This window comes from Lissotriton vulgaris, chromosome 5 (genome assembly GCF_964263255.1).
Source record: "Lissotriton vulgaris chromosome 5, aLisVul1.2, whole genome shotgun sequence".
Lineage (NCBI taxonomy): Eukaryota > Metazoa > Chordata > Amphibia > Caudata > Salamandridae > Lissotriton > Lissotriton vulgaris.
This window is the reverse complement of record NC_141693.1, coordinates 686,858,272-687,002,450: the sequence shown is the minus strand read 5'-3', so window position 1 is coordinate 687,002,450 and position 144,179 is coordinate 686,858,272.

Genomic DNA, 144,179 nt, shown 5'->3' with positions numbered 1-144,179 from the left:
CATATGCAAATCAGTCTTGGCCATGTGCCTCATGGGAACAGTCCAGCCCGAACTGCCAAGCCATGTCTTTCCTGGACCGGAATCAAGCATCCTTGGACCGATTTCTGGCTATTAGCCGTCTTCAGCCAGTATAGCTTGACTCCAGTGGCGTAGTGAGCAAGGGACCCACGTCTGGGCATAGCCTTCCCACATAGGGTGAACAGCACAACAAACAAGATGATGGACGGAATGTTGCACAATGGCAAAAAATTCACCCCCAGTCACCGATCTGGGTTTAATCCATCGTTATTTTGCTCACCAAGCCACCCCAGTGCAGACATGGCCATATGCAAATCAGTCTGGGCCCTGTGTCTCATGGGAACAGTCCAGCCCGAACTGCCAAGCCATGTCTTTCCTGGACCGGAATCAATCATCCTAGGACAGGTTTCTGGTTATTAGCCGTCTTCAGCCAGGATAGCTTGACTCCAGTGGTTTAGTGAGCAAGGGACCCACGTCTGGGCATACCCTTCCCACATAAGGTGAACAGCAAAACAAACAAGATGATGGACGGAATGTTGCACAATGGCAAAACATTCACCCCCAGTCACAGATCTGGGTTTAATCCATCGTTATTTTGCTCACCTAGCCACCCCAGTTCAAACATGGCCATACGAAAATAAGTCTTGGCCCTGTGCCTCCTGGGAACAGTCCAGCCCGAACTGCCAAACCATGTCTTTCCTGGATTGGAATCAAGCATCCTAGGACCGGTTTCTGGCTATTAGCCGTCTTCAGCCAGGATAGCTTGACTCCAGTGGTGTAGTGAGCAAGGGACCCACGTCTGGGCATACCCTTCCCACATAGGGTGAACAGCAAAACAAAGGAGATGGTGGACGGAATGTTTCACAATGGCAAAAAATTCACCCCCAGTCACAGATCTGGTTTTAATCTATTGTTATTTTGCTCACCAATCCACCCAGTTCAGATATGGCCATATGCAAATCAGTCTTGGCCATGTGCCTCATGAGAACAGTCCAGCCCGAACTGCCAAGCCATGTCTTTCCTGGACCGGAATCAAGCATCCTAGGACCGGTTTCTGGCTATTAGCCGTCTTCAGCCAGGATAGCTAACTCCAGTGGCGTAGTGAGCAAGGGACCCACGTCTGGGCATACCCTTCCCACATAGGGTGAACAGCAAAACAAATAAGATGATGGATGGAAGGTTGCACTATGGCAAAACATTCACCCCCAGTCACAGATCTGGGTTTACTCCATCGTTATTTTGCTCACCAAGCCACCCCAGTTCAGACAAGGCCATATGCAAATCAGTCTTGGCCCTGTGCCTCATGGGAACAGTCCAGTCGAACTGCCAAGCCATGTCTTTCCTGGACCCGAATCAAGCATCCTAGGACCAGTTTCTGGCTATTAGCTGTCTTCAGCCCGGATAGCTTGACTCCAGTGGCGTAGTGAGCAAGGGACCCACGTCTGGGCATACCCTTCCCACATAGGGTGAACAGCAAAACAAATAAGATGATGGATGGAATGTTGCACTATAGCAAAACATTCACCCTCAGTCACAGATCTCGGTTTACTCCATCGTTATTTTGCTCACCAAGCCACCCCAGTTCAGACAAGGCCATATGCAAATCAGTCTTGGCCCCGTGCCTCATGGGAACAGTCCAGCCCGAACTGCCAAGCCATGTCTTTCCTGGACCGGAATCAAGCATCCTAGGACCGGTTTCTGGCTATTAGCCGTCTTCAGCCAGGATAGCTTACTCCAGTGGCGTAGTGAGCAAGGGACCCACGTCTGGGCATACCCTTCCCACATAGGGTGAACAGCAAAACAAATAAGATGATGGATGGAAGGTTGCACTATGGCAAAACTTTCACCCCCAGTCACAGATCTGGGTTTACTCCATCGTTATTTTGCTCACCAAGCCACCCCAGTTCAGACAAGGCCATATGCAAATCAGTCTTGGCCCTGTGCCTCATGGGAACAGTCCAGTCGAACTGCCAAGCCATGTCTTTCCTGGACCCGAATCAAGCATCCTAGGACCAGTTTCTGGCTATTAGCTGTCTTCAGCCCGGATAGCTTGACTCCAGTGGCGTAGTGAGCAAGGGACCCACGTCTGGGCATACCCTTCCCACATAGGGTGAACAGCAAAACAAATAAGATGATGGATGGAATGTTGCACTATGGCAAAACATTCACCCTCAGTCACAGATCTCGGTTTACTCCATCGTTATTTTGCTCACCAAGCCACCCCAGTTCAGACAAGGCCATATGCAAATCAGTCTTGGCCCCGTGCCTCATGGGAACAGTCCAGCCCGAACTGCCAAGCCATGTCTTTCCTGGACAAGAATCAAGCATCCTAGGACCGGTTTCTGGCTTTTTGCCATCTTCAGCCAGGATAGCTTGACTCCAGTGGTGTAGTGAGCAAGGGACCCACGTCTGGGCATACCCTTCCCACATAGGGTGAACAGCAAAACAAACGAGATGGTGGACGGAATGTTGCACAATGGCAAAACATTCACCCCCAGTCACAGATCTGGGTTTAATCTATCGTTATTTTGCTCACCAAGACACCCCAGTTCAGACATATGCAAATCAGTCTTGGCCATGTGCCTCATGGGAACAGTCCAGCCCGAACTGCCAAGCCATGTCTTTCCTGGACCGGAATCAAGCATCCTAGGACCGATTTCTGGCTATTAGCCGTCTTCAGCCAGGATAGCTTGACTCCAGTGGTTTAGTGAGCAAGAGAACCACGTCTGGGCATACCCTTCCCACATAGGGTGAACAGCAAAACAAACAAGATGATGGACGGAATGTTGCACAATGGCAAAACATTCACCCCCAGTCACAGATCTGGGTTTAATCCATCGTTATTTTGCTCACCAAGCCACCCCAGTTCAGATATGGCCATATGCAAATCAGTCTTGGCCATGTGCCTCATGGGAACAGTCCAGCCTGAACTGCCAAGCCATGTCTTTCCTGGACCGGAAAAAAGCATCCTAGGACCGGTTTCGCGCTATTAGCCGTCTTCAGCCAGGATAGCTTGACTCCAGTGGCATAGTGAGCAAGGGGCCCACGTCTGGGCATACCCTTCCTACATAGGGTGAACAGCAAAACAAACAAGATGATGGATGGAATGTTGCACTATGGCAAAACATTCACCCCCAGTCACAGATCTGGGTTTTATCCATTGTTATTTTGCTCACCAAGCCACCCCAGTTCAGACATGGCCATATGCAAATCAGTCTTGGCCCTGTGCCTCATGGGAACAGTCCAGCCCGAACTGCCAAGCCATGTCTTTCCTGGACCGGAATCAAGCATCCTAGCACCGGTTTCTGGCTATTACCGGACTTCAGCCAGGATAGCTTGACTCCAGTGGCGTAGTGAGCAACGGACCAACGTATGGGCATACCCTTCCCACGTAGAGTGAACAGCAAAACAAACAAGATGGTGGACGGAATGTTACGCAATGGCAAAACATTCACCCCCAGTCACAGATCTGGGTTTAATCCATCGTTATTTTGCTCACCAAGCCACCCCATCTCAGACATGGCCATATGCAAATCAGTCTTGGCCCTATGCCTCATGGGAACAGTTCAGCCCGAACTGCCAAGCCATGTCTTCCCTGGACCGGAATCAAGCATCCTAGGACCGGTTTCTAGCTATTAGCTGTTTTCAGCCAGGATAGCTTGACTCCAGTGGCGTAGTGAGCAAGGGACCCACGTCTGGGCATACCCTTCCCACGTAGGGTGAACAGCGAAACAAACAAGATGGTGGACGGAATGTTACGCAATGGCAAAACATTCACCCCCAGTCACAGATCTGGGTTTAATCCATCGTTATTTTGCTCACCAAGCCACCCCAGTTCAGACATGGGCAAAAGCAAATTAGTCTTGGCATTGTGCCTCATGGGAACAGCCTAGTCCGAACTGCCAAGCCATGTCTTTCCTGGTCCGGAATCAAGCATCCTGGGACCGGTTTCTGGCTATTAGCCCTCTTCAGCCAGGATAGCTTGACTCCAGTGGCGTAGTGAGCAAGGGACCCACGTCTGGGCATACCCTTCCCACATAGGGTGAACATCAAAACAAACAAGATGATGGATGGAATGTTGCACTATGGCAAAACATTCACCCGAAGTCACAGATCTTATTATTATTATTATTGAATCGGTTTTGTACAGCGCACGGTTACCCTAGAGCATCCCAGCGCTTTGCCAAACAGAGTGATAATACGAACATAACAGAGGCACAGAGGATTAGCAGAAGAGGAAAGTTTTCAATTGTTTTCGAAAACGCAAAAGACATGGTTCCGCGCATAGACCTACGGGGAGAGCATTCCAAAGGGTAGCGACATTAACGGAGAATCTCCTTCCTCCTGATCGGGCCTTTTTGACCCTGGGGGCAACGGTTGTAGGAAGGTGGATATCTGACTATGGTTACCCCCAAACTTTTTGCCTGGTGTTTAGCTGGTTTTTGACTTAGTTGGCCTGGGATCCTGCTATTCAGGGCCCCAGGCTGATTGCTCTCTCCTTAAAATGGACTCCATGTACCTTAGGTGCATAACACAATTGGGACTGGTTCACCTTATGAGCCCCTGTAGTAGAGTACCATAGGTACCCAGGGCATAGTTGTAGCCAAGGCCTACCAGGGGCTGCAGCATGTATTGTGCCACCCCTGGCCTGGCCTCCATATTTGACACAACTGGATGATCACTCAGCTGGGGTAAGTTGGTGTAATCACCTCTTACTTAGGTACAGTATGCCTGTGCCTAACCCTAAACTGGACACATATGTTCCTATCAGCCACTCCTATGGAAGGCCCCATCAATCCTGGAGGCAGAGTGCTTGGAAATATGTGAGATGGTGCTCTAGCATGAGCCCAGCCTGTCTGCAGCTGTCGGGAACCACTCCCTAAGCTGTTCCGGGATATTGCCATACCATATACTCTTAAGTGCATTATAATCCTCGCGGTTAAATGCTATCTTTGGTTTGGCTTTATCAAAACATGTCGAGTAAGGTGTCATACGAATTGGAATACTATCCCCTCGCCAGTTCTGGCGACGGGGATAGCATTCCACCCTTCTAGAGGGACACGACATGTGTGTAGCCTTAACCCCGGTTAAAGTTAAACAGAGCCTCAGCATCACAAAATGGATGCTGCCACCACAGACACATGTCTGACCTCCTGCTGCTGGGAGTCCTTCCAGCGAGGAGGGACTGGACAAAGGGTTTCCTGCCTGGGGAGGTGCGAGCACCACCCCAGACAGGGTTTTGTGTATTGGGTAGGACAGGGCTGAATAGATTGAGACATGCCTGGGGCACACAAGGTGTCCCTGTGCATAAGCCAGCCCAAACCGGTTCTAGGGCTTTCCAGCCCCAGTCCTGGCGAGGAGCTGGACAAAGGAGAGGGGGTGTAACCACCCCCCTTCCTGGTCCCACCCATAGGGGAGGGACCTAGCAGGAGATCCACCCCTAAGATTGGAATAAGAGTGGGAGCAGTGCCATTGCACAGCAGATCATTCTGAAATCAACTTTAAACAAGAAGAAGACTGGACTTCGACATTCTGCTGCACAGAAGACTGAAGAGCATCTCCCTTGTGGCCTAGGAGTGGCCACCCTGTGAACACAGGCATCACCCAGCACCTCGACGTCTGCTTTGCCGCCGCCTCCCGCCGGAGCCCGAGTGCAGAGCCTGACAAGACACAGCTTCCCAGACTTCACCTAGCCCGATCCACAGTCCCTGCAAAGAAGGGACCCGTGGAGGCACCGAGAGACGTGGGAGCGGACATCTTGAAAGACCCCCGAGACGCTGACTGCGCAGCACCCGAGGCACCCTCGACTCTGTGCTTTGGGATTTGAGAAGCCCTACAACCGAGCAGCATTTGCACCAAAGATCAGCCCTTCAGCATCTCCACGATCTGCGTGGGGCCCTTTTGCTTTGTGCCACTCGACTCGCCATCCCGGCCGCTTGTCACGTGATCAGCGGCCATCTTGGCAACAAAACCTACGATTTACACTGTGGGTCTGGTTGCTCCAGACCTGCTCTCGCTCCTGTAGAAAGGAGTACCCGCTCTGACCTTGCTGGTCCGAGTATTAAGCCTTTTTCACTTTCCCCGTGGCTTGCGTTAGCCAAGGCTTGTTTACTTCAATCGAGTTGCTGACACCGCCATCAGCTAGAGCCTTTGAGGGACAGCTCGTGCTCGACTCCTGGACGTCCTTGACCTCTTCGTGTCTACGTGGCTGCAGAGAGAAGCAACACCTCATCACCTGTTTGCACCCAACTTTGCCTGGTTTCAATCTGGTTCCACGGTGGTCACTGGTCAGTGACTTTGAACATTGTCCCCTCTGCTTTCAGGTCTTCACCACTTCAGATCCAACCTTGGATCCACCGGACACTTCTCCTTCACATCGCCTGCAGCATCTTCAGCTTCAAGCGCCAAGAACCTGCGTGTCAAAACCCGACGCCACTTCAACCCTGTGCACCCACTTCCTGTGGGTGAGGTAACATTGCAACGCCGGTGTCCCTACACTGGTACACACCTCTAGGGTCTGTGTATTAAGTTTTGTTCCTCTAGGTTCAGCGGAAGTGCCCTTAAACTAACTTTGTACTTTTTACGCACCATAGACTTTGTATTGGAAAGTGCGTGCACTTTGAACACTGCACCCGAGTCCCGTGGGCCTCTCCCGACTTAGTCACTGCTAGTCTCGAATAGCTCCAGCGATTCCCAAGGCCCTAGGCCTGTTCCCTTTCCTATTGGTATCTCTTATACCACTTTCTTAGTTTATGGTTTAGGTGGCCCCTAGGGCCCATCCATATTGTGCAACTTTTGTGTATTTTAAACTGTCTTGTGATTTAACGCTTGTGCTTCTGTGCTCATAAAGAGCCCAGGGGATTTTATAGTTAATAAATCAATATATATTTTCAATATATATCTGTGTGGTGTCCCTTTCATTTGGTATTCAAGGGGGTTGTGTATGGTATAACAGCTGGCTTCACATGCCTTTCAGAGTTTAGCCTGAGACTGCTTTGTCCACGTTACCACTAGGATAACTGGTCTACAAGGTTGAATTACAACCATCATCATAAGGGTTGCTTGGCATGGTACAAAGTGATCACTAAGAATTAGTGAGCATTATATACCAGGCTAACTTCTCACAACGGTCAGATGTTGTTGGTCGGAATGTAAAGTTCTGCTGGCTTTATACAGGGTCACCATCTTTTGAAGGACGGGAGGGCCTTTGCCTTGCAAGATTTTGTGCGCAAGGCAGAGGGATTTAAATGTCACCCTTTCCCGTATTGGCAACCAGTGTAACGCCCTCAATGCTGGTTTGGCCGATCGAGACATGGGGATGTTGTAAAGCATTCGTGCTGCCGCATTCTGAACTTGTTGAAGTTTGTTCAGAGTGATCTCAGGGGCACCCAGGTAGATCGCATTGCTGAAATCTAGCCTGGACATGATCAGACCCTGGATTAAGAGCTTCCGAGATAAAAAAAGGAATCAGAGGCAGTACTTTGCGTACCGATCGGAGGAGGCCAAAACAGACACCAGCTAGTTTGGAGGCCTGGGTCCTAAAGGAAAGATCTTGTTCCAACCAAATGCCCAGGCTCTTGATCTCAGCCTTGGGCTCGGGAGGGGATCCTAGGCAGCTGGGCCAGGCCGAGCATGGGAGAGAGGGAGTTTTTAGTCCCATCAGCATTATCTCCGTTTTTGACCCATTCAGTTTTAATGCTGAGTCCCCCATCCAAGAATAGACTTATGAAATGCAAGAATGAAGCACCTGAGAGTTGTCCGTGGATTGGGAGAGGGCGAACACCAGTTGGGTGTCGTCCGCGTAGCTCACGATCTTGATGTTAAATGGAGCCACCACATCCTCCAAGGGGGCCATATACACATTAAATAATGTGGGACTCAGGGAGGAGCCCTGGGGCACACCACAGTGGAGGTGGGTGGATGCCGATCGTGCGCCCCCTTCCCAAACCTGGAAGGATCTGGGTTTAATCCATTGTTATTTTGCTCACCAAGCCACCCCAGTGCAGACATGGCCATATGCAAATCAGTCTTGGCCCTGTGCCTCATGGGAACAGTCCAGCCCGAACTGCCAAGCCATGTCTTTCCTGGATCGGAATCAATCATCCTAGGACCGGTTTCTGGCTATTAGCCGTCTTCAGCCAGGATAGCTTGACTCCAGTGGTTTAGTGAGCAAGGGACCCACGTCTGGGCATACCCTTCCCACATAGGGTGAACAGCAAAACAAACAAGATGATGGACGGAATGTTGCACAATGGCAAAACATTCACCCCCAGTCACAGATCTGGGTTTAATCCATCGTTATTTTGCTCACCAAGCCACCCCAGTTCAGACATGGCCATACGAAAATAAGTCTTGGCCCTGTGCCTCCTTGGAACAGTCCAGCCCGAACTGCCAAACCATGTCTTCCTGGACCGGAATCAAGCATCCTAGGACCGGTTTCTGGATATTAGCCGTCTTCAGCCAGGATAGCTTGACTCCAGTGGCGTAGTGAGCAAGGGACCCACGTCTGGGCATACCTTTCCCACATAGGGTGAACAGCAAAACAAACAAGATGATGGATGGAATGTTGCACTATGGCAAAACATTCACCCCCAGTCACAGATCTGGGTTTAATCCATCGTTATTTTGCTCACCAAGCCACCCCAGTTCAGACAAGGCCATATGCAAATCAGTCTTGGCCCTGTGCCTCATGGGAACAGTCCAGCCGAACTGCCAAGCCATGTCTTTCCTGGACCGGAATCAAGCCTCGTAGGGCCAGTTTCTGGCTATTAGCCGTCTTCAGCCAGTATAGCTTGACTCCAGTGGCGTAGTGAGCAAGGGACCCACGTATGGGCATACCCTTCCCACATAGGGTGAACAGCAAAACAAACAAGATTTTGGACGGAATGTTGCACAATGGCAAAACATTCACCCCCAGTCACAGATCTGGGTTTAATCCATTGTTATTTTGCTCACCAAGCCACCCCCTTTCAGACATGGCCATATGCAAATCAGTCTTGGCCCTGTGCCTCATGGGAACAGTCCAGCCCGAACTGCCAAGCCATGTCTTTCCTGGACCGGAATCAAGCATCCTAGCACCGGTTTCTGGCTATTACCCGTCTTCAGCCAGGATAGCTTGACTCCAGTGGCGTAGTGAGCAAGGGACCAACGTATGGGCATGCCCTTCCCACATAGGGTGAACAGCAAAACAAACAAGATGATGGACAGAATGTTGCACAATGGCAAAACATTCACCCCCAGTCACAGATCTGGGTTTAATCCATGGTTATTTTGCTCACCAAGCGACCCCAGTTCAGACATGGCCAAATGCAAATCAGTCTTGCTACTGTTCCTCATGGGATCAGTCCAGCCGAACTGCCAAGCCATGTCTTTCCTGGACCGGAATCAAGCATCCTAGGACCAGTTTCTGGCTATTAGCTGACTTCAGCCAGGATAGCTTGACTCTAGTGGCGTAGTGAGCAAGGGACCCACGTCTGGGCATACCCTTCCCACGTAGGGTGAACAGCAAAACAAACAAGATGGTTGACGGAATGTTACGCAATGGCAAAACATTCACCCCCAGTCACAGATCTGGGTTTAATCCATCGTTATTTTGCTCACCAAGCCACTCCAGTTCAGACATGGCCATATGCAAATCAGTCTTGGCCCTGTGCCTCATGGGAACAGTCCAGCCCGAACTGCCAAGCCATGTCTTTCCTGGACCGGAATCAAGCATCCTAGCACCGGTTTCTGGCTATTACCGGACTTCAGCCAGGATAGCTTGACTCCAGTGGCGTAGTGAGCAACGGACCAACGTATGGGCATACCCTTCCCACGTAGAGTGAACAGCAAAACAAACAAGATGGTGGACGGAATGTTACGCAATGGCAAAACATTCACCCCAAGTCACAGATCTGGGTTTAATCCATCGTTATTTTGCTCACCAAGCCACCCCATCTCAGACATGGCCATATGCAAATCAGTCTTGGCCCTGTGCCTCATGGGAACAGTTCAGCCCGAACTGCCAAGCCATGTCTTTCCTGGACCGGAATCAAGCATCCTAGGACCGGTTTCTAGCTATTAGCTGTTTTCAGCCAGGATAGCTTGACTCCAGTGGCGTAGTGAGCAAGGGACCCACGTCTGGGCATACCCTTCCCACGTAGGGTGAACAGCAAAACAAACAAGATGGTGGACGGAATGTTACGCAATGGCAAAACATTCACCCCCAGTCACAGATCTGGGTTTAATCCATCGTTATTTTGCTCACCAAGCCACCCCAGTTCAGACATGGGCAAAAGCAAATTAGTCTTGGCATTGTGCCTCATGGGAACAGCCTAGTCCGAACTGCCAAGCCATGTCTTTCCTGGTCCGGAATCAAGCATCCTAGGACCGGTTTCTGGCTATTAGCCCTCTTCAGCCAGGATAGCTTGACTCCAGTGGCGTAGTGAGCAAGGGACCCACGTCTGGGCATACCCTTCCCACATAGGGTGAACATCAAAACAAACAAGATGATGGATGGAATGTTGCACTATGGCAAAACATTCACCCCCAGTCACAGATCTGGGTTTAATCCATCGTTATTTTGCTCACCAAGCCACCCCAGTTCAGACATGGCCATACGAAAATAAGTCTTGGCCCTGTGCCTCCTTGGAACAGTCCAGCCCGAACTGCCAAACCATGTCTTCCTGGACCGGAATCAAGCATCCTAGGACCGGTTTCTGGATATTAGCCGTCTTCAGCCAGGATAGCTTGACTCCAGTGGCGTAGTGAGCAAGGGACCCACGTCTGGCCATACCTTTCCCACATAGGGTGAACAGCAAAACAAACAAGATGATGGATGGAATGTTGCACTATGGCAAAACATTCACCCCCAGTCACAGATCTGGGTTTAATCCATCGTTATTTTGCTCACCAAGCCACCCCAGTTCAGACAAGGCCATATGCAAATCAGTCTTGGCCCTGTGCCTCATGGGAACAGTCCAGCCGAACTGCCAAGCCATGTCTTTCCTGGACCGGAATCAAGCCTCGTAGGGCCAGTTTCTGGCTATTAGCGTCTTCAGCCAGTATAGCTTGACTCCAGTGGCGTAGTGAGCAAGGGACCCACGTATGGGCATACCCTTCCCACATAGGGTGAACAGCAAAACAAACAAGATTTTGGACGGAATGTTGCACAATGGCAAAACATTCACCCCCAGTCACAGATCTGGGTTTAATCCATTGTTATTTTGCTCACCAAGCCACCCCCTTTCAGACATAGCCATATGCAAATCAGTCTTGGCCCTGTGCCTCATGGGAACAGTCCAGCCCGAACTGCCAAGCCATGTCTTTCCTGGACCGGAATCAAGCATCCTAGCACCGGTTTCTGGCTATTACCCGTCTTCAGCCAGGATAGCTTGACTCCAGTGGCGTAGTGAGCAAGGGACCAACGTATGGGCATGCCCTTCCCACATAGGGTGAACAGCAAAACAAACAAGATGATGGACAGAATGTTGCACAATGGCAAAACATTCACCCCCAGTCACAGATCTGGGTTTAATCCATGGTTATTTTGCTCACCAAGCGACCCCAGTTCAGACATGGCCAAATGCAAATCAGTCTTGCTACTGTTCCTCATGGGATCAGTCCAGCCGAACTGCCAAGCCATGTCTTTCCTGGACCGGAATCAAGCATCCTAGGACCAGTTTCTGGCTATTAGCTGACTTCAGCCAGGATAGCTTGACTCTAGTGGCGTAGTGAGCAAGGGACCCACGTCTGGGCATACCCTTCCCACGTAGGGTGAACAGCAAAACAAACAAGATGGTTGACGGAATGTTACGCAATGGCAAAACATTCACCCCCAGTCACAGATCTGGGTTTAATCCATCGTTATTTTGCTCACCAAGCCACTCCATCTCAGACATGGCCATATGCAAATCAGTCTTGGCCCTGTGCCTCATGGGAACAGTTCAGCCCGAACTGCCAAGCCATGTCTTTCCTGGACCGGAATCAAGCATCCTAGGACCAGTTTCTAGCTATTAGCTGTTTTCAGCCAGGATAGCTTGACTCCAGTGGCGTAGTGAGCAAGGGACCCACGTCTGCGCATAGACTTCCCACATAGGGTGAAGAGCAAAACAAACAAGATGATGGACGGAATGTTGCACAATGGCAAAACATTCACCCCCAGTCACAGATCTGGGTTTAATCCATCGTTATTTTGCTCACCTAGCGACCCCAGTTCAGACATGGCCAAATGCAAATCAGTCTTGGCATTGTGCCTCATGGGAACAGTCCAGTCCGAACTGCCAAGCCATGTCTTTCCTGGACCGGAATCAAGCATCCTAGGACCGGTTTCTGGCTATTAGCCCTCTTCAGCCAGGATAGCTTGACTCCAGTGGCGTAGTGAGCAAGGGACCCACGTCTGGGCATACCCTTCCCACATATGGGTGAACAGCAAAACAAACGAGATGGTGGACGGAATGTTTCACAATGGCAAAACATTCACCCCCAGTCACAGATCTGGGTTTAATCCATCGTTATTTTGCTCACCAAGCCACCCCAAATCAGATATGGCCATATGCAAATCAGTCTTGGCCATGTGCCTCATGGGAACAGTCCAGCCCGAACTGCCAAGCCATGTCTTTCTTGGACCGGAATCAAGCATCCTAGGACTGGTTTCTGGCTATTAGCCGTCTTCAGCCAGGACAGCTTGACTCCAGTGGCGTAGTGAGCAAGGGACCCACGTCTGGGCATACCCTTCCCACATAGGGTGAACAGCAAAACAAACAAGATGATGGATGGAATGTTGTACTATAGCAAAACATTCACCCCCAGTCACAGATCTGGGTTTAATCCATCATTATTTTGCTCACCAAGCCACCCCATTTCAGACAAGGCCATATGCAAATCAGTCTTGGCCCTGTGCCTCATGGGAACAGTCCAGCCGAACTGCCAAGCCATGTCTTTCCTGGACCGGAATCAAGCCTCGTAGGGCCAGTTTCTGGCTATTAGGCGCCTTCAGCCAGTATAGCTTGACTCCAGTGGCGTAGTGAGCAAGGGACCCACGTCTGGGCATACCCTTCCCACATAGGGTGAACAGCAAAACAAACAAGATTTTGGACGGAATGTTTCACAATGGCAAAACATTCACCCCTAGTCACAGATCTGGGTTTAATCCATTGTTATTTTGCTCACCAAGCCACCCCAGTTCAGACATGGCCATATGCAAATCAGTCTTGGCCCTGTGCCTCATGGGAACAGTCCAGACCGAACTGCCAAGCCATGTCTTTCCTGGACCGGAATCAAGCATCCTAGCACCGGTTTCTGGCTATTACCCGTCTTCAGCCAGGATAGCTTGACTCCAGTGGCGTAGTGAGCAAGGGACCAACGTATGGGCATGCCCTTCCCACATAGGGTGAACAGCAAAACAAACAAGATGATGGACAGAATGTTGCACAATGGCTAAACATTCACCCCCAGTCACAGATCTGGGTTTAATCCATCGTTATTTTGCTCACCAAGCGACCCCAGTTCAGACATGGCCAAATGCAAATAAGTCTTGGCCCTGTTCCTCATGGGATCAGTCCAGCCGAACTGCCAAGCCATGTCTTTCCTGGACCGGAATCAAGCATCCTAGGACCAGTTTCTGGCTATTAGCTGACTTCAGCCAGGATAGCTTGACTCCAGTGGCGTAGTGAGCAAGGGACCCACGTCTGGGCAATCCCTTCCCACGTAGGGTGAACAGCAAAACAAACAAGATGGTGGACGGAATGTTACGCAATGGCAAAACATTCACCCCCAGTCACAGATCTGGGTTTAATCCATCGTTATTTTGCTCACCAAGCCACTCCATCTCAGACATGGTCATATGCAAATCAGTCTTGGCCCTGTGCCTCATGGGAACAGTTCAGCCCGAACTGCCAAGCCATGTCTTTCCTGGACCGGAATCAAGCATCCTAGGACCGATTTCTGGCTATTAACCGTCTTCAGCCAGGATAGCTTGACTCCAGTGGCGTAGTGAGCAAGGGACCCACGTCTGGGCACAGCCTTCCCACATAGGGTGAACAGCACAACAAACAAGATGATGGACGGAATGTTGCACAATGGCAAAAAATTCACCCCCAGTCACCGATCTGGGTTAAATCCATTGTTATTTTGCTCACCAAGCCACCCCAGTGCAGACATGGCAATATGCAAATCAGTCTTGGCCCTGTGCCTCATGGGAACAGTCCAGCCCGAACTGCCAAGCCATGTCTTTCCTGGACCGGAATCAAGCATCCTAGGACCGATTTCTGGCTATTAGCCGTCTTCAGCCAGGATAGCTTAACTCCAGTGGCGTAGTGAGCAAGGGACCCACGTCTGGGCATAGCCTTCCCACATAGGTTGAACAGCACAACAAACAAGATGATGGACAGAATGTTGCACAATGGCAAAAAATTCACCCCTAGTCACCGATCTGGGTTAAATCCATCGTTATTTTGCTCACCAAGCCACCCCAGTGCAGACATGGCAATATGCAAATCAGTCTTGGCCCTGTGCCTCATGGGAACAGTCCAGCCCGAACTGCCAAGCCATGTCTTTCCTGGACCGGAATCAATCATCCTAGGACCGGTTTCTGGCTATTAGCCGTCTTCAGCCAGGATAGCTTGACTCCAGTGGTTTAGTGAGCAAGGGACCCACATCTGGGCATACCCGTCCCACATAGGGTGAACAGCAAAACAAACGAGATGCTGGACGGAATGTTTCACAATGGCAAAACATTCACCCCCAGTCACAGATCTGGGTTTAATCCATTGTTATTTTGCTCACCAAGCCACCCCAAATCAGATATGGCCATATGCAAATCAGTCTTGGCCATGTCCCTCATGGGAACAGTCCAGCCCGAACTGCCAAGCCATGTCTTTCTTGGACCGGAATCAAGCATCCTAGGACCGGTTTCTGGCTATTAGCCGTCTTCAGCCAGGACAGCTTGACTCCTGTGGCGTAGTGAGCAAGGGACCCACGTCTGGGCATACCCTTCCCACATAGGGTGAACAGCAAAACAAACAAGATGATGGATGGAATGTTGCACTATGGCAAAACATTCACCCCCAGTCACAGATCTGGGTTTAATCCATCGTTATTTTGCTCACCAAGCCACCCCAGTTCAAACAAGGCCATATGCAAATCAGTCTTGGCCCTGTGCCTCATGGGAACAGTCCAGCCGAACTGCCAAGCCATGTCTTTCCTGGACCGGAATCAAGCCTCATAGGGCCAGTTTCTGGCTATTAGCCTTCTTCAGCCAGTATAGCTTGACTCCAGTGGCGTAGTGAGCAAGGGACCCACGTCTGGGCATACCCTTCCCACATAGGGTGAACAGCAAAACAAACAAGATTTTGGACGGAATGTTGCACAATGGCAAAACATTCACCCCCAGCCACAGATCTGGGTTTAATCCATTGTTATTTTGCTCACCAAGCCACCCCCTTTCAGACATGGCCATATGCAAATCAGTCTTGGCCCTGTGCCTCATGGGAACAGTCCAGCCCGAACTGCCAAGCCATGTCTTTCCTGGACCGGAATCAATCATCCTAGGACCGGTTTCTGGCTATTAGCCGTCTTCAGCCAGGATAGCTTGACTCCAGTGGTTTAGTGAGCAAGGGACCCACATCTGGGCATACCCGTCCCACATAGGGTGAACAGCAAAACAAACGAGATGCTGGACGGAATGTTTCACAATGGCAAAACATTCACCCCCAGTCACAGATCTGGGTTTAATCCATAGTTATTTTGCTCACCAAGCCACCCCAAATCAGATATGGCCATATGCAAATCAGTCTTGGCCATGTCCCTCATGGGAACAGTCCAGCCCGAACTGCCAAGCCATGTCTTTCTTGGACCGGAATCAAGCATCCTAGGACCGGTTTCTGGCTATTAGCCGTCTTCAGCCAGGACAGCTTGACTCCTGTGGCGTAGTGAGCAAGGGACCCACGTCTGGGCATACCCTTCCCACATAGGGTGAACAGCAAAACAAACAAGATGATGGATGGAATGTTGCACTATGGCAAAACATTCACCCCCAGTCACAGATCTGGGTTTATTCCATCGTTATTTTGCTCACCAAGCCACCCCAGTTCAAACAAGGCCATATGCAAATCAGTCTTGGCCCTGTGCCTCATGGGAACAGTCCAGCCGAACTGCCAAGCCATGTCTTTCCTGGACCGGAATCAAGCCTCATAGGGCCAGTTTCTGGCTATTAGCCTTCTTCAGCCAGTATAGCTTGACTCCAGTGGCGTAGTGAGCAAGGGACCCACGTCTGGGCATACCCTTCCCACATAGGGTGAACAGCAAAACAAACAAGATTTTGGACGGAATGTTGCACAATGGCAAAACATTCACCCCCAGCCACAGATCTGGGTTTAATCCATTGTTATTTTGCTCACCAAGCCACCCCCTTTCAGACATGGCCATATGCAAATCAGTCTTGGCCCTGTGCCTCATGGGAACAGTCCAGCCCGAACTGCCAAGCCATGTCTTTCCTGGACCGGAATCAAGCATCCTAGCACCGGTTTCTGGCTATTACCCGTCTTCAGCCAGGATAGCTTGACTCCAGTGGCGTAGTGAGCAAGGGACCAACGTATGGGCATGCCCTTCCCACATAGGGTGAACAGCAAAACAAACAAGATGATGGACAGAATGTTGCACAATGGCAAAACATTCACCCCCAGTCACAGATCTGGGTTTAATCCATCATTATTTTGCTCACCAAGCGACCCCAATTCAGACTTGGCCAAATGCAAATCAGTCTTGGCCCTGTTCCTCATGGGATCAGTCCAGCGAACTGCCAAGCCATGTCTTTCCTGGACCAGAATCAAGCATCCTAGCACCAGTTTCTGGCTATTACCCGTCTTCAGCCAGGATGCTTGACTCCAGTGGCGTAGTGAGCAAGGGACCAACGTATGGGAATGCCCTTCCCACATAGGGTGAACAGCAAAACAAACAAGATGATGGACAGAATGTTGCACAATGGCTAAACATTCACCCCCAGTCACAGATCTGGGTTTAATCCATCGTTATTTTGCTCACCAAGCGACCCCAGTTCAGACATGGCCAAATGCAAATCAGTCTTGGCCCTGTTCCTCATTGGATCAGTCCAGCCGAACTGCCAAGCCATGTCTTTCCTGGACCGGAATCAAGCATCCTAGGACCAGTTTCTGGCTATTAGCTGACTTCAGCCAGGATAGCTTGACTCCAGTGGCGTAGTGAGCAAGGGACCCACGTCTGGGCATACCCTTCCCACGTAGGGTGAACAGCAAAACAAACAAGATGGTGGACGGAATGTTACGCAATGGCAAAACATTCACCCCCAGTCACAGATCTGGGTTTAATCCATCGTTATTTTGCTCACCAAGCCACTCCATCTCAGACATGGTCATATGCAAATCAGTCTTGGCCCTGTGCCTCATGGGAACAGTTCAGCCCGAACTGCCAAGCCATGTCTTTCCTGGACCGGAATCAAGCATCCTAGGACCGATTTCTGGCTATTAGCCGTCTTCAGCCAGGATAGCTTGACTCAAGTGGCGTAGTGAGCAAGGGACCCACGTCTGGGCATAGCCTTCCCACATAGGGTGAACAGCACAACAAACAAGATGATGGACGGAATGTTGCACAATGGCAAAAAAGTCACCCCCAGTCACCGATTTGGGTTAAATCCATTGTTATTTTGCTCACCAAGCCCCCCCAGTGCAGACATGGCAATATGCAAATCAGTCTTGGCCCTGTGCCTCATGGGAACAGTCCAGCCCGAACTGCCAAGCCATGTCTTTCCTGGACCGGAATCAAGCATCCTAGGACCGATTTCTGGCTATTAGCCGTCTTCAGCCAGGATAGCTTGACTCCAGTGGCGTAGTGAGCAAGGGACCCACGTCTGGGCATAGCCTTCCCACTTAGGTTGAACAGCACAACAAACAAGATGATGGACGGAATGTTGCACAATGGCAAAAAATTCACCCCCAGTCACCGATCTGGGTTAAATCCATCGTTATTTTGCTCACCAAGCCAACCCAGTGCAGACATGGCAATATGCAAATCAGTCTTGGCCCTGTGCCTCATGGGAACAGTCCAGCCCGAACTGCCAAGCCATGTCTTTCCTGGACCGGAATCAATCATCCTAGGACCGGTTTCTGGCTATTAGCCGTCTTCAGCCAGGATAGCTTGACTCCAGTGGTTTAGTGAGCAAGGGACCCACGTCTGGGCATACCCTTCCCACATAGGGTGAACAGCAAAACAAACAAGATGATGGACGGAATGTTGCATAATGGCAAAACATTCACCCCCAGTCACAGATCTGGGTTTAATCCATCGTTATTTTGCTCACCAAGCCACCCCAGTTCAGACATGGCCATACGAAAATAAGTCTTGGCCCTATGCCTCCTTGGAACAGTCCAGCCCGAACTGCCAAACCATGTCTTTCCTGGACCGGAATCAAACATCCTAGGACCGGTTTCTGGCTATTAGCCGTCTTCAGCCAGGATAGCTTGACTCCAGTGGTGTAGTGAGCAAGGGACCCACGTCTGGGCATACCCTTCCCACATAGGGTGAACAGCAAAACAAACAAGATGATGGATGGAATGTTGCACTATGGCAAAACATTCACCCTCAGTCACAGATCTGGGTTTAATCCATCGTTATTTTGCTCACCAAGCCACCCCAGTTCAGACAAGGCCATATGCAAATCAGTCTTGGCCCTGTGCCTCATGGGAACAGTCCAGCCGAACTGCCAAGCCATGTCTTTCCTGGACCGGAATCAAGCCTCGTAGGGCCAGTTTCTGGCTATTAGCCGTCTTCAGCCAGGACAGCTGTACTCCTGTGGTGTAGTGAGTAAGGGACCCACGTCTGGGCATACCCTTCCCACATAGGGTGAACAGCAAAACAAACAAGATGATGGATGGAATGTTGCACAATGGCAAAAAATTCACCCCCAGTCACCGATCTGGGTTAAATCCATCGTTATTTTGCTCACCAAGCCACCCCAGTGCAGACATGGCAATATGCAAATCAGTCTTGGCCCTGTGCCTCATGGGAACAGTCCAGCCCGAACTGCCAAGCCATGTCTTTCCTGGACCGGAATCAATCATCCTAGGACCGGTTTCTGGCTATTAGCCGTCTTCAGCCAGGATAGCTTGACTCCAGTGGTTTAGTGAGCAAGGGACCCACGTCTGGGCATACCCTTCCCACATAGGGTGAACAGCAAAACAAACAAGATGATGGACGGAATGTTGCATAATGGCAAAACATTCACCCCCAGTCACAGATCTGGGTTTAATCCATCGTTATTTTGCTCACCAAGCCACCCCAGTTCAGACATGGCCATACGAAAATAAGTCTTGGCCCTGTGCCTCCTTGGAACAGTCCAGCCCGAACTGCCAAACCATGTCTTTCCTGGACCGGAATCAAGCATCCTAGGACCGGTTTCTGGCTATTAGCCGTCTTCAGCCAGGATAGCTTGACTCCAGTGGTGTAGTGAGCAAGGGACCCACGTCTGGGCATACCCTTCCCACATAGGGTGAACAGCAAAACAAACAAGATGATGGATGGAATGTTGCACTATGGCAAAACATTCACCCCCAGTCACAGATCTGGGTTTAATCCATCGTTATTTTGCTCACCAAGCCACCCCAGTTCAGACAAGGCCATATGCAAATCAGTCTTGGCCCTGTGCCTCATGGGAACAGTCCAGCCGAACTGCCAAGCCATGTCTTTCCTGGACCGGAATCAAGCCTCGTAGGGCCAGTTTCTGGCTATTAGCCGTCTTCAGCCAATACAGCTGTACTCCTGTGGTGTAGTGAGTAAGGGACCCACGTCTGGGCATACCCTTCCCACATAGGGTGAACAGCAAAACAAACAAGATGATGGATGGAATGTTGCACTATGGCAAAACATTCACCCCCAGTCACAGATCTGGGTTTAATCCATCATTATTTTGCTCACCAAGCCACCCCAGTTCAGACAAGGCCATATGCAAATCAGTCTTGGCCCTGTGCCTCATGGGAACAGTCCAGCCGAACTGCCAAGCCATGTCTTTCCTGGACCGGAATCAAGCCTCGTAGGGCCAGTTTCTGGCTATTAGCCGTCTTCAGCCAGTATAGCTTGACTCCAGTGGCGTAGTGAGCAAGGGACCCATGTCTGGGCATACCCTTCCCACATAGGGTGAACAGCAAAACAAACAAGATTTTGGACGGAATGTTGCACAATGGCAAAACATTCACCCCCAGCCACAGATCTGGGTTTAATCCATTGTTATTTTGCTCACCAAGCCACCCCCTTTCAGACATGGCCATATGCAAATCAGTCTTGGCCCTGTGCCTCATGGGAACAGTCCAGCCCGAACTGCCAAGCCATGTCTTTCCTGGACCGGAATCAAGCATCCTAGCACCGGTTTCAGGCTATTACCCGTCTTCAGCCAGGATAGCTTGACTCCAGTGGCGTAGTGAGCAAGGGACCAACGTATGGGCATGCCCTTCCCACATAGGGTGAACAGCAAAACAAACAAGATGATGGACAGAATGTTGCACAATGGCAAAACATTCACCCCCAGTCACAGATCTGGGTTTAATCCATCGTTATTTTGCTCACCAAGCGACCCCAGTTCAGACTTGGCCAAATGCAAATCAGTCTTGGCCCTGTTCCTCATGGGATCAGTCCAGCGAACTGCCAAGCCATGTCTTTCCTGGACCGGAATCAAGCATCCTAGGACCAGTTTCTGGCTATTAGCTGACTTCAGCCAGGATAGCTTGACTCCAGTGGCGTAGTGAGCAAGGGACCCACGTCTGGGCATACCCTTCCCACGTAGGGTGAACAGCAAAACAAAGAAGATGGTGGACGGAATGTTACGCAATGGCAAAACATTCACCCCCAGTCACAGATCTGGGTTTAATCCATCGTTATTTTGCTCACCAAGCCACTCCATCTCAGACATGGCCATATGCAAATCAGTCTTGGCCCTGTGCCTCATGGGAACAGTTCAGCCCGAACTGCCAAGCCATGTCTTTCCTGGACCGGAATCAAGCATCCTAGGACCAGTTTCTAGCTATTAGCTGTTTTCAGCCAGGATAACTTGACTCCAGTGGCGTAGTGAGCAAGGGACCCACGTCTGGGCATAGACTTCCCACATAGGGTGAAGAGCAAAACAAACAAGATGATGGACGGAATGTTGCAAAATGGCAAAACATTCACCCCCAGTCACAGATCTGGGTTTAATCCATCGTTATTTTGCACACCAAGCCAATCCAGTTCAGACATGGCCAAATGCAAATCAGTCTTGGCATTGTGCCTCATGGGAACAGTCCAGTCCGAACTGCCAAGCCATGTCTTTCCTGGACCAGAATCAAGCATCCTAGGACCGGTTTCTGGCTATTAGCCCTCTTCAGCCAGGATAGCTTGACTCCAGTGGCGTAGTGAGCAAGGGACCCACGTCTGGGCATACCCTTCCCACATAGGGTGAACAGCAAAACAAACGAGATGGTGGACGGAATGTTTCACAATGGCAAAACATTCACCCCCAGTCACAGATCTGGGTTTAATCCATCGTTATTTTGCTCACCAAGCCACCCCAAATCAGATATGGCCATATGCAAATCAGTCTTGGCCATGTGCCTCATGGGAACAGTCCAGCCCGAATTGCCAAGCCATGTCTTTCTTGGACCGGAATCAAGCATCCTAGGACCGGTTTCTGGCTATTAGCCATCTTCAGCCAGGACAGCTTGACTCCAGTGGCGTAGTGAGCAAGGGACCCACGTCTGGGCATACCCTTCCCACATAGGGTGAACAGCAAAACAAACAAGATTTTGGACGGAATGTTGCACAATGGCAAAACATCCACCCCCAGTCACAGATCTGGGTTTAATCCATTGTTATTTTGCTCACCAAGCCACCCCAGTTCAGACATGGCCATATGCAAATCAGTCTTGGCCCTGTGCCTCATGGGAACAGTCCAGACCGAACTGCCAAGCCATGTCTTTCCTGGACCGGAATCAAGCATCCTAGTACCGGTTTCTGGCTATTACCCGTCTTCAGCCAGGATAGCTTGACTCCAGTGGCGTAGTGAGCAAGGGACCAACGTATGGGCATGCCCTTCCCAAATAGGGTGAACTGCAAAACAAACAAGATGATGGACAGAATGTTGCACAATGGCTAAACATTCACCCCCAGTCACAGATCTGGGTTTAATCCATCGTTATTTTGCTCACCAAGCGACCCCAGTTCAGACATGACCAAATGCAAATCAGTCTCGGCCCTGTTCCTCATGGGATCAGTCCAGCCGAACTGCCAAGCCATGTCTTTCCTGGACCGGAATCAAGAATCCTAGGACCAGTTTCTGGCTATTAGCTGACTTCAGCCAGGATAGCTTGACTCCAGTGGCGTAGTGAGCAAGGGACCCACGTCTGGGCATACCCTTCCCGTGTAGGGTGAACAGCAAAACAAACAAGATGGTGGACGGAATGTTACGCAATGGCAAAACATTCACCCCCAGTCACAGATCTGGGTTTAATCCATCGTTATTTTGCTCACCAAGCCACCCCATTTCAGACATGGCCAAATGCAAATCAGTCTTGGCATTGTGCCTCATGGGAACAGTCCAGTCTGAACTGCCAAGCCATGTCTTTCCTGGACCAGAATCAAGCATCCTAGGACCGGTTTCTGGCTATTAGCCCTCTTCAGCCAGGATAGCTTGACTCCAGTGGCGTAGTGAGCAAGGGACCCACGTCTGGGCATACCCTTCCCACATAGGGTGAACAGCAAAACAAACGAGATGGTGGACGGAATGTTTCACAATGGCAAAACATTCACCCCCAGTCACAGATCTGGGTTTAATCCATCGTTATTTTGCTCACCAAGCCACCCCAAATCAGATATGGCCATATGCAAATCAGTCTTGGCCATGTGCCTCATGGGAACAGTCCAGCCCGAACTGCCAAGCCATGTCTTTCTTGGACCGGAATCAAGCATCCTAGGACCGGTTTCTGGCTATTAGCCATCTTCAGCCAGGACAGCTTGACTCCAGTGGCGTAGTGAGCAAGGGACCCACGTCTGGGCATACCCTTCCCACATAGGGTGAACAGCAAAACAAACAAGATGATGGATGGAATGTTGCACTATGGCAAAACATTCACCCCCAGTCACAGATCTGGGTTTAATCCATCGTTATTTTGCTCACCAAGCCACCCCAGTTCAGACAAGGCCATATGCAAATCAGTCTTGGCCCTGTGCCTCATGGGAACAGTCCAGCCGAACTGCCAAGCCATGTCTTTCCTGGACCGGAATCAAGCCTCGTAGGGCCAGTTTCTGGCTATTAGCCGTCTTCAGCCAGTATAGCTTGACTCCAGTGGCGTAGTGAGCAAGGGACCCACGTCTGGGCATACCCTTCCCACATAGGGTGAACAGCAAAACAAACAAGATTTTGGACGGAATGTTGCACAATGGCAAAACATCCACCCCCAGTCACAGATCTGGGTTTAATCCATTGTTATTTTGCTCACCAAGCCACCCCAGTTCAGACATGGCCATATGCAAATCAGTCTTGGCCCTGTGCCTCATGGGAACAGTCCAGACCGAACTGCCAAGCCATGTCTTTCCTGGACCGGAATCAAGCATCCTAGCACCGGTTTCTGGCTATTACCCGTCTTCAGCCAGGATAGCTTGACTCCAGTGGCGTAGTGAGCAAGGGACCAACGTATGGGCATGCCCTTCCCACATAGGGTGAACAGCAAAACAAACAAGATGATGGACAGAATGTTGCACAATGGCAAAACATTCACCCCCAGTCACAGATCTGGGTTTAATCCATCATTATTTTGCTCACCAAGCGACCCCAATTCAGACTTGGCCAAATGCAAATCAGTCTTGGCCCTGTTCCTCATGGGATCAGTCCAGCGAACTGCCAAGCCATGTCTTTCCTGGACCAGAATCAAGCATCCTAGCACCGGTTTCTGGCTATTACCCGTCTTCAGCCAGGATGCTTGACTCCAGTGGCGTAGTGAGCAAGGGACCAACGTATGGGAATGCCCTTCCCACATAGGGTGAACAGCAAAACAAACAAGATGATGGACAGAATGTTGCACAATGGCTAAACATTCACCCCCAGTCACAGATCTGGGTTTAATCCATCGTTATTTTGCTCACCAAGCGACCCCAGTTCAGACATGGCCAAATGCAAATCAGTCTTGGCCCTGTTCCTCATGGGATCAGTCCAGCCGAACTGCCAAGCCATGTCTTTCCTGGACCGGAATCAAGCATCCTAGGACCAGTTTCTGGCTATTAGCTGACTTCAGCCAGGATAGCTTGACTCCAGTGGCGTAGTGAGCAAGGGACCCACGTCTGGGCATACCCTTCCCACGTAGGGTGAACAGCACAACAAACAAGATGATGGACGGAATGTTGCACAATGGCAAAAAAGTCACCCCCAGTCACCGATTTGGGTTAAATCCATTGTTATTTTGCTCACCAAGCCCCCCCAGTGCAGACATGGCAATATGCAAATCAGTCTTGGCCCTGTGCCTCATGGGAACAGTCCAGCCCGAACTGCCAAGCCATGTCTTTCCTGGACCGGAATCAAGCATCCTAGGACCGATTTCTGGCTATTAGCCGTCTTCAGCCAGGATAGCTTGACTCCAGTGGCGTAGTGAGCAAGGGACCCACGTCTGGGCATAGCCTTCCCACTTAGGTTGAACAGCACAACAAACAAGATGATGGACGGAATGTTGCACAATGGCAAAAAATTCACCCCCAGTCACCGATCTGGGTTAAATCCATCGTTATTTTGCTCACCAAGCCAACCCAGTGCAGACATGGCAATATGCAAATCAGTCTTGGCCCTGTGCCTCATGGGAACAGTCCAGCCCGAACTGCCAAGCCATGTCTTTCCTGGACCGGAATCAATCATCCTAGGACCGGTTTCTGGCTATTAGCCGTCTTCAGCCAGGATAGCTTGACTCCAGTGGTTTAGTGAGCAAGGGACCCACGTCTGGGCATACCCTTCCCACATAGGGTGAACAGCAAAACAAACAAGATGATGGACGGAATGTTGCATAATGGCAAAACATTCACCCCCAGTCACAGATCTGGGTTTAATCCATCGTTATTTTGCTCACCAAGCCACCCCAGTTCAGACATGGCCATACGAAAATAAGTCTTGGCCCTGTGCCTCCTTGGAACAGTCCAGCCCGAACTGCCAAACCATGTCTTTCCTGGACCGGAATCAAGCATCCTAGGACCGGTTTCTGGCTATTAGCCGTCTTCAGCCAGGATAGCTTGACTCCAGTGGTGTAGTGAGCAAGGGACCCACGTCTGGGCATACCCTTCCCACATAGGGTGAACAGCAAAACAAACAAGATGATGGATGGAATGTTGCACTATGGCAAAACATTCACCCCCAGTCACAGATCTGGGTTTAATCCATCGTTATTTTGCTCACCAAGCCACCCCAGTTCAGACAAGGCCATATGCAAATCAGTCTTGGCCCTGTGCCTCATGGGAACAGTCCAGCCGAACTGCCAAGCCATGTCTTTCCTGGACCGGAATCAAGCCTCGTAGGGCCAGTTTCTGGCTATTAGCCGTCTTCAGCCAGGACAGCTGTACTCCTGTGGTGTAGTGAGTAAGGGACCCACGTCTGGGCATACCCTTCCCACATAGAGTGAACAGCAAAACAAACAAGATGATGGATGGAATGTTGCACAATGGCAAAAAATTCACCCCCAGTCACCGATCTGGGTTAAATCCATCGTTATTTTGCTCACCAAGCCACCCCAGTGCAGACATGGCAATATGCAAATCAGTCTTGGCCCTGTGCCTCATGGGAACAGTCCAGCCCGAACTGCCAAGCCATGTCTTTCCTGGACCGGAATCAATCATCCTAGGACCGGTTTCTGGCTATTAGCCGTCTTCAGCCAGGATAGCTTGACTCCAGTGGTTTAGTGAGCAAGGGACCCACGTCTGGGCATACCCTTCCCACATAGGGTGAACAGCAAAACAAACAAGATGATGGACGGAATGTTGCATAATGGCAAAACATTCACCCCCAGTCACAGATCTGGGTTTAATCCATCGTTATTTTGCTCACCAAGCCACCCCAGTTCAGACATGGCCATACGAAAATAAGTCTTGGCCCTGTGCCTCCTTGGAACAGTCCAGCCCGAACTGCCAAACCATGTCTTTCCTGGACCGGAATCAAGCATCCTAGGACCGGTTTCTGGCTATTAGCCGTCTTCAGCCAGGATAGCTTGACTCCAGTGGTGTAGTGAGCAAGGGACCCACGTCTGGGCATACCCTTCCCACATAGGGTGAACAGCAAAACAAACAAGATGATGGATGGAATGTTGCACTATGGCAAAACATTCACCCCCAGTCACAGATCTGGGTTTAATCCATCGTTATTTTGCTCACCAAGCCACCCCAGTTCAGACAAGGCCATATGCAAATCAGTCTTGGCCCTGTGCCTCATGGGAACAGTCCAGCCGAACTGCCAAGCCATGTCTTTCCTGGACCGGAATCAAGCCTCGTAGGGCCAGTTTCTGGCTATTAGCCGTCTTCAGCCAGGACAGCTGTACTCCTGTGGTGTAGTGAGTAAGGGACCCACGTCTGGGCATACCCTTCCCACATAGGGTGAACAGCAAAACAAACAAGATGATGGATGGAATGTTGCACTATGGAAAAACATTCACCCCCAGTCACAGATCTGGGTTTAATCCATCATTATTTTGCTCACCAAGCCACCCCAGTTCAGACAAGGCCATATGCAAATCAGTCTTGGCCCTGTGCCTCATGGGAACAGTCCAGCCGAACTGCCAAGCCATGTCTTTCCTGGACCGGAATCAAGCCTCGTAGGGCCAGTTTCTGGCTATTAGCCGTCTTCAGCCAGTATAGCTTGACTCCAGTGGCGTAGTGAGCAAGGGACCCATGTCTGGGCATACCCTTCCCACATAGGGTGAACAGCAAAACAAACAAGATTTTGGACGGAATGTTGCACAATGGCAAAACATTCACCCCCAGCCACAGATCTGGGTTTAATCCATTGTTATTTTGCTCACCAAGCCACCCCCTTTCAGACATGGCCATATGCAAATCAGTCTTGGCCCTGTGCCTCATGGGAACAGTCCAGCCCGAACTGCCAAGCCATGTCTTTCCTGGACCGGAATCAAGCATCCTAGCACCGGTTTCAGGCTATTACCCGTCTTCAGCCAGGATAGCTTGACTCCAGTGGCGTAGTGAGCAAGGGACCAACGTATGGGCATGCCCTTCCCACATAGGGTGAACAGCAAAACAAACAAGATGATGGACAGAATGTTGCACAATGGCAAAACATTCACCCCCAGTCACAGATCTGGGTTTAATCCATCGTTATTTTGCTCACCAAGCGACCCCAGTTCAGACTTGGCCAAATGCAAATCAGTCTTGGCCCTGTTCCTCATGGGATCAGTCCAGCGAACTGCCAAGCCATGTCTTTCCTGGACCGGAATCAAGCATCCTAGGACCAGTTTCTGGCTATTAGCTGACTTCAGCCAGGATAGCTTGACTCCAGTGGCGTAGTGAGCAAGGGACCCACGTCTGGGCATACCCTTCCCACGTAGGGTGAACAGCAAAACAAACAAGATGGTGGACGGAATGTTACGCAATGGCAAAACATTCACCCCCAGTCACAGATCTGGGTTTAATCCATCGTTATTTTGCTCACCAAGCCACTCCATCTCAGACATGGCCATATGCAAATCAGTCTTGGCCCTGTGCCTCATGGGAACAGTTCAGCCCGAACTGCCAAGCCATGTCTTTCCTGGACCGGAATCAAGCATCCTAGGACCAGTTTCTAGCTATTAGCTGTTTTCAGCCAGGATAACTTGACTCCAGTGGCGTAGTGAGCAAGGGACCCACGTCTGGGCATAGACTTCCCACATAGGGTGAAGAGCAAAACAAACAAGATGATGGACGGAATGTTGCAAAATGGCAAAACATTCACCCCCAGTCACAGATCTGGGTTTAATCCATCGTTATTTTGCACACCAAGCCAATCCAGTTCAGACATGGCCAAATGCAAATCAGTCTTGGCATTGTGCCTCATGGGAACAGTCCAGTCCGAACTGCCAAGCCATGTCTTTCCTGGACCAGAATCAAGCATCCTAGGACCGGTTTCTGGCTATTAGCCCTCTTCAGCCAGGATAGCTTGACTCCAGTGGCGTAGTGAGCAAGGGACCCACGTCTGGGCATACCCTTCCCACATAGGGTGAACAGCAAAACAAACGAGATGGTGGACGGAATGTTTCACAATGACAAAACATTCACCCCCAGTCACAGATCTGGGTTTAATCCATCGTTATTTTGCTCACCAAGCCACCCCAAATCAGATATGGCCATATGCAAATCAGTCTTGGCCATGTGCCTCATGGGAACAGTCCAGCCCGAATTGCCAAGCCATGTCTTTCTTGGACCGGAATCAAGCATCCTAGGACCGGTTTCTGGCTATTAGCCATCTTCAGCCAGGACAGCTTGACTCCAGTGGCGTAGTGAGCAAGGGACCCACGTCTGGGCATACCCTTCCCACATAGGGTGAACAGCAAAACAAACAAGATTTTGGACGGAATGTTGCACAATGGCAAAACATCCACCCCCAGTCACAGATCTGGGTTTAATCCATTGTTATTTTGCTCACCAAGCCACCCCAGTTCAGACATGGCCATATGCAAATCAGTCTTGGCCCTGTGCCTCATGGGAACAGTCCAGACCGAACTGCCAAGCCATGTCTTTCCTGGACCGGAATCAAGCATCCTAGTACCGGTTTCTGGCTATTACCCGTCTTCAGCCAGGATAGCTTGACTCCAGTGGCGTAGTGAGCAAGGGACCAACGTATGGGCATGCCCTTCCCAAATAGGGTGAACTGCAAAACAAACAAGATGATGGACAGAATGTTGCACAATGGCTAAACATTCACCCCCAGTCACAGATCTGGGTTTAATCCATCGTTATTTTGCTCACCAAGCGACCCCAGTTCAGACATGACCAAATGCAAATCAGTCTCGGCCCTGTTCCTCATGGGATCAGTCCAGCCGAACTGCCAAGCCATGTCTTTCCTGGACCGGAATCAAGAATCCTAGGACCAGTTTCTGGCTATTAGCTGACTTCAGCCAGGATAGCTTGACTCCAGTGGCGTAGTGAGCAAGGGACCCACGTCTGGGCATACCCTTCCCGTGTAGGGTGAACAGCAAAACAAACAAGATGGTGGACGGAATGTTACGCAATGGCAAAACATTCACCCCCAGTCACAGATCTGGGTTTAATCCATCGTTATTTTGCTCACCAAGCCACCCCATTTCAGACATGGCCAAATGCAAATCAGTCTTGGCATTGTGCCTCATGGGAACAGTCCAGTCTGAACTGCCAAGCCATGTCTTTCCTGGACCAGAATCAAGCATCCTAGGACCGGTTTCTGGCTATTAGCCCTCTTCAGCCAGGATAGCTTGACTCCAGTGGCGTAGTGAGCAAGGGACCCACGTCTGGGCATACCCTTCCCACATAGGGTGAACAGCAAAACAAACGAGATGGTGGACGGAATGTTTCACAATGGCAAAACATTCACCCCCAGTCACAGATCTGGGTTTAATCCATCGTTATTTTGCTCACCAAGCCACCCCAAATCAGATATGGCCATATGCAAATCAGTCTTGGCCATGTGCCTCATGGGAACAGTCCAGCCCGAACTGCCAAGCCATGTCTTTCTTGGACCGGAATCAAGCATCCTAGGACCGGTTTCTGGCTATTAGCCATCTTCAGCCAGGACAGCTTGACTCCAGTGGCGTAGTGAGCAAGGGACCCACGTCTGGGCATACCCTTCCCACATAGGGTGAACAGCAAAACAAACAAGATGATGGATGGAATGTTGCACTATGGCAAAACATTCACCCCCAGTCACAGATCTGGGTTTAATCCATCGTTATTTTGCTCACCAAGCCACCCCAGTTCAGACAAGGCCATATGCAAATCAGTCTTGGCCCTGTGCCTCATGGGAACAGTCCAGCCGAACTGCCAAGCCATGTCTTTCCTGGACCGGAATCAAGCCTCGTAGGGCCAGTTTCTGGCTATTAGCCGTCTTCAGCCAGTATAGCTTGACTCCAGTGGCGTAGTGAGCAAGGGACCCACGTCTGGGCATACCCTTCCCACATAGGGTGAACAGCAAAACAAACAAGATTTTGGACGGAATGTTGCACAATGGCAAAACATCCACCCCCAGTCACAGATCTGGGTTTAATCCATTGTTATTTTGCTCACCAAGCCACCCCAGTTCAGACATGGCCATATGCAAATCAGTCTTGGCCCTGTGCCTCATGGGAACAGTCCAGACCGAACTGCCAAGCCATGTCTTTCCTGGACCGGAATCAAGCATCCTAGCACCGGTTTCTGGCTATTACCCGTCTTCAGCCAGGATAGCTTGACTCCAGTGGCGTAGTGAGCAAGGGACCAACGTATGGGCATGCCCTTCCCACATAGGGTGAACAGCAAAACAAACAAGATGATGGACAGAATGTTGCACAATGGCAAAACATTCACCCCCAGTCACAGATCTGGGTTTAATCCATCATTATTTTGCTCACCAAGCGACCCCAATTCAGACTTGGCCAAATGCAAATCAGTCTTGGCCCTGTTCCTCATGGGATCAGTCCAGCGAACTGCCAAGCCATGTCTTTCCTGGACCAAAATCAAGCATCCTAGCACCGGTTTCTGGCTATTACCCGTCTTCAGCCAGGATGCTTGACTCCAGTGGCGTAGTGAGCAAGGGACCAACGTATGGGAATGCCCTTCCCACATAGGGTGAACAGCAAAACAAACAAGATGATGGACAGAATGTTGCACAATGGCTAAACATTCACCCCCAGTCACAGATCTGGGTTTAATCCATCGTTATTTTGCTCACCAAGCGACCCCAGTTCAGACATGGCCAAATGCAAATCAGTCTTGGCCCTGTTCCTCATGGGATCAGTCCAGCCGAACTGCCAAGCCATGTCTTTCCTGGACCGGAATCAAGCATCCTAGGACCAGTTTCTGGCTATTAGCTGACTTCAGCCAGGATAGCTTGACTCCAGTGGCGTAGTGAGCAAGGGACCCACGTCTGGGCATACCCTTCCCACGTAGGGTGAACAGCACAACAAACAAGATGATGGACGGAATGTTGCACAATGGCAAAAAAGTCACCCCCAGTCACCGATTTGGGTTAAATCCATTGTTATTTTGCTCACCAAGCCCCCCCAGTGCAGACATGGCAATATGCAAATCAGTCTTGGCCCTGTGCCTCATGGGAACAGTCCAGCCCGAACTGCCAAGCCATGTCTTTCCTGGACCGGAATCAAGCATCCTAGGACCGATTTCTGGCTATTAGCCGTCTTCAGCCAGGATAGCTTGACTCCAGTGGCGTAGTGAGCAAGGGACCCACGTCTGGGCATAGCCTTCCCACTTAGGTTGAACAGCACAACAAACAAGATGATGGACGGAATGTTGCACAATGGCAAAAAATTCACCCCCAGTCACCGATCTGGGTTAAATCCATCGTTATTTTGCTCACCAAGCCAACCCAGTGCAGACATGGCAATATGCAAATCAGTCTTGGCCCTGTGCCTCATGGGAACAGTCCAGCCCGAACTGCCAAGCCATGTCTTTCCTGGACCGGAATCAATCATCCTAGGACCGGTTTCTGGCTATTAGCCGTCTTCAGCCAGGATAGCTTGACTCCAGTGGTTTAGTGAGCAAGGGACCCACGTCTGGGCATACCCTTCCCACATAGGGTGAACAGCAAAACAAACAAGATGATGGACGGAATGTTGCATAATGGCAAAACATTCACCCCCAGTCACAGATCTGGGTTTAATCCATCGTTATTTTGCTCACCAAGCCACCCCAGTTCAGACATGGCCATACGAAAATAAGTCTTGGCCCTGTGCCTCCTTGGAACAGTCCAGCCCGAACTGCCAAACCATGTCTTTCCTGGACCGGAATCAAGCATCCTAGGACCGGTTTCTGGCTATTAGCCGTCTTCAGCCAGGATAGCTTGACTCCAGTGGTGTAGTGAGCAAGGGACCCACGTCTGGGCATACCCTTCCCACATAGGGTGAACAGCAAAACAAACAAGATGATGGATGGAATGTTGCACTATGGCAAAACATTCACCCCCAGTCACAGATCTGGGTTTAATCCATCGTTATTTTGCTCACCAAGCCACCCCAGTTCAGACAAGGCCATATGCAAATCAGTCTTGGCCCTGTGCCTCATGGGAACAGTCCAGCCGAACTGCCAAGCCATGTCTTTCCTGGACCGGAATCAAGCCTCGTAGGGCCAGTTTCTGGCTATTAGCCGTCTTCAGCCAGGACAGCTGTACTCCTGTGGTGTAGTGAGTAAGGGACCCACGTCTGGGCATACCCTTCCCACATAGAGTGAACAGCAAAACAAACAAGATGATGGATGGAATGTTGCACAATGGCAAAAAATTCACCCCCAGTCACCGATCTGGGTTAAATCCATCGTTATTTTGCTCACCAAGCCACCCCAGTGCAGACATGGCAATATGCAAATCAGTCTTGGCCCTGTGCCTCATGGGAACAGTCCAGCCCGAACTGCCAAGCCATGTCTTTCCTGGACCGGAATCAATCATCCTAGGACCGGTTTCTGGCTATTAGCCGTCTTCAGCCAGGATAGCTTGACTCCAGTGGTTTAGTGAGCAAGGGACCCACGTCTGGGCATACCCTTCCCACATAGGGTGAACAGCAAAACAAACAAGATGATGGACGGAATGTTGCATAATGGCAAAACATTCACCCCCAGTCACAGATCTGGGTTTAATCCATCGTTATTTTGCTCACCAAGCCACCCCAGTTCAGACATGGCCATACGAAAATAAGTCTTGGCCCTGTGCCTCCTTGGAACAGTCCAGCCCGAACTGCCAAACCATGTCTTTCCTGGACCGGAATCAAGCATCCTAGGACCGGTTTCTGGCTATTAGCCGTCTTCAGCCAGGATAGCTTGACTCCAGTGGTGTAGTGAGCAAGGGACCCACGTCTGGGCATACCCTTCCCACATAGGGTGAACAGCAAAACAAACAAGATGATGGATGGAATGTTGCACTATGGCAAAACATTCACCCCCAGTCACAGATCTGGGTTTAATCCATCGTTATTTTGCTCACCAAGCCACCCCAGTTCAGACAAGGCCATATGCAAATCAGTCTTGGCCCTGTGCCTCATGGGAACAGTCCAGCCGAACTGCCAAGCCATGTCTTTCCTGGACCGGAATCAAGCCTCGTAGGGCCAGTTTCTGGCTATTAGCCGTCTTCAGCCAGGACAGCTGTACTCCTGTGGTGTAGTGAGTAAGGGACCCACGTCTGGGCATACCCTTCCCACATAGGGTGAACAGCAAAACAAACAAGATGATGGATGGAATGTTGCACTATGGCAAAACATTCACCCCCAGTCACAGATCTGGGTTTAATCCATCATTATTTTGCTCACCAAGCCACCCCAGTTCAGACAAGGCCATATGCAAATCAGTCTTGGCCCTGTGCCTCATGGGAACAGTCCAGCCGAACTGCCAAGCCATGTCTTTCCTGGACCGGAATCAAGCCTCGTAGGGCCAGTTTCTGGCTATTAGCCGTCTTCAGCCAGTATAGCTTGACTCCAGTGGCGTAGTGAGCAAGGGACCCATGTCTGGGCATACCCTTCCCACATAGGGTGAACAGCAAAACAAACAAGATTTTGGACGGAATGTTGCACAATGGCAAAACATTCACCCCCAGCCACAGATCTGGGTTTAATCCATTGTTATTTTGCTCACCAAGCCACCCCCTTTCAGACATGGCCATATGCAAATCAGTCTTGGCCCTGTGCCTCATGGGAACAGTCCAGCCCGAACTGCCAAGCCATGTCTTTCCTGGACCGGAATCAAGCATCCTAGCACCGGTTTCAGGCTATTACCCGTCTTCAGCCAGGATAGCTTGACTCCAGTGGCGTAGTGAGCAAGGGACCAACGTATGGGCATGCCCTTCCCACATAGGGTGAACAGCAAAACAAACAAGATGATGGACAGAATGTTGCACAATGGCAAAACATTCACCCCCAGTCACAGATCTGGGTTTAATCCATCGTTATTTTGCTCACCAAGCGACCCCAGTTCAGACTTGGCCAAATGCAAATCAGTCTTGGCCCTGTTCCTCATGGGATCAGTCCAGCGAACTGCCAAGCCATGTCTTTCCTGGACCGGAATCAAGCATCCTAGGACCAGTTTCTGGCTATTAGCTGACTTCAGCCAGGATAGCTTGACTCCAGTGGCGTAGTGAGCAAGGGACCCACGTCTGGGCATACCCTTCCCACGTAGGGTGAACAGCAAAACAAACAAGATGGTGGACGGAATGTTACGCAATGGCAAAACATTCACCCCCAGTCACAGATCTGGGTTTAATCCATCGTTATTTTGCTCACCAAGCCACTCCATCTCAGACATGGCCATATGCAAATCAGTCTTGGCCCTGTGCCTCATGGGAACAGTTCAGCCCGAACTGCCAAGCCATGTCTTTCCTGGACCGGAATCAAGCATCCTAGGACCAGTTTCTAGCTATTAGCTGTTTTCAGCCAGGATAACTTGACTCCAGTGGCGTAGTGAGCAAGGGACCCACGTCTGGGCATAGACTTCCCACATAGGGTGAAGAGCAAAACAAACAAGATGATGGACGGAATGTTGCAAAATGGCAAAACATTCACCCCCAGTCACAGATCTGGGTTTAATCCATCGTTATTTTGCACACCAAGCCAATCCAGTTCAGACATGGCCAAATGCAAATCAGTCTTGGCATTGTGCCTCATGGGAACAGTCCAGTCCGAACTGCCAAGCCATGTCTTTCCTGGACCAGAATCAAGCATCCTAGGACCGGTTTCTGGCTATTAGCCCTCTTCAGCCAGGATAGCTTGACTCCAGTGGCGTAGTGAGCAAGGGACCCACGTCTGGGCATACCCTTCCCACATAGGGTGAACAGCAAAACAAACGAGATGGTGGACGGAATGTTTCACAATGGCAAAACATTCACCGCCAGTCACAGATCTGGGTTTAATCCATCGTTATTTTGCTCACCAAGCCACCCCAAATCAGATATGGCCATATGCAAATCAGTCTTGGCCATGTGCCTCATGGGAACAGTCCAGCCCGAATTGCCAAGCCATGTCTTTCTTGGACCGGAATCAAGCATCCTAGGACCGGTTTCTGGCTATTAGCCATCTTCAGCCAGGACAGCTTGACTCCAGTGGCGTAGTGAGCAAGGGACCCACGTCTGGGCATACCCTTCCCACATAGGGTGAACAGCAAAACAAACAAGATTTTGGACGGAATGTTGCACAATGGCAAAACATCCACCCCCAGTCACAGATCTGGGTTTAATCCATTGTTATTTTGCTCACCAAGCCACCCCAGTTCAGACATGGCCATATGCAAATCAGTCTTGGCCCTGTGCCTCATGGGAACAGTCCAGACCGAACTGCCAAGCCATGTCTTTCCTGGACCGGAATCAAGCATCCTAGTACCGGTTTCTGGCTATTACCCGTCTTCAGCCAGGATAGCTTGACTCCAGTGGCGTAGTGAGCAAGGGACCAACGTATGGGCATGCCCTTCCCAAATAGGGTGAACTGCAAAACAAACAAGATGATGGACAGAATGTTGCACAATGGCTAAACATTCACCCCCAGTCACAGATCTGGGTTTAATCCATCGTTATTTTGCTCACCAAGCGACCCCAGTTCAGACATGACCAAATGCAAATCAGTCTCGGCCCTGTTCCTCATGGGATCAGTCCAGCCGAACTGCCAAGCCATGTCTTTCCTGGACCGGAATCAAGAATCCTAGGACCAGTTTCTGGCTATTAGCTGACTTCAGCCAGGATAGCTTGACTCCAGTGGCGTAGTGAGCAAGGGACCCACGTCTGGGCATACCCTTCCCGTGTAGGGTGAACAGCAAAACAAACAAGATGGTGGACGGAATGTTACGCAATGGCAAAACATTCACCCCCAGTCACAGATCTGGGTTTAATCCATCGTTATTTTGCTCACCAAGCCACCCCATTTCAGACATGGCCAAATGCAAATCAGTCTTGGCATTGTGCCTCATGGGAACAGTCCAGTCCGAACTGCCAAGCCATGTCTTTCCTGGACCAGAATCAAGCATCCTAGGACCGGTTTCTGGCTATTAGCCCTCTTCAGCCAGGATAGCTTGACTCCAGTGGCGTAGTGAGCAAGGGACCCACGTCTGGGCATACCCTTCCCACATAGGGTGAACAGCAAAACAAACGAGATGGTGGACGGAATGTTTCACAATGGCAAAACATTCACCCCCAGTCACAGATCTGGGTTTAATCCATCGTTATTTTGCTCACCAAGCCACCCCAAATCAGATATGGCCATATGCAAATCAGTCTTGGCCATGTGCCTCATGGGAACAGTCCAGCCCGAACTGCCAAGCCATGTCTTTCTTGGACCGGAATCAAGCATCCTAGGACCGGTTTCTGGCTATTAGCCATCTTCAGCCAGGACAGCTTGACTCCAGTGGCGTAGTGAGCAAGGGACCCACGTCTGGGCATACCCTTCCCACATAGGGTGAACAGCAAAACAAACAAGATGATGGATGGAATGTTGCACTATGGCAAAACATTCACCCCCAGTCACATATCTGGGTTTAATCCATCGTTATTTTGCTCACCAAGCCACCCCAGTTCAGACAAGGCCATATGCAAATCAGTCTTGGCCCTGTGCCTCATGGGAACAGTCCAGCCGAACTGCCAAGCCATGTCTTTCCTGGACCGGAATCAAGCCTCGTAGGGCCAGTTTCTGGCTATTAGCCGTCTTCAGCCAGTATAGCTTGACTCCAGTGGCGTAGTGAGCAAGGGACCCACGTCTGGGCATACCCTTCCCACATAGGGTGAACAGCAAAACAAACAAGATTTTGGACGGAATGTTGCACAATGGCAAAACATCCACCCCCAGTCACAGATCTGGGTTTAATCCATTGTTATTTTGCTCACCAAGCCACCCCAGTTCAGACATGGCCATATGCAAATCAGTCTTGGCCCTGTGCCTCATGGGAACAGTCCAGACCGAACTGCCAAGCCATGTCTTTCCTGGACCGGAATCAAGCATCCTAGCACCGGTTTCTGGCTATTACCCGTCTTCAGCCAGGATAGCTTGACTCCAGTGGCGTAGTGAGCAAGGGACCAACGTATGGGCATGCCCTTCCCACATAGGGTGAACTGCAAAACAAACAAGATGATGGACAGAATGTTGCACAATGGCTAAACATTCACCCCCAGTCACAGATCTGGGTTTAATCCATCGTTATTTTGCTCACCAAGCGACCCCAGTTCAGACATGGCCAAATGCAAATCAGTCTTGGCCCTGTTCCTCATGGGATCAGTCCAGCCGAACTGCCAAGCCATGTCTTTCCTGGACCGGAATCAAGAATCCTAGGACCAGTTTCTGGCTATTAGCTGACTTCAGCCAGGATAGCTTGACTCCAGTGGCGTAGTGAGCAAGGGACCCACGTCTGGGCATACCCTTCCCACGTAGGGTGAACAGCAAAACAAACAAGATGGTGGACGGAATGTTACGCAATGGCAAAACATTCACCCCCAGTCACAGATCTGGGTTTAATCCATCGTTATTTTGCTCACCAAGCCACCCCAGTTCAGACATGGCCAAATGCAAATCAGTCTTGGCATTGTGCCTCATGGGAACAGTCCAGTCCGAACTGCCAAGCCATGTCTTTCCTGGACCGGAATCAAGCATCCTGGGACCGGTTTCTGGCTATTAGCCCTCTTCAGCCAGGATAGCTTGACTCCAGTGGCGTAGTGAGCAAGGGACCCACGTCTGGGCATACCCTTCCCACATAGGGTGAACAGCAAAACAAACAAGATTTTGGACGGAATGTTGCACAATGGCAAAGCATTCACTCCCAGTCACAGATCTGAGTTTAATCCATTATTATTTTGGGCACCAAGCCACACCAGTTCAGACATGGCCATATGCCAATCAGTCCTGGCCCTGTGCCTCATGGGAACAGTCCAGCCCGAACTGTCAAGCCATGTCTTTTCTGGACCGGAATCAAGCATCCTAGCACTAGTTTCTGGCTATTAGCCGTCTTCAGCCAGGATAGCTTGACTCCAGTGGCGTAGTGAGCAAGGGACCCACGTCTGGGCATACCCTTCCCACATAGGGTGAACAGCAAAACAAACAAGATGATGGATGGAATGTTGCACTATGGCAAAACATTCACCCCCAGTCACAGATCTGGGTTTAATCCATCGTTATTTTGCTCACCAAGCCACCCCAGTTCAGACAAGGCCATATGCAAATCAGTCTTGGCCCTGTGCCTCATGGGAACAGTCCAGCCGAACTGCCAAGCCATGTCTTTCCTGGACCGGAATCAAGCCTCGTAGGGCCAGTTTCTGGCTATTAGCCGTCTTCAGCCAGTATAGCTTGACTCCAGTGGCGTAGTGAGCAAGGGACCCACGTCTGGGCATACCCTTCCCACATAGGGTGAACAGCAAAACAAACAAGATTTTGGACGGAATGTTGCACAATGGCAAAACATCCACCCCCAGTCACAGATCTGGGTTTAATCCATTGTTATTTTGCTCACCAAGCCACCCCAGTTCAGACATGGCCATATGCAAATCAGTCTTGGCCCTGTGCCTCATGGGAACAGTCCAGACCGAACTGCCAAGCCATGTCTTTCCTGGACCGGAATCAAGCATCCTAGTACCGGTTTCTGGCTATTACCCGTCTTCAGCCAGGATAGCTTGACTCCAGTGGCGTAGTGAGCAAGGGACCAACGTATGGGCATGCCCTTCCCAAATAGGGTGAACTGCAAAACAAACAAGATGATGGACAGAATGTTGCACAATGGCTAAACATTCACCCCCAGTCACAGATCTGGGTTTAATCCATCGTTATTTTGCTCACCAAGCGACCCCAGTTCAGACATGACCAAATGCAAATCAGTCTCGGCCCTGTTCCTCATGGGATCAGTCCAGCCGAACTGCCAAGCCATGTCTTTCCTGGACCGGAATCAAGAATCCTAGGACCAGTTTCTGGCTATTAGCTGACTTCAGCCAGGATAGCTTGACTCCAGTGGCGTAGTGAGCAAGGGACCCACGTCTGGGCATACCCTTCCCACATAGGGTGAACAGCAAAACAAACAAGATTTTGGACGGAATGTTGCACAATGGCAAAGCATTCACTCCCAGTCACAGATCTGAGTTTAATCCATTATTATTTTGGGCACCAAGCCACACCAGTTCAGACATGGCCATATGCCAATCAGTCCTGGCCCTGTGCCTCATGGGAACAGTCCAGCCCGAACTGTCAAGCCATGTCTTTTCTGGACCGGAATCAAGCATCCTAGCACTAGTTTCTGGCTATTAGCCGTCTTCAGCCAGGATAGCTTGACTCCAGTGGCGTAGTGAGCAAGGGACCCAAGTCTGGGCATACCCTTCCCACATAGGGTGAACGGCAAAACAAACAAGATGATGGACAGAATGTTGCACAATGGCTAAACATTCACCCCCAGTCACAGATCTGGGTTTAATCCATCGTTATTTTGCTCACCAAGCGACCCCAGTTCAGACATGACCAAATGCAAATCAGTCTTGGCCCTGTTCCTCATGGGATCAGTCCAGCCGAACTGCCAAGCCATGTCTTTCCTGGACCGGAATCAAGAATCCTAGGACCAGTTTCTGGCTATTAGCTGACTTCAGCCAGGATAGCTTGACTCCAGTGGCGTAGTGAGCAAGGGACCCACGTCTGGGCATACCCTTCCCACGTAGGGTGAACAGCAAAACAAACAAGATGGTGGACGGAATGTTACGCAATGGCAAAACATTCACCCCCAGTCACAGATCTGGGTTTAATCCATCGTTATTTTGCTCACCAAGCCACCCCATTTCAGACATGGCCAAATGCAAATCAGTCTTGGCATTGTGCCTCATGGGAACAGTCCAGTCCGAACTGCCAAGCCATGTCTTTCCTGGACCAGAATCAAGCATCCTAGGACCGGTTTCTGGCTATTAGCCCTCTTCAGCCAGGATAGCTTGACTCCAGTGGCGTAGTGAGCAAGGGACCCACGTCTGGGCATACCCTTCCCACATAGGGTGAACAGCAAAACAAACGAGATGGTGGACGGAATGTTTCACAATGGCAAAACATTCACCCCCAGTCACAGATCTGGGTTTAATCCATCGTTATTTTGCTCACCAAGCCACCCCAAATCAGATATGGCCATATGCAAATCAGTCTTGGCCATGTGCCTCATGGGAACAGTCCAGCCCGAACTGCCAAGCCATGTCTTTCTTGGACCGGAATCAAGCATCCTAGGACCAGTTTCTGGCTATTAGCCATCTTCAGCCAGGACAGCTTGACTCCAGTGGCGTAGTGAGCAAGGGACCCACGTCTGGGCATACCCTTCCCACATAGGGTGAACAGCAAAACAAACAAGATGATGGATGGAATGTTGCACTATGGCAAAACATTCACCCCCAGTCACAGATCTGGGTTTAATCCATCGTTATTTTGCTCACCAAGCCACCCCAGTTCAGACAAGGCCATATGCAAATCAGTCTTGGCCCTGTGCCTCATGGGAACAGTCCAGCCGAACTGCCAAGCCATGTCTTTCCTGGACCGGAATCAAGCCTCGTAGGGCCAGTTTCTGGCTATTAGCCGTCTTCAGCCAGTATAGCTTGACTCCAGTGGCGTAGTGAGCAAGGGACCCACGTCTGGGCATACCCTTCCCACATAGGGTGAACAGCAAAACAAACAAGATTTTGGACGGAATGTTGCACAATGGCAAAACATCCACCCCCAGTCACAGATCTGGGTTTAATCCATTGTTATTTTGCTCACCAAGCCACCCCAGTTCAGACATGGCCATATGCAAATCAGTCTTGGCCCTGTGCCTCATGGGAACAGTCCAGACCGAACTGCCAAGCCATGTCTTTCCTGGACCGGAATCAAGCATCCTAGCACCGGTTTCTGGCTATTACCCGTCTTCAGCCAGGATAGCTTGACTCCAGTGGCGTAGTGAGCAAGGGACCAACGTATGGGCATGCCCTTCCCACATAGGGTGAACTGCAAAACAAACAAGATGATGGACAGAATGTTGCACAATGGCTAAACATTCACCCCCAGTCACAGATCTGGGTTTAATCCATCGTTATTTTGCTCACCAAGCGACCCCAGTTCAGACATGGCCAAATGCAAATCAGTCTTGGCCCTGTTCCTCATGGGATCAGTCCAGCCGAACTGCCAAGCCATGTCTTTCCTGGACCGGAATCAAGAATCCTAGGACCAGTTTCTGGCTATTAGCTGACTTCAGCCAGGATAGCTTGACTCCAGTGGCGTAGTGAGCAAGGGACCCACGTCTGGGCATACCCTTCCCACGTAGGGTGAACAGCAAAACAAACAAGATGGTGGACGGAATGTTACGCAATGGCAAAACATTCACCCCCAGTCACAGATCTGGGTTTAATCCATCGTTATTTTGCTCACCAAGCCACCCCAGTTCAGACATGGCCAAATGCAAATCAGTCTTGGCATTGTGCCTCATGGGAACAGTCCAGTCCGAACTGCCAAGCCATGTCTTTCCTGGACCGGAATCAAGCATCCTAGGACCGGTTTCTGGCTATTAGCCCTCTTCAGCCAGGATAGCTTGACTCCAGTGGCGTAGTGAGCAAGGGACCCACGTCTGGGCATACCCTTCCCACATAGGGTGAACAGCAAAACAAACAAGATTTTGGACGGAATGTTGCACAATGGCAAAGCATTCACTCCCAGTCACAGATCTGAGTTTAATCCATTATTATTTTGGGCACCAAGCCACACCAGTTCAGACATGGCCATATGCCAATCAGTCCTGGCCCTGTGCCTCATGGGAACAGTCCAGCCCGAACTGTCAAGCCATGTCTTTTCTGGACCGGAATCAAGCATCCTAGCACTAGTTTCTGGCTATTAGCCGTCTTCAGCCAGGATAGCTTGACTCCAGTGGCGTAGTGAGCAAGGGACCCACGTCTGGGCATACCCTTCCCACATAGGGTGAACAGCAAAACAAACAAGATGATGGATGGAATGTTGCACTATGGCAAAACATTCACCCCCAGTCACAGATCTGGGTTTAATCCATCGTTATTTTGCTCACCAAGCCACCCCAGTTCAGACAAGGCCATATGCAAATCAGTCTTGGCCCTGTGCCTCATGGGAACAGTCCAGCCGAACTGCCAAGCCATGTCTTTCCTGGACCGGAATCAAGCCTCGTAGGGCCAGTTTCTGGCTATTAGCCGTCTTCAGCCAGTATAGCTTGACTCCAGTGGCGTAGTGAGCAAGGGACCCACGTCTGGGCATACCCTTCCCACATAGGGTGAACAGCAAAACAAACAAGATTTTGGACGGAATGTTGCACAATGGCAAAACATCCACCCCCAGTCACAGATCTGGGTTTAATCCATTGTTATTTTGCTCACCAAGCCACCCCAGTTCAGACATGGCCATATGCAAATCAGTCTTGGCCCTGTGCCTCATGGGAACAGTCCAGACCGAACTGCCAAGCCATGTCTTTCCTGGACCGGAATCAAGCATCCTAGTACCGGTTTCTGGCTATTACCCGTCTTCAGCCAGGATAGCTTGACTCCAGTGGCGTAGTGAGCAAGGGACCAACGTATGGGCATGCCCTTCCCAAATAGGGTGAACTGCAAAACAAACAAGATGATGGACAGAATGTTGCACAATGGCTAAACATTCACCCCCAGTCACAGATCTGGGTTTAATCCATCGTTATTTTGCTCACCAAGCGACCCCAGTTCAGACATGACCAAATGCAAATCAGTCTCGGCCCTGTTCCTCATGGGATCAGTCCAGCCGAACTGCCAAGCCATGTCTTTCCTGGACCGGAATCAAGAATCCTAGGACCAGTTTCTGGCTATTAGCTGACTTCAGCCAGGATAGCTTGACTCCAGTGGCGTAGTGAGCAAGGGACCCACGTCTGGGCATACCCTTCCCACATAGGGTGAACAGCAAAACAAACAAGATTTTGGACGGAATGTTGCACAATGGCAAAGCATTCACTCCCAGTCACAGATCTGAGTTTAATCCATTATTATTTTGGGCACCAAGCCACACCAGTTCAGACATGGCCATATGCCAATCAGTCCTGGCCCTGTGCCTCATGGGAACAGTCCAGCCCGAACTGTCAAGCCATGTCTTTTCTGGACCGGAATCAAGCATCCTAGCACTAGTTTCTGGCTATTAGCCGTCTTCAGCCAGGATAGCTTGACTCCAGTGGCGTAGTGAGCAAGGGACCCAAGTCTGGGCATACCCTTCCCACATAGGGTGAACGGCAAAACAAACAAGATGATGGACAGAATGTTGCACAATGGCTAAACATTCACCCCCAGTCACAGATCTGGGTTTAATCCATCGTTATTTTGCTCACCAAGCGACCCCAGTTCAGACATGACCAAATGCAAATCAGTCTTGGCCCTGTTCCTCATGGGATCAGTCCAGCCGAACTGCCAAGCCATGTCTTTCCTGGACCGGAATCAAGAATCCTAGGACCAGTTTCTGGCTATTAGCTGACTTCAGCCAGGATAGCTTGACTCCAGTGGCGTAGTGAGCAAGGGACCCACGTCTGGGCATACCCTTCCCACGTAGGGTGAACAGCAAAACAAACAAGATGGTGGACGGAATGTTACGCAATGGCAAAACATTCACCCCCAGTCACAGATCTGGGTTTAATCCATCGTTATTTTGCTCACCAAGCCACCCCATTTCAGACATGGCCAAATGCAAATCAGTCTTGGCATTGTGCCTCATGGGAACAGTCCAGTCCGAACTGCCAAGCCATGTCTTTCCTGGACCAGAATCGAGCATCCTAGGACCGGTTTCTGGCTATTAGCCCTCTTCAGCCAGGATAGCTTGACTCCAGTGGCGTAGTGAGCAAGGGACCCACGTCTGGGCATACCCTTCCCACATAGGGTGAACAGCAAAACAAACGAGATGGTGGACGGAATGTTTCACAATGGCATAACATTCACCCCCAGTCACAGATCTGGGTTTAATCCATCGTTATTTTGCTCACCAAGCCACCCCAAATCAGATATGGCCATATGCAAATCAGTCTTGGCCATGTGCCTCATGGGAACAGTCCAGCCCGAACTGCCAAGCCATGTCTTTCTTGGACCGGCATCAAGCATCCTAGGACCGGTTTCTGGCTATTAGCCATCTTCAGCCAGGACAGCTTGACTCCAGTGGCGTAGTGAGCAAGGGACCCACGTCTGGGCATACCCTTCCCACATAGGGTGAACAGCAAAACAAACAAGATGATGGATGGAATGTTGCACTATGGCAAAACATTCACCCCCAGTCACAGATCTGGGTTTAATCCATCGTTATTTTGCTCACCAAGCCACCCCAGTTCAGACAAGGCCATATGCAAATCAGTCTTGGCCCTGTGCCTCATGGGAACAGTCCAGCCGAACTGCCAAGCCATGTCTTTCCTGGACCGGAATCAAGCCTCGTAGGGCCAGTTTCTGGCTATTAGCCGTCTTCAGCCAGTATAGCTTGACTCCAGTGGCGTAGTGAGCAAGGGACCCACGTCTGGGCATACCCTTCCCACATAGGGTGAACAGCAAAACAAACAAGATTTTGGACGGAATGTTGCACAATGGCAAAACATCCACCCCCAGTCACAGATCTGGGTTTAATCCATTGTTATTTTGCTCACCAAGCCACCCCAGTTCAGACATGGCCATATGCAAATCAGTCTTGGCCCTGTGCCTCATGGGAACAGTCCAGACCGAACTGCCAAGCCATGTCTTTCCTGGACCGGAATCAAGCATCCTAGCACCGGTTTCTGGCTATTACCCGTCTTCAGCCAGGATAGCTTGACTCCAGTGGCGTAGTGAGCAAGGGACCAACGTATGGGCATGCCCTTCCCACATAGGGTGAACTGCAAAACAAACAAGATGATGGACAGAATGTTGCACAATGGCTAAACATTCACCCCCAGTCACAGATCTGGGTTTAATCCATCGTTATTTTGCTCACCAAGCGACCCCAGTTCAGACATGGCCAAATGCAAATCAGTCTTGGCCCTGTTCCTCATGGGATCAGTCCAGCCGAACTGCCAAGCCATGTCTTTCCTGGACCGGAATCAAGAATCCTAGGACCAGTTTCTGGATATTAGCTGACTTCAGCCAGGATAGCTTGACTCCAGTGGCGTAGTGAGCAAGGGACCCACGTCTGGGCATACCCTTCCCACGTAGGGTGAACAGCAAAACAAACAAGATGGTGGACGGAATGTTACGCAATGGCAAAACATTCACCCCCAGTCACAGATCTGGGTTTAATCCATTGTTATTTTGCTCACCAAGCCACCCCAGTTCAGACATGGCCAAATGCAAATCACTCTTGGCATTGTGCCTCATGGGAACAGTTCAGTCCGAAATGCCAAGCCATGTCTTTCCTGGACCGGAATCAAGCATCCTAGGACCGGTTTCTGGCTATTAGCCCTCTTCAGCCAGGATAGCTTGACTCCAGTGGCGTAGTGAGCAAGGGACCCACGTCTGTGCATACCCTTCCCACATAGGGTGAACAGCAAAACAAACAAGATTTTGGACGGAATGTTGCACAATGGCAAAGCATTCACTCCCAGTCACAGATCTGAGTTTAATCCATTATTATTTTGGGCACCAAGCCACACCAGTTCAGACATGGCCATATGCCAATCAGTCCTGGCCCTGTGCCTCATGGGAACAGTCCAGCCCGAACTGTCAAGCCATGTCTTTTCTGGACCGGAATCAAGCATCCTAGCACTAGTTTTTGGCTATTAGCCGTCTTCAGCCAGGATAGCTTGACTCCAGTGGCGTAGTGAGCAAGGGACCCAAGTCTGGGCATACCCTTCCCACATAGGGTGAACGGCAAAACAAACAAGATGGTAGATGAAATGTTGCAGAATGGCAAAACATTCACCCCCAGTCACAGATCTGGGTTTAATCCATTGTTATTTTGCTGACCAAGCCACCCCAGTTCAGACATGGCCATATGCAAATCAGTCTTGGCCGTGTGCCTCATGGGAACAGTCCAGCCCAAATTGTCAAGCCATGTGTTTCCTGGACAGGAATAAAGCATCCTAGCACTGGTTTCTGGCTTTTTGCCGTCTTCAGCCAGGATAGCTTGACTCCAGTGACGTAGTGAGCAAGGGACCCACGTCTGCGCAAACCCTTCCCACATAGGGTGAACAGCAAAACAATTAAGATGATGGACGGAATGTTGCCCAATGACAAAAAATTCACCCCCAGTCACAGATCTGGGTTTAATCCATCGTTATTTTGCTCCGCAAGCCACCACAGTTCAGGCATGGCCATATGCAAATCAGTCTTGGCCCTGTGCCTCATGGGAACAGTCCAGTCCGAACTGCCAAGCCATGTCTTTCCTGGACCGGAATCAAGCATCCTAGGACCGGTTTCTGGCTATTAGCCCTCTTCAGCCTGGATAGCTTGACTAGAGTGGCGTAGTGAGCAAGGGACCCACGTCTGGGCATACCCTTCCCACATAGGGTGAACAGCAAAACAAACAAGATGATGGATGGAATGTTGCACTATGGCAAAACATTCACCCCCAGTCACAGATCTGGGTTTATTCCATCGTTATTTTGCTCACCAAGACACCCCAGTTCAGACATGGCCATATGCAAATCAGTCTTGGCCATGTGCCTCATGGGAAAAGTCCAGCCCGAACTGCCAAGCCATATCTTTCCTGGACCGGAATCAAGCATCCTAGAACCGATTTCTGGCTATTAGCCGTCTTCAGCCAGGATAGCTTGACTCCAGTGGCGTAGTGAGCAAGGGACCCACGTCTGGGCATAGCCTTCCCACATAGGGGGAACAGCACAACAAACAAGATGATGGACGGAATGTTGCACAAGGGCAAAACATTCACCCCCAGTCACAGATCTGGGTTTAATCCATCGTTATTTTTGCTCACCAAGGCACCCCAGTTCAGACATGGCCATATGCAAATCAGTCTTGGCCCTGTGCCTCATGGGAACAGTTCAGCCCGAACTGCCAAGCCATGTCTTTCGTGGACCGGAATCAAGCATCCTAGGACCGGTTTCTAGCTATTAGCTGTTTTCAGCCAGGATAGCTTGACTCCAGTGGCGTAGTGAGCAAGGGACCCACGTCTGGACATAGACTTCCCACATAGGGTGAAGAGCAAAACAAACAAGATGATGGACGGAATGTTGCACAATAGCAAAACATTCACCCCCAGTCACAGATCTGGGTTTAATCCATCGTTATTTTGCTCACCAAGGCACCCCAGTTCAGACATGGCCAAATGCAAATCAGTCTTGGCATTGTGCCTCATGGGAACAGTCCAGTCCGAACTGCCAAGCCATGTCTTTCCTGGACCGGAATCAAGCATCCTAGGACCGGTTTCTGGCTATTAGCCCTCTTCAGCCTGGATAGCTTGACTCCAGTGGCGTAGTGAGCAAGGGACCCACGTCTGGGCATACCCTTCCCACATAGGGTGAACAGCAAAACAAACAAGATGATGGATGGAATGTTGCACTATGGCAAAACATTCACCCCCAGTCACAGATCTGGGTTTAATCCATCGTTATTTTGCTCACCAAGCCACCCCATTTCAGACAAGGCCATATGCAAATCAGTCTTTGCCCTGTGCCTCATGGGAACAGTCCAGCCGAACTGCCAAGCCATGTCTTTCTTGGACCGGAATCAAGCATCGTAGGACTAGTTTCTGGCTATTAGGCGTCTTCAGCCAGTATAGCTTGACTCCAGTGGTGTAGTGAGCAAGGGACCCACGTCTGGGCATACCCTTCCCACATAGGGTGAACAGCAAAACAAACAAGATTTTGGACGGAATGTTGCACAATGGCAAAACATTCACTCCCAGTCACAGATCTGAGTTTAATCCATTATTATTTTGGGCACCAAGCCACACCATTACAGACATGGCCATATGCCAATCAGTCCTGGCCCTGTGCCTCATGGGAACAGTCCAGCCCGAACTGCCAAGCCATGTCTTTCCTGGACCGGAATCAAGCATCCTAGCACTGGTTTCTGGCTATTAGCCATCTTCAGCAAGGATGGCTTGACTCCAGTGGCGTAGTGAGCAAGGGACCCAAGTCTGGGCATACCCTTCCCACATAGGGTGAACGGAAAAACAAACAAGATGGTAGATGGAATGTTGCAGAATGGCAAAACATTCACCCCCAGCCACAGACTGGGTTTAATCCATTGTTATTTTGCTCACCAAGCCACCCCAGTTCAGACATGGCCATATGCAAATCAGTCTTGGCCCTGTGCCTCATGGGAACAGTCCAGCACGATTTGCCAAGCCATGTGTTTCCTGGACAGGAATCAAGCATCCTAGCACCGGTTTCTGGCTTTTTGCCGTCTTCAGCCAGGATAGCTTGACTCCAATTACGTAGTGAGCAAGGGACCCACGTCTGGGCATTCCCTTCCCACATAGAGTGAACAGCAAAACAATTAAGATGATGGATGGAATGTTGCACAATGGCAAAACATTCACCCCCAGTCACAGATCTGGGTTTAATCGATCGTTATTTTGCTCACCAAGCCACCCCAGTTCAGACATGGACATATGCAAATCAGTCTTGGCCATGTGCCTCATGGGAACAGTCCAGCCCGAACTGCCAAGCCATGTCTTTCCTGGACCGGAATCAAGCATCCTAGGACCGATTTCTGGCCATTAGCCGTCTTCAGCAAGGATAGCTTGACTCCAGTGGCTTAGTGAGCAAGGGACCCACGTCTGGGCATAGCCTTCCCACATAGGGTGAACAGCACAACAAACGAGATGATGGACGGAATGTTGCTCAATGGCGAAAAATTCACCCCCAGTCACCGATCTGGGTTTAATCCATCGTTATTTTGCTCACCAAGCCACCCCAGTATAGACATGGCCATATGCAAATCAGTCGGGCCTGTGCCTCATGGGAACAGTCCAGCCCAAACTGCCAAGCCATGTCTTTGCTGGACCGGAATCAATCCTCCTAGGACCGGTTTCTGGCTATTAGCCGTCTTCAGCCAGGATAGCTTGACTCCAGTGGTTTAGTGAGCAAGGGACCCACTTCTGGGCATACCCTTCCCACATAGGGTGAACAGCAAAACAAACAAGATGATGGACGGAATGTTGCACAATGGAAAAACATTCACCCCCAGTCACAGATCTGGGTTTAATCCATCGTTATTTTGCTCACCAAGCCACCCCAGTTCAGACATGGCCATACGAAAATAAGACTTGGCCCTGTGCCTCCTGGGAACAGTCCAACCCGAACTGCCAAACCATGTCTTTCCTGGACCGGAATCAAGCATCCTAGGACCGGTTTCTGGCTATTAGCCGTCTTCAGCCAGGATAGCTTGACTCCAATGGTGTAGTGAGCAAGGGACCCACGTCTGGGCATACCCTTCCCACATAGGGTGAACAGCAAAACAAACGAGATGGTGGACGGAATGTTTCACAATGGCAAAACATTCACCCCCAGTCACAGATCTGGGTGTAATCCATCGTTATTTTGCTCACCAAGCCACCCCAGTTCAGATATGGCCATATGCAAATCAGTCTTGGCCATGTGCCTCAAGGGAACAGTCCAGCCCGAACTGCCAAGCCATGTCTTTCTTGGACCGGAATCAAGCATCCTAGGACCGGTTTCTGACCGGTTTCTGGCTATTAGCCGTCGTCAGCCAGGATAGCTTGACTCCAGTGGCGTAGCGAGCAAGGGACCCAAGTCTGGGCATACCCTTCTCACATAGGGGGAACAGCAAAACAAACAAGATGGTAGACGGAATGTTGAACAATGGCAAAACATTGACCCCCAGTCACAGATCTGGGTTTAATCTATTGTTATTTTGCTCACCAAGCCACCCCAGTTCAAACGTGGACATATGCAAATCAGTCTTGGCCCTGTGCCTCATGGGAACAGTCCAGCCCGAACTGCCAAGCCATGTCTTTCCTGGACAGGAATCAAGCATCCTAGGACCGGTTTCTGGCTTTTTGCCGTCTTCAGCAAGGATAGGTTGACTCCAGTGGCGTAGTGAGCAAGGGACCCATGTCTGGGAATATCCTTTCCACATAGGGTGAACAGCAAAACAATTAAGATGATAGACGGAATTTTGCACAATGGCAAAACATTCACCTCCAGTCACAGATCTGGGTTTAATCGATCGTTATTTTGCAAACCAAGTCACCCCATCTCAGACATGGCCATATGCAAATCAGTCTTGGCCCTGTGCCTCATGGGAACAGTTCAGCCCGAACTACCAAGCCATGTCTTTCCTGGACCGGAATCAAGCATCCTAGGACCGGTTTCTGGCTATTAGCCGTCTTCAGCCAGGATAGCTTGACTCCAGTGGCGTAGTGAGCAAGGGACCCATGTCTGGGCATCCCCTTCCCACATAGGGTGAACAGCAAAACAAACAAGATTTTGGACGGAATGTTGCACAATGGCAAAACATTCACCCCCAGTCACAGATCTGAGTTTAATCCATCGTTATTTTGGGCACCAAGCCACACCAGTTCAGACATGGCCATTTGCAAATCAGTCCTGGCCCTGTGCCTCATGGTAACAGTCCAGCCCAAACTGCCAAGCCATGTCTTTCCTGGACCGGAATCAAGCATCCTAGGACCGGTTTCTGGCTATTAGCCGTCGTCAGCCAGGATAGCTTGACTCCAGTGGCGTAGCGAGCAAGGGACCCAAGTCTGGGCATACCCTTCTCACATAGGGGAACAGCAAAACAAACAAGATGGTAGACGGAATGTTGAACAATGGCAAAACATTGACCCCCAGTCCCAGATCTGGGTTTAATCCATTGTTATTTTGCTCACCAAGCCACCCCAGTTCAGACATGGCCATATGCAAATCAGTCTTGGCCCTGTGCCTCATGGGAAAAGTCCAGCCCGAACTGCCAAGCCATGTCTTTCCTGGACCGGAATCAAGCATCCGAGCACCGGTTTCTGGCTATTACCCATCTTCAGCCAGGATAGCTTGACTCCAGTGGCGTAGTGAGCAAGGGACCCACGTCTGGACATACCCTTCCCACATAGGGTGAACAGCAAAACAAACAAGATGATGGACAGAATGTTGCACAATGGCAAAACATTAACTCCTAGTCACAGATCTGGGTTTAATCCATCGTTATTTTGCTCACCAAGCCACCCCAGTTCAGACATGGCCAAATGCAAATCAGTCTTGGCCCTGTTCCTCATGGGAACAGTCCAGCCGAACTGCCAAGCCATGTCTTTCCTGGACCGGAATCAAGCATCCTAGGACCAGTTTCTGCCTATTAGCTGTCTTCAGCCAGGATAGCTTGACTCCAGTGGCGTAGTGAGCAAGGGACCCCGTCTGGGCATACCCTTCCCACATAGGGTGAACAGCAAAACAAACAAGATGGTGGACGGAATGTTGCGCAATTGCAAAACATTCACCCCCAGTCACAGATCTGGGTTTAATCCATCGTTATTTTGCTCACCAAGCCACCCCATCCAAGACATGGCCATATGCAAATCAGTCTTGGCCCTGTGCCTCATGGGAACAGTTCAGCCCAAACTGCCAAGCCATGTCTTTCCTGGACCGGAATCAAGCATCCTAGGACCGGTTTCTAGCTATTAGCTGTTTTCAGCCAGGATAGCTTGACTCCAGTGGCGAAGTGAGCAAGGGACCCACGTCTGGGCATAGACTTCACACATAGGGTGAAGAGCAAAACAAACAAGATGATGGACGGAATGTTGCACAATGGCAAAACATTCACCCCCAGTCACAGATCTGGGTTTAATCCATCGTGATTTTGCTCACCAAGCCACCCCAGTTCAGACATGGCCAAATGCAAATCAGTCTTGGCATTGTGCCTCATGGGAACAGTCCAGTCCGAACTGCCAAGCCATGTCTTTCCTGGACCGGAATCAAGCATCCTAGGACCGGTTTCTGGCTATTAGCCCTCTTCAGCCAGGATAGCTTGACTCCAGTGGCGTAGTGAGCAAGGGACTCACGTCTGGGCATACCCTTCCCCCATAGGATGAACAGCAAAACAAACAAGATGATGGATGGAATGTTGCACTATGGCAAAACATTCACCCCCAGTCACAGATCTGGGTTTAATCCATTGTTATTTTGCTCACCAAGCCACCCCAGTTCAGACATGTCCATATGCAAATCAGTCTTGGCCCTGTGCCTCATGGGAACAGTCCTGCCCGAATTGCCAAGCCATGTGTTCCCTGGACAGGAATCAAGCATCCTAGCACCGGTTTCTGGCTTTTTACCGTCTTCAGCCAGGATAGCTTGACTCCAGTGACGTAGTGAGCAAGGGACCCACGTCTGGGCATACCCTTCCCACGTAGGGTGAACAGCAAAACAATTAAGATGATGGATGGAATGTTGCACAATGGCAAAACATTCACCCCCAGTCACAGATCTGGGTTTAATCGATCGTTATTTTGTTCACCAAGCCACCTCAGTTCAGACATGGCCATATGCAAATCAGTCTTGGCCCAGTCCTCGTGGGAACAGACCAGCCCGAACTGCCAAGCCATGTCTTTCCTGGACCAGAATCAAGCATCCTAGGACCGGTTCCTGGCTATTAGCCATCTTCAGCCAGGATAGCTTGACTCCAGTGGTGTAGTGATCAAGGGACCCACGTCTGAGCATATCCTTCCCAAATAGGGTGAAGAGCAAAACAAACAAGATGATGGACGTAATGTTGCACAATGGCAAAACATTCACCCCCGGTCACAGATCTGGGTTTAATCCATCGTTATTTTTCTCACCAAGCCACCCCAGTTCAGGCATGGCCATATGCAAATCTGTCTTGGCCATGTGCCTCATGGGAACAGTACAGCCCGATCTGCCATGCCATGTCTTTCCTGGACCGGAATCAAGCATCCTAGGACCGCTTTCTGGTTATTAGCCGTCTTCAGCCAGGATAGCTTGACTCCAGTGGCATATGAGCAAGGGACCCACATCTGGGCATACCCTTCCCACATAGGGTGAACAGCAAAACAAACAAGATGATGGACAGAATGTTGCCCAATGGCAAAAAATTCACCCCCAGTCACAGATCTGGGATTAATCCATCGTTATTTTGCTCCCCAAGCCACCCCAGTTCAGACATGGCCATATGCAAATCAGTCTTGGCCCTGTGCCTCATGGGAACAGTCCACTCGAACTGCCAAGCCATGTCTTTCCTGGACCCGAATCAAGCATCCTAGGACCAGTTTCTGGCTATTAGCTGTCTTCAGCCCGGATAACTTGACTCCAGTGGTGTAGTGAGCAAGGGACCAACATCTGGGAATACCCTTCCCACATAGGGTGAACAGCAAAACAAACAAGATGAAGGACGGAATGTTGCACAATGGCAAAACATTCACCCCCAGTCACAGATCTGGGTTTAATCCATCGTTATTTTGCTCACCAAGCCACCCCAGTTCAGACATGGCCAAATGCAAATCAGTCTTGGCATTGTGCCTCATGGGAACAGTCCAGTCCGAACTGCCAAGCCATGTCTTTCCTGGACCCGAATCAAGCATCCTAGGACAAGTTTCTGGCTATTAGCTGTCTTCAGCCCGGATAACTTGACTAAAGTGGTTTAGTGAGCAAGGGACCAACGTCTGGGCATACCCTTCCCACATAGGGTGAACAGCAAAACAAACAAGATGATGGATGGAATGTTGCACTATGGCAAAACATTCACCCCCAGTCACAGATCTGGGTTTAATCCATCGTTATTTTGCTCCCCAAGCCACCCCAGTTCAGACATGGCCAAATGCAAATCAGTCTTGGCATTGTGCCTCATGGGAACAGTCCAGTCTGAACTGCCAAGCCATGTCTTTCCTGGACCGGAATCAAGCATCCTAGGACCGGTTTCTGGCTATTAGCCCTCTTTAGCCAGGATAGCTTGACTCCAGTGGCGTAGTGAGCAAGGGACCCACGTCTGGGCATACCCTTCCCACATAGGGTGAACAGCAAAACAAACAAGATGATGGATGGAATGTTGCACTATGGCAAAACATTCACCCCCAGCCACAGATCTGGGTTTAATCTATCGTTATTTTGCTCACCAAGCCACCCCAGTTCAGACAAGGCCATATGAAAATCAGTATTTGCCCTGTGCCTCATGGGAACAGTCCAGCCGAACTGCCAAGCCATGTCTTTCCTGGACCGGAATCAAGCATCCTAGGACCAGTTTCTGCCTATTAGCTGTCTTCAGCCAGGATAGCTTGACTCCAGTGGCGTAGTGAGCAAGGGACCCCGTCTGGGCATACCCTTCCCACATAGGGTGAACAGCAAAACAAACAAGATGGTGGACGGAATGTTGCGCAATGGCAAAACATTCACCCCCAGTCACAGATCTGGGTTTAATCCATCGTTATTTTGCTCACCAAGCCACCCCATCCAAGACATGGCCATATGCAAATCAGTCTTGGCCCTGTGCCTCATGGGAACAGTTCAGCCCAAACTGCCAAGCCATGTCTTTCCTGGACCGGAATCAAGCATCCTAGGACCGGTTTCTAGCTATTAGCTGTTTTCAGCCAGGATAGCTTGACTCCAGTGGCGTAGTGAGCAAGGGACCCACGTCTGGGCATAGACTTCACACATAGGGTGAAGAGCAAAACAAACAAGATGATGGACGGAATGTTGCACAATGGCAAAACATTCACCCCCAGTCACAGATCTGGGTTTAATCCATCGTGATTTTGCTCACCAAGCCACCCCAGTTCAGACATGGCCAAATGCAAATCAGTCTTGGCATTGTGCCTCATGGGAACAGTCCAGTCCGAACTGCCAAGCCATGTCTTTCCTGGACCGGAATCAAGCATCCTAGGACCGGTTTCTGGCTATTAGCCCTCTTCAGCCAGGATAGCTTGACTCCAGTGGCGTAGTGAGCAAGGGACTCACGTCTGGGCATACCCTTCCCCCATAGGATGAACAGCAAAACAAACAAGATGATGGATGGAATGTTGCACTATGGCAAAACATTCACCCCCAGTCACAGATCTGGGTTTAATCCATTGTTATTTTGCTCACCAAGCCACCCCAGTTCAGACATGTCCATATGCAAATCAGTCTTGGCCCTGTGCCTCATGGGAACAGTCCTGCCCGAATTGCCAAGCCATGTGTTCCCTGGACAGGAATCAAGCATCCTAGCACCGGTTTCTGGCTTTTTACCGTCTTCAGCCAGGATAGCTTGACTCCAGTGACGTAGTGAGCAAGGGACCCACGTGTGGGCATACCCTTCCCACGTAGGGTGAACAGCAAAACAATTAAGATGATGGATGGAATGTTGCACAATGGCAAAACATTCACCCCCAGTCACAGATCTGGGTTTAATCGATCGTTATTTTGTTCACCAAGCCACCTCAGTTCAGACATGGCCATATGCAAATCAGTCTTGGCCCAGTCCTCGTGGGAACAGACCAGCCCGAACTGCCAAGCCATGTCTTTCCTGGACCAGAATCAAGCATCCTAGGACCGGTTCCTGGCTATTAGCCATCTTCAGCCAGGATAGCTTGACTCCAGTGGTGTAGTGATCAAGGGACCCACGTCTGAGCATATCCTTCCCAAATAGGGTGAAGAGCAAAACAAACAAGATGATGGACGTAATGTTGCACAATGGCAAAACATTCACCCCCGGTCACAGATCTGGGTTTAATCCATCGTTATTTTTCTCACCAAGCCACCCCAGTTCAGGCATGGCCATATGCAAATCTGTCTTGGCCATGTGCCTCATGGGAACAGTACAGCCCGATCTGCCATGCCATGTCTTTCCTGGACCGGAATCAAGCATCCTAGGACCGCTTTCTGGTTATTAGCCGTCTTCAGCCAGGATAGCTTGACTCCAGTGGCATATGAGCAAGGGACCCACATCTGGGCATACCCTTCCCACATAGGGTGAACAGCAAAACAAACAAGATGATGGACAGAATGTTGCCCAATGGCAAAAAATTCACCCCCAGTCACAGATCTGGGTTTAATCCATCGTTATTTTGCTCCCCAAGCCACCCCAGTTCAGACATGGCCATATGCAAATCAGTCTTGGCCCTGTGCCTCATGGGAACAGTCCACTCGAACTGCCAAGCCATGTCTTTCCTGGACCCGAATCAAGCATCCTAGGACCAGTTTCTGGCTATTAGCTGTCTTCAGCCCGGATAACTTGACTCCAGTGGTGTAGTGAGCAAGGGACCAACATCTGGGAATACCCTTCCCACATAGGGTGAACAGCAAAACAAACAAGATGAAGGACGGAATGTTGCACAATGGCAAAACATTCACCCCCAGTCACAGATCTGGGTTTAATCCATCGTTATTTTGCTCACCAAGCCACCCCAGTTCAGACATGGCCAAATGCAAATCAGTCTTGGCATTGTGCCTCATGGGAACAGTCCAGTCCGAACTGCCAAGCCATGTCTTTCCTGGACCCGAATCAAGCATCCTAGGACAAGTTTCTGGCTATTAGCTGTCTTCAGCCCGGATAACTTGACTAAAGTGGTTTAGTGAGCAAGGGACCAACGTCTGGGCATACCCTTCCCACATAGGGTGAACAGCAAAACAAACAAGATGATGGATGGAATGTTGCACTATGGCAAAACATTCACCCCCAGTCACAGATCTGGGTTTAATCCATCGTTATTTTGCTCCCCAAGCCACCCCAGTTCAGACATGGCCAAATGCAAATCAGTCTTGGCATTGTGCCTCATGGGAACAGTCCAGTCTGAACTGCCAAGCCATGTCTTTCCTGGACCGGAATCAAGCATCCTAGGACCGGTTTCTGGCTATTAGCCCTCTTTAGCCAGGATAGCTTGACTCCAGTGGCGTAGTGAGCAAGGGACCCACGTCTGGGCATACCCTTCCCACATAGGGTGAACAGCAAAACAAACAAGATGATGGATGGAATGTTGCACTATGGCAAAACATTCACCCCCAGCCACAGATCTGGGTTTAATCTATCGTTATTTTGCTCACCAAGCCACCCCAGTTCAGACAAGGCCATATGCAAATCAGTCTTTGCCCTGTGCCTCATGGGAACAGTCCAGCCGAACTGCCAAGCCATGTCTTTCCTGGACCGGAATCAAGCATCCTAGGACCAGTTTCTGCCTATTAGCTGTCTTCAGCCAGGATAGCTTGACTCCAGTGGCGTAGTGAGCAAGGGACCCCGTCTGGGCATACCCTTCCCACATAGGGTGAACAGCAAAACAAACAAGATGGTGGACGGAATGTTGCGCAATGGCAAAACATTCACCCCCAGTCACAGATCTGGGTTTAATCCATCGTTATTTTGCTCACCAAGCCACCCCATCCAAGACATGGCCATATGCAAATCAGTCTTGGCCCTGTGCCTCATGGGAACAGTTCAGCCCAAACTGCCAAGCCATGTCTTTCCTGGACCGGAATCAAGCATCCTAGGACCGGTTTCTAGCTATTAGCTGTTTTCAGCCAGGATAGCTTGACTCCAGTGGCGTAGTGAGCAAGGGACCCACGTCTGGGCATAGACTTCACACATAGGGTGAAGAGCAAAACAAACAAGATGATGGACGGAATGTTGCACAATGGCAAAACATTCACCCCCAGTCACAGATCTGGGTTTAATCCATCGTGATTTTGCTCACCAAGCCACCCCAGTTCAGACATGGCCAAATGCAAATCAGTCTTGGCATTGTGCCTCATGGGAACAGTCCAGTCCGAACTGCCAAGCCATGTCTTTCCTGGACCGGAATCAAGCATCCTAGGACCGGTTTCTGGCTATTAGCCCTCTTCAGCCAGGATAGCTTGACTCCAGTGGCGTAGTGAGCAAGGGACTCACGTCTGGGCATACCCTTCCCCCATAGGATGAACAGCAAAACAAACAAGATGATGGATGGAATGTTGCACTATGGCAAAACATTCACCCCCAGTCACAGATCTGGGTTTAATCCATTGTTATTTTGCTCACCAAGCCACCCCAGTTCAGACATGTCCATATGCAAATCAGTCTTGGCCCTGTGCCTCATGGGAACAGTCCTGCCCGAATTGCCAAGCCATGTGTTCCCTGGACAGGAATCAAGCATCCTAGCACCGGTTTCTGGCTTTTTACCGTCTTCAGCCAGGATAGCTTGACTCCAGTGACGTAGTGAGCAAGGGACCCACGTGTGGGCATACCCTTCCCACGTAGGGTGAACAGCAAAACAATTAAGATGATGGACGTAATGTTGCACAATGGCAAAACATTCACCCCCGGTCACAGATCTGGGTTTAATCCATCGTTATTTTTCTCACCAAGCCACCCCAGTTCAGGCATGGCCATATGCAAATCTGTCTTGGCCATGTGCCTCATGGGAACAGTACAGCCCGATCTGCCATGCCATGTCTTTCCTGGACCGGAATCAAGCATCCTAGGACCGCTTTCTGGTTATTAGCCGTCTTCAGCCAGGATAGCTTGACTCCAGTGGCATATGAGCAAGGGACCCACATCTGGGCATACCCTTCCCACATAGGGTGAACAGCAAAACAAACAAGATGATGGACAGAATGTTGCCCAATGGCAAAAAATTCACCCCCAGTCACAGATCTGGGTTTAATCCATCGTTATTTTGCTCCCCAAGCCACCCCAGTTCAGACATGGCCATATGCAAATCAGTCTTGGCCCTGTGCCTCATGGGAACAGTCCAGTCGAACTGCCAAGCCATGTCTTTCCTGGACCCGAATCAAGCATCCTAGGACCAGTTTCTGGCTATTAGCTGTCTTCAGCCCGGATAACTTGACTCCAGTGGTGTAGTGAGCAAGGGACCAACATCTGGGAATACCCTTCCCACATAGGGTGAACAGCAAAACAAACAAGATGAAGGACGGAATGTTGCACAATGGCAAAACATTCACCCCCAGTCACAGATCTGGGTTTAATCCATCGTTATTTTGCTCACCAAGCCACCCCAGTTCAGACATGGCCAAATGCAAATCAGTCTTGGCATTGTGCCTCATGGGAACAGTCCAGTCCGAACTGCCAAGCCATGTCTTTCCTGGACCCGAATCAAGCATCCTAGGACAAGTTTCTGGCTATTAGCTGTCTTCAGCCCGGATAACTTGACTAAAGTGGTTTAGTGAGCAAGGGACCAACGTCTGGGCATACCCTTCCCACATAGGGTGAACAGCAAAACAAACAAGATGATGGATGGAATGTTGCACTATGGCAAAACATTCACCCCCAGTCACAGATCTGGGTTTAATCCATCGTTATTTTGCTCCCCAAGCCACCCCAGTTCAGACATGGCCAAATGCAAATCAGTCTTGGCATTGTGCCTCATGGGAACAGTCCAGTCTGAACTGCCAAGCCATGTCTTTCCTGGACCGGAATCAAGCATCCTAGGACCGGTTTCTGGCTATTAGCCCTCTTTAGCCAGGATAGCTTGACTCCAGTGGCGTAGTGAGCAAGGGACCCACGTCTGGGCATTCCCTTCCCACATAGGGTGAACAGCAAAACAAACAAGATGATGGATGGAATGTTGCACTATGGCAAAACATTCACCCCCAGCCACAGATCTGGGTTTAATCTATCGTTATTTTGCTCACCAAGCCACCCCAGTTCAGACAAGGCCATATGCAAATCAGTCTTTGCCCTGTGCCTCATGGGAACAGCCCAGCCGAACTGTCAAGCCATGTCTTTCTTGGACCGGAATCAAACATCGTAGGACCAGTTAATGGCTATTAGCCGTCTTCAGCCAGTATAGCTTGAATCCAGTGGCGTAGTGAGCAAGGGACCCACGTCTGGGCATACCCTTCCCACATAGGGTGAACAGCAAAACAAACAAGATTTTGGACGGAATGTTGCAAAATGGCAAAACATTAACTCCCAGTCACAGATCTGAGTTTAATCCATTATTATTTGGGGCACCAAGCCACACCAGTTCAGAAATGGCCATATGCCAATCAGTCCTGGCCCTGTACCTCATGGGAACAGTCCAGCCCGAACTGCCAAGCCATGTCTTTCCTGGACCGGAATCAAGCATCCTAGCACTGGTTTCTGGCTATTAGCCGTCTTCAGCCAGGATAGCTTGACTCCAGTGGCGTAGTGAGCAAGGGACCAACGAATGGGCATACCCTTCTCACATAGGGTGAACAGCAAAACAAATAAGATGGTGGACGGAATGTTGCACAATGGCAAAACATTCACCCCCAGTTACAGATCTGGTTTTAATCCATCGTTATTTTGTTCACCAAGCCACCCCAGTTCAGACGTGGCCATATGCAAATCAGTCTTGGCCCGTGCCTCATGGGAACAGTCCAGCCCAAACTGCCAAGAATCAAGCACCCTAGGACCAGTTTCTGGCTTTTTGCCATCTTCAGCCAGGATAGCTTGACTCCAGTGGTGTAGTGAGCAAGGGACCCACGTCTGGGCATACCCTTCCCACATAGGGTGAACAGCAAAACAAACGAGATGGTGGACGGAATGTTGCACAATGGCAAAACATTCACCCCCAGTCACAGATCTGGGTTTAATCCATCGTTATTTTGCTCACCAATCCACCCCAGTTCAGATATGGCCATATGCAAATCAGTCTTGGCCATGTGCCTCATGAGAACAGTCCAGCCCGAACTGCCAAGCCATGTCTTTCCTGGACCGGAATCAAGCATCCTAGGACCGGTTTCTGGCTATTAGCCGTCTTCAGCCAGGATAGCTTGACTCCAGTGGCGTAGTGAGCAAGGGACCCACTTCTGGGCATACCCTTCTCACATAGGGTGAACAGCAAAACAAATAAGATGATGGATGGAATGTTGCACTATGGCAAAACATTCACCCCCAGTCACAGATCTGGGTTTACTCCATCGTTATTTTGCTCACCAAGCCACCCCAGTTCAGACAAGGCCATATGCAAATCAGTCTTGGCCCTGTGCCTCATGGGAACAGTCCAGTCGAACTGCCAAGCCATGTCTTTCCTGGATCCGAATCAAGCATCCTAGGACCGGTTTCTGGCTATTAGCCATCTTCAGCCAGTATAGCTTGACTCCAGTGGCGTAGTGAGCAAGGGACCCACGTCTGGGCATACCCTTCCAACATAGGGTGAACAGCAAAACAAACAAGATGATGGATGGAATGTTGCCCAATGGCAAAAAATTCACCCCCAGTCACAGATCTGGGTTTAATCCATTGTTATATTGCTCACCAAGCCACTCCAGTTCAGACGTGGCCATATGCAAATCTGTCTCAGCCATGTGCCTCATGGGAACAGTCCAGCCGGAACTGCCAAGCCATGTATTTCCTGGACCGGAATCAAGCATTCTAGGACCGGTTTCTGGCTATTAGCCGTCTTCAGCCAGTATAGCTTGACTCCAGTGGCGTAGTGAGCAAGGGACTCACGTCTGGGCATACCCTTCCCACATAGGATGAACAGCAAAACAAACAAGATGATGGATGGAATGTTGCACTATGGCAAAACAATCACCCCCAGTCACAGATCTGGGTTTAATCCATCGTTATTTTGCTCACCAAGCCACCCCAGTTCAAACGTGGCCATATGCAAATCAGTTTGGCCCTGTGCCTCATGGGAACAGTCCTGCCCGAATTGCCAAGCCATGTGTTTCCTGGACAGGAATCAAGCATCCTAGCACCGGTTTCTGGCTTTTTGCCATCTTCAGCCAGGATAGCTTGACTCCAGTGACGTAGTGAGCAAGGGACCCACGTCTGGGCATACCCTTCCCACGTAGGGTGAACAGCAAAACAAACAAGATGATGGACGGAATGTTGCACAATGGCAAAACATTCACCCCCAGTCACAGATCTGGGTTTAATCCATCGTTATTTTGCTCACCAAGCCACCCCAGTTCAGACATGGCCAAATGCAAATCAGTCTTGGCATTGTGCCTCATGGGAACAGTCCACTCGAACTGCCAAGCCATGTCTTTCCTGGACCCGAATCAAGCATCCTAGGACCAGTTTCTGGCTATTAGCTGTCTTCAGCCCGGATAACTTGACTCCAGTGGTGTAGTGAGCAAGGGACCAACATCTGGGAATACCCTTCCCACATAGGGTGAACAGCAAAACAAACAAGATGAAGGACGGAATGTTGCACAATGGCAAAACATTCACCCCCAGTCACAGATCTGGGTTTAATCCATCGTTATTTTGCTCACCAAGCCACCCCAGTTCAGACATGGCCAAATGCAAATCAGTCTTGGCATTGTGCCTCATGGGAACAGTCCAGTCCGAACTGCCAAGCCATGTCTTTCCTGGACCCGAATCAAGCATCCTAGGACAAGTTTCTGGCTATTAGCTGTCTTCAGCCCGGATAACTTGACTAAAGTGGTTTAGTGAGCAAGGGACCAACGTCTGGGCATACCCTTCCCACATAGGGTGAACAGCAAAACAAACAAGATGATGGATGGAATGTTGCACTATGGCAAAACATTCACCCCCAGTCACAGATCTGGGTTTAATCCATCGTTATTTTGCTCCCCAAGCCACCCCAGTTCAGACATGGCCAAATGCAAATCAGTCTTGGCATTGTGCCTCATGGGAACAGTCCAGTCTGAACTGCCAAGCCATGTCTTTCCTGGACCGGAATCAAGCATCCTAGGACCGGTTTCTGGCTATTAGCCCTCTTTAGCCAGGATAGCTTGACTCCAGTGGCGTAGTGAGCAAGGGACCCACGTCTGGGCATACCCTTCCCACATAGGGTGAACAGCAAAACAAACAAGATGATGGATGGAATGTTGCACTATGGCAAAACATTCACCCCCAGCCACAGATCTGGGTTTAATCTATCGTTATTTTGCTCACCAAGCCACCCCAGTTCAGACAAGGCCATATGCAAATCAGTCTTTGCCCTGTGCCTCATGGGAACAGTCCAGCCGAACTGCCAAGCCATGTCTTTCCTGGACCGGAATCAAGCATCCTAGGACCAGTTTCTGCCTATTAGCTGTCTTCAGCCAGGATAGCTTGACTCCAGTGGCGTAGTGAGCAAGGGACCCCGTCTGGGCATACCCTTCCCACATAGGGTGAACAGCAAAACAAACAAGATGGTGGACGGAATGTTGCGCAATGGCAAAACATTCACCCCCAGTCACAGATCTGGGTTTAATCCATCGTTATTTTGCTCACCAAGCCACCCCATCCAAGACATGGCCATATGCAAATCAGTCTTGGCCCTGTGCCTCATGGGAACAGTTCAGCCCAAACTGCCAAGCCATGTCTTTCCTGGACCGGAATCAAGCATCCTAGGACCGGTTTCTAGCTATTAGCTGTTTTCAGCCAGGATAGCTTGACTCCAGTGGCGTAGTGAGCAAGGGACCCACGTCTGGGCATAGACTTCACACATAGGGTGAAGAGCAAAACAAACAAGATGATGGACGGAATGTTGCACAATGGCAAAACATTCACCCCCAGTCACAGATCTGGGTTTAATCCATCGTGATTTTGCTCACCAAGCCACCCCAGTTCAGACATGGCCAAATGCAAATCAGTCTTGGCATTGTGCCTCATGGGAACAGTCCAGTCCGAACTGCCAAGCCATGTCTTTCCTGGACCGGAATCAAGCATCCTAGGACCGGTTTCTGGCTATTAGCCCTCTTCAGCCAGGATAGCTTGACTCCAGTGGCGTAGTGAGCAAGGGACTCACGTCTGGGCATACCCTTCCCCCATAGGATGAACAGCAAAACAAACAAGATGATGGATGGAATGTTGCACTATGGCAAAACATTCACCCCCAGTCACAGATCTGGGTTTAATCCATTGTTATTTTGCTCACCAAGCCACCCCAGTTCAGACATGTCCATATGCAAATCAGTCTTGGCCCTGTGCCTCATGGGAACAGTCCTGCCCGAATTGCCAAGCCATGTGTTCCCTGGACAGGAATCAAGCATCCTAGCACCGGTTTCTGGCTTTTTACCGTCTTCAGCCAGGATAGCTTGACTCCAGTGACGTAGTGAGCAAGGGACCCACGTGTGGGCATACCCTTCCCACGTAGGGTGAACAGCAAAACAATTAAGATGATGGACGTAATGTTGCACAATGGCAAAACATTCACCCCCGGTCACAGATCTGGGTTTAATCCATCGTTATTTTTCTCACCAAGCCACCCCAGTTCAGGCATGGCCATATGCAAATCTGTCTTGGCCATGTGCCTCATGGGAACAGTACAGCCCGATCTGCCATGCCATGTCTTTCCTGGACCGGAATCAAGCATCCTAGGACCGCTTTCTGGTTATTAGCCGTCTTCAGCCAGGATAGCTTGACTCCAGTGGCATATGAGCAAGGGACCCACATCTGGGCATACCCTTCCCACATAGGGTGAACAGCAAAACAAACAAGATGATGGACAGAATGTTGCCCAATGGCAAAAAATTCACCCCCAGTCACAGATCTGGGTTTAATCCATCGTTATTTTGCTCCCCAAGCCACCCCAGTTCAGACATGGCCATATGCAAATCAGTCTTGGCCCTGTGCCTCATGGGAACAGTCCAGTCGAACTGCCAAGCCATGTCTTTCCTGGACCCGAATCAAGCATCCTAGGACCAGTTTCTGGCTATTAGCTGTCTTCAGCCCGGATAACTTGACTCCAGTGGTGTAGTGAGCAAGGGACCAACATCTGGGAATACCCTTCCCACATAGGGTGAACAGCAAAACAAACAAGATGAAGGACGGAATGTTGCACAATGGCAAAACATTCACCCCCAGTCACAGATCTGGGTTTAATCCATCGTTATTTTGCTCACCAAGCCACCCCAGTTCAGACATGGCCAAATGCAAATCAGTCTTGGCATTGTGCCTCATGGGAACAGTCCAGTCCGAACTGCCAAGCCATGTCTTTCCTGGACCCGAATCAAGCATCCTAGGACAAGTTTCTGGCTATTAGCTGTCTTCAGCCCGGATAACTTGACTAAAGTGGTTTAGTGAGCAAGGGACCAACGTCTGGGCATACCCTTCCCACATAGGGTGAACAGCAAAACAAACAAGATGATGGATGGAATGTTGCACTATGGCAAAACATTCACCCCCAGTCACAGATCTGGGTTTAATCCATCGTTATTTTGCTCCCCAAGCCACCCCAGTTCAGACATGGCCAAATGCAAATCAGTCTTGGCATTGTGCCTCATGGGAACAGTCCAGTCTGAACTGCCAAGCCATGTCTTTCCTGGACCGGAATCAAGCATCCTAGGACCGGTTTCTGGCTATTAGCCCTCTTTAGCCAGGATAGCTTGACTCCAGTGGCGTAGTGAGCAAGGGACCCACGTCTGGGCATTCCCTTCCCACATAGGGTGAACAGCAAAACAAACAAGATGATGGATGGAATGTTGCACTATGGCAAAACATTCACCCCCAGCCACAGATCTGGGTTTAATCTATCGTTATTTTGCTCACCAAGCCACCCCAGTTCAGACAAGGCCATATGCAAATCAGTCTTTGCCCTGTGCCTCATGGGAACAGCCCAGCCGAACTGTCAAGCCATGTCTTTCTTGGACCGGAATCAAACATCGTAGGACCAGTTAATGGCTATTAGCCGTCTTCAGCCAGTATAGCTTGAATCCAGTGGCGTAGTGAGCAAGGGACCCACGTCTGGGCATACCCTTCCCACATAGGGTGAACAGCAAAACAAACAAGATTTTGGACGGAATGTTGCAAAATGGCAAAACATTAACTCCCAGTCACAGATCTGAGTTTAATCCATTATTATTTGGGGCACCAAGCCACACCAGTTCAGAAATGGCCATATGCCAATCAGTCCTGGCCCTGTACCTCATGGGAACAGTCCAGCCCGAACTGCCAAGCCATGTCTTTCCTGGACCGGAATCAAGCATCCTAGCACTGGTTTCTGGCTATTAGCCGTCTTCAGCCAGGATAGCTTGACTCCAGTGGCGTAGTGAGCAAGGGACCAACGAATGGGCATACCCTTCTCACATAGGGTGAACAGCAAAACAAATAAGATGGTGGACGGAATGTTGCACAATGGCAAAACATTCACCCCCAGTTACAGATCTGGTTTTAATCCATCGTTATTTTGTTCACCAAGCCACCCCAGTTCAGACGTGGCCATATGCAAATCAGTCTTGGCCCGTGCCTCATGGGAACAGTCCAGCCCAAACTGCCAAGAATCAAGCACCCTAGGACCAGTTTCTGGCTTTTTGCCATCTTCAGCCAGGATAGCTTGACTCCAGTGGTGTAGTGAGCAAGGGACCCACGTCTGGGCATACCCTTCCCACATAGGGTGAACAGCAAAACAAACGAGATGGTGGACGGAATGTTGCACAATGGCAAAACATTCACCCCCAGTCACAGATCTGGGTTTAATCCATCGTTATTTTGCTCACCAATCCACCCCAGTTCAGATATGGCCATATGCAAATCAGTCTTGGCCATGTGCCTCATGAGAACAGTCCAGCCCGAACTGCCAAGCCATGTCTTTCCTGGACCGGAATCAAGCATCCTAGGACCGGTTTCTGGCTATTAGCCGTCTTCAGCCAGGATAGCTTGACTCCAGTGGCGTAGTGAGCAAGGGACCCACTTCTGGGCATACCCTTCTCACATAGGGTGAACAGCAAAACAAATAAGATGATGGATGGAATGTTGCACTATGGCAAAACATTCACCCCCAGTCACAGATCTGGGTTTACTCCATCGTTATTTTGCTCACCAAGCCACCCCAGTTCAGACAAGGCCATATGCAAATCAGTCTTGGCCCTGTGCCTCATGGGAACAGTCCAGTCGAACTGCCAAGCCATGTCTTTCCTGGATCCGAATCAAGCATCCTAGGACCGGTTTCTGGCTATTAGCCATCTTCAGCCAGTATAGCTTGACTCCAGTGGCGTAGTGAGCAAGGGACCCACGTCTGGGCATACCCTTCCAACATAGGGTGAACAGCAAAACAAACAAGATGATGGATGGAATGTTGCCCAATGGCAAAAAATTCACCCCCAGTCACAGATCTGGGTTTAATCCATTGTTATATTGCTCACCAAGCCACTCCAGTTCAGACGTGGCCATATGCAAATCTGTCTCAGCCATGTGCCTCATGGGAACAGTCCAGCCGGAACTGCCAAGCCATGTATTTCCTGGACCGGAATCAAGCATTCTAGGACCGGTTTCTGGCTATTAGCCGTCTTCAGCCAGTATAGCTTGACTCCAGTGGCGTAGTGAGCAAGGGACTCACGTCTGGGCATACCCTTCCCACATAGGATGAACAGCAAAACAAACAAGATGATGGATGGAATGTTGCACTATGGCAAAACAATCACCCCCAGTCACAGATCTGGGTTTAATCCATCGTTATTTTGCTCACCAAGCCACCCCAGTTCAAACGTGGCCATATGCAAATCAGTTTGGCCCTGTGCCTCATGGGAACAGTCCTGCCCGAATTGCCAAGCCATGTGTTTCCTGGACAGGAATCAAGCATCCTAGCACCGGTTTCTGGCTTTTTGCCATCTTCAGCCAGGATAGCTTGACTCCAGTGACGTAGTGAGCAAGGGACCCACGTCTGGGCATACCCTTCCCACGTAGGGTGAACAGCAAAACAATTAAGATGATGGATGGAATGTTGCACAATGGCAAAACATTCACCCCCAGTCACAGATCTGGGTTTAATCGATCGTTATTTTGTTCACCAAGCCACCTCAGTTCAGACATGGCCATATGCAAATCAGTCTTGGCCCAGTCCTCGTGGGAACAGACCAACCCGAACTGCCAAGCCATGTCTTTCCTGGACCAGAATCATGCATCCTAGGACCGGTTCCTGGCTATTAGCCATCTTCAGCCAGGATAGCTTGACTCCAGTGGTGTAGTGAGCAAGGGACCCACGTCTGAGCATATCCTTCCCAAATAGGGTGAAGAGCAAAACAAACAAGATGATAGACATAATGTTGCACAATGGCAAAACATTCACCCCCGGTCACAGATCTGGGTTTAATCCATTGTTATTTTGCTCACCAAGCCACCCCAGTTCAGGCATGGCCATATGCAAATCTGTCTTGGCCATGTGCCTCATGGGAACAGTAAAGCCCGATCTGCCATGCCATGTCTTTCCTGGACCGGAATCAAGCATCCTAGGACCGCTTTCTGGTTATTAGCCGTCTTCAGCCAGGATAGCTTGACTCCAGTGGCATATGAGCAAGGGACCCACATCTGGGCATACCCTTCCCACATAGGGTGAACAGCAAAACAAACAAGATGATGGACAGAATGTTGCCCAATGGCAAAAAAATTCACCCCCAGTCACAGATCTGGGTTTAATCCATCGTTATTTTGCTCCCCAAGCCACCCCAGTTCAGACATGGCCATATGCAAATCAGTCTTGGCCCTGTGCCTCATGGGAACAGTCCAGTCGAACTGCCAAGCCATGTCTTTCCTGGACCCGAATCAAGCATCCTAGGACCAGTTTCTGGCTATTAGCTGTCTTCAGCCCGGATAACTTGACTCCAGTGGTGTAGTGAGCAAGGGACCAACATCTGGGAATACCCTTCCCACATAGGGTGAACAGCAAAACAAACAAGATGAAGGACGGAATGTTGCACAATGGCAAAACATTCACCCCCAGTCACAGATCTGGGTTTAATCCATCGTTATTTTGCTCACCAAGCCACCCCAGTTCAGACATGGCCAAATGCAAATCAGTCTTGGCATTGTGCCTCATGGGAACAGTCCAGTCCGAACTGCCAAGCCATGTCTTTCCTGGACCCGAATCAAGCATCCTAGGACAAGTTTCTGGCTATTAGCTGTCTTCAGCCCGGATAACTTGACTAAAGTGGTTTAGTGAGCAAGGGACCAACGCCTGGGCATACCCTTCCCACATAGGGTGAACAGCAAAACAAACAAGATGATGGATGGAATGTTGCACTATGGCAAAACATTCACCCCCAGTCACAGATCTGGGTTTAATCCATCGTTATTTTGCTCCCCAAGCCACCCCAGTTCAGACATGGCCAAATGCAAATCAGTCTTGGCATTGTGCCTCATGGGAACAGTCCAGTCTGAACTGCCAAGCCATGTCTTTCCTGGACCGGAATCAAGCATCCTAGGACCGGTTTCTGGCTATTAGCCCTCTTTAGCCAGGATAGCTTGACTCCAGTGGCGTAGTGAGCAAGGGACCCACGTCTGGGCATACCCTTCCCACATAGGGTGAACAGCAAAACAAACAAGATGATGGATGGAATGTTGCACTATGGCAAAACATTCACCCCCAGCCACAGATCTGGGTTTAATCTATCGTTATTTTGCTCACCAAGCCACCCCAGTTCAGACAAGGCCATATGCAAATCAGTCTTTGCCCTGTGCCTCATGGGAACAGCCCAGCCGAACTGTCAAGCCATGTCTTTCTTGGACCGGAATCAAGCATCGTAGGACCAGTTAATGGCTATTAGCCGTCTTCAGCCAGTATAGCTTGAATCCAGTGGCGTAGTGAGCAAGGGACCCACGTCTGGGCATACCCTTCCAACATAGGGTGAACAGCAAAACAAACAAGATTTTGGACGGAATGTTGCAAAATGGCAAAACATTAACTCCCAGTCACAGATCTGAGTTTAATCCATTATTATTTGGGGCACCAAGCCACACCAGTTCAGAAATGGCCATATGCCAATCAGTCCTGGCCCTGTACCTCATGGGAACAGTCCAGCCCGAACTGCCAAGCCATGTCTTTCCTGGACCGGAATCAAGCATCCTAGCACTGGTTTCTGGCTATTAGCCGTCTTCAGCCAGGATAGCTTGACTCCAGTGGCGTAGTGAGCAAGGGACCAACGAATGGGCATACCCTTCTCACATAGGGTGAACAGCAAAACAAATAAGATGGTGGACGGAATGTTGCACAATGGCAAAACATTCACCCCCAGTTACAGATCTGGTTTTAATCCATCGTTATTTTGTTCACCAAGCCACCCCAGTTCAGACGTGGCCATATGCAAATCAGTCTTGGCCCGTGCCTCATGGGAACAGTCCAGCCCAAACTGCCAAGAATCAAGCACCCTAGGACCAGTTTCTGGCTTTTTGCCATCTTCAGCCAGGATAGCTTGACTCCAGTGGTGTAGTGAGCAAGGGACCCACGTCTGGGCATACCCTTCCCACATAGGGTGAACAGCAAAACAAACGAGATGGTGGACGGAATGTTGCACAATGGCAAAACATTCACCCCCAGTCACAGATCTGGGTTTAATCCATCGTTATTTTGCTCACCAATCCACCCCAGTTCAGATATGGCCATATGCAAATCAGTCTTGGCCATGTGCCTCATGAGAACAGTCCAGCCCGAACTGCCAAGCCATGTCTTTCCTGGACCGGAATCAAGCATCCTAGGACCGGTTTCTGGCTATTAGCCGTCTTCAGCCAGGATAGCTTGACTCCAGTGGCGTAGTGAGCAAGGGACCCACTTCTGGGCATACCCTTCTCACATAGGGTGAACAGCAAAACAAATAAGATGATGGATGGAATGTTGCACTATGGCAAAACATTCACCCCCAGTCACAGATCTGGGTTTACTCCATCGTTATTTTGCTCACCAAGCCACCCCAGTTCAGACAAGGCCATATGCAAATCAGTCTTGGCCCTGTGCCTCATGGGAACAGTCCAGTCGAACTGCCAAGCCATGTCTTTCCTGGATCCGAATCAAGCATCCTAGGACCGGTTTCTGGCTATTAGCCATCTTCAGCCAGTATAGCTTGACTCCAGTGGCGTAGTGAGCAAGGGACCCACGTCTGGGCATACCCTTCCAACATAGGGTGAACAGCAAAACAAACAAGATGATGGATGGAATGTTGCCCAATGGCAAAAAATTCACCCCCAGTCACAGATCTGGGTTTAATCCATTGTTATATTGCTCACCAAGCCACTCCAGTTCAGACGTGGCCATATGCAAATCTGTCTCGGCCATGTGCCTCATGGGAACAGTCCAGCCGGAACTGCCAAGCCATGTATTTCCTGGACCGGAATCAAGCATTCTAGGACCGGTTTCTGGCTATTAGCCGTCTTCAGCCAGTATAGCTTGACTCCAGTGGCGTAGTGAGCAAGGGACTCACGTCTGGGCATACCCTTCCCACATAGGATGAACAGCAAAACAAACAAGATGATGGATGGAATGTTGCACTATGGCAAAACATTCACCCCCAGTCACAGATCTGGGTTTAATCCATCGTTATTTTGCTCACCAAGCCACCCCAGTTCAAACGTGGCCATATGCAAATCAGTTTGGCCCTGTGCCTCATGGGAACAGTCCTGCCCGAATTGCCAAGCCATGTGTTTCCTGGACAGGAATCAAGCATCCTAGCACCGGTTTCTGGCTTTTTGCCATCTTCAGCCAGGATAGCTTGACTCCAGTGACGTAGTGAGCAAGGGACCCACGTCTGGGCATACCCTTCCCACGTAGGGTGAACAGCAAAACAATTAAGATGATGGATGGAATGTTGCACAATGGCAAAACATTCACCCCCAGTCACAGATCTGGGTTTAATCGATCGTTATTTTGTTCACCAAGCCACCTCAGTTCAGACATGGCCATATGCAAATCAGTCTTGGCCCAGTCCTCGTGGGAACAGACCAACCCGAACTGCCAAGCCATGTCTTTCCTGGACCAGAATCATGCATCCTAGGACCGGTTCCTGGCTATTAGCCATCTTCAGCCAGGATAGCTTGACTCCAGTGGTGTAGTGAGCAAGGGACCCACGTCTGAGCATATCCTTCCCAAATAGGGTGAAGAGCAAAACAAACAAGATGATAGACATAATGTTGCACAATGGCAAAACATTCACCCCCGGTCACAGATCTGGGTTTAATCCATTGTTATTTTGCTCACCAAGCCACCCCAGTTCAGGCATGGCCATATGCAAATCTGTCTTGGCCATGTGCCTCATGGGAACAGTAAAGCCCGATCTGCCATGCCATGTCTTTCCTGGACCGGAATCAAGCATCCTAGGACCGCTTTCTGGTTATTAGCCGTCTTCAGCCAGGATAGCTTGACTCCAGTGGCATATGAGCAAGGGACCCACATCTGGGCATACCCTTCCCACATAGGGTGAACAGCAAAACAAACAAGATGATGGACAGAATGTTGCCCAATGGCAAAAAATTCACCCCCAGTCACAGATCTGGGTTTAATCCATCGTTATTTTGCTCCCCAAGCCACCCCAGGTCAGACATGGCCATATGCAAATGAGTCTTGGCCCTGTGCCTCATGGGAACAGTCCAGTCGAACTGCCAAGCCATGTCTTTCCTGGACCCGAATCAAGCATCCTAGGACCAGTTTCTGGCTATTAGCTGTCTTCAGCCCGGATAACTTGACTCCAGTGGTGTAGTGAGAAAGGGACCAACATCTGGGCATACCCTTCCCACATAGGGTGAACAGCAAAACAAACAAGATGAAGGACGGAATGTTGCACAATGGCAAAACATTCACCCCCAGTCACAGATCTGGGTTTAATCCATCGTTATTTTGCTCACCAAGCCACCCCAGTTCAGACATGGGTAAATGCAAATCAGTCTTGGCATTGTGCCTCATGGGAACAGTCCAGTCCGAACTGCCAAGCCATGTCTTTCCTGGACCGGAATCAAGCATCCTAGGACCGGTTTCTGGCTATTAGCCCTCTTTAGCCAGGATAGCTTGACTCCAGTGGCGTAATGAGCAAGGGACCCACGTCTGGGCAAACCCTTCCCACATAGGGTGAACAGCAAAACAAACAAGATGATGGATGGAATGTTGCACTATGGCAAAACATTCACCCCCAGTCACAGATCTGGGTTTAATCTATCGTTATTTTGCTCACCAGGCCACCCCAGTTCAGACAAGGCCATATGCAAATCAGTCTTTGCCCTGTGCCTCATGGGAACAGCCCAGCCGAACTGTCAAGCCATGTCTTTCTTGGACCGGAATCAAGCATCGTAGGACCAGTTAATGGCTATTAGCCGTCTTCAGCCAGTATAGCTTGAATCCAGTGGCATAGTGAGCAAGGGACCCACATCTGGGCATACCCTTCCCACATAGGGTGAACAGCAAAACAAACAAGATGATGGACGGAATGTTGCCCAATGGCAAAAAATTCACCCCCAGTCTCAGATCTGGGTTTAATCCATCGTTATTTTGCTCCCCAAGCCACCCCAGTTCAGACATGGCCATATGCAAATCAGTCTTGTCCCTGTGCCTCATGGGAACAGTCCAGTCGAACTGCCAAGCCATGTCTTTCCTGGACCCGAATCAAGCATCCTAGGACAAGTTTCTGGCTATTAGCTGTCTTCAGCCCGGATAACTTGACTCCAGTGGTGTAGTGAGCAAGGGACCAACGTCTGGGCATACCCTTCCCACATAGGGTGAACAGCACAACAAACAAGATGATGGACGGAATGTTGCACAATGGCAAAACATTCACCCCCAGTCACAGATCTGGGTTTAATCCATCGTTATTTTGCTCACCAAGCCACCCCAGTTCGGACATGGCCAAATGCAAATCAGTCTTGGCATTGTGCCTCATGGGAACAGTCCAGTCTGAACTGCCAAGCCATGTCTTTCCTGGACCGGAATCAAGCATCCTAGGACCGGTTTCTGGCTATTAGCCCTCTTTAGCCAGGATAGCTTGACTCCAGTGGCGTAGTGAGCAAGGGACCCACGTCTGGGCAAACCCTTCCCACATAGGGTGAACAGCAAAACAAACAAGATGATGGATGGAATGTTGCACTATGGCAAAACATTCACCCCCAGTCACAGATCTGGGTTTAATCTATCGTTATTTTGCTCACCAAGCCACCCCAGTTCAGACAAGGCCATATGCAAATCTGTCTTTGCCCTGTGCCTCATGGGAACAGCCCAGCCGAACTGTCAAGCCATGTCTTTCTTGGACCGGAATCAAGCATCGTAGGACCAGTTAATGGCTATTAGCCGTCTTCAGCCAGTATAGCTTGAATCCAGTGGCATAGTGAGCAAGGGACCCACATCTGGGCATACCCTTCCCACATAGGGTGAACAGCAAAACAAACAAGATGATGGACGGAATGTTGCCCAATGGCAAAAAATTCACCCCCAGTCACAGATCTGGGTTTAATCCATCGTTATTTTGCTCCCCAAGCCACCCCAGTTCAGACATGGCCATATGCAAATCAGTCTTGTCCCTGTGCCTCATGGGAACAGCCCAGCCGAACTGTCAAGCCATGTCTTTCTTGGACCGGAATCAAGCATCGTAGGACCAGTTAATGGCTATTAGCCGTCTTCAGCCAGTATAGCTTGAATCCAGTGGCGTAGTGAGCAAGGGACCCACGTCTGGGCATACCCTTCCCACATAGGGTGATCAGCAAAACAAACAAGATTTTGGACGGAATGTTGCAAAATGGCAAAACATTAACTCCCAGTCACAGATCTGAGTTTAATCCATTATTATTTGGGGCACCAAGCCACACCAGTTCAGTAATGGCCATATGCCAATCAGTCCTGGCCCTGTACCTCATGGGAACAGTCCAGCCCGAACTGCCAAGCCATGTCTTTCCTGGACCGGAATCAAGCATCCTAGCACTGGTTTCTGGCTATTAGCCGTCTTCAGCCAGGATAGCTTGACTCCAGTGGCGTAGTGAGCAAGGGACCAACGAATGGGCATACCCTTCTCACATAGGGTGAACAGCAAAACAAATAAGATGGTGGACGGAATGTTGCACAATGGCAAAACATTCACCCCCAGTTACAGATCTGGTTTTAATCCATCGTTATTTTGCTCACCAAGCCACCCCAGTTCAGACGTGGCCATATGCAAATCAGTCTTGGCCCGTGCCTCATGGGAACAGTCCAGTCCAAACTGCCAAGAATCAAGCACCCTAGGACCAGTTTCTGGCTTTTTGCCATCTTCAGCCAGGATAGCTTGACTCCAGTGGTGTAGTGAGCAAGGGACCCACGTCTGGGGATACCCTTCCCACATAGGGTGAACAGCAAAACAAACGAGATGGTGGACGGAATGTTGCACAATGGCAAAACATTCACCCCAGTCACAGATCTGGGTTTAATCCATCGTTATTTTGCTCACCAAGACACCCTAGTTCAGACATGGCCATATGCAAATCAGTCTTGGCCATGTGCCTCATGGAAACAGTCCAGCCCGAACTGCCAAGCCATGTCTTTCCTGGACCGGAATCAAGCATCCTAGGACCAGTTTCTGGCTATTAGCTGTCTTCAGCCCGGATAGCTTGACTCCAGTGGCGTAGTGAGCAAGGGACCCACGTCTGGGCATACCCTTCCCACATAGGGTGAACAGCAAAACAAATAAGATGATGGATGGAATGTTGCACTATGGCAAAACATTCACCCTCAGTCACAGATCTCGGTTTACTCCATCGTTATTTTGCTCACCAAGCCACCCCAGTTCAGACAAGGCCATATGCAAATCAGTCTTGGCCCCGTGCCTCATGGGAACAGTCCAGCCCGAACTGCCAAGCCATGTCTTTCCTGGACAAGAATCAAGCATCCTAGGACCGGTTTCTGGCTTTTTGCCATCTTCAGCCAGGATAGCTTGACTCCAGTGGTGTAGTGAGCAAGGGACCCACGTCTGGGCATACCCTTCCCACATAGGGTGAACAGCAAAACAAACGAGATGGTGGACGGAATGTTGCACAATGGCAAAACATTCACCCCCAGTCACAGATCTGGGTTTAATCTATCGTTATTTTGCTCACCAAGACACCCCAGTTCAGACATATGAAAATCAGTCCTGGCCATGTGCCTCATGGGAACAGTCCAGCCCGAACTGCCAAGCCATGTCTTTCCTGGACCGGAATCAAGCATCCTAGGACCGATTTCTGGCTATTAGCCGTCTTCAGCCAGGATAGCTTGACTCCAGTGGTTTAGTGAGCAAGAGTCCCACGTCTGGGCATACCCTTCCCACATAGGGTGAACAGCAAAACAAACAAGATGATGGACGGAATGTTGCACAATGGCAAAACATTCACCCCCAGTCACAGATCTGGGTTTAATCCATCGTTATTTTGCTCACCAAGCCACCCCAGTTCAGATATGGCCATATGCAAATCAGTCTTGGCCATGTGCCTCATGGGAACAGTCCAGCCTGAACTGCCAAGCCATGTCTTTCCTGGACCGGAAAAAAGCATCCTAGGACCGGTTTCGCGCTATTAGCCGTCTTCAGCCAGGATAGCTTGACTCCAGTGGCATAGTGAGCAAGAGGCCCACGTCTGGGCATACCCTTCCTACATAGGGTGAACAGCAAAACAAACAAGATGATGGATGGAATGTTGCACTATGGCAAAACATTCACCCCCAGTCACAGATCTGGGTTTTATCCATTGTTATTTTGCTCACCAAGCCACCCCAGTTCAGACATGGCCATATGCAAATCAGTCTTGGCCCTGTGCCTCATGGGAACAGTCCAGCCCGAACTGCCAAGCCATGTCTTTCCTGGACCGGAATCAAGCATCCTAGCACCGGTTTCTGGCTATTACCGGACTTCAGCCAGGATAGCTTGACTCCAGTGGCGTAGTGAGCAACGGACCAACGTATGGGCATACCCTTCCCACGAAGAGTGAACAGCAAAACAAACAAGATGGTGGACGGAATGTTACGCAATGGCAAAACATTCACCCCCAGTCACAGATCTGGGTTTAATCCATCGTTATTTTGCTCACCAAGCCACCCCATCTCAGACATGGCCATATGCAAATCAGTCTTGGCCCTGTGCCTCATGGGAACAGTTCAGCCCGAACTGCCAAGCCATGTCTTCCCTGGACCGGAATCAAGCATCCTAGGACCGGTTTCTAGCTATTAGCTGTTTTCAGCCAGGATAGCTTGACTCCAGTGGCGTAGTGAGCAAGGGACCCACGTCTGGGCATACCCTTCCCACGTAGGGTGAACAGCGAAACAAACAAGATGGTGGACGGAATGTTACGCAATGGCAAAACATTCACCCCCAGTCACAGATCTGGGTTTAATCCATCGTTATTTTGCTCACCAAGCCACCCCAGTTCAGACATGGGCAAAAGCAAATTAGTCTTGGCATTGTGCCTCATGGGAACAGCCTAGTCCGAACTGCCAAGCCATGTCTTTCCTGGTCCGGAATCAAGCATCCTAGGACCGGTTTCTGGCTATTAGCCCTCTTCAGCCAGGATAGCTTGACTCCAGTGGCGTAGTGAGCAAGGGACCCACGTCTGGGCATACCCTTCCCACATAGGGTGAACATCAAAACAAACAAGATGATGGATGGAATGTTGCACTATGGCAAAACATTCACCCGAAGTCACAGATCTTATTATTATTATTATTGAATCGGTTTTGTACAGCACACGGTTACCCTAGAGCATCCCAGCGCTTTGCCAAACAGAGTGATAATACGAACATAACAGAGGCACAGAGGATTAGCAGAAGAGGAAAGTTTTCAATTGTTTTCGAAAACGCAAAAGACATGGTTCCGCGCATAGACCTACGGGGAGAGCATTCCAAAGGGTAGCGACATTAACGGAGAATCTCCTTCCTCCTGATCGGGCCTTTTTGACCCTGGGGGCAACGGTTGTAGGAAGGTGGATATCTGACTATGGTTACCCCCAAACTTTTTGCCTGGTGTTTAGCTGGTTTTTGACTTAGTTGGCCTGGGATCCTGCTATTCAGGGCCCCAGGCTGATTGCTCTCTCCTTAAAATGGACTCCATGTACCTTAGGTGCATAACACAATTGGGACTGGTTCACCTTATGAGCCCCTGTAGTAGAGTACCATAGGTACCCAGGGCATAGGTGTAGCCAAGGCCTACCAGGGGCTGCAGCATGTATTGTGCCACCCCTGGCCTGGCCTCCATATTTGACACAACTGGATGATCACTCAGCTGGGGTAAGTTGGTGTAATCACCTCTTACTTAGGTACAGTATGCCTGTGCCTAACCCTAAACTGGACACATATGTTCCTATCAGCCACTCCTATGGAAGGCCCCATCAATCCTGGAGGCAGAGTGCTTGGAAATATGTGAGATGGTGCTCTAGCATGAGCTGAGCCTGTCTGCAGCTGTCGGGAACCACTCCCTAAGCTGTTCCGGGATATTGCCATACCATATACTCTTAAGTGCATTATAATCCTCGCGGTTAAATGCTATCTTTGGTTTGGCTTTATCAAAACATGTCGAGTAAGGTGTCATACGAATTGGAATACTATCCCCTCGCCAGTTCTGGCGACGGGGATAGCATTCCACCCTTCTAGAGGGACACGACATGTGTGTAGCCTTAACCCCGGTTAAAGTTAAACAGAGCCTCAGCATCACAAAATGGATGCTGCCACCACAGACACATGTCTGACCTCCTGCTGCTGGGAGTCCTTCCAGCGAGGAGGGACTGGACAAAGGGTTTCCTGCCTGGGGAGGTGCGAGCACCACCCCAGACAGGGTTTTGTGTATTGGGTAGGACAGGGCTGAATAGATTGAGACATGCCTGGGGCACACAAGGTGTCCCTGTGCATAAGCCAGCCCAAACCGGTTCTAGGGCTTTCCAGCCCCAGTCCTGGCGAGGAGCTGGACAAAGGAGAGGGGGTGTAACCACCCCCCTTCCTGGTCCCACCCATAGGGGAGGGACCTAGCAGGAGATCCACCCCTAAGATTGGAATAAGAGTGGGAGCAGTGCCATTGCACAGCAGATCATTCTGAAATCAACTTTAAACAAGAAGAAGACTGGACTTCGACATTCTGCTGCACAGAAGACTGAAGAGCATCTCCCTTGTGGCCTAGGAGTGGCCACCCTGTGAACACAGGCATCACCCAGCACCTCGACGTCTGCTTTGCCGCCGCCTCCCGCCGGAGCCCGAGTGCAGAGCCTGACAAGACACAGCTTCCCAGACTTCACCTAGCCCGATCCACAGTCCCTGCAAAGAAGGGACCCGTGGAGGCACCGAGAGACGTGGGAGCGGACATCTTGAAAGACCCCCGAGACGCTGACTGCGCAGCACCCGAGGCACCCTCGACTCTGTGCTTTGGGATTTGAGAAGCCCTACAACCGAGCAGCATTTGCACCAAAGATCAGCCCTCCAGCATCTCCATGATCTGCGTGGGGCCCTTTTGCTTTGTGCCACTCGACTCGCCATCCCGGCTGCTTGTCACGTGATCAGCGGCCATCTTGGCGACGAAACCTACGATTTACACTGTGGGTCTGGTTGCTCCAGACCTGCTCTCGCTCCTGTAGAAAGGAGTACCCGCTCTGACCTTGCTGGTCTGAGTATTAAGCCTTTTTTACTTTCCCCGTGGCTTGCGTTAGCCAAGGCTTGTTTACTTCAATCGAGTTGCTGACACCGCCATCAGCTAGAGCCTTTGAGGGACAGCTCGTGATCGACTCCTGGACGTCCTTGACCTCTTCGTGTCTACGTGGCTGCAGAGAGAAGCAACACCTCATCACCTGTTTGCACCCGACTTTGCCTGGTTCCAATCTGGTTCCACGGTGGTCACTGGTCAGTGACTTTGAACATTGTCCCCTCTGCTTTCAGGTCTTCACCACTTCAGATCCAACCTTGGATCCACCGGACACTTCTCCTTCACATCGCCTGCAGCATCTTCAGCTTCAAGCGCCAAGAACCTGCGTGTCAAAACCCGACGCCACTTCGACCCTGTGCACCCACTTCCTGTGGGTGAGGTAACATTGCAACGCCGGTGTCCCTACACTGGTACACACCTCTAGGGTCTGTGTATTAAGTTTTGTTCCTCTAGGTTCAGCGGAAGTGCCCTTAAACTAACTTTGTACTTTTTACGCACCATAGACTTTGTATTGGAAAGTGCGTGCACTTTGAACACTGCACCCGAGTCCCGTGGGCCTCTCCCGACTTAGTCACTGCTAGTCTCGAATAGCTCCAGCGATTCCCAAGGCCCTAGGCCTGTTCCCTTTCCTATTGGTATCTCTTATACCACTTTTTTAGTTTATGGTTTAGGTGGCCCCTAGGGCCCATCCATATTGTGCAACTTTTGTGTATTTTAAACTGTCTTGTGATTTAACGCTTGTGCTTCTGTGCTCATAAAGAGCCCAGGGGATTTTATAGTTAATAAATCAATATATATTTTCAATATATATCTGTGTGGTGTCCCTTTCATTTGGTATTCAAGGGGGTTGTGTATGGTATAACAGCTGGCTTCACATGCCTTTCAGAGTTTAGCCTGAGACTGCTTTGTCCACGTTACCACTAGGATAACTGGTCTACAAGGTTGAATTACAACCATCATCATAAGGGTTGCTTGGCATGGTACAAAGTGATCACTAAGAATTAGTGAGCATTATATACCAGGCTAACTTCTCACAACGGTCAGATGTTGTTGGTCGGAATGTAAAGTTCTGCTGGCTTTATACGGGGTCACCATCTTTTGAAGGACGGGAGGGCCTTTGCCTTGCAAGATTTTGTGCGCAAGGCAGAGGGATTTAAATGTCACCCTTTCCCGTATTGGCAACCAGTGTAACGCCCTCAATGCTGGTTTGGCCGATCGAGACATGGGGATGTTGTAAAGCATTCGTGCTGCCGCATTCTGAACTTGTTGAAGTTTGTTCAGAGTGATCTCAGGGGCACCCAGGTAGATCGCATTGCTGAAATCTAGCCTGGACATGATCAGACCCTGGATTAAGAGCTTCCGAGATAAAAAAAGGAATCAGAGGCAGTACTTTGCGTACCGATCGGAGGAGGCCAAAACAGACACCAGCTAGTTTGGAGGCCTGGGTCCTAAAGGAAAGATCTTGTTCCAACCAAATGCCCAGGCTCTTGATCTCAGCCTTGGGCTCGGGAGGGGATCCTAGGCAGCTGGGCCAGGCCGAGCATGGGAGAGAGGGAGTTTTTAGTCCCATCAGCATTATCTCCGTTTTTGACCCATTCAGTTTTAATGCTGAGTCCCCCATCCAAGAATAGACTTATGAAATGCAAGAATGAAGCACCTGAGAGTTGTCCGTGGATTGGGAGAGGGCGAACACCAGTTGGGTGTCGTCCGCGTAGCTCACGATCTTGATGTTAAATGGAGCCACCACATCCTCCAAGGGGGCCATATACACATTAAATAATGTGGGACTCAGGGAGGAGCCCTGGGGCACACCACAGTGGAGGTGGGTGGATGCCGATCGTGCGCCCCCTTCCCAAACCTGGAAGGATCTGGGTTTAATCCATTGTTATTTTGCTCACCAAGCCACCCCAGTGCAGACATGGCCATATGCAAATCAGTCTTGGCCCTGTGCCTCATGGGAACAGTCCAGCCCGAACTGCCAAGCCATGTCTTTCCTGGATCGGAATCAATCATCCTAGGACCGGTTTCTGGCTATTAGCCGTCTTCAGCCAGGATAGCTTGACTCCAGTGGTTTAGTGAGCAAGGGACCCACGTCTGGGCATACCCTTCCCACATAGGGTGAACAGCAAAACAAACAAGATGATGGACGGAATGTTGCACAATGGCAAAACATTCACCCCCAGTCACAGATCTGGGTTTAATCCATCGTTATTTTGCTCACCAAGCCACCCCAGTTCAGACATGGCCATAAGAAAATAAGTCTTGGCCCTGTGCCTCCTGGGAACAGTCCAGCCCGAACTGCCAAACCATGTCTTTCCTGGACCGGAATCAAGCATCCTAGGACCAGTTTCTGGCTATTAGCCGTCTTCAGCCAGGATAGATTGACTCCAGTGGTTTAGTGAGCAAGGGACCCACGTCTGGGCATACCCTTCCCACATAGGGTGAACAGCAAAACAAACAAGATGATGGACGGAATGTTGCATAATGGCAAAACATTCACCCCCAGTCACAGATCTGGGTTTAATCCATCGTTATTTTGCTCACCAAGCCACCCCAGTTCAGACATGGCCATACGAAAATAAGTCTTGGCCCTGTACCTCCTTGGAACAGTCCAGCCCGAACTGCCAAACCATGTCTTCCTGGACCGGAATCAAGCATCCTAGGACCGGTTTCTGGATATTAGCCGTCTTCAGCCAGGATAGCTTGACTCCAGTGGCGTAGTGAGCAAGGGACCCACGTCTGGGCATACCTTTCCCACATAGGGTGAACAGCAAAACAAACAAGATGATGGATGGAATGTTGCACTATGGCAAAACATTCACCCCCAGTCACAGATCTGGGTTTAATCCATCGTTATTTTGCTCACCAAGCCACCCCAGTTCAGACAAGGCCATATGCAAATCAGTCTTGGCCCTGTGCCTCATGGGAACAGTCCAGCCGAACTGCCAAGCCATGTCTTTCCTGGACCGGAATCAAGCCTCGTAGGGCCAGTTTCTGGCTATTAGCCGTCTTCAGCCAGTATAGCTTGACTCCAGTGGCGTAGTGAGCAAGGGACCCACGTATGGGCATACCCTTCCCACATAGGGTGAACAGCAAAACAAACAAGATTTTGGACGGAATGTTGCACAATGGCAAAACATTCACCCCCAGTCACAGATCTGGGTTTAATCCATTGTTATTTTGCTCACCAAGCCACCCCCTTTCAGACATGGCCATATGCAAATCAGTCTTGGCCCTGTGCCTCATGGGAACAGTCCAGCCCGAACTGCCAAGCCATGTCTTTCCTGGACCGGAATCAAGCATCCTAGCACCGGTTTCTGGCTATTACCCGTCTTCAGCCAGGATAGCTTGACTCCAGTGGCGTAGTGAGCAAGGGACCAACGTATGGGCATGCCCTTCCCACATAGGGTGAACAGCAAAACAAACAAGATGATGGACAGAATGTTGCACAATGGCAAAACATTCACCCCCAGTCACAGATCTGGGTTTAATCCATGGTTATTTTGCTCACCAAGCGACCCCAGTTCAGACATGGCCAAATGCAAATCAGTCTTGCTACTGTTCCTCATGGGATCAGTCCAGCCGAACTGCCAAGCCATGTCTTTCCTGGACCGGAATCAAGCATCCTAGGACCAGTTTCTGGCTATTAGCTGACTTCAGCCAGGATAGCTTGACTCTAGTGGCGTAGTGAGCAAGGGACCCACGTCTGGGCATACCCTTCCCACGTAGGGTGAACAGCAAAACAAACAAGATGGTTGACGGAATGTTACGGAATGGCAAAACATTCACCCCCAGTCACAGATCTGGGTTTAATCCATCGTTATTTTGCTCACCAAGCCACTCCAGTTCAGACATGGCCATATGCAAATCAGTCTTGGCCCTGTGCCTCATGGGAACAGTCCAGCCCGAACTGCCAAGCCATGTCTTTCCTGGACCGGAATCAAGCATCCTAGCACCGGTTTCTGGCTATTACCGGACTTCAGCCAGGATAGCTTGACTCCAGTGGCGTAGTGAGCAACGGACCAACGTATGGGCATACCCTTCCCACGTAGAGTGAACAGCAAAACAAACAAGATGGTGGACGGAATGTTACGCAATGGCAAAACATTCACCCCCAGTCACAGATCTGGGTTTAATCCATCGTTATTTTGCTCACCAAGCCACCCCATCTCAGACATGGCCATATGCAAATCAGTCTTGGCCCTGTGCCTCATGGGAACAGTTCAGCCCGAACTGCCAAGCCATGTCTTTCCTGGACCGGAATCAAGCATCCTAGGACCGGTTTCTAGCTATTAGCTGTTTTCAGCCAGGATAGCTTGACTCCAGTGGCGTAGTGAGCAAGGGACCCACGTCTGGGCATACCCTTCCCATGTAGGGTGAACAGCGAAACAAACAAGATGGTGGACGGAATGTTACGCAATGGCAAAACATTCACCCCCAGTCACAGATCTGGGTTTAATCCATCGTTATTTTGCTCACCAAGCCACCCCAGTTCAGACATGGGCAAAAGCAAATTAGTCTTGGCATTGTGCCTCATGGGAACAGCCTAGTCCGAACTGCCAAGCCATGTCTTTCCTGGTCCGGAATCAAGCATCCTAGGACCGGTTTCTGGCTATTAGCCCTCTTCAGCCAGGATAGCTTGACTCCAGTGGCGTAGTGAGCAAGGGACCCACGTCTGGGCATACCCTTCCCACATAGGGTGAACATCAAAACAAACAAGATGATGGATGGAATGTTGCACTATGGCAAAACATTCACCCGAAGTCACAGATCTTATTATTATTATTATTGAATCAGTTTTGTACAGCGCACGGTTACCCTAGAGCATCCCAGCGCTTTGCCAAACAGAGTGATAATACGAACATAACAGAGGCACAGAGGATTAGCAGAAGAGGAAAGTTTTCAATTGTTTTCGAAAACGCAAAAGACATGGTTCCGCGCATAGACCTAGGGGGAGAGCATTCCAAAGGGTAGCGACATTAACGGAGAATCTCCTTCCTCCTGATCGGGCCTTTTTGACCCTGGGGGCAACGGTTGTAGGAAGGTGGATATCTGACTATGGTTACCCCCAAACTTTTTGCCTGGTGTTTAGCTGGTTTTTGACTTAGTTGGCCTGGGATCCTGCTATTCAGGGCCCCAGGCTGATTGCTCTCTCCTTAAAATGGACTCCATGTACCTTAGGTGCATAACACAATTGGGACTGGTTCACCTTATGAGCCCCTGTAGTAGAGTACCATAGGTACCCAGGGCATAGGTGTAGCCAAGGCCTACCAGGGGCTGCAGCATGTATTGTGCCACCCCTGGCCTGGCCTCCATATTTGACACAACTGGATGATCACTCAGCTGGGGTAAGTTGGTGTAATCACCTCTTACTTAGGTACAGTATGCCTGTGCCTAACCCTAAACTGGACACATATGTTCCTATCAGCCACTCCTATGGAAGGCCCCATCAATCCTGGAGGCAGAGTGCTTGGAAATATGTGAGATGGTGCTCTAGCATGAGCTGAGCCTGTCTGCAGCTGTCGGGAACCACTCCCTAAGCTGTTCCGGGATATTGCCATACCATATACTCTTAAGTGCATTATAATCCTCGCGGTTAAATGCTATCTTTGGTTTGGCTTTATCAAAACATGTCGAGTAAGGTGTCATACGAATTGGAATACTATCCCCTCGCCAATTCTGGCGACGGGGATAGCATTCCACCCTTCTAGAGGGACACAACATGTGTGTAGCCTTAACCCCGGTTAAAGTTAAACAGAGCCTCAGCATCACAAAATGGATGCTGCCACCACAGACACATGTCTGACCTCCTGCTGCTGGGAGTCCTTCCAGCGAGGAGGGACTGGACAAAGGGTTTCCTGCCTGGGGAGGTGCGAGCACCACCCCAGACAGGGTTTTGTGTATTGGGTAGGACAGGGCTGAATAGATTGAGACATGCCTGGGGCACACAAGGTGTCCCTGTGCATAAGCCAGCCCAAACCGGTTCTAGGGCTTTCCAGCCCCAGTCCTGGCGAGGAGCTGGACAAAGGAGAGGGGGTGTAACCACCCCCCTTCCTGGTCCCACCCATAGGGGAGGGACCTAGCAGGAGATCCACCCCTAAGATTGGAATAAGAGTGGGAGCAGTGCCATTGCACAGCAGATCATTCTGAAATCAACTTTAAACAAGAAGAAGACTGGACTTCGACATTCTGCTGCACAGAAGACTGAAGAGCATCTCCCTTGTGGCCTAGGAGTGGCCACCCTGTGAACACAGGCATCACCCAGCACCTCGACGTCTGCTTTGCCGCCGCCTCCCGCCGGAGCCCGAGTGCAGAGCCTGACAAGACACAGCTTCCCAGACTTCACCTAGCCCGATCCACAGTCCCTGCAAAGAAGGGACCCGTGGAGGCACCGAGAGACGTGGGAGCGGACATCTTGAAAGACCCCCGAGACGCTGACTGCGCAGCACCCGAGGCACCCTCGACTCTGTGCTTTGGGATTTGAGAAGCCCTACAACCGAGCAGCATTTGCACCAAAGATCAGCCCTCCAGCATCTCCATGATCTGCGTGGGGCCCTTTTGCTTTGTGCCACTCGACTCGCCATCCCGGCTGCTTGTCACGTGATCAGCGGCCATCTTGGCGACGAAACCTACGATATACACTGTGGGTCTGGTTGCTCCAGACCTGCTCTCGCTCCTGTAGAAAGGAGTACCCGCTCTGACCTTGCTGGTCTGAGTATTAAGCCTTTTTTACTTTCCCCGTGGCTTGCGTTAGCCAAGGCTTGTTTACTTCAATCGAGTTGCTGACACCGCCATCAGCTAGAGCCTTTGAGGGACAGCTCGTGATCGACTCCTGGACGTCCTTGACCTCTTTGTGTCTACGTGGCTGCAGAGAGAAGCAACACCTCATCACCTGTTTGCACCCGACTTTGCCTGGTTCCAATCTGGTTCCACGGTGGTCACTGGTCAGTGACTTTGAACATTGTCCCCTCTGCTTTCAGGTCTTCACCACTTCAGATCCAACCTTGGATCCACCGGACACTTCTCCTTCACATCGCCTGCAGCATCTTCAGCTTCAAGCGCCAAGAACCTGCGTGTCAAAACCCGACGCCACTTCGACCCTGTGCACCCACTTCCTGTGGGTGAGGTAACATTGCAACGCCAGTGTCCCTACACTGGTACACACCTCTAGGGTCTGTGTATTAAGTTTTGTTCCTCTAGGTTCAGCGGAAGTGCCCTTAAACTAACTTTGTACTTTTTACGCACCATAGACTTTGTATTGGAAAGTGCGTGCACTTTGAACACTGCACCCGAGTCCCGTGGGCCTCTCCCGACTTAGTCACTGCTAGTCTCGAATAGCTCCAGCGATTCCCAAGGCCCTAGGCCTGTTCCCTTTCCTATTGGTATCTCTTATACCACTTTTTTAGTTTATGGTTTAGGTGGCCCCTAGGGCCCATCCATATTGTGCAACTTTTGTGTATTTTAAACTGTCTTGTGATTTAACGCTTGTGCTTCTGTGCTCATAAAGAGCCCAGGGGATTTTATAGTTAATAAATCAATATATATTTTCAATATATATCTGTGTGGTGTCCCTTTCATTTGGTATTCAAGGGGGTTGTGTATGGTATAACAGCTGGCTTCACATGCCTTTCGGGGTTTAGCCTGAGACTGCTTTGTCCACGTTACCACTAGGATAACTGGTCTACAAGGTTGAATTACAACCATCATCATAAGGGTTGCTTGGCATGGTACAAAGTGATCACTAAGAATTAGTGAGCATTATATACCAGGCTAACTTCTCACAACGGTCAGATGTTGTTGGTCGGAATGTAAAGTTCTGCTGGCTTTATACGGGGTCACCATCTTTTGAAGGACGGGAGGGCCTTTGCCTTGCAAGATTTTGTGCGCAAGGCAGAGGGATTTAAATGTCACCCTTTCCCGTATTGGCAACCAGTGTAACGCCCTCAATGCTGGTTTGGCCGATCGAGACATGGGGATGTTGTAAAGCATTCGTGCTGCCGCATTCTGAACTTGTTGAAGTTTGTTCAGAGTGATCTCAGGGGCACCCAGGTAGATCGCATTGCTGAAATCTAGCCTGGACATGATCAGACCCTGGATTAAGAGCTTCCGAGATAAAAAAAGGAATCAGAGGCAGTACTTTGCGTACCGATCGGAGGAGGCCAAAACAGACACCAGCTAGTTTGGAGGCCTGGGTCCTAAAGGAAAGATCTTGTTCCAACCAAATGCCCAGGCTCTTGATCTCAGCCTTGGGCTCGGGAGGGGATCCTAGGCAGCTGGGCCAGGCCGAGCATGGGAGAGAGGGAGTTTTTAGTCCCATCAGCATTATCTCCGTTTTTGACCCATTCAGTTTTAATGCTGAGTCCCCCATCCAAGAATAGACTTATGAAATGCAAGAATGAAGCACCTGAGAGTTGTCCGTGGATTGGGAGAGGGCGAACACCAGTTGGGTGTCGTCCGCGTAGCTCACGATCTTGATGTTAAATGGAGCCACCACATCCTCCAAGGGGGCCATATACACATTAAATAATGTGGGACTCAGGGAGGAGCCCTGGGGCACACCACAGTGGAGGTGGGTGGATGCCGATCGTGCGCCCCCTTCCCAAACCTGGAAGGATCTGGGTTTAATCCATTGTTATTTTGCTCACCAAGCCACCCCAGTGCAGACATGGCCATATGCAAATCAGTCTTGGCCCTGTGCCTCATGGGAACAGTCCAGCCCGAACTGCCAAGCCATGTCTTTCCTGGATCGGAATCAATCATCCTAGGACCGGTTTCTGGCTATTAGCCGTCTTCAGCCAGGATAGCTTGACTCCAGTGGTTTAGTGAGCAAGGGACCCACGTCTGGGCATACCCTTCCCACATAGGGTGAACAGCAAAACAAACAAGATGATGGACGGAATGTTGCACAATGGCAAAACATTCACCCCCAGTCACAGATCTGGGTTTAATCCATCGTTATTTTGCTCACCAAGCCACCCCAGTTCAGACATGGCCATAAGAAAATAAGTCTTGGCCCTGTGCCTCCTGGGAACAGTCCAGCCCGAACTGCCAAACCATGTCTTTCCTGGACCGGAATCAAGCATCCTAGGACCAGTTTCTGGCTATTAGCCGTCTTCAGCCAGGATAGATTGACTCCAGTGGTTTAGTGAGCAAGGGACCCACGTCTGGGCATACCCTTCCCACATAGGGTGAACAGCAAAACAAACAAGATGATGGACGGAATGTTGCATAATGGCAAAACATTCACCCCCAGTCACAGATCTGGGTTTAATCCATCGTTATTTTGCTCACCAAGCCACCCCAGTTCAGACATGGCCATACGAAAATAAGTCTTGGCCCTGTACCTCCTTGGAACAGTCCAGCCCGAACTGCCAAACCATGTCTTCCTGGACCGGAATCAAGCATCCTAGGACCGGTTTCTGGATATTAGCCGTCTTCAGCCAGGATAGCTTGACTCCAGTGGCGTAGTGAGCAAGGGACCCACGTCTGGGCATACCTTTCCCACATAGGGTGAACAGCAAAACAAACAAGATGATGGATGGAATGTTGCACTATGGCAAAACATTCACCCCCAGTCACAGATCTGGGTTTAATCCATCGTTATTTTGCTCACCAAGCCACCCCAGTTCAGACAAGGCCATATGCAAATCAGTCTTGGCCCTGTGCCTCATGGGAACAGTCCAGCCGAACTGCCAAGCCATGTCTTTCCTGGACCGGAATCAAGCCTCGTAGGGCCAGTTTCTGGCTATTAGCCGTCTTCAGCCAGTATAGCTTGACTCCAGTGGCGTAGTGAGCAAGGGACCCACGTATGGGCATACCCTTCCCACATAGGGTGAACAGCAAAACAAACAAGATTTTGGACGGAATGTTGCACAATGGCAAAACATTCACCCCCAGTCACAGATCTGGGTTTAATCCATTGTTATTTTGCTCACCAAGCCACCCCCTTTCAGACATGGCCATATGCAAATCAGTCTTGGCCCTGTGCCTCATGGGAACAGTCCAGCCCGAACTGCCAAGCCATGTCTTTCCTGGACCGGAATCAAGCATCCTAGCACCGGTTTCTGGCTATTACCCGTCTTCAGCCAGGATAGCTTGACTCCAGTGGCGTAGTGAGCAAGGGACCAACGTATGGGCATGCCCTTCCCACATAGGGTGAACAGCAAAACAAACAAGATGATGGACAGAATGTTGCACAATAGCAAAACATTCACCCCCAGTCACAGATCTGGGTTTAATCCATGGTTATTTTGCTCACCAAGCGACCCCAGTTCAGACATGGCCAAATGCAAATCAGTCTTGCTACTGTTCCTCATGGGATCAGTCCAGCCGAACTGCCAAGCCATGTCTTTCCTGGACCGGAATCAAGCATCCTAGGACCAGTTTCTGGCTATTAGCTGACTTCAGCCAGGATAGCTTGACTCTAGTGGCGTAGTGAGCAAGGGACCCACGTCTGGGCATACCCTTCCCACGTAGGGTGAACAGCAAAACAAACAAGATGGTTGACGGAATGTTACGGAATGGCAAAACATTCACCCCCAGTCACAGATCTGGGTTTAATCCATCGTTATTTTGCTCACCAAGCCACTCCAGTTCAGACATGGCCATATGCAAATCAGTCTTGGCCCTGTGCCTCATGGGAACAGTCCAGCCCGAACTGCCAAGCCATGTCTTTCCTGGACCGGAATCAAGCATCCTAGCACCGGTTTCTGGCTATTACCGGACTTCAGCCAGGATAGCTTGACTCCAGTGGCGTAGTGAGCAACGGACCAACGTATGGGCATACCCTTCCCACGTAGAGTGAACAGCAAAACAAACAAGATGGTGGACGGAATGTTACGCAATGGCAAAACATTCACCCCCAGTCACAGATCTGGGTTTAATCCATCGTTATTTTGCTCACCAAGCCACCCCATCTCAGACATGGCCATATGCAAATCAGTCTTGGCCCTGTGCCTCATGGGAACAGTTCAGCCCGAACTGCCAAGCCATGTCTTTCCTGGACCGGAATCAAGCATCCTAGGACCGGTTTCTAGCTATTAGCTGTTTTCAGCCAGGATAGCTTGACTCCAGTGGCGTAGTGAGCAAGGGACCCACGTCTGGGCATACCCTTCCCATGTAGGGTGAACAGCGAAACAAACAAGATGGTGGACGGAATGTTACGCAATGGCAAAACATTCACCCCCAGTCACAGATCTGGGTTTAATCCATCGTTATTTTGCTCACCAAGCCACCCCAGTTCAGACATGGGCAAAAGCAAATTAGTCTTGGCATTGTGCCTCATGGGAACAGCCTAGTCCGAACTGCCAAGCCATGTCTTTCCTGGTCCGGAATCAAGCATCCTAGGACCGGTTTCTGGCTATTAGCCCTCTTCAGCCAGGATAGCTTGACTCCAGTGGCGTAGTGAGCAAGGGACCCACGTCTGGGCATACCCTTCCCACATAGGGTGAACATCAAAACAAACAAGATGATGGATGGAATGTTGCACTATGGCAAAACATTCACCCGAAGTCACAGATCTTATTATTATTATTATTGAATCGGTTTTGTACAGCGCACGGTTACCCTAGAGCATCCCAGCGCTTTGCCAAACAGAGTGATAATACGAACATAACAGAGGCACAGAGGATTAGCAGAAGAGGAAAGTTTTCAATTGTTTTCGAAAACGCAAAAGACATGGTTCCGCGCATAGACCTAGGGGGAGAGCATTCCAAAGGGTAGCGACATTAACGGAGAATCTCCTTCCTCCTGATCGGGCCTTTTTGACCCTGGGGGCAACGGTTGTAGGAAGGTGGATATCTGACTATGGTTACCCCCAAACTTTTTGCCTGGTGTTTAGCTGGTTTTTGACTTAGTTGGCCTGGGATCCTGCTATTCAGGGCCCCAGGCTGATTGCTCTCTCCTTAAAATGGACTCCATGTACCTTAGGTGCATAACACAATTGGGACTGGTTCACCTTATGAGCCCCTGTAGTAGAGTACCATAGGTACCCAGGGCATAGGTGTAGCCAAGGCCTACCAGGGGCTGCAGCATGTATTGTGCCACCCCTGGCCTGGCCTCCATATTTGACACAACTGGATGATCACTCAGCTGGGGTAAGTTGGTGTAATCACCTCTTACTTAGGTACAGTATGCCTGTGCCTAACCCTAAACTGGACACATATGTTCCTATCAGCCACTCCTATGCAAGGCCCCATCAATCCTGGAGGCAGAGTGCTTGGAAATATGTGAGATGGTGCTCTAGCATGAGCTGAGCCTGTCTGCAGCTGTCGGGAACCACTCCCTAAGCTGTTCCGGGATATTGCCATACCATATACTCTTAAGTGCATTATAATCCTCGCGGTTAAATGCTATCTTTGGTTTGGCTTTATCAAAACATGTCGAGTAAGGTGTCATACGAATTGGAATACTATCCCCTCGCCAGTTCTGGCGACGGGGATAGCATTCCACCCTTCTAGAGGGACACAACATGTGTGTAGCCTTAACCCCGGTTAAAGTTAAACAGAGCCTCAGCATCACAAAATGGATGCTGCCACCACAGACACATGTCTGACCTCCTGCTGCTGGGAGTCCTTCCAGCGAGGAGGGACTGGACAAAGGGTTTCCTGCCTGGGGAGGTGCGAGCACCACCCCAGACAGGGTTTTGTGTATTGGGTAGGACAGGGCTGAATAGATTGAGACATGCCTGGGGCACACAAGGTGTCCCTGTGCATAAGCCAGCCCAAACCGGTTCTAGGGCTTTCCAGCCCCAGTCCTGGCGAGGAGCTGGACAAAGGAGAGGGGGTGTAACCACCCCCCTTCCTGGTCCCACCCATAGGGGAGGGACCTAGCAGGAGATCCACCCCTAAGATTGGAATAAGAGTGGGAGCAGTGCCATTGCACAGCAGATCATTCTGAAATCAACTTTAAACAAGAAGAAGACTGGACTTCGACATTCTGCTGCACAGAAGACTGAAGAGCATCTCCCTTGTGGCCTAGGAGTGGCCACCCTGTGAACACAGGCATCACCCAGCACCTCGACGTCTGCTTTGCCGCCGCCTCCCGCCGGAGCCCGAGTGCAGAGCCTGACAAGACACAACTTCCCAGACTTCACCTAGCCCGATCCACAGTCCCTGCAAAGAAGGGACCCGTGGAGGCACCGAGAGACGTGGGAGCGGACATCTTGAAAGACCCCCGAGACGCTGACTGCGCAGCACCCGAGGCACCCTCGACTCTGTGCTTTGGGATTTAGGAAGCCCTACAACCGAGCAGCATTTGCACCAAAGATCAGCCCTCCAGCATCTCCACGATCTGTGTGGGGCCCTTTTGATTTGTGCCACTCGACTCGCCATCCCGGCCGCTTGTCACGTTATCAGCGGCCATCTTGGCGACGAAACCTACGATTTACACTGTGGGTCTGGTTGCTCCAGACCTGCTCTCGCTCCTGTAGAAAGGAGTACCCGCTCTGACCTTGCTGGTCCGAGTATTACGCCTTTTTCACTTTCCCCGTGGCTTGCGTTAGCCAAGGCTTGTTTACTTCAATCGAGTTGCTGACACCGCCATCAGCTAGAGCCTTTGAGGGACAGCTCGTGATCGACTCCTGGACGTCCTTGACCTCTTCGTGTCTACGTGGCTGCAGAGAGAAGCAACACCTCATCACCTGTTTGCACCCGACTTTGCCTGGTTCCAATCTGGTTCCACGGTGGTCACTGGTCAGTGACTTTGAACATTGTCCCCTCTGCTTTCAGGTCTTCACCACTTCAGATCCAACCTTGGATCCACCGGACACTTCTCCTTCACATCGCCTGCAGCATCTTCAGCTTCAAGCGCCAAGAACCTGCGTGTCAAAACCCGACGCCACTTCGACCCTGTGCACCCACTTCCTGTGGGTGAGGTAACATTGCAACGCCGGTGTCCCTACACTGGTACACACCTCTAGGGTCTGTGTATTAAGTTTTGTTCCTCTAGGTTCAGCGGAAGTGCCCTTAAACTAACTTTGTACTTTTTACGCACCATAGACTTTGTATTGGAAAGTGCGTGCACTTTGAACACTGCACCCGAGTCCCGTGGGCCTCTCCCGACTTAGTCACTGCTAGTCTCGAATAGCTCCAGCGATTCCCAAGGCCCTAGGCCTGTTCCCTTTCCTATTGGTATCTCTTATACCACTTTCTTAGTTTATGGTTTAGGTGGCCCCTAGGGCCCATCCATATTGTGCAACTTTTGTGTATTTTAAACTGTCTTGTGATTTAACGCTTGTGCTTCTGTGCTCATAAAGAGCCCAGGGGATTTTATAGTTAATAAATCAATATATATTTTCAATATAGATCTGTGTGGTGTCCCTTTCATTTGGTATTCAAGGGGGTTGTGTATGGTATAACAGCTGGCTTCACATACCTTTCAGAGTTTAGCCTAAGACTGCTTTGTCCACGTTACCACTAGGATAACTGGTCTACAAAGTTGAATTACAACCATCATCATAAGGGTTGCTTGGCATGGTACAAAGTGATCACTAAGAATTAGTGAGCATTATATACCAGGCTAACTTCTCACAACGGTCAGATGTTGTTGGTCGGAATGTAAAGTTCTGCTGGCTTTATACGGGGTCATCATCTTTTGAAGGACGGGAGGGCCTTTGCCTTGCAAGATTTTGTGCGCAAGGCAGAGGGATTTAAATGTCACCCTTTCCCGTATTGGCAACCAGTGTAACGCCCTCAATGCTGGTTTGGCCGATCGAGACATGGGGATGTTGTAAAGCATTCGTGCTGCCGCATTCTGAACTTGTTGAAGTTTGTTCAGAGTGATCTCAGGGGCACCCAGGTAGATCGCATTGCTGAAATCTAGCCTGGACATGATCAGACCCTGGATTAAGAGCTTCCGAGATAAAAAAAGGAATCAGAGGCAGTACTTTGCGTACCGATCGGAGGAGGCCAAAACAGACACCAGCTAGTTTGGAGGCCTGGGTCCTAAAGGAAAGATCTTGTTCCAACCAAATGCCCAGGCTCTTGATCTCAGCCTTGGGCTCGGGAGGGGATCCTAGGCAGCTGGGCCAGGCCGAGCATGGGAGAGAGGGAGTTTTTAGTCCCATCAGCATTATCTCCGTTTTTGACCCATTCAGTTTTAATGCTGAGTCCCCCATCCAAGAATAGACTTTTGAAATGCAAGAATGAAGCACCTGAGAGTTGTCCGTGGATTGGGAGAGGGCGAACACCAGTTGGGTGTCGTCCGCGTAGCTCACGATCTTGATGTTAAATGGAGCCACCACATCCTCCAAGGGGGCCATATACACATTAAATAATGTGGGACTCAGGGAGGAGCCCTGGGGCACACCACAGTGGAGGTGGGTGGATGCCGATCGTGCGCCCCCTTCCCAAACCTGGAAGGATCTGGGTTTAATCCATTGTTATTTTGCTCACCAAGCCACCCCAGTGCAGACATGGCCATATGCAAATCAGTCTTGGCCCTGTGCCTCATGGGAACAGTCCAGCCCAAACTGCCAAGCCATGTCTTTCCTGGATCGGAATCAATCATCCTAGGACCGGTTTCTGGCTATTACCCGTCTTCAGCCAGGATAGCTTGACTCCAGTGGTTTAGTGAGCAAGGGACCCACGTCTGGGCATACCCTTCCCACATAGGGTGAACAGCAAAACAAACAAGATGATGGACGGAATGTTGCACAATGGCAAAACATTCACCCCAGTCACAGATCTGGGTTTAATCCATCGTTATTTTGCTCACCAAGCCACCCCAGTTCAGACATGGCCATAAGAAAATAAGTCTTGGCCCTGTGCCTCCTGGGAACAGTCCAGCCCGAACTGCCAAACCATGTCTTTCCTGGACCGGAATCAAGCATCCTAGGACCAGTTTCTGGCTATTAGCCGTCTTCAGCCAGGATAGATTGACTCCAGTGGTTTAGTGAGCAAGGGACCCACGTCTGGGCATACCCTTCCCACATAGGGTGAACAGCAAAACAAACAAGATGATGGACGGAATGTTGCATAATGGCAAAACATTCACCCCCAGTCACAGATCTGGGTTTAATCCATCGTTATTTTGCTCACCAAGCCACCCCAGTTCAGACAAGGCCATATGCAAATAAGTCTTGGCCCTGTGCCTCCTTGGAACAGTCCAGCCCGAACTGCCAAACCATGTCTTCCTGGACCGGAATCAAGCATCCTAGGACCGGTTTCTGGATATTAGCCGTCTTCAGCCAGGATAGCTTGACTCCAGTGGCGTAGTGAGCAAGGGACCCACGTCTGGGCATACCTTTCCCACATAGGGTGAACAGCAAAACAAACAAGATGATGGATGGAATGTTGCACTATGGCAAAACATTCACCCCCAGTCACAGATCTGGGTTTAATCCATTGTTATTTTGCTCACCAAGCCACCCCAGTTCAGACAAGGCCATATGCAAATCAGTCTTGGCCCTGTGCCTCATGGGAACAGTCCAGCCGAACTGCCAAGCCATGTCTTTCCAGGACCGGAATCAAGCCTCGTAGGGCCAGTTTCTGGCTATTAGCCGTCTTCAGCCAGTATAGCTTGACTCCAGTGGCGTAGTGAGCAAGGGACCCACGTATGGGCATACCCTTCCCACATAGGGTGAACAGCAAAACAAACAAGATTTTGGACGGAATGTTGCACAATGGCAAAACATTCACCCCCAGTCACAGATCTGGGTTTAATCCATTGTTATTTTGCTCACCAAGCCACCCCCTTTCAGACATGGCCATATGCAAATCAGTCTTGGCCCTGTGCCTCATGGGAACAGTCCAGCCCGAACTGCCAAGCCATGTCTTTCCTGGACCGGAATCAAGCATCCTAGCACCGGTTTCTGGCTATTACCCGTCTTCAGCCAGGATAGCTTGACTCCAGTGGCGTAGTGAGCAAGGGACCAACGTATGGGCATGCCCTTCCCACATAGGGTGAACAGCAAAACAAACAAGATGATGGACAGAATGTTGCACAATGGCAAAACATTCACCCCCAGTCACAGATCTGGGTTTAATCCATGGTTATTTTGCTCACCAAGCGACCCCAGTTCAGACATGGCCAAATGCAAATCAGTCTTGCTACTGTTCCTCATGGGATCAGTCCAGCCGAACTGCCAAGCCATGTCTTTCCTGGACCGGAATCAAGCATCCTAGGACCAGTTTCTGGCTATTAGCTGACTTCAGCCAGGATAGCTTGACTCTAGTGGCGTAGTGAGCAAGGGACCCACGTCTGGGCATACCCTTCCCACGTAGGGTGAACAGCAAAACAAACAAGATGGTTGACGGAATGTTACGCAATGGCAAAACATTCACCCCCAGTCACAGATCTGGGTTTAATCCATCGTTATTTTGCTCACCAAGCCACTCCAGTTCAGACATGGCCATATGCAAATCAGTCTTGGCCCTGTGCCTCATGGGAACAGTCCAGCCCGAACTGCCAAGCCATGTCTTTCCTGGACCGGAATCAAGCATCCTAGGACCGATTTCTGGCTATTAGCCGTCTTCAGCCAGGATAGCTTGACTCAAGTGGCGTAGTGAGCAAGGGACCCACGTCTGGGCATAGCCTTCCCACATAGGGTGAACAGCACAACAAACAAGATGATGGACGGAATGTTGCACAATGGCAAAAAAGTCACCCCCAGTCACCGATTTGGGTTAAATCCATTGTTATTTTGCTCACCAAGCCCCCCCAGTGCAGACATGGCAATATGCAAATCAGTCTTGGCCCTGTGCCTCATGGGAACAGTCCAGCCCGAACTGCCAAGCCATGTCTTTCCTGGACCGGAATCAAGCATCCTAGGACCGATTTCTGGCTATTAGCCGTCTTCAGCCAGGATAGCTTGACTCCAGTGGCGTAGTGAGCAAGGGACCCACGTCTGGGCATAGCCTTCCCACTTAGGTTGAACAGCACAACAAACAAGATGATGGACGGAATGTTGCACAATGGCAAAAAATTCACCCCCAGTCACCGATCTGGGTTAAATCCATCGTTATTTTGCTCACCAAGCCAACCCAGTGCAGACATGGCAATATGCAAATCAGTCTTGGCCCTGTGCCTCATGGGAACAGTCCAGCCCGAACTGCCAAGCCATGTCTTTCCTGGACCGGAATCAATCATCCTAGGACCGGTTTCTGGCTATTAGCCGTCTTCAGCCAGGATAGCTTGACTCCAGTGGTTTAGTGAGCAAGGGACCCACGTCTGGGCATACCCTTCCCACATAGGGTGAACAGCAAAACAAACAAGATGATGGACGGAATGTTGCATAATGGCAAAACATTCACCCCCAGTCACAGATCTGGGTTTAATCCATCGTTATTTTGCTCACCAAGCCACCCCAGTTCAGACATGGCCATACGAAAATAAGTCTTGGCCCTGTGCCTCCTTGGAACAGTCCAGCCCGAACTGCCAAACCATGTCTTTCCTGGACCGGAATCAAGCATCCTAGGACCGGTTTCTGGCTATTAGCCGTCTTCAGCCAGGATAGCTTGACTCCAGTGGTGTAGTGAGCAAGGGACCCACGTCTGGGCATACCCTTCCCACATAGGGTGAACAGCAAAACAAACAAGATGATGGATGGAATGTTGCACTATGGCAAAACATTCACCCCCAGTCACAGATCTGGGTTTAATCCATCGTTATTTTGCTCACCAAGCCACCCCAGTTCAGACAAGGCCATATGCAAATCAGTCTTGGCCCTGTGCCTCATGGGAACAGTCCAGCCGAACTGCCAAACCATGTCTTTCCTGGACCGGAATCAAGCCTCGTAGGGCCAGTTTCTGGCTATTAGCCGTCTTCAGCCAGGACAGCTGTACTCCTGTGGTGTAGTGAGTAAGGGACCCACGTCTGGGCATACCCTTCCCACATAGGGTGAACAGCAAAACAAACAAGATGATGGATGGAATGTTGCACAATGGCAAAAAATTCACCCCCAGTCACCGATCTGGGTTAAATCCATCGTTATTTTGCTCACCAAGCCACCCCAGTGCAGACATGGCAATATGCAAATCAGTCTTGGCCCTGTGCCTCATGGGAACAGTCCAGCCCGAACTGCCAAGCCATGTCTTTCCTGGACCGGAATCAATCATCCTAGGACCGGTTTCTGGCTATTAGCCGTCTTCAGCCAGGATAGCTTGACTCCAGTGGTTTAGTGAGCAAGGGACCCACGTCTGGGCATACCCTTCCCACATAGGGTGAACAGCAAAACAAACAAGATGATGGACGGAATGTTGCATAATGGCAAAACATTCACCCCCAGTCACAGATCTGGGTTTAATCCATCGTTATTTTGCTCACCAAGCCACCCCAGTTCAGACATGGCCATACGAAAATAAGTCTTGGCCCTGTGCCTCCTTGGAACAGTCCAGCCAGAACTGCCAAACCATGTCTTTCCTGGACCGGAATCAAGCATCCTAGGACCGGTTTCTGGCTATTAGCCGTCTTCAGCCAGGATAGCTTGACTCCAGTGGTGTAGTGAGCAAGGGACCCACGTCTGGGCATACCCTTCCCACATAGGGTGAACAGCAAAACAAACAAGATGATGGATGGAATGTTGCACTATGGCAAAACATTCACCCCCAGTCACAGATCTGGGTTTAATCCATCGTTATTTTGCTCACCAAGCCACCCCAGTTCAGACAAGGCCATATGCAAATCAGTCTTGGCCCTGTGCCTCATGGGAACAGTCCAGCCGAACTGCCAAGCCATGTCTTTCCTGGACCGGAATCAAGCCTCGTAGGGCCAGTTTCTGGCTATTAGCCGTCTTCAGCCAGGACAGCTGTACTCCTGTGGTGTAGTGAGTAAGGGACCCACGTCTGGGCATACCCTTCCCACATAGGGTGAACAGCAAAACAAACAAGATGATGGATGGAATGTTGCACTATGGCAAAACATTCACCCCCAGTCACAGATCTGGGTTTAATCCATCGTTATTTTGCTCACCAAGCCACCCCAGTTCAGACAAGGCCATATGCAAATCAGTCTTGGCCCTGTGCCTCATGGGAACAGTCCAGCCGAACTGCCAAGCCATGTCTTTCCTGGACCGGAATCAAGCCTCGTAGGGCCAGTTTCTGGCTATTAGCCGTCTTCAGCCAGTATAGCTTGACTCCAGTGGCGTAGTGAGCAAGGGACCCACGTCTGGGCATACCCTTCCCACATAGGGTGAACAGCAAAACAAACAAGATTTTGGACGGAATGTTGCACAATGGCAAAACATTCACCCCCAGCCACAGATCTGGGTTTAATCCATTGTTATTTTGCTCACCAAGCCACCCCCTTTCAGACATGGCCATATGCAAATCAGTCTTGGCCCTGTGCCTCATGGGAACAGTCCAGCCCGAACTGCCAAGCCATGTCTTTCCTGGACCGGAATCAAGCATCCTAGCACCGGTTTCAGGCTATTACCCGTCTTCAGCCAGGATAGCTTGACTCCAGTGGCGTAGTGAGCAAGGGACCAACGTATGGGTATGCCCTTCCCACATAGGGTGAACAGCAAAACAAACAAGATGATGGACAGAATGTTGCACAATGGCAAAACATTCACCCCCAGTCACAGATCTGGGTTTAATCCATCGTTATTTTGCTCACCAAGCGACCCCAGTTCAGACTTGGCCAAATGCAAATCAGTCTTGGCCCTGTTCCTCATGGGATCAGTCCAGCGAACTGCCAAGCCATGTCTTTCCTGGACCGGAATCAAGCATCCTAGGACCAGTTTCTGGCTATTAGCTGACTTTAGCCAGGATAGCTTGACTCCAGTGGCGTAGTGAGCAAGGGACCCACGTCTGGGCATACCCTTCCCACGTAGGGTGAACAGCAAAACAAACAAGATGGTGGACGGAATGTTACGCAATGGCAAAACATTCACCCCCAGTCACAGATCTGGGTTTAATCCATCGTTATTTTGCTCACCAAGCCACTCCATCTCAGACATGGCCATATGCAAATCAGTCTTGGCCCTGTGCCTCATGGGAACAGTTCAGCCCGAACTGCCAAGCCATGTCTTTCCTGGACCGGAATCAAGCATCCTAGGACCAGTTTCTAGCTATTAGCTGTTTTCAGCCAGGATAACTTGACTCCAGTGGCGTAGTGAGCAAGGGACCCACGTCTGGGCATAGACTTCCCACATAGGGTGAAGAGCAAAACAAACAAGATGATGGACGGAATGTTGCAAAATGGCAAAACATTCACCCCCAGTCACAGATCTGGGTTTAATCCATCGTTATTTTGCACACCAAGCCAATCCAGTTCAGACATGGCCAAATGCAAATCAGTCTTGGCATTGTGCCTCATGGGAACAGTCCAGTCCGAACTGCCAAGCCATGTCTTTCCTGGACCAGAATCAAGCATCCTAGGACCGGTTTCTGGCTATTAGCCCTCTTCAGCCAGGATAGCTTGACTCCAGTGGCGTAGTGAGCAAGGGACCCACGTCTGGGCATACCCTTCCCACATAGGGTGAACAGCAAAACAAACGAGATGGTGGACGGAATGTTTCACAATGGCAAAACATTCACCCCCAGTCACAGATCTGGGTTTAATCCATCGTTATTTTGCTCACCAAGCCACCCCAAATCAGATATGGCCATATGCAAATCAGTCTTGGCCATGTGCCTCATGGGAACAGTCCAGCCCGAATTGCCAAGCCATGTCTTTCTTGGACCGGAATCAAGCATCCTAGGACCGGTTTCTGGCTATTAGCCATCTTCAGCCAGGACAGCTTGACTCCAGTGGCGTAGTGAGCAAGGGACCCACGTCTGGGCATACCCTTCCCACATAGGGTGAACAGCAAAACAAACAAGATTTTGGACGGAATGTTGCACAATGGCAAAACATCCACCCCCAGTCACAGATCTGGGTTTAATCCATTGTTATTTTGCTCACCAAGCCACCCCAGTTCAGACATGGCCATATGCAAATCAGTCTTGGCCCTGTGCCTCATGGGAACAGTCCAGACCGAACTGCCAAGCCATGTCTTTCCTGGACCGGAATCAAGCATCCTAGTACCGGTTTCTGGCTATTACCCGTCTTCAGCCAGGATAGCTTGACTCCAGTGGCGTAGTGAGCAAGGGACCAACGTATGGGCATGCCCTTCCCAAATAGGGTGAACTGCAAAACAAACAAGATGATGGACAGAATGTTGCACAATGGCTAAACATTCACCCCCAGTCACAGATCTGGGTTTAATCCATCGTTATTTTGCTCACCAAGCGACCCCAGTTCAGACATGACCAAATGCAAATCAGTCTCGGCCCTGTTCCTCATGGGATCAGTCCAGCCGAACTGCCAAGCCATGTCTTTCCTGGACCGGAATCAAGAATCCTAGGACCAGTTTCTGGCTATTAGCTGACTTCAGCCAGGATAGCTTGACTCCAGTGGCGTAGTGAGCAAGGGACCCACGTCTGGGCATACCCTTCCCGTGTAGGGTGAACAGCAAAACAAACAAGATGGTGGACGGAATGTTACGCAATGGCAAAACATTCACCCCCAGTCACAGATCTGGGTTTAATCCATCGTTATTTTGCTCACCAAGCCACCCCATTTCAGACATGGCCAAATGCAAATCAGTCTTGGCATTGTGCCTCATGGGAACAGTCCAGTCCGAACTGCCAAGCCATGTCTTTCCTGGACCAGAATCAAGCATCCTAGGACCGGTTTCTGGCTATTAGCCCTCTTCAGCCAGGATAGCTTGACTCCAGTGGCGTAGTGAGCAAGGGACCCACGTCTGGGCATACCCTTCCCACATAGGGTGAACAGCAAAACAAACGAGATGGTGGACGGAATGTTTCACAATGGCAAAACATTCACCCCCAGTCACAGATCTGGGTTTAATCCATCGTTATTTTGCTCACCAAGCCACCCCAAATCAGATATGGCCATATGCAAATCAGTCTTGGCCATGTGCCTCATGGGAACAGTCCAGCCCGAACTGCCAAGCCATGTCTTTCTTGGACCGGAATCAAGCATCCTAGGACCGGTTTCTGGCTATTAGCCATCTTCAGCCAGGACAGCTTGACTCCAGTGGCGTAGTGAGCAAGGGACCCACGTCTGGGCATACCCTTCCCACATAGGGTGAACAGCAAAACAAACAAGATGATGGATGGAATGTTGCACTATGGCAAAACATTCACCCCCAGTCACAGATCTGGGTTTAATCCATCGTTATTTTGCTCACCAAGCCACCCCAGTTCAGACAAGGCCATATGCAAATCAGTCTTGGCCCTGTGCCTCATGGGAACAGTCCAGCCGAACTGCCAAGCCATGTCTTTCCTGGACCGGAATCAAGCCTCGTAGGGCCAGTTTCTGGCTATTAGCCGTCTTCAGCCAGTATAGCTTGACTCCAGTGGCGTAGTGAGCAAGGGACCCACGTCTGGGCATACCCTTCCCACATAGGGTGAACAGCAAAACAAACAAGATTTTGGACGGAATGTTGCACAATGGCAAAACATCCACCCCCAGTCACAGATCTGGGTTTAATCCATTGTTATTTTGCTCACCAAGCCACCCCAGTTCAGACATGGCCATATGCAAATCAGTCTTGGCCCTGTGCCTCATGGGAACAGTCCAGACCGAACTGCCAAGCCATGTCTTTCCTGGACCGGAATCAAGCATCCTAGCACCGGTTTCTGGCTATTACCCGTCTTCAGCCAGGATAGCTTGACTCCAGTGGCGTAGTGAGCAAGGGACCAACGTATGGGCATGCCCTTCCCACATAGGGTGAACTGCAAAACAAACAAGATGATGGACAGAATGTTGCACAATGGCTAAACATTCACCCCCAGTCACAGATCTGGGTTTAATCCATCGTTATTTTGCTCACCAAGCGACCCCAGTTCAGACATGGCCAAATGCAAATCAGTCTTGGCCCTGTTCCTCATGGGATCAGTCCAGCCGAACTGCCAAGCCATGTCTTTCCTGGACCGGAATCAAGAATCCTAGGACCAGTTTCTGGCTATTAGCTGACTTCAGCCAGGATAGCTTGACTCCAGTGGCGTAGTGAGCAAGGGACCCACGTCTGGGCATACCCTTCCCACGTAGGGTGAACAGCAAAACAAACAAGATGGTGGACGGAATGTTACGCAATGGCAAAACATTCACCCCCAGTCACAGATCTGGGTTTAATCCATCGTTATTTTGCTCACCAAGCCACCCCAGTTCAGACATGGCCAAATGCAAATCAGTCTTGGCATTGTGCCTCATGGGAACAGTCCAGTCCGAACTGCCAAGCCATGTCTTTTCTGGACCGGAATCAAGCATCCTAGGACCGGTTTCTGGCTATTAGCCCTCTTCAGCCAGGATAGCTTGACTCCAGTGGCGTAGTGAGCAAGGGACCCACGTCTGGGCATACCCTTCCCACATAGGGTGAACAGCAAAACAAACAAGATTTTGGACGGAATGTTGCACAATGGCAAAGCATTCACTCCCAGTCACAGATCTGAGTTTAATCCATTATTATTTTGGGCACCAAGCCACACCAGTTCAGACATGGCCATATGCCAATCAGTCCTGGCCCTGTGCCTCATGGGAACAGTCCAGCCCGAACTGTCAAGCCATGTCTTTTCTGGACCGGAATCAAGCATCCTAGCACTAGTTTCTGGCTATTAGCCGTCTTCAGCCAGGATAGCTTGACTCCAGTGGCGTAGTGAGCAAGGGACCCACGTCTGGGCATACCCTTCCCACATAGGGTGAACAGCAAAACAAACAAGATGATGGATGGAATGTTGCACTATGGCAAAACATTCACCCCCAGTCACAGATCTGGGTTTAATCCATTGTTATTTTGCTGACCAAGCCACCCCAGTTCAGACAAGGCCATATGCAAATCAGTCTTGGCCCTGTGCCTCATGGGAACAGTCCAGCCGAACTGCCAAGCCATGTCTTTCCTGGACCGGAATCAAGCCTCGTAGGGCCAGTTTCTGGCTATTAGCCGTCTTCAGCCAGTATAGCTTGACTCCAGTGGCGTAGTGAGCAAGGGACCCACGTCTGGGCATACCCTTCCCACATAGGGTGAACAGCAAAACAAACAAGATTTTGGACGGAATGTTGCACAATGGCAAAACATCCACCCCCAGTCACAGATCTGGGTTTAATCCATTGTTATTTTGCTCACCAAGCCACCCCAGTTCAGACATGGCCATATGCAAATCAGTCTTGGCCCTGTGCCTCATGGGAACAGTCCAGACCGAACTGCCAAGCCATGTCTTTCCTGGACCGGAATCAAGCATCCTAGTACCGGTTTCTGGCTATTACCCGTCTTCAGCCAGGATAGCTTGACTCCAGTGGCGTAGTGAGCAAGGGACCAACGTATGGGCATGCCCTTCCCAAATAGGGTGAACTGCAAAACAAACAAGATGATGGACAGAATGTTGCACAATGGCTAAACATTCACCCCCAGTCACAGATCTGGGTTTAATCCATCGTTATTTTGCTCACCAAGCGACCCCAGTTCAGACATGACCAAATGCAAATCAGTCTCGGCCCTGTTCCTCATGGGATCAGTCCAGCCGAACTGCCAAGCCATGTCTTTCCTGGACCGGAATCAAGAATCCTAGGACCAGTTTCTGGCTATTAGCTGACTTCAGCCAGGATAGCTTGACTCCAGTGGCGTAGTGAGCAAGGGACCCACGTCTGGGCATACCCTTCCCGTGTAGGGTGAACAGCAAAACAAACAAGATGGTGGACGGAATGTTACGCAATGGCAAAACATTCACCCCCAGTCACAGATCTGGGTTTAATCCATCGTTATTTTGCTCACCAAGCCACCCCATTTCAGACATGGCCAAATGCAAATCAGTCTTGGCATTGTGCCTCATGGGAACAGTCCAGTCCGAACTGCCAAGCCATGTCTTTCCTGGACCAGAATCAAGCATCCTAGGACCGGTTTCTGGCTATTAGCCCTCTTCAGCCAGGATAGCTTGACTCCAGTGGCGTAGTGAGCAAGGGACCCACGTCTGGGCATACCCTTCCCACATAGGGTGAACAGCAAAACAAACGAGATGGTGGACGGAATGTTTCACAATGGCAAAACATTCACCCCCAGTCACAGATCTGGGTTTAATCCATCGTTATTGTGCTCACCAAGCCACCCCAAATCAGATATGGCCATATGCAAATCAGTCTTGGCCATGTGCCTCATGGGAACAGTCCAGCCCGAACTGCCAAGCCATGCCTTTCTTGGACCGGAATCAAGCATCCTAGGACCGGTTTCTGGCTATTAGCCATCTTCAGCCAGGACAGCTTGACTCCAGTGGCGTAGTGAGCAAGGGACCCACGTCTGGGCATACCCTTCCCACATAGGGTGAACAGCAAAACAAACAAGATTTTGGACGGAATGTTGCACAATGGCAAAACATCCACCCCCAGTCACAGATCTGGGTTTAATCCATTGTTATTTTGCTCACCAAGCCACCCCAGTTCAGACATGGCCATATGCAAATCAGTCTTGGCCCTGTGCCTCATGGGAACAGTCCAGACCGAACTGCCAAGCCATGTCTTTCCTGGACCGGAATCAAGCATCCTAGTACCGGTTTCTGGCTATTACCCGTCTTCAGCCAGGATAGCTTGACTCCAGTGGCGTAGTGAGCAAGGGACCAACGTATGGGCATGCCCTTCCCAAATAGGGTGAACTGCAAAACAAACAAGATGATGGACAGAATGTTGCACAATGGCTAAACATTCACCCCCAGTCACAGATCTGGGTTTAATCCATCGTTATTTTGCTCACCAAGCGACCCCAGTTCAGACATGACCAAATGCAAATCAGTCTCGGCCCTGTTCCTCATGGGATCAGTCCAGCCGAACTGCCAAGCCATGTCTTTCCTGGACCGGAATCAAGAATCCTAGGACCAGTTTCTGGCTATTAGCTGACTTCAGCCAGGATAGCTTGACTCCAGTGGCGTAGTGAGCAAGGGACCCACGTCTGGGCATACCCTTCCCGTGTAGGGTGAACAGCAAAACAAACAAGGTGGTGGACGGAATGTTACGCAATGGCAAAACATTCACCCCCAGTCACAGATCTGGGTTTAATCCATCGTTATTTTGCTCACCAAGCCACCCCGTTTCAGACATGGCCAAATGCAAATCAGTCTTGGCATTGTGCCTCATGGGAACAGTCCAGTCCGAACTGCCAAGCCATGTCTTTCCTGGACCAGAATCAAGCATCCTAGGACCGGTTTCTGGCTATTAGCCCTCTTCAGCCAGGATAGCTTGACTCCAGTGGCGTAGTGAGCAAGGGACCCACGTCTGGGCATACCCTTCCCACATAGGGTGAACAGCAAAACAAACGAGATGGTGGACGGAATGTTTCACAATGGCAAAACATTCACCCCCAGTCACAGATCTGGGTTTAATCCATCGTTATTTTGCTCACCAAGCCACCCCAAATCAGATATGGCCATATGCAAATCAGTCTTGGCCATGTGCCTCATGGGAACAGTCCAGCCCGAACTGCCAAGCCATGTCTTTCTTGGACCGGAATCAAGCATCCTAGGACCGGTTTCTGGCTATTAGCCATCTTCAGCCAGGACAGCTTGACTCCAGTGGCGTAGTGAGCAAGGGACCCACGTCTGGGCATACCCTTCCCACATAGGGTGAACAGCAAAACAAACAAGATGATGGATGGAATGTTGCACTATGGCAAAACATTCACCCCCAGTCACAGATCTGGGTTTAATCCATCGTTATTTTGCTCACCAAGCCACCCCAGTTCAGACAAGGCCATATGCAAATCAGTCTTGGCCCTGTGCCTCATGGGAACAGTCCAGCCGAACTGCCAAGCCATGTCTTTCCTGGACCGGAATCAAGCCTCGTAGGGCCAGTTTCTGGCTATTAGCCGTCTTCAGCTAGTATAGCTTGACTCCAGTGGCGTAGTGAGCAAGGGACCCACGTCTGGGCATACCCTTCCCACATAGGGTGAACAGCAAAACAAACAAGATTTTGGACGGAATGTTGCACAATGGCAAAACATCCACCCCCAGTCACAGATCTGGGTTTAATCCATTGTTATTTTGCTCACCAAGCCACCCCAGTTCAGACATGGCCATATGCAAATCAGTCTTGGCCCTGTGCCTCATGGGAACAGTCCAGACCGAACTGCCAAGCCATGTCTTTCCTGGACCGGAATCAAGCATCCTAGCACCGGTTTCTGGCTATTACCCGTCTTCAGCCAGGATAGCTTGACTCCAGTGGCGTAGTGAGCAAGGGACCAACGTATGGGCATGCCCTTCCCACATAGGGTGAACTGCAAAACAAACAAGATGATGGACAGAATGTTGCACAATGGCTAAACATTCACCCCCAGTCACAGATCTGGGTTTAATCCATCGTTATTTTGCTCACCAAGCGACCCCAGTTCAGACATGGCCAAATCCAAATCAGTCTTGGCCCTGTTCCTCATGGGATCAGTCCAGCCGAACTGCCAAGCCATGTCTTTCCTGGACCGGAATCAAGAATCCTAGGACCAGTTTCTGGCTATTAGCTGACTTCAGCCAGGATAGCTTGACTCCAGTGGCGTAGTGAGCAAGGGACCCACGTCTGGGCATACCCTTCCCACGTAGGGTGAACAGCAAAACAAACAAGATGGTGGACGGAATGTTACGCAATGGCAAAACATTCACCCCCAGTCACAGATCTGGGTTTAATCCATCGTTATTTTGCTCACCAAGCCACCCCAGTTCAGACATGGCCAAATGCAAATCAGTCTTGGCATTGTGCCTCATGGGAACAGTCCAGTCCGAACTGCCAAGCCATGTCTTTCCTGGACCGGAATCAAGCATCCTAGGACCGGTTTCTGGCTATTAGCCCTCTTCAGCCAGGATAGCTTGACTCCAGTGGCGTAGTGAGCAAGGGACCCACGTCTGGGCATACCCTTCCCACATAGGGTGAACAGCAAAACAAACAAGATTTTGGACGGAATGTTGCACAATTGCAAAGCATTCACTCCCAGTCACAGATCTGAGTTTAATCCATTATTATTTTGGGCACCAAGCCACACCAGTTCAGACATGGCCATATGCCAATCAGTCCTGGCCCTGTGCCTCATGGGAACAGTCCAGCCCGAACTGTCAAGCCATGTCTTTTCTGGACCGGAATCAAGCATCCTAGCACTAGTTTCTGGCTATTAGCCGTCTTCAGCCAGGATAGCTTGACTCCAGTGGCGTAGTGAGCAAGGGACCCAAGTCTGGGCATACCCTTCCCACATAGGGTGAACGGCAAAACAAACAAGATGATGGACAGAATGTTGCACAATGGCTAAACATTCACCCCCAGTCACAGATCTGGGTTTAATCCATCGTTATTTTGCTCACCAAGCGACCCCAGTTCAGACATGACCAAATGCAAATCAGTCTTGGCCCTGTTCCTCATGGGATCAGTCCAGCCGAACTGCCAAGCCATGTCTTTCCTGGACCGGAATCAAGAATCCTAGGACCAGTTTCTGGCTATTAGCTGACTTCAGCCAGGATAGCTTGACTCCAGTGGCGTAGTGAGCAAGGGACCCACGTCTGGGCATACCCTTCCCACGTAGGGTGAACAGCAAAACAAACAATATGGTGGACGGAATGTTACGCAATGGCAAAACATTCACCCCCAGTCACAGATCTGGGTTTAATCCATCGTTATTTTGCTCACCAAGCCACCCCATTTCAGACATGGCCAAATGCAAATCAGTCTTGGCATTGTGCCTCATGGGAACAGTCCAGTCCGAACTGCCAAGCCATGTCTTTCCTGGACCAGAATCAAGCATCCTAGGACCGGTTTCTGGCTATTAGCCCTCTTCAGCCAGGATAGCTTGACTCCAGTGGCGTAGTGAGCAAGGGACCCACGTCTGGGCATACCCTTCCCACATAGGGTGAACAGCAAAACAAACGAGATGGTGGACGGAATGTTTCACAATGGCAAAACATTCACCCCCAGTCACAGATCTGGGTTTAATCCATCGTTATTTTGCTCACCAAGCCACCCCAAATCAGATATAGCCATATGCAAATCAGTCTTGGCCATGTGCCTCATGGGAACAGTCCAGCCCGAACTGCCAAGCCATGTCTTTCTTGGACCGGAATCAAGCATCCTAGGACCGGTTTCTGGCTATTAGCCATCTTCAGCCAGGACAGCTTGACTCCAGTGGCGTAGTGAGCAAGGGACCCACGTCTGGGCATACCCTTCCCACATAGGGTGAACAGCAAAACAAACAAGATGATGGATGGAATGTTGCACTATGGCAAAACATTCACCCCCAGTCACAGATCTGGGTTTAATCCATCGTTATTTTGCTCACCAAGCCACCCCAGTTCAGACAAGGCCATATGCAAATCAGTCTTGGCCCTGTGCCTCATGGGAACAGTCCAGCCGAACTGCCAAGCCATGTCTTTCCTGGACCGGAATCAAGCCTCGTAGGGCCAGTTTCTGGCTATTAGCCGTCTTCAGCCAGTATAGCTTGACTCCAGTGGCGTAGTGAGCAAGGGACCCACGTCTGGGCATACCCTTCCCACATAGGGTGAACAGCAAAACAAACAAGATTTTGGACGGAATGTTGCACAATGGCAAAACATCCACCCCCAGTCACAGATCTGGGTTTAATCCATTGTTATTTTGCTCACCAAGCCACCCCAGTTCAGACATGGCCATATGCAAATCAGTCTTGGCCCTGTGCCTCATGGGAACAGTCCAGACCGAACTGCCAAGCCATGTCTTTCCTGGACCGGAATCAAGCATCCTAGCACCGGTTTCTGGCTATTACCCGTCTTCAGCCAGGATAGCTTGACTCCAGTGGCGTAGTGAGCAAGGGACCAACGTCTGGGCATACCCTTCCCACGTAGGGTGAACAGCAAAACAAACAAGATGGTGGACGGAATGTTACGCAATGGCAAAACATTCACCCCCAGTCACAGATCTGGGTTTAATCCATCGTTATTTTGCTCACCAAGCCACTCCATCTCAGACATGGCCATATGCAAATCAGTCTTGGCCCTGTGCCTCATGGGAACAGTTCAGCCCGAACTGCCAAGCCATGTCTTTCCTGGACCGGAATCAAGCATCCTAGGACCAGTTTCTAGCTATTAGCTGTTTTCAGCCAGGATAACTTGACTCCAGTGGCGTAGTGAGCAAGGGACCCACGTCTGGGCATAGACTTCCCACATAGGGTGAAGAGCAAAACAAACATATGATGGACGGAATGTTGCAAAATGGCAAAACATTCACCCCCAGTCACAGATCTGGGTTTAATCCATCGTTATTTTGCACACCAAGCCAATCCAGTTCAGACATGGCCAAATGCAAATCAGTCTTGGCATTGTGCCTCATGGGAACAGTCCAGTCCGAACTGCCAAGCCATGTCTTTCCTGGACCAGAATCAAGCATCCTAGGACCGGTTTCTGGCTATTAGCCCTCTTCAGCCAGGATAGCTTGACTCCAGTGGCGTAGTGAGCAAGGGACCCACGTCTGGGCATTCCCTTCCCACATAGGGTGAACAGCAAAACAAACGAGATGGTGGACGGAATGTTTCACAATGGCAAAACATTCACCCCCAGTCACAGATCTGGGTTTAATCCATCGTTATTTTGCTCACCAAGCCACCCCAAATCAGATATGGCCATATGCAAATCAGTCTTGGCCATGTGCCTCATGGGAACAGTCCAGCCCGAATTGCCAAGCCATGTCTTTCTTGGACCGGAATCAAGCATCCTAGGACCGGTTTCTGGCTATTAGCCATCTTCAGCCAGGACAGCTTGACTCCAGTGGCGTAGTGAGCAAGGGACCCACGTCTGGGCATACCCTTCCCACATAGGGTGAACAGCAAAACAAACAAGATTTTGGACGGAATGTTGCACAATGGCAAAACATCCACCCCCAGTCACAGATCTGGGTTTAATCCATTGTTATTTTGCTCACCAAGCCACCCCAGTTCAGACATGGCCATATGCAAATCAGTCTTGGCCCTGTGCCTCATGGGAACAGTCCAGACCGAACTGCCAAGCCATGTCTTTCCTGGACCGGAATCAAGCATCCTAGTACCGGTTTCTGGCTATTACCCGTCTTCAGCCAGGATAGCTTGACTCCAGTGGCGTAGTGAGCAAGGGACCAACGTATGGGCATGCCCTTCCCAAATAGGGTGAACTGCAAAACAAACAAGATGATGGACAGAATGTTGCACAATGGCTAAACATTCACCCCCAGTCACAGATCTGGGTTTAATCCATCGTTATTTTGCTCACCAAGCGACCCCAGTTCAGACATGACCAAATGCAAATCAGTCTCGGCCCTGTTCCTCATGGGATCAGTCCAGCCGAACTGCCAAGCCATGTCTTTCCTGGACCGGAATCAAGAATCCTAGGACCAGTTTCTGGCTATTAGCTGACTTCAGCCAGGATAGCTTGACTCCAGTGGCGTAGTGAGCAAGGGACCCACGTCTGGGCATACCCTTCCCGTGTAGGGTGAACAGCAAAACAAACAAGATGGTGGACGGAATGTTACGCAATGGCAAAACATTCACCCCCAGTCACAGATCTGGGTTTAATCCATCGTTATTTTGCTCACCAAGCCACCCCATTTCAGACATGGCCAAATGCAAATCAGTCTTGGCATTGTGCCTCATGGGAACAGTCCAGTCCGAACTGCCAAGCCATGTCTTTCCTGGACCAGAATCAAGCATCCTAGGACCGGTTTCTGGCTATTAGCCCTCTTCAGCCAGGATAGCTTGACTCCAGTGGCGTAGTGAGCAAGGGACCCACGTCTGGGCATACCCTTCCCACATAGGGTGAACAGCAAAACAAACGAGATGGTGGACGGAATGTTTCACAATGGCAAAACATTCACCCCCAGTCACAGATCTGGGTTTAATCCATCGTTATTTTGCTCACCAAGCCACCCCAAATCAGATATGGCCATATGCAAATCAGTCTTGGCCATGTGCCTCATGGGAACAGTCCAGCCCGAACTGCCAAGCCATGTCTTTCTTGGACCGGAATCAAGCATCCTAGGACCGGTTTCTGGCTATTAGCCATCTTCAGCCAGGACAGCTTGACTCCAGTGGCGTAGTGAGCAAGGGACCCACGTCTGGGCATACCCTTCCCACATAGGGTGAACAGCAAAACAAACAAGATGATGGATGGAATGTTGCACTATGGCAAAACATTCACCCCCAGTCACAGATCTGGGTTTAATCCATCGTTATTTTGCTCACCAAGCCACCCCAGTTCAGACAAGGCCATATGCAAATCAGTCTTGGCCCTGTGCCTCATGGGAACAGTCCAGCCGAACTGCCAAGCCATGTCTTTCCTGGACCGGAATCAAGCCTCGTAGGGCCAGTTTCTGGCTATTAGCCGTCTTCAGCCAGTATAGCTTGACTCCAGTGGCGTAGTGAGCAAGGGACCCACGTCTGGGCATACCCTTCCCACATAGGGTGAACAGCAAAACAAACAAGATTTTGGACGGAATGTTGCACAATGGCAAAACATCCACCCCCAGTCACAGATCTGGGTTTAATCCATTGTTATTTTGCTCACCAAGCCACCCCAGTTCAGACATGGCCATATGCAAATCAGTCTTGGCCCTGTGCCTCATGGGAACAGTCCAGACCGAACTGCCAAGCCATGTCTTTCCTGGACCGGAATCAAGCATCCTAGCACCGGTTTCTGGCTATTACCCGTCTTCAGCCAGGATAGCTTGACTCCAGTGGCGTAGTGAGCAAGGGACCAACGTATGGGCATGCCCTTCTGTGAGAAGTTGGCCTGGTATATAATGCTCACTAGTTCTAGTGATCACTTTGTACCATGCCAAGCAACCCTTATGATGATGGTTGTAATTCAACCTTGTAGACCAGTTATCCTAGTGGTAACGTGGACAAAGCAGTCTTAGGCTAAACTCTGAAAGGCATGTGAAGCCAGCTGTTATACCATACACAACCCCCTTGAATACCAAATGAAAGGGACACCACACAGATATATATTGAAAATATATATTGATTTATTAACTATAAAATCCCCTGGACTCTTTATGAGCACAGAAGCACAAGCGTTAAATCACAAGACAGTTTAAAATACACAAAAGTTGCACAATATGGATGAGCCCTAGGGGCCACCTAAACCATATACTAAATAAGTGGTATAAGAGATACCAGGAGGAAAGTGAAGAGGCCTAGGGCCTTGGGAATCGCTGGAGCTATTCGAGACTGGAAATAACTAAGTCGGGAAAGGCCCACGGGACTCGGGTGCAGTGTTCAAAGTGCACGCACTTTACAATACAAAGTCTATGGTGCGTAAAAAGCACAAAGTTAGAAAGTTAGGAACCTTCCGAGTGACCTACGGAGCTGAAACTTAAAACACAGGCCCTTGGGATGTGTACCAGTGCAGGAGCACCGGCGGAGCTGAGTTACCTCACCCACAGGAAGCGGGTGCACAGGGTCGAAGATGTGTCGGGTTTCGTCACGCTGGTCGATGGTGCTTGGAGCTGAAGATGCTGCAGGCGGCTCGATGAGAAGAGTTCCGGTGGATCCAAGGGTGGATCTGAAGAGTTGAAGACCTGAAAGCAGAGGGGACAGTGTTCAAAGTCACTAGCCAGTGACTGCCGTGGAACCAGAGTGGAACCAGGTGATGTCGGGTGCAAACAGGCGTTGTCGGGTAGCTTCTTTCTGCAGCCACGTGGATACCCGGGGTCGAGGACGTCCAGGAGTCGGTCACGAGCTGTCCCACGTAGGCTTCTCGCTGTTGGCGGTGTCGGCGACCTGATCGGAGCAAACAGGCCTTGGCAAATGCAAGCCACGCAGAAGTTGAAAGATGCTGTTCACTCGGACCAGCAAGGTCAGAGCGAGTGCTCCTTTTCACAGGAGCTCGGGTAGGTCTGGAGCAACCAGACCTGCTGTTTAAATCTTCGGGTTCGTCGCCAAGATGGCCGCTGACCACGTGGCTAGTGGCCGGGATGGCGTGTCGAGTGGCACAATGCAAAAGGGCCCCACGCAGATCGTGGAGATGCTGGAGGGCTGATCTTCGGTGCAAGGGCTGCTCGGTGGTGGGGGTTCTCAGTCCCCAAAGCACAACGTCGAGGATGCCTCAGAAGCTGCGCAGTCAGCTTTACGAGTGTCTTCCAAGAGGTCCGGTCCCACGTCACTCGGTGCCTCCACGGGTCCCTTCTTTGCAGGGACTGTGGATCGGGCTCTGAGAGGTCTGGGAATCTGGTTCTTGTCGGGCTCTGGGCTCGGGCTCCGGCGGGAGGCGGCGGCAAAGCAGACGTCGAGTTGCTGGTTGGTGCCTGTGTTCACAGGGTGGTCACTCCTTGGCCACAAGGGAGATTCTTCTTCAGTCTTCTGTGCAGCAGAATGTCGAAGTCCAGTCTTCTTCTTAGTTTTAAGTTGATTTCGGGATGATCTGCTGTGCAATGGCACTGCTCCCCCTCTTATTCCAATCTAGGGGGTGGATCACCTACTAGGTCCCTCCTCTGGGAGGAACCAGGAAGGGGGGCGGTTACACCCCCTTTCCTTTGTCCAGCTCCGCGCCAGGACTGGGGCTGGAAGGCCCCAGAACCGGTTTGGGCTGGCCTATGCACGGGGACACCTTGTGTGCCCCGGGCATGTCTGATTCTATTCAGCCCTGTCCTACCCAATACACAAAATCCTGTCTGGGGTGGTGCTCGCACCTCCCAAGGCAGGAAACCCTTTGTCCAGGCCACCATCTGCCGAGTTTCGGTCAGCAGCAGGAGGCCAGACTTGTGTCTGTGGTGGCAGCGTCCATTTTGTGAAGCTGAGGCTCTGTTTAACTTTAACCGGGGTTAAGGCTACACACATGTCGTGTCCCTCTAGAAGGGTGGAATGCTATCCCCGTCGCCAGAATTGGCGAGGGGATAGTATTCCAATTCGTATGACACCTTACTCGACATGTTTTGATAAAGCCAAACCAAAGATAGCATTTAACCGCGAGGATTATAATGCACTTAAGAGTATATGGTATGGCAATATCCCGGAACAGCTTAGGGAGTGGTTCCCGACAGCTGCAGACAGGCTCAGCTCATGCCAGAGCACCATCTCACATATGTCCAAGCACTCTGCCTCCAGGATTGATGAGGGCTTCCATAGGAGTGGCTGATAGGAACATATGTGTCCAGTTTAGGGTTAGGCACAGACATACTGTACCTAAGTAAGAGGTGGTTACACCGACTTACCCCAGCTGAGTGATCAGCCAGTTGTGTCAAATATGGAGGCCAGGCCAGGGGTGGCACAATACGTGCTGCAGCCCCTGGTAGGCCTTGGATACACCTATGCCCTGGGCACCTAGGGTGCACTATTACAGGGGCTCATAAGGTGAACCAGTTCCAATTCGTAATGCACCTAGAGTGCATTGGCAGTAATTTAGAGAGAGAACAGCAGGCTGTGGGTCTGATTAGCAGGCCCACAGCCACATTAAGTCAGAAACCAGTGAAGCAAAAAGCAAAAATTTGGGGTGACCATAGGATAGCAGACCCTACTCTCCTACATAACCCCCCCCCAAACGCAGGGACATTAGACTAACCTTGACCAGTTGTGTCTTCATGTTCTAAGTGGAAGTACCTGGAGAGACCATCTGCGTTGCCATGGTCAGTCCCTGGGCGGTGCTCCACTGTAAAGTCCATCCCCTGTAGGGAAATGGACCACCTGAGTAGTTTGGGGTTTTCACCCTTCATCTGATTAAGCCATAGGAGGGGCTTATGGTCGGTCTGAATCTTGAAGTGAGTGCCAAATAAGTATGGTCTCAACTTCTTCAGGGCCCACACCACAGCAAAGGCCTCCCTCTCTATAGCTGACCAACGTTTCTCTCTGGGGGTCAGCCTTCTGCTAATGAAAGCAATGGGCTGGTCCTGGCCATCTACATTAAGCTGTGAAAGCACTGCTCCCACTCCCAACTCAGAAGCATCTGTTTGGACAATGAACTCTCTTGAGTAGTCAGGACTCTTCAGGATAGGTGCAGAGCACATGGCCTTCTTCAGGTCATCAAATGCCTTTTGACAGATTTCTGTCCACTGAACCTTTTTGGGCATCTTCTTGGATGTCAGATCATTAAGAGGAGTCACAATGGACCCATAGTTCTTAACAAACTTCCTGTAGTACCCAGTCAGGCCCAAGAAAGCTCTGACCTGAGTCTGGGTAGTTGGAGGGGACCAGTCCTTGATGGTCTGGATCTTACTCTCCAGTGGTTGAACTTGGCCTCCACCTACAAGGTGGCCCAGGTATACAACCTTGCTCTGCCCTATCTGGCACTTTGTTGCCTTGATAGTGAGGCCTGCCTTCTGCAGAGCCTCAAGCACTTCCTTCAGGTGGATCAGGTGATCCTCCCAGGTGGAGCTAAAGACAGCAATATCGTCCAGATAAGCTGCACAAAAGTCATCCAACCCAGTGAGGACTTGGTTCACCAACCTTTGGAAGGTGGCAGGTGCATTTTTCAAACCAAAGGGCATCACCACAAACTGATAATGCCCACTAGGGGTAGAAAATGCTGTCTTGGCTTTAGACTCCTCAGCTAACCTGATTTGCCAGTAGCCAGCTTTCAAGTCAAATGTGCTCAAATATTTGGCAGAAGCCAACTTGTCAATGAGCTCATCTGCCCTTGGAATAGGGTGTGCATCTGTCCTGGTGACAGCATTGAGTCCTCTGTAATCCACACAGAACCTCATCTCTCTCTTGCCATCTTTGGTGTGAGGTTTGGGGACCAGAACCACTGGGCTAGCCCAGGGGCTCTCTGAAGGCTCAATGACACCTAATTCCAGCATCTTTTGCACCTCAGTCTTTATACAGTCCCTGACGTGGTCAGGTTGCCTGTAAATTTTGCTTTTTACAGGAAGACTGTCACCAGTGTCCACCACATGTGTACACCAGTTAGTCTGACTGGGTGTCAATGAGAACATATGCCTGTATGCCTGTAGAACTTGTCTGCAGTCATGTTGCTGATGTTCAGTGAGGCTGCCACCTAAGGCCACACCATCAACTGAGCCATCCTCAGGGTTCTGAGTGAGCAGGTCTGGGAGAGGGTCACTCTCTTCCTCCTGTCCCTCATCTGTAGCCATGAGCAAGCCCATGTCTGCCCTGCTGACATATGCCTTCAATCTGTTCACATGGAGCACCCTGTGGGGGCTCCTGGGAGTTCCTAGGTCCACCAAGTAGGTAACCTCTCCCTTCTTTTCCAGAATTGTATGGGGTCCAGACCACTTGTCTTGGAGTGCTGCTGGGGCCACTGGCTCCAACACCCATACCTTCTGTCCAGGCTGAAATTCAACAAGGACAGCCTTTTGGTCATGCCAAGCTTTTTGTAATTCTTGGCTAGCCTCAAGGTTTTTGGATGCCTTTTCCATGTACTCTGCCATCCTGGAGCGGAGACCAAGTACATAGTCCACTATGTCCTGTTTAGGCTTTTTGAGAGGTAACTCCCATCCTTCCTTCACAAGACACAGGGGTCCTCTTACAGGGTGCCCAAACAACAATTCAAAGGGGCTGAAGCCAACCCCCTTTTGAGGGACCTCTCTGTAAGCGAACAAAAGGCAGGGCAGAAGGATGTCCCATCTTCGCCTGAGCTTTTCAGGTAATCCTTTAATCATGCCCTTTAGGGTCTTGTTAAATCTCTCAACAAGCCCATTGCATTGTGGGTGATAAGGGGTGGTGAACTTGTAGTTGACACCACATTCCTTCCACATAGCTGTCAAATATCCAGACATGAAGTTGGTACCTCTATCTGATATTACCTCCTTAGGAAACCCCACTCTGGAGAAAACTCCAAGTAAGGCCCTGGCCACAACAGGAGCTGTTGTGGTCCTAAGGGGAATTGCCTCTGGGTACCTGGTGGCATGATCCACTACCACCAGTATGAATCTGTGCCCAGATGCTGTAGGGGGATCCATTGGTCCAACAATATCAATCCCCACTCTTTCAAAGGGAACCCCCACCACAGGTAGTGGTATCAGGGGGGCCTTTGTTGTTCCACCTGCTTTACCACTGGCTTGGCAGGTTTCACAGGAGCGACAAAACTCCTTGGTGTCTTCAGACATGTGAGGCCAGTGAAAGTGAGGGACAAGCCTGTCCCAAGTCTTGTTCTGGCCTAGGTGTCCTGCTAAAGGAATATCATGAGCCAAGGTGAGTAGGAAGCCCCTAAATTGCAGAGGTATAACCAACCTCCTGGTAGCACCAGGCTTGGGGTCTCTAGCCTCTGAATAAAGGAGTCCATTGTCCCAATATACTTTATGGGCACCTTGAGCATTCCCAGCAGCCTCAGCAGCAGCCTGCTGTCTGAGGGGTTCAAGAGAAGGACAGGATAACTGAGCCTGCCCCAAGTCTGCCCTAGAAGGTCCCCCTGCCCCCAGAAACTCAACCTGATCAGGTTCAAGTTCTTCAGGGACAGTTCCTTCAGGGGTCTCAAGATCAGTTTCCTGTGAAGCCTGATCCTCACTTGTAGGCAGTTGGGAAGGCGCAGCCTTAACCCTCCTGTTCTTCTTCTTGGGAGGTACTTGGTCCATTGTTCCAGGATCCAAGACCTGAGGTTCAGAGAGGCACTTTTTGGCCTGTGACCTGGTCACAGCAAGGACATGTGATGATATCCCTAACATCTCTGCATGAGTCCTGTACTCAACTTCTGACCATAGAGAGTTCTCCAGGTCATTGCCCAACAAACATTCTACTGGGAGATCAGCACTAACCACAACTTTCTTTAGGCCAGTTACCCCTCCCCAGGAAAAGTTAACAAGTGCCACACTATGTGTAGTAGTGACATTGCTGGCATTGGTCACCAGGTAATCATCGCCTGGCATGTATTGTCCAGGGTCCACAAAGTTAGGTGTCACCATAGTGACACTGGCACATGTGTCCCTGTAAGCTTGAGCCACTTTGTTGTTAATCAAAGGTGTCTGTCTGTATTTGCCCAGGTTACTGGGACTTATGTCAGGGGTCAAATCTATGTCCCCTTCACAAACCAGAACAGCCTGTGTAAGAGTTCTGACTAGGTCAGAATCTCCTTCAGTTCCCAAAGTGATTCCCACTAAACCCTTGGCTTGAGGACCAACACTGCTAACTGTACTAGTGGGTGCAGGTGCCTTAGGGGCTGCAGTGCTGGGGGCTCCACCCTTTTTACACTCACTTGTCCAGTGAGAGGTGTTCTTACAAGTTTTACACCAGGGTTTCTTCTGACCTTCTTTCTTCTTCTTCTTGGAAGTTTGGGACCCACCCTCTGTCTCAGTTTGGGGCCCTGTTGAAGACTTCTGGTCTTTAGTTTTCTGCTCCCCACCCTTCTGGTCTGTTTTCTTCTGGTCACCACCCTGGTTCTGGTTCTGGTTCTTTTGCTTAACTCTGGTTCTTACCCATTTATCTGCCCTCTTTCCCAATTCTTGGGGAGAGGTCAAATCTGAGTCAACCAAATGTTGATGCAACTGCTGGTTCTGACAATTATTTAAAATTTGTTCTCTCATCAGCAAATTATACAATCCTTCATAGTCTGTAACCTTGCTTCCCAGCAACCATCCCTCCAGAGCCTTAGTGGCACACTCAACAAATTCAGACCAGTCCTGAGTCTGTGTCTTCTGGGTATCTCTGAACATTAACCTGTACTGTTCAGTGGTTAAGCCTAACCCATCAATCAGAGCACTCTTCAGGACCAGGTAGTTTCTAGAATCCCCATCACTAACTGTGAGGAGTCTGTCTCGGCCTCTACCTTCAAAGGAGAGCCACAAGATTGCTGCCCACTGCTCCTGAGGGATCTGCTGTACTCTGCAGGCTCTCTCCATTGCAGTAATCCATTTATGGATGTCATCCCCAGCTTTGTAGGGGGGCACAATCTTACTCAGGTTTCTATTATCAAAAGACCTGTCTTTATCCTTGTGGATATTGCTGCCACCAGTGGGTTCTATTACCCCACTCTCTCTAGGCTGTCTTGCTCTAGCAAGTTTCTCTTGGGCCAGGGCAATCTCTAACTCTTGTCTCTGGACTCTCAATTCAGCCTCTCTAATTTGAGATTCTCTCAATTTGGTCTCATGTTCCCTTCTCTGAGGGCTAGTCATCCTCCTTCTGGAGTGACCATGAGAACCTCTAGAAGCATAGGAGTTGTCAGAGTCACCTGAGTGAATCCTTCTCCTCCTAGGCTCCTGGTTAAGTCCACCTGAGGGTCTGAATGGGTTGTTACCTGATTCATTCCCAAGTTGACTTAAGTTAGCCTGGTTCAGTCTACTGACCAGCACCTGACTATCTCTGTCATCATCTGACTCACTGCTTTCCACCTCCTCCCCCTCTTCTTCTTCCTCTTCCTCTACATCTACTTGAGGAGCTCCAGTGATGGAGGCATCCTCATCTACTAGGATGATAGGGGCAGGGGGGTCTACAGTGTCATCCTCTGAAGGATGGCCTCCTTCAGCATTCCCTGTGGGGTTTGCTTTAGAGGTCTTTAGAGCTTCAGACTGATCCAAAAGCTCTCTTAGGTGGTCTGCAGTAGGGGAAGGCCCTGTCTTCAGACCCCTTAAGACACAAAGCTGTCTTAATTCCTTAAAGGGAAAAATAGCAAACTTGGATGGTGCCCTTGGAGGGTCACTCTCAACAGAGACATTCCCAGTGGAACCCTCTGCTCCAGACATTGCTCTAGTGTGGGTGGATGTGTTGCAATCTACCTACACTGGTGTTTACCTACTAAACCTATCTAGTAGTTGTAGCTAGGGTGTGCTACTCCCTTTGCTCTACAACAACTAAGTTCAGTAGAACTTAAGTATACTAGTCTTGTTTTATATGTACCTAGCAGGTACCTGTATGATCTTTCAAATGATAATCTCAAAGATTGTAATGGTAAAACAACAGCAAGCTCAGATCCCAATCCGCTGCTCACCAATGTGAGAAGTTGGCCTGGTATATAATGCTCACTAGTTCTAGTGATCACTTTGTACCATGCCAAGCAACCCTTATGATGATGGTTGTAATTCAACCTTGTAGACCAGTTATCCTAGTGGTAACGTGGACAAAGCAGTCTTAGGCTAAACTCTGAAAGGCATGTGAAGCCAGCTGTTATACCATACACAACCCCCTTGAATACCAAATGAAAGGGACACCACACAGATATATATTGAAAATATATATTGATTTATTAACTATAAAATCCCCTGGACTCTTTATGAGCACAGAAGCACAAGCGTTAAATCACAAGACAGTTTAAAATACACAAAAGTTGCACAATATGGATGAGCCCTAGGGGCCACCTAAACCATATACTAAATAAGTGGTATAAGAGATACCAGGAGGAAAGTGAAGAGGCCTAGGGCCTTGGGAATCGCTGGAGCTATTCGAGACTGGAAATAACTAAGTCGGGAAAGGCCCACGGGACTCGGGTGCAGTGTTCAAAGTGCACGCACTTTACAATACAAAGTCTATGGTGCGTAAAAAGCACAAAGTTAGAAAGTTAGGAACCTTCCGAGTGACCTACGGAGCTGAAACTTAAAACACAGGCCCTTGGGATGTGTACCAGTGCAGGAGCACCGGCGGAGCTGAGTTACCTCACCCACAGGAAGCGGGTGCACAGGGTCGAAGATGTGTCGGGTTTCGTCACGCTGGTCGATGGTGCTTGGAGCTGAAGATGCTGCAGGCGGCTCGATGAGAAGAGTTCCGGTGGATCCAAGGGTGGATCTGAAGAGTTGAAGACCTGAAAGCAGAGGGGACAGTGTTCAAAGTCACTAGCCAGTGACTGCCGTGGAACCAGAGTGGAACCAGGTGATGTCGGGTGCAAACAGGCGTTGTCGGGTAGCTTCTTTCTGCAGCCACGTGGATACCCGGGGTCGAGGACGTCCAGGAGTCGGTCACGAGCTGTCCCACGTAGACTTCTCGCTGTTGGCGGTGTCGGCGACCTGATCGGAGCAAACAGGCCTTGGCAAATGCAAGCCACGCAGAAGTTGAAAGATGCTGTTCACTCGGACCAGCAAGGTCAGAGCGAGTGCTCCTTTTCACAGGAGCTCGGGTAGGTCTGGAGCAACCAGACCTGCTGTTTAAATCTTCGGGTTCGTCGCCAAGATGGCCGCTGACCACGTGGCTAGTGGCCGGGATGGCGCGTCGAGTGGCACAATGCAAAAGGGCCCCACGCAGATCGTGGAGATGCTGGAGGGCTGATCTTCGGTGCAAGGGCTGCTCGGTGGTGGGGGTTCTCAGTCCCCAAAGCACAACGTCGAGGATGCCTCAGAAGCTGCGCAGTCAGCTTTACGAGTGTCTTCCAAGAGGTCCGGTCCCACGTCACTCGGTGCCTCCACGGGTCCCTTCTTTGCAGGGACTGTGGATCGGGCTCTGAGAGGTCTGGGAATCTGGTTCTTGTCGGGCTCTGGGCTCGGGCTCCGGCGGGAGGCGGCGGCAAAGCAGACGTCGAGTTGCTGGTTGGTGCCTGTGTTCACAGGGTGGTCACTCCTTGGCCACAAGGGAGATTCTTCTTCAGTCTTCTGTGCAGCAGAATGTCGAAGTCCAGTCTTCTTCTTAGTTTTAAGTTGATTTCGGGATGATCTGCTGTGCAATGGCACTGCTCCCCCTCTTATTCCAATCTAGGGGGTGGATCACCTACTAGGTCCCTCCTCTGGGAGGAACCAGGAAGGGGGGCGGTTACACCCCCTTTCCTTTGTCCAGCTCCGCGCCAGGACTGGGGCTGGAAGGCCCCAGAACCGGTTTGGGCTGGCCTATGCACGGGGACACCTTGTGTGCCCCGGGCATGTCTGATTCTATTCAGCCCTGTCCTACCCAATACACAAAATCCTGTCTGGGGTGGTGCTCGCACCTCCCAAGGCAGGAAACCCTTTGTCCAGGCCACCATCTGCCGAGTTTCGGTCAGCAGCAGGAGGCCAGACTTGTGTCTGTGGTGGCAGCGTCCATTTTGTGAAGCTGAGGCTCAGTTTAACTTTAACCGGGGTTAAGGCTACACACATGTCGTGTCCCTCTAGAAGGGTGGAATGCTATCCCCGTCGCCAGAATTGGCGAGGGGATAGTATTCCAATTCGTATGACACCTTACTCGACATGTTTTGATAAAGCCAAACCAAAGATAGCATTTAACCGCGAGGATTATAATGCACTTAAGAGTATATGGTATGGCAATATCCCGGAACAGCTTAGGGAGTGGTTCCCGACAGCTGCAGACAGGCTCAGCTCATGCCAGAGCACCATCTCACATATGTCCAAGCACTCTGCCTCCAGGATTGATGAGGGCTTCCATAGGAGTGGCTGATAGGAACATATGTGTCCAGTTTAGGGTTAGGCACAGACATACTGTACCTAAGTAAGAGGTGGTTACACCGACTTACCCCAGCTGAGTGATCAGCCAGTTGTGTCAAATATGGAGGCCAGGCCAGGGGTGGCACAATACGTGCTGCAGCCCCTGGTAGGCCTTGGATACACCTATGCCCTGGGCACCTAGGGTGCACTATTACAGGGGCTCATAAGGTGAACCAGTTCCAATTCGTAATGCACCTAGAGTGCATTGGCAGTAATTTAGAGAGAGAACAGCAGGCTGTGGGTCTGATTAGCAGGCCCACAGCCACATTAAGTCAGAAACCAGTGAAGCAAAAAGCAAAAATTTGGGGTGACCATAGGATAGCAGACCCTACTCTCCTACACCTTCCCACATAGGGTGAACTGCAAAACAAACAAGATGATGGACAGAATGTTGCACAATGGCTAAACATTCACCCCCAGTCACAGATCTGGGTTTAATCCATCGTTATTTTGCTCACCAAGCGACCCCAGTTCAGACATGGCCAAATGCAAATCAGTCTTGGCCCTGTTCCTCATGGGATCAGTCCAGCCGAACTGCCAAGCCATGTCTTTCCTGGACCGGAATCAAGAATCCTAGGACCAGTTTCTGGCTATTAGCTGACTTCAGCCAGGATAGCTTGACTCCAGTGGCGTAGTGAGCATGGGACCCACGTCTGGGCATACCCTTCCCACGTAGGGTGAACAGCAAAACAAACAAGATGGTGGACGGAATGTTACGCAATGGCAAAACATTCACCCCCAGTCACAGATCTGGGTTTAATCCATCGTTATTTTGCTCACCAAGCCACCCCAGTTCAGACATGGCCAAATGCAAATCAGTCTTGGCATTGTGCCTCATGGGAACAGTCCAGTCCGAACTGCCAAGCCATGTCTTTCCTGGACCGGAATCAAGCATCCTAGGACCGGTTTCTGGCTATTAGCCCTCTTCAGCCAGGATAGCTTGACTCCAGTGGCGTAGTGAGCAAGGGACCCACGTCTGGGCATACCCTTCCCACATAGGGTGAACAGCAAAACAAACAAGATTTTGGACGGAATGTTGCACAATGGCAAAGCATTCACTCCCAGTCACAGATCTGAGTTTAATCCATTATTATTTTGGGCACCAAGCCACACCAGTTCAGACATGGCCATATGCCAATCAGTCCTGGCCCTGTGCCTCATGGGAACAGTCCAGCCCGAACTGTCAAGCCATGTCTTTTCTGGACCGGAATCAAGCATCCTAGCACTAGTTTCTGGCTATTAGCCGTCTTCAGCCAGGATAGCTTGACTCCAGTGGCGTAGTGAGCAAGGGACCCACGTCTGGGCATACCCTTCCCACATAGGGTGAACAGCAAAACAAACAAGATGATGGATGGAATGTTGCACTATGGTAAAACATTCACCCCCAGTCACAGATCTGGGTTTAATCCATTGTTATTTTGCTGACCAAGCCACCCCAGTTCAGACAAGGCCATATGCAAATCAGTCTTGGCCCTGTGCCTCATGGGAACAGTCCAGCCGAACTGCCAAGCCATGTCTTTCCTGGACCGGAATCAAGCCTCGTAGGGCCAGTTTCTGGCTATTAGCCGTCTTCAGCCAGTATAGCTTGACTCCAGTGGCGTAGTGAGCAAGGGACCCACGTCTGGGCATACCCTTCCCACATAGGGTGAACAGCAAAACAAACAAGATTTTGGACGGAATGTTGCACAATGGCAAAACATCCACCCCCAGTCACAGATCTGGGTTTAATCCATTGTTATTTTGCTCACCAAGCCACCCCAGTTCAGACATGGCCATATGCAAATCAGTCTTGGCCCTGTGCCTCATGGGAACAGTCCAGACCGAACTGCCAAGCCATGTCTTTCCTGGACCGGAATCAAGCATCCTAGTACCGGTTTCTGGCTATTACCCGTCTTCAGCCAGGATAGCTTGACTCCAGTGGCGTAGTGAGCAAGGGACCAACGTATGGGCATGCCCTTCCCAAATAGGGTGAACTGCAAAACAAACAAGATGATGGACAGAATGTTGCACAATGGCTAAACATTCACCCCCAGTCACAGATCTGGGTTTAATCCATCGTTATTTTGCTCACCAAGCGACCCCAGTTCAGACATGACCAAATGCAAATCAGTCTCGGCCCTGTTCCTCATGGGATCAGTCCAGCCGAACTGCCAAGCCATGTCTTTCCTGGACCGGAATCAAGAATCCTAGGACCAGTTTCTGGCTATTAGCTGACTTCAGCCAGGATAGCTTGACTCCAGTGGCGTAGTGAGCAAGGGACCCACGTCTGGGCATACCCTTCCCGTGTAGGGTGAACAGCAAAACAAACAAGATGGTGGACGGAATGTTACGCAATGGCAAAACATTCACCCCCAGTCACAGATCTGGGTTTAATCCATCGTTATTTTGCTCACCAAGCCACCCCATTTCAGACATGGCCAAATGCAAATCAGTCTTGGCATTGTGCCTCATGGGAACAGTCCAGTCCGAACTGCCAAGCCATGTCTTTCCTGGACCAGAATCAAGCATCCTAGGACCGGTTTCTGGCTATTAGCCCTCTTCAGCCAGGATAGCTTGACTCCAGTGGCGTAGTGAGCAAGGGACCCACGTCTGGGCATACCCTTCCCACATAGGGTGAACAGCAAAACAAACGAGATGGTGGACGGAATGTTTCACAATGGCAAAACATTCACCCCCAGTCACAGATCTGGGTTTAATCCATCGTTATTTTGCTCACCAAGCCACCCCAAATCAGATATGGCCATATGCAAATCAGTCTTGGCCATGTGCCTCATGGGAACAGTCCAGCCCGAACTGCCAAGCCATGTCTTTCTTGGACCGGAATCAAGCATCCTAGGACCGATTTCTGGCTATTAGCCATCTTCAGCCAGGACAGCTTGACTCCAGTGGCGTAGTGAGCAAGGGACCCACGTCTGGGCATACCCTTCCCACATAGGGTGAACAGCAAAACAAACAAGATTTTGGACGGAATGTTGCACAATGGCAAAACATCCACCCCCAGTCACAGATCTGGGTTTAATCCATTGTTATTTTGCTCACCAAGCCACCCCAGTTCAGACATGGCCATATGCAAATCAGTCTTGGCCCTGTGCCTCATGGGAACAGTCCAGACCGAACTGCCAAGCCATGTCTTTCCTGGACCGGAATCAAGCATCCTAGTACCGGTTTCTGGCTATTACCCGTCTTCAGCCAGGATAGCTTGACTCCAGTGGCGTAGTGAGCAAGGGACCAACGTATGGGCATGCCCTTCCCAAATAGGGTGAACTGCAAAACAAACAAGATGATGGACAGAATGTTGCACAATGGCTAAACATTCACCCCCAGTCACAGATCTGGGTTTAATCCATCGTTATTTTGCTCACCAAGCGACCCCAGTTCAGACATGACCAAATGCAAATCAGTCTCGGCCCTGTTCCTCATGGGATCAGTCCAGCCGAACTGCCAAGCCATGTCTTTCCTGGACCGGAATCAAGAATCCTAGGACCAGTTTCTGGCTATTAGCTGACTTCAGCCAGGATAGCTTGACTCCAGTGGCGTAGTGAGCAAGGGACCCACGTCTGGGCATACCCTTCCCGTGTAGGGTGAACAGCAAAACAAACAAGATGGTGGACGGAATGTTACGCAATGGCAAAACATTCACCCCCAGTCACAGATCTGGGTTTAATCCATCGTTATTTTGCTCACCAAGCCACCCCATTTCAGACATCGCCAAATGCAAATCAGTCTTGGCATTGTGCCTCATGGGAACAGTCCAGTCCGAACTGCCAAGCCATGTCTTTCCTGGACCAGAATCAAGCATCCTAGGACCGGTTTCTGGCTATTAGCCCTCTTCAGCCAGGATAGCTTGACTCCAGTGGCGTAGTGAGCAAGGGACCCACGTCTGGGCATACCCTTCCCACATAGGGTGAACAGCAAAACAAACGAGATGGTGGACGGAATGTTTCACAATGGCAAAACATTCACCCCCAGTCACAGATCTGGGTTTAATCCATCGTTATTTTGCTCACCAAGCCACCCCAAATCAGATATGGCCATATGCAAATCAGTCTTGGCCATGTGCCTCATGGGAACAGTCCAGCCCGAACTGCCAAGCCATGTCTTTCTTGGACCGGAATCAAGCATCCTAGGACCGGTTTCTGGCTATTAGCCATCTTCAGCCAGGACAGCTTGACTCCAGTGGCGTAGTGAGCAAGGGACCCACGTCTGGGCATACCCTTCCCACATAGGGTGAACAGCAAAACAAACAAGATGATGGATGGAATGTTGCACTATGGCAAAACATTCACCCCCAGTCACAGATCTGGGTTTAATCCATCGTTATTTTGCTCACCAAGCCACCCCAGTTCAGACAAGGCCATATGCAAATCAGTCTTGGCCCTGTGCCTCATGGGAACAGTCCAGCCGAACTGCCAAGCCATGTCTTTCCTGGACCGGAATCAAGCCTCGTAGGGCCAGTTTCTGGCTATTAGCCGTCTTCAGCCAGTATAGCTTGACTCCAGTGGCGTAGTGAGCAAGGGACCCACGTCTGGGCATACCCTTCCCACATAGGGTGAACAGCAAAACAAACAAGATTTTGGACGGAATGTTGCACAATGGCAAAACATCCACCCCCAGTCACAGATCTGGGTTTAATCCATTGTTATTTTGCTCACCAAGCCACCCCAGTTCAGACATGGCCATATGCAAATCAGTCTTGGCCCTGTGCCTCATGGGAACAGTCCAGACCGAACTGCCAAGCCATGTCTTTCCTGGACCGGAATCAAGCATCCTAGCACCGGTTTCTGGCTATTACCCGTCTTCAGCCAGGATAGCTTGACTCCAGTGGCGTAGTGAGCAAGGGACCAACGTATGGGCATGCCCTTCCCACATAGGGTGAACTGCAAAACAAACAAGATGATGGACAGAATGTTGCACAATGGCTAAACATTCACCCCCAGTCACAGATCTGGGTTTAATCCATCGTTATTTTGCTCACCAAGCGACCCCAGTTCAGACATGGCCAAATGCAAATCAGTCTTGGCCCTGTTCCTCATGGGATCAGTCCAGCCGAACTGCCAAGCCATGTCTTTCCTGGACCGGAATCAAGAATCCTAGGACCAGTTTCTGGCTATTAGCTGACTTCAGCCAGGATAGCTTGACTCCAGTGGCGTAGTGAGCAAGGGACCCACGTCTGGGCATACCCTTCCCACGTAGGGTGAACAGCAAAACAAACAAGATGGTGGACGGAATGTTACGCAATGGCAAAACATTCACCCCCAGTCACAGATCTGGGTTTAATCCATCGTTATTTTGCTCACCAAGCCACCCCAGTTCAGACATGGCCAAATGCAAATCAGTCTTGGCATTGTGCCTCATGGGAACAGTCCAGTCCGAACTGCCAAGCCATGTCTTTCCTGGACCGGAATCAAGCATCCTAGGACCGGTTTCTGGCTATTAGCCCTCTTCAGCCAGGATAGCTTGACTCCAGTGGCGTAGTGAGCAAGGGACCCACGTCTGGGCATACCCTTCCCACATAGGGTGAACAGCAAAACAAACAAGATTTTGGACGGAATGTTGCACAATTGCAAAGCATTCACTCCCAGTCACAGATCTGAGTTTAATCCATTATTATTTTGGGCACCAAGCCACACCAGTTCAGACATGGCCATATGCCAATCAGTCCTGGCCCTGTGCCTCATGGGAACAGTCCAGCCCGAACTGTCAAGCCATGTCTTTTCTGGACCGGAATCAAGCATCCTAGCACTAGTTTCTGGCTATTAGCCGTCTTCAGCCAGGATAGCTTGACTCCAGTGGCGTAGTGAGCAAGGGACCCAAGTCTGGGCATACCCTTCCCACATAGGGTGAACGGCAAAACAAACAAGATGATGGACAGAATGTTGCACAATGGCTAAACATTCACCCCCAGTCACAGATCTGGGTTTAATCCATCGTTATTTTGCTCACCAAGCGACCCCAGTTCAGACATGACCAAATGCAAATCAGTCTTGGCCCTGTTCCTCATGGGATCAGTCCAGCCGAACTGCCAAGCCATGTCTTTCCTGGACCGGAATCAAGAATCCTAGGACCAGTTTCTGGCTATTAGCCGTCTTCAGCCAGGATAGCTTGACTCCAGTGGCGTAGTGAGCAAGGGACCCACGTCTGTGCATACCCTTCCCACATAGGGTGAACAGCAAAACAAACAAGATTTTGGACGGAATGTTGCACAATGGCAAAGCATTCACCCCCAGTCACAGATCTGGGTTTAATCCATTGTTATTTTGCTGACCAAGCCACCCCAGTTCAGACAAGGCCATATGCAAATCAGTCTTGGCCCTGTGCCTCATGGGAACAGTCCAGCCGAACTGCCAAGCCATGTCTTTCCTGGACCGGAATCAAGCCTCGTAGGGCCAGTTTCTGGCTATTAGCCGTCTTCAGCCAGTATAGCTTGACTCCAGTGGCGTAGTGAGCAAGGGACCCACGTCTGGGCATACCCTTCCCACATAGGGTGAACAGCAAAACAAACAAGATTTTGGACGGAATGTTGCACAATGGCAAAACATCCACCCCCAGTCACAGATCTGGGTTTAATCCATTGTTATTTTGCTCACCAAGCCACCCCAGTTCAGACATGGCCATATGCAAATCAGTCTTGGCCCTGTGCCTCATGGGAACAGTCCAGACCGAACTGCCAAGCCATGTCTTTCCTGGACCGGAATCAAGCATCCTAGTACCGGTTTCTGGCTATTACCCGTCTTCAGCCAGGATAGCTTGACTCCAGTGGCGTAGTGAGCAAGGGACCAACGTATGGGCATGCCCTTCCCAAATAGGGTGAACTGCAAAACAAACAAGATGATGGACAGAATGTTGCACAATGGCTAAACATTCACCCCCAGTCACAGATCTGGGTTTAATCCATCGTTATTTTGCTCACCAAGCGACCCCAGTTCAGACATGACCAAATGCAAATCAGTCTCGGCCCTGTTCCTCATGGGATCAGTCCAGCCGAACTGCCAAGCCATGTCTTTCCTGGACCGGAATCAAGAATCCTAGGACCAGTTTCTGGCTATTAGCTGACTTCAGCCAGGATAGCTTGACTCCAGTGGCGTAGTGAGCAAGGGACCCACGTCTGGGCATACCCTTCCCGTGTAGGGTGAACAGCAAAACAAACAAGATGGTGGACGGAATGTTACGCAATGGCAAAACATTCACCCCCAGTCACAGATCTGGGTTTAATCCATCGTTATTTTGCTCACCAAGCCACCCCATTTCAGACATGGCCAAATGCAAATCACTCTTGGCATTGTGCCTCATGGGAACAGTCCAGTCCGAACTGCCAAGCCATGTCTTTCCTGGACCAGAATCAAGCATCCTAGGACCGGTTTCTGGCTATTAGCCCTCTTCAGCCAGGATAGCTTGACTCCAGTGGCGTAGTGAGCAAGGGACCCACGTCTGGGCATACCCTTCCCACATAGGGTGAACAGCAAAACAAACGAGATGGTGGACGGAATGTTTCACAATGGCAAAACATTCACCCCCAGTCACAGATCTGGGTTTAATCCATCGTTATTTTGCTCACCAAGCCACCCCAAATCAGATATGGCCATATGCAAATCAGTCTTGGCCATGTGCCTCATGGGAACAGTCCAGCCCGAACTGCCAAGCCATGTCTTTCTTGGACCGGAATCAAGCATCCTAGGACCGGTTTCTGGCTATTAGCCATCTTCAGCCAGGACAGCTTGACTCCAGTGGCGTAGTGAGCAAGGGACCCACGTCTGGGCATACCCTTCCCACATAGGGTGAACAGCAAAACAAACAAGATTTTGGACGGAATGTTGCACAATGGCAAAACATCCACCCCCAGTCACAGATCTGGGTTTAATCCATTGTTATTTTGCTCACCAAGCCACCCCAGTTCAGACATGGCCATATGCAAATCAGTCTTGGCCCTGTGCCTCATGGGAACAGTCCAGACCGAACTGCCAAGCCATGTCTTTCCTGGACCGGAATCAAGCATCCTAGTACCGGTTTCTGGCTATTACCCGTCTTCAGCCAGGATAGCTTGACTCCAGTGGCGTAGTGAGCAAGGGACCAACGTATGGGCATGCCCTTCCCAAATAGGGTGAACTGCAAAACAAACAAGATGATGGACAGAATGTTGCACAATGGCTAAACATTCACCCCCAGTCACAGATCTGGGTTTAATCCATCGTTATTTTGCTCACCAAGCGACCCCAGTTCAGACATGACCAAATGCAAATCAGTCTCGGCCCTGTTCCTCATGGGATCAGTCCAGCCGAACTGCCAAGCCATGTCTTTCCTGGACCGGAATCAAGAATCCTAGGACCAGTTTCTGGCTATTAGCTGACTTCAGCCAGGATAGCTTGACTCCAGTGGCGTAGTGAGCAAGGGACCCACGTCTGGGCATACCCTTCCCGTGTAGGGTGAACAGCAAAACAAACAAGATGGTGGACGGAATGTTACGCAATGGCAAAACATTCACCCCCAGTCACAGATCTGGGTTTAATCCATCGTTATTTTGCTCACCAAGCCACCCCATTTCAGACATGGCCAAATGCAAATCAGTCTTGGCATTGTGCCTCATGGGAACAGTCCAGTCCGAACTGCCAAGCCATGTCTTTCCTGGACCAGAATCAAGCATCCTAGGACCGGTTTCTGGCTATTAGCCCTCTTCAGCCAGGATAGCTTGACTCCAGTGGCGTAGTGAGCAAGGGACCCACGTCTGGGCATACCCTTCCCACATAGGGTGAACAGCAAAACAAACGAGATGGTGGACGGAATGTTTCACAATGGCAAAACATTCACCCCCAGTCACAGATCTGGGTTTAATCCATCGTTATTTTGCTCACCAAGCCACCCCAAATCAGATATGGCCATATGCAAATCAGTCTTGGCCATGTGCCTCATGGGAACAGTCCAGCCCGAACTGCCAAGCCATGTCTTTCTTGGACCGGAATCAAGCATCCTAGGACCGGTTTCTGGCTATTAGCCATCTTCAGCCAGGACAGCTTGACTCCAGTGGCGTAGTGAGCAAGGGACCCACGTCTGGGCATACCCTTCCCACATAGGGTGAACAGCAAAACAAACAAGATTTTGGACGGAATGTTGCACTATGGCAAAACATTCACCCCCAGTCACAGATCTGGGTTTAATCCATCGTTATTTTGCTCACCAAGCCACCCCAGTTCAGACAAGGCCATATGCAAATCAGTCTTGGCCCTGTGCCTCATGGGAACAGTCCAGCCGAACTGCCAAGCCATGTCTTTCCTGGACCGGAATCAAGCCTCGTAGGGCCAGTTTCTGGCTATTAGCCGTCTTCAGCCAGTATAGCTTGACTCCAGTGGCGTAGTGAGCAAGGGACCCACGTCTGGGCATACCCTTCCCACATAGGGTGAACAGCAAAACAAACAAGATTTTGGACGGAATGTTGCACAATGGCAAAACATCCACCCCCAGTCACAGATCTGGGTTTAATCCATTGTTATTTTGCTCACCAAGCCACCCCAGTTCAGACATGGCCATATGCAAATCAGTCTTGGCCCTGTGCCTCATGGGAACAGTCCAGACCGAACTGCCAAGCCATGTCTTTCCTGGACCGGAATCAAGCATCCTAGCACCGGTTTCTGGCTATTACCCGTCTTCAGCCAGGATAGCTTGACTCCAGTGGCGTAGTGAGCAAGGGACCAACGTATGGGCATGCCCTTCCCACATAGGGTGAACTGCAAAACAAACAAGATGATGGACAGAATGTTGCACAATGGCTAAACATTCACCCCCAGTCACAGATCTGGGTTTAATCCATCGTTATTTTGCTCACCAAGCGACCCCAGTTCAGACATGGCCAAATGCAAATCAGTCTTGGCCCTGTTCCTCATGGGATCAGTCCAGCCGAACTGCCAAGCCATGTCTTTCCTGGACCGGAATCAAGAATCCTAGGACCAGTTTCTGGCTATTAGCTGACTTCAGCCAGGATAGCTTGACTCCAGTGGCGTAGTGAGCAAGGGACCCACGTCTGGGCATACCCTTCCCACGTAGGGTGAACAGCAAAACAAACAAGATGGTGGACGGAATGTTACGCAATGGCAAAACATTCACCCCCAGTCACAGATCTGGGTTTAATCCATCGTTATTTTGCTCACCAAGCCACCCCAGTTCAGACATGGCCAAATGCAAATCAGTCTTGGCATTGTGCCTCATGGGAACAGTCCAGTCCGAACTGCCAAGCCATGTCTTTCCTGGACCGGAATCAAGCATCCTAGGACCGGTTTCTGGCTATTAGCCCTCTTCAGCCAGGATAGCTTGACTCCAGTGGCGTAGTGAGCAAGGGACCCACGTCTGGGCATACCCTTCCCACATAGGGTGAACAGCAAAACAAACAAGATTTTGGACGGAATGTTGCACAATTGCAAAGCATTCACTCCCAGTCACAGATCTGAGTTTAATCCATTATTATTTTGGGCACCAAGCCACACCAGTTCAGACATGGCCATATGCCAATCAGTCCTGGCCCTGTGCCTCATGGGAACAGTCCAGCCCGAACTGTCAAGCCATGTCTTTTCTGGACCGGAATCAAGCATCCTAGCACTAGTTTCTGGCTATTAGCCGTCTTCAGCCAGGATAGCTTGACTCCAGTGGCGTAGTGAGCAAGGGACCCAAGTCTGGGCATACCCTTCCCACATAGGGTGAACGGCAAAACAAACAAGATGATGGACAGAATGTTGCACAATGGCTAAACATTCACCCCCAGTCACAGATCTGGGTTTAATCCATCGTTATTTTGCTCACCAAGCGACCCCAGTTCAGACATGACCAAATGCAAATCAGTCTTGGCCCTGTTCCTCATGGGATCAGTCCAGCCGAACTGCCAAGCCATGTCTTTCCTGGACCGGAATCAAGAATCCTAGGACCAGTTTCTGGCTATTAGCTGACTTCAGCCAGGATAGCTTGACTCCAGTGGCGTAGTGAGCAAGGGACCCACGTCTGGGCATACCCTTCCCACGTTGGGTGAACAGCAAAACAAACAAGATGGTGGACGGAATGTTACGCAATGGCAAAACATTCACCCCCAGTCACAGATCTGGGTTTAATCCATCGTTATTTTGCTCACCAAGCCACCCCATTTCAGACATGGCCAAATGCAAATCAGTCTTGGCATTGTGCCTCATGGGAACAGTCCAGTCCGAACTGCCAAGCCATGTCTTTCCTGGACCAGAATCAAGCATCCTAGGACCGGTTTCTGGCTATTAGCCCTCTTCAGCCAGGATAGCTTGACTCCAGTGGCGTAGTGAGCAAGGGACCCACGTCTGGGCATACCCTTCCCACATAGGGTGAACAGCAAAACAAACGAGATGGTGGACGGAATGTTTCACAATGGCAAAACATTCACCCCCAGTCACAGATCTGGGTTTAATCCATCGTTATTTTGCTCACCAAGCCACCCCAAATCAGATATAGCCATATGCAAATCAGTCTTGGCCATGTGCCTCATGGGAACAGTCCAGCCCGAACTGCCAAGCCATGTCTTTCTTGGACCGGAATCAAGCATCCTAGGACCGGTTTCTGGCTATTAGCCATCTTCAGCCAGGACAGCTTGACTCCAGTGGCGTAGTGAGCAAGGGACCCACGTCTGGGCATACCCTTCCCACATAGGGTGAACAGCAAAACAAACAAGATGATGGATGGAATGTTGCACTATGGCAAAACATTCACCCCCAGTCACAGATCTGGGTTTAATCCATCGTTATTTTGCTCACCAAGCCACCCCAGTTCAGACAAGGCCATATGCAAATCAGTCTTGGCCCTGTGCCTCATGGGAACAGTCCAGCCGAACTGCCAAGCCATGTCTTTCCTGGACCGGAATCAAGCATCCTAGCACCGGTTTCTGGCTATTACCCGTCTTCAGCCAGGATAGCTTGACTCCAGTGGCGTAGTGAGCAAGGGACCAACGTATGGGCATGCCCTTCCCACATAGGGTGAACTGCAAAACAAACAAGATGATGGACAGAATGTTGCACAATGGCTAAACATTCACCCCCAGTCACAGATCTGGGTTTAATCCATCGTTATTTTGCTCACCAAGCGACCCCAGTTCAGACATGGCCAAATGCAAATCAGTCTTGGCCCTGTTCCTCATGGGATCAGTCCAGCCGAACTGCCAAGCCATGTCTTTCCTGGACCGGAATCAAGAATCCTAGGACCAGTTTCTGGCTATTAGCTGACTTCAGCCAGGATAGCTTGACTCCAGTGGCGTAGTGAGCAAGGGACCCACGTCTGGGCATACCCTTCCCACGTAGGGTGAACAGCAAAACAAACAAGATGGTGGACGGAATGTTACGCAATGGCAAAACATTCACCCCCAGTCACAGATCTGGGTTTAATCCATTGTTATTTTGCTCACCAAGCCACCCCAGTTCAGACATGGCCAAATGCAAATCAGTCTTGGCATTGTGCCTCATGGGAACAGTCCAGTCCGAAATGCCAAGCCGTGTCTTTCCTGGACCGGAATCAAGCATCCTAGGACCGGTTTCTGGCTATTAGCCCTCTTCAGCCAGGATAGCTTGACTCCAGTGGCGTAGTGAGCAAGGGACCCATGTCTGTGCATACCCTTCCCACATAGGGTGAACAGCAAAACAAACAAGATTTTGGACGGAATGTTGCACAATGGCAAAGCATTCACTCCCAGTCACAGATCTGAGTTTAATCCATTATTATTTTGGGCACCAAGCCACACCAGTTCAGACATGGCCATATGCCAATCAGTCCTGGCCCTGTGCCTCATGGGAACAGTCCAGCCCGAACTGTCAAGCCATGTCTTTTCTGGACCGGAATCAAGCATCCTAGCACTAGTTTTTGGCTATTAGCCGTCTTCAGCCAGGATAGCTTGACTCCAGTGGCGTAGTGAGCAAGGGACCCACGTCTGGGCATACCCTTCCCACATAGGGTGAACAGCAAAACAAACAAGATTTTGGACGGAATGTTGCACAATGGCAAAACATCCACCCCCAGTCACAGATCTGGGTTTAATCCATTGTTATTTTGCTCACCAAGCCACCCCAGTTCAGACATGGCCATATGCAAATCAGTCTTGGCCCTGTGCCTCATGGGAACAGTCCAGACCGAACTGCCAAGCCATGTCTTTCCTGGACCGGAATCAAGCATCCTAGTACCGGTTTCTGGCTATTACCCGTCTTCAGCCAGGATAGCTTGACTCCAGTGGCGTAGTGAGCAAGGGACCAACGTATGGGCATGCCCTTCCCAAATAGGGTGAACTGCAAAACAAACAAGATGATGGACAGAATGTTGCACAATGGCTAAACATTCACCCCCAGTCACAGATCTGGGTTTAATCCATCGTTATTTTGCTCACCAAGCGACCCCAGTTCAGACATGACCAAATGCAAATCAGTCTCGGCCCTGTTCCTCATGGGATCAGTCCAGCCGAACTGCCAAGCCATGTCTTTCCTGGACCGGAATCAAGAATCCTAGGACCAGTTTCTGGCTATTAGCTGACTTCAGCCAGGATAGCTTGACTCCAGTGGCGTAGTGAGCAAGGGACCCACGTCTGGGCATACCCTTCCCGTGTAGGGTGAACAGCAAAACAAACAAGATGGTGGACGGAATGTTACGCAATGGCAAAACATTCACCCCCAGTCACAGATCTGGGTTTAATCCATCGTTATTTTGCTCACCAAGCCACCCCATTTCAGACATGGCCAAATGCAAATCAGTCTTGGCATTGTGCCTCATGGGAACAGTCCAGTCCGAACTGCCAAGCCATGTCTTTCCTGGACCAGAATCAAGCATCCTAGGACCGGTTTCTGGCTATTAGCCCTCTTCAGCCAGGATAGCTTGACTCCAGTGGCGTAGTGAGCAAGGGACCCACGTCTGGGCATACCCTTCCCACATAGGGTGAACAGCAAAACAAACGAGATGGTGGACGGAATGTTTCACAATGGCAAAACATTCACCCCCAGTCACAGATCTGGGTTTAATCCATCGTTATTTTGCTCACCAAGCCACCCCAAATCAGATATGGCCATATGCAAATCAGTCTTGGCCATGTGCCTCATGGGAACAGTCCAGCCCGAACTGCCAAGCCATGTCTTTCTTGGACCGGAATCAAGCATCCTAGGACCGGTTTCTGGCTATTAGCCATCTTCAGCCAGGACAGCTTGACTCCAGTGGCGTAGTGAGCAAGGGACCCACGTCTGGGCATACCCTTCCCACATAGGGTGAACAGCAAAACAAACAAGATTTTGGACGGAATGTTGCACAATGGCAAAACATCCACCCCCAGTCACAGATCTGGGTTTAATCCATTGTTATTTTGCTCACCAAGCCACCCCAGTTCAGACATGGCCATATGCAAATCAGTCTTGGCCCTGTGCCTCATGGGAACAGTCCAGACCGAACTGCCAAGCCATGTCTTTCCTGGACCGGAATCAAGCATCCTAGTACCGGTTTCTGGCTATTACCCGTCTTCAGCCAGGATAGCTTGACTCCAGTGGCGTAGTGAGCAAGGGACCAACGTATGGGCATGCCCTTCCCAAATAGGGTGAACTGCAAAACAAACAAGATGATGGACAGAATGTTGCACAATGGCTAAACATTCACCCCCAGTCACAGATCTGGGTTTAATCCATCGTTATTTTGCTCACCAAGCGACCCCAGTTCAGACATGACCAAATGCAAATCAGTCTCGGCCCTGTTCCTCATGGGATCAGTCCAGCCGAACTGCCAAGCCATGTCTTTCCTGGACCGGAATCAAGAATCCTAGGACCAGTTTCTGGCTATTAGCTGACTTCAGCCAGGATAGCTTGACTCCAGTGGCGTAGTGAGCAAGGGACCCACGTCTGGGCATACCCTTCCCGTGTAGGGTGAACAGCAAAACAAACAAGATGGTGGACGGAATGTTACGCAATGGCAAAACATTCACCCCCAGTCACAGATCTGGGTTTAATCCATCGTTATTTTGCTCACCAAGCCACCCCATTTCAGACATGGCCAAATGCAAATCAGTCTTGGCATTGTGCCTCATGGGAACAGTCCAGTCCGAACTGCCAAGCCATGTCTTTCCTGGACCAGAATCAAGCATCCTAGGACCGGTTTCTGGCTATTAGCCCTCTTCAGCCAGGATAGCTTGACTCCAGTGGCGTAGTGAGCAAGGGACCCACGTCTGGGCATACCCTTCCCACATAGGGTGAACAGCAAAACAAACGAGATGGTGGACGGAATGTTTCACAATGGCAAAACATTCACCCCCAGTCACAGATCTGGGTTTAATCCATCGTTATTTTGCTCACCAAGCCACCCCAAATCAGATATGGCCATATGCAAATCAGTCTTGGCCATGTGCCTCATGGGAACAGTCCAGCCCGAACTGCCAAGCCATGTCTTTCTTGGACCGGAATCAAGCATCCTAGGACCGGTTTCTGGCTATTAGCCATCTTCAGCCAGGACAGCTTGACTCCAGTGGCGTAGTGAGCAAGGGACCCACGTCTGGGCATACCCTTCCCACATAGGGTGAACAGCAAAACAAACAAGATGATGGATGGAATGTTGCACTATGGCAAAACATTCACCCCCAGTCACAGATCTGGGTTTAATCCATCGTTATTTTGCTCACCAAGCCACCCCAGTTCAGACAAGGCCATATGCAAATCAGTCTTGGCCCTGTGCCTCATGGGAACAGTCCAGCCGAACTGCCAAGCCATGTCTTTCCTGGACCGGAATCAAGCCTCGTAGGGCCAGTTTCTGGCTATTAGCCGTCTTCAGCCAGTATAGCTTGACTCCAGTGGCGTAGTGAGCAAGGGACCCACGTCTGGGCATACCCTTCCCACATAGGGTGAACAGCAAAACAAACAAGATTTTGGACGGAATGTTGCACAATGGCAAAACATCCACCCCCAGTCACAGATCTGGGTTTAATCCATTGTTATTTTGCTCACCAAGCCACCCCAGTTCAGACATGGCCATATGCAAATCAGTCTTGGCCCTGTGCCTCATGGGAACAGTCCAGACCGAACTGCCAAGCCATGTCTTTCCTGGACCGGAATCAAGCATCCTAGCACCGGTTTCTGGCTATTACCCGTCTTCAGCCAGGATAGCTTGACTCCAGTGGCGTAGTGAGCAAGGGACCAACGTATGGGCATGCCCTTCCCACATAGGGTGAACTGCAAAACAAACAAGATGATGGACAGAATGTTGCACAATGGCTAAACATTCACCCCCAGTCACAGATCTGGGTTTAATCCATCGTTATTTTGCTCACCAGGCGACCCCAGTTCAGACATGGCCAAATGCAAATCAGTCTTGGCCCTGTTCCTCATGGGATCAGTCCAGCCGAACTGCCAAGCCATGTCTTTCCTGGACCGGAATCAAGAATCCTAGGACCAGTTTCTGGCTATTAGCTGACTTCAGCCAGGATAGCTTGACTCCAGTGGCGTAGTGAGCAAGGGACCCACGTCTGGGCATACCCTTCCCACGTAGGGTGAACAGCAAAACAAACAAGATGGTGGACGGAATGTTACGCAATGGCAAAACATTCACCCCCAGTCACAGATCTGGGTTTAATCCATCGTTATTTTGCTCACCAAGCCACCCCAGTTCAGACATGGCCAAATGCAAATCAGTCTTGGCATTGTGCCTCATGGGAACAGTCCAGTCCGAACTGCCAAGCCATGTCTTTCCTGGACCGGAATCAAGCATCCTAGGACCGGTTTCTGGCTATTAGCCCTCTTCAGCCAGGATAGCTTGACTCCAGTGGCGTAGTGAGCAAGGGACCCACGTCTGGGCATACCCTTCCCACATAGGGTGAACAGCAAAACAAACAAGATTTTGGACGGAATGTTGCACAATTGCAAAGCATTCACTCCCAGTCACAGATCTGAGTTTAATCCATTATTATTTTGGGCACCAAGCCACACCAGTTCAGACATGGCCATATGCCAATCAGTCCTGGCCCTGTGCCTCATGGGAACAGTCCAGCCCGAACTGTCAAGCCATGTCTTTTCTGGACCGGAATCAAGCATCCTAGCACTAGTTTCTGGCTATTAGCCGTCTTCAGCCAGGATAGCTTGACTCCAGTGGCGTAGTGAGCAAGGGACCCAAGTCTGGGCATACCCTTCCCACATAGGGTGAACGGCAAAACAAACAAGATGATGGACAGAATGTTGCACAATGGCTAAACATTCACCCCCAGTCACAGATCTGGGTTTAATCCATTGTTATTTTGCTCACCAAGCGACCCCAGTTCAGACATGACCAAATGCAAATCAGTCTTGGCCCTGTTCCTCATGGGATCAGTCCAGCCGAACTGCCAAGCCATGTCTTTCCTGGACCGGAATCAAGAATCCTAGGACCAGTTTCTGGCTATTAGCTGACTTCAGCCAGGATAGCTTGACTCCAGTGGCGTAGTGAGCAAGGGACCCACGTCTGGGCATACCCTTCCCACGTAGGGTGAACAGCAAAACAAACAAGATGGTGGACGGAATGTTACGCAATGGCAAAACATTCACCCCCAGTCACAGATCTGGGTTTAATCCATCGTTATTTTGCTCACCAAGCCACCCCATTTCAGACATGGCCAAATGCAAATCAGTCTTGGCATTGTGCCTCATGGGAACAGTCCAGTCCGAACTGCCAAGCCATGTCTTTCCTGGACCAGAATCAAGCATCCTAGGACCGGTTTCTGGCTATTAGCCCTCTTCAGCCAGGATAGCTTGACTCCAGTGGCGTAGTGAGCAAGGGACCCACGTCTGGGCATACCCTTCCCACATAGGGTGAACAGCAAAACAAACGAGATGGTGGACGGAATGTTTCACAATGGCAAAACATTCACCCCCAGTCACAGATCTGGGTTTAATCCATCGTTATTTTGCTCACCAAGCCACCCCAAATCAGATATAGCCATATGCAAATCAGTCTTGGCCATGTGCCTCATGGGAACAGTCCAGCCCGAACTGCCAAGCCATGTCTTTCTTGGACCGGAATCAAGCATCCTAGGACCGGTTTCTGGCTATTAGCCATCTTCAGCCAGGACAGCTTGACTCCAGTGGCGTAGTGAGCAAGGGACCCACGTCTGGGCATACCCTTCCCACATAGGGTGAACAGCAAAACAAACAAGATGATGGATGGAATGTTGCACTATGGCAAAACATTCACCCCCAGTCACAGATCTGGGTTTAATCCATCGTTATTTTGCTCACCAAGCCACCCCAGTTCAGACAAGGCCATATGCAAATCAGTCTTGGCCCTGTGCCTCATGGGAACAGTCCAGCCGAACTGCCAAGCCATGTCTTTCCTGGACCGGAATCAAGCCTCGTAGGGCCAGTTTCTGGCTATTAGCCGTCTTCAGCCAGTATAGCTTGACTCCAGTGGCGTAGTGAGCAAGGGACCCACGTCTGGGCATACCCTTCCCACATAGGGTGAACAGCAAAACAAACAAGATTTTGGACGGAATGTTGCACAATGGCAAAACATCCACCCCCAGTCACAGATCTGGGTTTAATCCATTGTTATTTTGCTCACCAAGCCACCCCAGTTCAGACATGGCCATATGCAAATCAGTCTTGGCCCTGTGCCTCATGGGAACAGTCCAGACCGAACTGCCAAGCCATGTCTTTCCTGGACCGGAATCAAGCATCCTAGCACCGGTTTCTGGCTATTACCCGTCTTCAGCCAGGATAGCTTGACTCCAGTGGCGTAGTGAGCAAGGGACCAACGTATGGGCATGCCCTTCCCACATAGGGTGAACTGCAAAACAAACAAGATGATGGACAGAATGTTGCACAATGGCTAAACATTCACCCCCAGTCACAGATCTGGGTTTAATCCATCGTTATTTTGCTCACCAAGCGACCCCAGTTCAGACATGGCCAAATGCAAATCAGTCTTGGCCCTGTTCCTCATGGGATCAGTCCAGCCGAACTGCCAAGCCATGTCTTTCCTGGACCGGAATCAAGAATCCTAGGACCAGTTTCTGGCTATTAGCTGACTTCAGCCAGGATAGCTTGACTCCAGTGGCGTAGTGAGCAAGGGACCCACGTCTGGGCATACCCTTCCCACGTAGGGTGAACAGCAAAACAAACAAGATGGTGGACGGAATGTTACGCAATGGCAAAACATTCACCCCCAGTCACAGATCTGGGTTTAATCCATTGTTATTTTGCTCACCAAGCCACCCCAGTTCAGACATGGCCAAATGCAAATCAGTCTTGGCATTGTGCCTCATGGGAACAGTCCAGTCCGAAATGCCAAGCCATGTCTTTCCTGGACCGGAATCAAGCATCCTAGGACCGGTTTCTGGCTATTAGCCCTCTTCAGCCAGGATAGCTTGACTCCAGTGGCGTAGTGAGCAAGGGACCCACGTCTGTGCATACCCTTCCCACATAGGGTGAACAGCAAAACAAACAAGATTTTGGACGGAATGTTGCACAATGGCAAAGCATTCACTCCCAGTCACAGATCTGAGTTTAATCCATTATTATTTTGGGCACCAAGCCACACCAGTTCAGACATGGCCATATGCCAATCAGTCCTGGCCCTGTGCCTCATGGGAACAGTCCAGCCCGAACTGTCAAGCCATGTCTTTTCTGGACCGGAATCAAGCATCCTAGCACTAGTTTTTGGCTATTAGCCGTCTTCAGCCAGGATAGCTTGACTCCAGTGGCGTAGTGAGCAAGGGACCCAAGTCTGGGCATACCCTTCCCACATAGGGTGAACGGCAAAACAAACAAGATGGTAGATGAAATGTTGCAGAATGGCAAAACATTCACCCCCAGTCACAGATCTGGGTTTAATCCATTGTTATTTTGCTGACCAAGCCACCCCAGTTCAGACATGGCCATATGCAAATCAGTCTTGGCCGTGTGCCTCATGGGAACAGTCCAGCCCAAATTGTCAAGCCATGTGTTTCCTGGACAGGAATCAAGCATCCTAGCACTGGTTACTGGCTTTTTGCCGTCTTCAGCCAGGATAGCTTGACTCCAGTGACGTAGTGAGCAAGGGACCCACGTCTGCGCAAACCCTTCCCACATAGGGTGAACAGCAAAACAATTAAGATGATGGACGGAATGTTGCCCAATGACAAAAAATTCACCCCCAGTCACAGATCTGGGTTTAATCCATCGTTATTTTGCTCCGCAAGCCACCACAGTTCAGGCATGGCCATATGCAAATCAGTCTTGGCCCTGTGCCTCATGGGAACAGTCCAGTCCGAACTGCCAAGCCATGTCTTTCCTGGACCGGAATCAAGCATCCTAGGACCGGTTTCTGGCTATTAGCCCTCTTCAGCCTGGATAGCTTGACTCCAGTGGCGTAGTGAGCAAGGGACCCACGTCTGGGCATACCCTTCCCACATAGTGTGAACAGCAAAACAAACAAGATGATGGATGGAATGTTGCACTATGGCAAATCATTCACCCCCAGTCACAGATCTGGGTTTATTCCATCGTTATTTTGCTCACCAAGACACCCCAGTTCAGACATGGCCATATGCAAATCAGTCTTGGCCATGTGCCTCATGGGAAAAGTCCAGCCCGAACTGCCAAGCCATATCTTTCCTGGACCGGAATCAAGCATCCTAGAACCGATTTCTGGCTATTAGCCGTCTTCAGCCAGGATAGCTTGACTCCAGTGGCGTAGTGAGCAAGGGACCCACGTCTGGGCATAGCTTTCCCACATAGGGGGAACAGCACAACAAACAAGATGATGGACGGAATGTTGCACAAGGGCAAAACATTCACCCCCAGTCACAGATCTGGGTTTAATCCATCGTTATTTTTGCT